Genomic DNA, 122,850 nt, shown 5'->3' on the forward strand with positions numbered 1-122,850 from the left:
TAGGCCGCATAGTGGGTATATCTACCCTAGTAGCACATAACGTACGACGATATCGTAAAATTTACCAATACTATATCGCTGCGTCATCGGGTCACGATATAAAACGATGTCTAATCCGACAGAGCGTGCGCTATCGTAACAATATCGTATTCGATATTACAACGATAACGGAAGCGTCATTGTGTCGTCGTCGTTTTGCCCATAGTTCCGATATCTCCCTATATCGTTTATGCGTCATTGTAACGATAACGTAAGCGTCATTGTGACGATATCGTAAGTGACATCGTGCTATCATCATTTGGTTGACTATTCTGATATCACCCCTATTTCGCTTTATATGTCGACATCACCAGCTGTAATTAAGATCATCTTTTTTTTACAAAGAAATAATAAAAATCAGGTTTGCTCCCCCCCCCCCCCTCATCTCAACTCTCTTTCCTTTTTTTTATTTTTTCTCTTTTTCGTAATTTCATTGATTTTTTTAAATTATTTATTTGATAATTTATTTATTTTAATTATTGTTGCTATTATTATTTTGATAGAAAAGATCTGTGCTATGCCAATGACACACACACAAGCTAAATAAATAAATAAATTGAAGTAAATTAATAATTGAAATTAAAAATAAATCAATAAATTTTAAAAAATGAATGCTGCCTCCCCCCCCCCTTGCTTTTTTTTTGTTGTTGTTTTTTGATGCCGCAACTTGCGCCATAATCTTCCCCTGTGGGTACCTTTGATAAAAATTAATTGATAAATAGTTTAATCAAGCTTTGTTTAGTTTTAAATAGGGTTGCGGAGTCGGAGCCGTATTGATTTTGGGGTGAAGGAGAAGGAATCGAACGTTTGAAATTTCAAGAGTTGGAATGAGTCATTTTCTCCCAAAGTTTGTAATGCTGCTTGTGCTTGCGGAGTCAGAGTTTGAATCAGTCTGATTTTAAAGTAGAGTAATCAGAGAGTTGGTCATTTTTCCTCCCACTTCGCAGCTCTGGTTTTAAAGAACTATTTTTAAAAAATATTTAAACGTGAATTATAAGATTAGAAATTATTCTGATATAATTATACATGCGTAATAAAGACTGCAATGTTAAACAAAGTAGAAAAATACGAATATTAATAACAAATTAACGTAAAAGATTTCAAATAGGTTAGATAATGCAATATTTTTTATTGAGAAGTCACAATTGTTTGTGGTTTTACTTGAACGTTGAAGTTGAAAGACATTCTTTCCTGTTTGAACACCCCCCCCCCCCAGAATCCACAGACTGGTGCTCCTCCTGGGCTGTGGCATCCATGTCACCTGACCTGGAATAGATTTCATTTATGCCGGACCCACTTGACTTTATACAATCCTTTGTAGACATCCGGAACCCTGCGCACAGCATCTGGCATCCAGTTCCCTGCATTAATTTGAATTTTGACATCTTGAATCCAAATTAAGTTCTTATTAAATTATAATTACAATAGGAGGCATTTGTAAAAACAAGAATCCCAAAGAGTATGATCCTATCATAACTTGTGGCAGCGAAAAACATAATTTGAATTCAAGATGCCGAAACTCAGATGTGTGCCAGGGATTGTACTCTAAATGTTGTGAGCTAAACATTAAATCTTTTTTTTTCTTTCCTTTTTTCTAAAAAAAAAAATAAGGTAACTTTTTTAACATGAACTAACAAAAACCTCTGAGGAGCAGTCAAATTTTTCTGTGAACCAGTTTTTGGTCCTTGGGACCAATGGTTGAGAATTGCTGATCTGCGATAGTAAAATGAACACTTACTTCACAAAATTTCTTTACTTTACCTGATGCACTAGTCAACAGCAATAGCTATTCTTTGGGGTTATTCAATAGCAACCAGCAAGGTCATTAAAATGACAAAATAAAATTTTTCCTATCAAAATCACTCAGCTAGTGTTGAAATTAATTTTCAAAACTGCTGAAAACATACTTTTTTTCATTTTAAAAATATTTGACTTGCTCAAAATGCATGTTATTGCATTCAAACTTATGCATTCAAACTACATGCATCATCTCCCCCTACATAGTCAAAACTTTGGCCAAGAGCTGAGTATTAAGGGACGGATACAAGGAGAGGATCATGGAGTCACTACCCAACTAAACATCCACAATCGCATGCAATTGTCATTTCAACCAATGCCTTTCGATTTTTTTTTCCACAAATTTTACAGCTAACATAACTCATTTATGGTTGGTAAATTTCAAAAATGCAAACAGGATAATTTGAAAGACTGAGATTTCTACAGATTAATCATACACCAGTCACCATTAGCAAACATGGATAAACTTACACCGACAGGAATTGAAACCATGGCCATCCAGCCGGCACGGATCTGTAAATTGTAAGCGGCCCTCTTCAAAAATTTTGCAGTGTCCCAGCGGCTCACTGGATTGCCCCCCCCCTTAAACGATGAATTTTTAACCAAGTGATAGTTGCTTGTTTCTACCTGTTTCAATATTTCTTCTCAAATTTTGGATTTATTTGTTCAAGTGTTTTTATTTCATTTTATTCTTATATTATAGTTTATTGATTTTTAACTTACCTGTTTAAGCGTATCGAGGTAGTTACGTGGGTTTTTTAATGTTGATTTTGTTAAACTCATTTCGTTTATAAGTTATGTCAGCAAAGAAACAAGTTTCCCATAATTTTACAGCTCTCCGAGATTTAGCCAATCTTTTAATTTCAATCCAAGTTTAAGAACCTCAAAACTGTTTCGGTTTTGAAAGAATTTTTACATTACACGGAATCAGCTTAACGTAGTACAGGGTAGAGCTTTCATTCTATAAATCTTTCAAGTTAGGCTTACATTTTTGCCCGCTTTATAGGTTTTCTCCCAATTCGTAATTTAATCATGAGTCAAACTGAACAATGCTTCATACACTCAATGGTGAGATAAATTTACTTTACCTTTCGTTAGTTTGGCATTCTCAGCTTCAATGCCATTACATCTGCCTCCAGCTTGGTTATTCACTATTTTAGACTGATGAGTTCTAATAAGAGCGGAACTGCAGTCCCTGGATGTGATAACCGCAGGCTCCGATCTGCATACCCCTGGAGTGGGGGGGGGGCACGTCCTTAAGAGGTTTTAAAAAAAAAAAACGAGCACTACAACTTATTAACGTTGCAAATTTACACTGTTGGCCTTTGAGGGGCGGGCATACAGATTTTGTTGTAGGAGGGCCCAAAATTTATAGTTACAGGCCTCGATAACCGTGCTGTATTTCATGTATTTCTGCCTTAGCCCTAGCTTAGGAGTGGTAACTTACTGCTAAATCACTCTATATTTGTTATTGTAGCCCTGATTAAGACCACTTAAGGAATTTCGCAAAACAGTTTTAACTCAGGAGTGCCCAGCCCCCCTTAAAAATCACGAAGACCCCCCAAAAACCAAGAACCTCCCTAAAAAGGTAAAAAATACCCCCTAAAAACTTTTTGGACGCAGTCGGCCACCCATGATCCCCCCCTCAGGTGGTCATCCCTATTTAACTAAAGTTAAATCTGTTTTAACCCCTAATTTTAGTTTACGGCAAAATTTAACCAAGAGCCAAAAAATTGAAATATGATAGCCTTCCTCTATTTCAAGAGCAAAAAAATCAGAATACTATACTACAGTCGACTCTCGATAACTCGAAGGCTTATAACTTAAACATTCGTTCATTTCGAAGTTTCCATTTGGTCCATTTTTCTTGATACCAAGTTGTTTCTATGTCTCAAATGTACCCCTACGACTGCACTATAGTCTTTTCTTGTAATGGCAGCAAGAAAAAACAATAAGAATAGACGAAATGTTTTGATGGAAAATTCAAGTTTTTTCTCGCCCGTTGAGGGCGGAAAATATTGTTTTACATTTTTACGTCAATAATTGTTCTTACTAATTTCAAATTTATTTAAAAAATTTCTCAACAAAAATATTTGAAAGCTGATCACTATTATTCAATTACCCAGGAAAATTATTTGATTAAGCTGGAGTCTTTAATCAGGCCGGATTACACAATAGGCCACCCTAAGCCCTGGGCAAAAGTGCAAGTCAAAAAGGGCACACGTCACGGGAAAAAAAAATTAATAGCTTGTTGAAAAAAAAAACTGGCATGCTATTATGAAGAAGCAAAATTCAACTTTATAGATATGCAACCAGATATTTAGACAGAAAAAAAGCTATTTGAGGAGAGCTGAGGGGGTGTATGCTTGAGTCGAGGTCCTTTTCCAGCAAAAGCAGATAATTTTCAATATCTTTGATTTGAACAATAATTTCTTCAAAGTATAGCTTTGCTCAGGGTTAGACTGGGTCCTCTCGAAGAGCTCACAGATTCAAAGGCACAAAGAAAAAGAAAAAAAAAATGTTGCACAGGTTCAAGAGAGAAAAAAGTTTGGGGACGTCTCATGACACCTCCATTGGGGCGCCTCTGCAAGACATATCACCTATTTTGCACAAAATATTTGCCATAGACTGCTTAAATTCTCTACACACACATTAATTGCGTGAAAGTTTCAAATTTATAGCAAATTATATACGCAGTTTTATATATTTTGTTCATAATTATATCGGTTATCGGAGTTTGCTGCCAACATATTATTTTTTGGAGCATTTTTATTCAAAATTTCATCACGAAGACCCCAACAAAGTGGATAAAAATACATGGGATGCCCCAAAATATGTTTTAAATAGAAAAAAAAAAAAAATAAATAAAATGAAGAAAGTAATTTAGAATATGGTAAGGAAGAGATACTAGCAGTTATAAATGGTCCTAAGGTAAAAAATGAATGATGAACAAAAGTGTATCAGGAAATTCAAGAGACATATTTAAATTTAAGTAAATAAAAAAAAAATACATAAGATACCCACCTCAGCCCAAAGTATCAATATTTCCTTTTTCAGGGGGAACAAAAATTTGAGATTGAAATTTGAAAATTCCTTTATGGGAAAACTAAAAGTTAAATATTTTTGGAAAAGAAAAAGTATGGCAGGATGCTTTACAAAATATTTTTAAAAATAAAAAATACAGTAGGCTCTCTGTTTAACGACTTTCAAGGGACCACAAAAAATCATCCTTAAGTAGAAAGCGTCCTTAAATAGAATGCTTTTAACATTATAGTGGACTATCTGGGACCGTGAAAAGCCGTCGTTAAACAGAGAGCCAACTGTATATATTACGGACAAAGCAAAATACGAGGAAGGAGGCCTTTTCTGAGCCTAACCCCATATAGGTGGGGGGCTGATTTCGATATAGTTCGGATGTGAGGTGGGGCGTCATTTCAAAGTTTGGCCTAGGGTGTATATGGAACTTAATCCAACTCTGTCTTTAAAACTGCATATATGGGGAAAATTTTGGTTTCAGGAGATTTTATTCATACAATTGGTGTAGTCATTTATCTGTTACCCCATTAAGTGACAGTATCTTAAAAAATTTATTCTGTTGTTCTCTGTAAAGTTATTTTATTTAATACATATTAATATTTAATTTATCCAAACTATGCATGTTATAATAGTTTATGTATCGGGCACTATTCTTGAGAAACAAAATAAAAATTATACTTGAGAATGATAGGAAAGGAAATTACGGTAACTTGAACTGCTGATTACTGGAAGGTTTTAACCACGTTCTTGGGACTTTGAGTTACTCAGAGTTCACTGTATATATTGGAATTCTATTTCACTAGCTTTCTTGTCTGTTGTTGCAACCATAATGTAGAATTTCAGGCAGTTCTAGTGTGCACTAAGCCCATCATTTAAAATTTTTTCACGGGGAGCGAGGCAATGGACATATACACATTGCAAATGTTAGGAAAAAACAGTACAGTAACGCTCAATGCAATAGCTTTGGGACAAATATATTTTGATAACAATAATCGAAAAGAATCCAGAAAAAAAACAACATTTTTTTATTAAGCATGCAATATGCTGTAAATTAAAATTGCAATCAGTCAACTAAACTGTTTTAAATTACTAAATTAGCAGAAAAGAAAAGCAGTTTTTCCCATCAATTAAACCATTCCACCGGTGCTTTTTGGCCTATTTTTAAAACAAGATCTTCTGTGTTTTTTTTCCCGCAAGGACAGTGTACTGAGAAATACTAAAAAGAGGGCACAGGGTCTTCTTAAAATGCCAGGGGAGGGGGGGGGAGGGGACATAATAAGAAAATCAAAATTTATTGGGGGAAAAATGTCAAACTAAAATTCATCTTGCTGTAGAATATTCAAAATTGCAGCATTTCTAGTAATGAGATGGATAATCCAGGAGCAGGCAAGTATATCTGCCACTTTTATTGTACCGTTTAAAAAAATACTAAACCTAGTTATATACAATGCAAGTGTTTGTTTTAATGGAATTTCATCTGAAATAAATTTACTGAAGCAGCTTTGCATAAGGAATTAAATTTGTGATTTAGTTTCAATTAGCAACAAAAAAAATCATGTTTCAGCCATAACAGCGTTCCATTACCTTGCATTCAAACTCACTGTCGCTAAAACAATGTTTAAATTTTAAACACAAATTCATTATTTTAGAGTTTGACTTTGAATTTTAGAGCTTGTTGACACAAAACAGTCAAATGTCATAATGTAGATCCCGAAAATTAATTATGAAATTTTCCACGTTCGCTCGAAGCAAATGTTTGTTTACACTTGAAATTTGAATTAGAAAACAGCGCGAACGCCCTCTGGCTTCTGGAAGAAGCGAAAAATATCGTTGTCATTCCTTAAAAAAAAATGAAAAAATATGAAACCTATTTTCGAACGTAGAATAAGTTATTTTTCGAAATTTCTTGTTTAGAGAGGAGTGACTATCCAATATAAATGGGTACAAGTAAAAAAAAAAAGAAATTACAATGACGTACGACGATATCGTGAAAATAACCAATCCTATATCGCTGCGTCATCGGGTCACGATATAAAATGATGTCTAATCCGACAGAGCGTGTGCCATTGACAAAATCGTCACGCGTCATTGTAACGATAACGCAAGCGTCATTGTGCAGTTATCGTTTGCGATATCTGACTATATCGTTTACGCGTCATTGTAACGATAACGTAAGCGTCATCGCGTCGCGATTAGAGAAGTGCGTGAAATTTCAAATATTTGAATTTTTTTTATTAAAACTGAATTATTTTTGATTTATTCCATTTTATTCATAAAATAACTGTACAGTTTTGAAATTTGACTATTATAAGCAATTTTGTAAAATGCCGTTTCGTGTGATATCGTGCCGATGACGAGCTATACAGTAGAAACGATATACGATATCGGGTAGATGAAACGATATACGGCAATGACGTACAGATGACGCTAAGATATCGGGTGCTACTAGGGTACCTAGTCGAAAACTATGGGCTCGGCTCAAATTGCAAAAGTATTGTGTATAGAGTAAAATTAGCATAATGTGAGGGAGTATCGGCGACAAAACTAACATGGTGCACGCCTTGTCTCTCGGCGGCCCTGGTTATACAAAACCATGCTTCATGATTCTTCAGTTTAAAAAAAATACATAAATAGGGCAGCTTCATTGGGATATCCCATATGATAGGGGTAGCCGAAACATTCCTTTTTTCTTTCTTTTTGATGAAAAGTGTAGTCCTAAAAATCATTACTAAGTGGAGAAAAATGTATGGGTCGCCGAAATAAGTTTGAGAGAGAGACAGAGAGAAAAAAAAACAGTCCAATGCAAAGAGATATTCAAAGTATTGTAATGAATACTCACATTAAAAGTTCTAAATGTTTGAATGTAAAAATTATAAGTAAATCAAAGCTTGATCAAGAGATGCAGATGGCATATTTAAAATAAAATGAAGTGGAATAGAGACCTAAGATATCTCAAAAAATTACCACATCCGTTCAAAATGTTAAAAGTCCTTTTTCTAAGGCCGCAAGCGCTTGTATTGGAAGAAAACAAAAATATTAAGCGAAAAATTGAAAACTTTATTATGGAAAATCCAACCAAATGATCGTGTTTGGCAAAGGAAAATTGGAAGAAAATATTAACACAATATGTTTACCAATAATTCAAATTTACAATGAAGATAGCAGAGATGTAGCCAAACTGAAAAGAAGAGTGGGGAACTCCAAACCCTTCTTTTTACGTCCCCTAAGCTGGCCTGTTAGTGACTTTTTATAACTTAGGTTTTGAAAAACTTCCGGAAAAACGTTCTCAAACCCCCATCCCTTACATTAACGTCATTAAAGGTGGCATCCACCTGAGAACTTAGTACTGCAATTTCGAAATACCGTGAGAGTGCTCCCAACGTAACCTCCGAGAAACGCCCTCGAAATTAATCGTTCATCACCATTCAAGGCCGAATAAATTTCGTCTTTTCTACTTTAATTAAAAAAAAAAAAAAAAAAACTCGCTGAGGTTTCTCGAAACTGTCGTTCTCCAAATATTACCGAAGATCTTCAAAAATTTCATTGTAGAAGGCTTCAATTCATAAAATGTTTCAAGGGAGATCTCCAAAATTTTCTACCCCTCTAACGTTATTTAAAATCGTCTACGATTGCGTTAACTGAATTTCAATTTAAAAAATTTGCCAGGGGAGGACTCCCAATCTCTTCACCCATTAACATTACCAAAAATCTTCTAAAACTGCGGTTTCATCAGATCGAAATTTTTTTCGAGAGAATGCCCCCCCCTCCCTCCCCCCCCCCCTCTCTCGCCAACATCATAGATTATTGTAATCATAAAAATGTCTTAAATCTCGCTTTTAGTGCTTCAATTACAAAACATTTCTGGTCGCGAGCACCTTCAAAACTCTCACCCCTCCCCCTTTTCATCGAAGGTTCGATTAAATTACGTTTTCGTAGCTTTAATTTCAAGAAAGTGGCGGTGCACTAAATTTTCAACAAAAAAAAAAAAGTTTACAATCGCGTTTTTAAGGCTTCAAAATTTCAAAAAAATTCGGGGGTGGGGGCGCATCTCTTTTCTTTACTATCACCATACATCGTCTAAAACTGCATTTTTCGAACTACAATTTTCAAATTTTTTCCCGGAGGAGAGCCCTCCTTATACATGTCACACTAAGAAATAATTCACAATTGGGAAAATGCATTTTGAAAAATTATAGAACGATGACCCCGAGTCTCTTCCTCTCTTAACATCACTACAGATCGTCTAAAACTGTTTTTCAAATAACAATCTTGAAAATTTTAGGGGAAGATGCCCCAGATCCCCTTTTCTGAACATAATTAAATATAACGTATGATTGTGTTAGAAACTTAAATTTGGAAAAAATATCGGGAGATGCTACCCTGGACCTCATCTCCCCTTCCTCCCAAACTTAAAATATAGTCTAAAACTGTGTTTTTATATCTTCAATTTCGAAATAATGCAGGAAGGTAGCCCTCCGACACTTCCTAATTCTGACTGAATATTATCCTTACGATTAAACTTGTATTACTAGTACTAAGGTCTAGTAATATGACTATCCCTGCTAAACCAGAAACCAAATCTTCTCTCTGTCTCTGCACATTAAAACATGCGTTTGAAACAATTAAGGGCCCGCCAAAGCGTACCCCCCCCCCAGAAGTTTTTTGATCTAGCGACGGCCCTGGTATTCTTTGCAAAATTTAATGACCGTGTCTCTTTTTCAATGAAGGGAACACATCACAGACGTCATGGAGTTGGTGTCCGTTTCAAAGCTGGATCAGACGATTTGACTTCTTTTCAATTTTTTATGCATTTTCTGGAAGTAGCACAAATATGTATGAATACGTGTGACAGTGATGAGAGTCATCTAAAACTGCTAATTTAGTACTGCAATTTTGAAAAATTTATTGGAGAGAGCCCTGATTCCCCCCTCTTTCCTTCACACGATCAAAGACAAGCCTAAAATTGCGTTTTTGGAGTATCAATTTCAAAAAAAACTGCCGGGTTTGGTTAAGGGAACCGAAATTCACCTTCCACCAACATTATAAAGATCTATCAAAACTGCGTTTTTAAAGCTAAAAGTTCAAAAATTTAAGTGGAGCGCCCCCCCCCCCCCCCCCCCCCTCTCGTCAACATTATTAAAAAGTCGTCTTAAATTTGGTTTTAGGGCTTCAATATCGAGAAAATTCCGGGAGAGCTTCCGAAAACTCTTTAACGTCACAAAGGTCGGCTACAATTGCGATTTTAGAGCTTCAGTTTCAGAAAACTGCTTCCCCCCCCCCCCCCCATCCAAAGATATCGTTTTTAAGACTTTAGTTTTGAAAATTTTCCTGGTGCGAGGACTAGGATCTCTTCTTTCTCTAACATTACCACAGATAGTCTAAGACAGTGTTTTTCAACCTGTGGGTCGCGACCCCCCAGGGGGTCGCGAAGCCTTTGTAGGGGGGTCGCGAGAACTCAGTAAAAAATCAATAAATTTTAAAAAGGTAGATATATTAAGAAAAAAGTCGCGAGAACTCAGTAAAAAATCAATAAATTTTAAAAAGGTAGATATATTTAAAAAAAAGTTTACAAAATGATACTCGTTATGTTATTTATACACATTACACATTAACATACTACACATATCACACATTACCAAAAAATAAAATCTTCGAGTACTCGTTCATTTTAATGTGAAGGTTGCGCTTGATTTTGTTCAATCAATTTCTCCCATCGTGGATCCGTTTTTGCAACATTAAGTATTAAATCGTTTTCCAAATTTAAGCGATTCCTTAGTTTACTTTTTATTTGGGCCATTGATGAAAATGTCAACTCGCACAAGTACGAGGTAGCAAATGGAATCAAACACTTCAAAGCCTCGTTTGTTAATTCTGGGTATTCTGTTTTTCTTTTTAACCAAAAGGTATCCAAATTTTCAGACTTGAATTCCAATTGTAACATCCCATCGGCAGATTCTCTTTGAGCTTAGTTGCTAAATTCGCCTCATTTATAGCTGCATTTAAAAACGGATTTAAGATCCATCTTTGCCCAGTGCTATCCGATATCTCTTGCACTGAGAAGTAATGACATAATTCTTTCTTCAAATTATCTAACACCATTTTCATACCAGATATATATGAATTGATGTTTATCTCGCTTCCGACTTCTTCAATGAAAGACTGTGTCGACGAAAATGAATCAAAGTTGTTTTGATTTATAGATGATGACCAGAATTCAATTTTTTTGATAAAGGCATGGAGTTTGTCTTTTGCTGTAATGACATTTTCATCCCGCCCTTGAAGACTTTTATTCAAGTTATTTAAATGCTCAAATAAGTCCGAAAGAAAAGCCAGTTTCAAAAGGAATTCCGGGTCAGAAATGAATTCAGAGTAATGTGACTTGGCTTGCTGTAAATATACTAATAGTTCAGCGCGAAGTTCCATAACTCTGGTCAGTACTTTGCCTTTCGATAACCACCTAACCTCTGTATGGTAAAGCAAATTTCGGTGGAGAGCCCCCATATCATCACAAATGAGTCGAAACAATCGAGTCTGCAACGCTTTTCCTTTAATAGAATTTACAATACTAATAATAATATGTAGAACTTGACTGTATTCTTGTGGCAAGGTTTTGGCTGCAAGAGCTTGGCGATGGAGAAAGCAGTGCATCCAACAAGCGTTTGGCATCTGTTCTTTCAGTCTAGCAATAAATCCACTCTTCGCACCAGTCATGGCTTTTGCTCCGTCACTACAAATAGCAATGCATTTTTGTGCCCAATCGATATTCATATCTTGCGTAGCTTCAATGAATATGTCATGCAAGCATTGACCTGTAGTATTTGTGGGAAGTGTCTTGCAAAATAGTATTTCTTCAATTAATTTTTCATTGGATTCAAAACGCACAAAAGCTACAAACTGCGCACAACCCGCAATATCCGTTGATTCATCAAATTGCAAGGACACAAAAGAACTTTTCTTTATTTTTTCTATGACTTGATCACGAACATCAGTCGCCATATTGCTTATCCGGCGTTGAATAGTATTGTCAGAGAGAGGTATACTTTTGAGCTTTTCGATCTCTTGCTTGCCAAACATAATCTCTGCTATATCTAAAGCCGCTGGTAAAATCAAATTTTCGGCGATAGTGTGAGGTTTTCCTGCTTTAGCCACACGAAAAGCTACTCGATAACTAGCAAGCAACGCTTTCTCATTTAGGTTGGACATTTGTCCTATAGCAGTTTTTTGATGTTCAAGAGCTTTTAATTTTCGCTCAAAAAATTCCACGGGTTTATTTTTTTCATTAGGATGTTTTGTGTTTAGGTGGCGTACCAACTTCGATGGCTTCATGCTTTCTCTTGACAAAATTTCAAAGCAAATTACGCACTGCGGTTTATTGTCAATCACAGTAAACCCAAATTTCAAATAATTCTCGTCATAAAGACGTTTTTTCTTTATTCCACTACTCCCGCTAGACGTTGATAGTTCTGATGATCTTTTCAGAAATTTATCCATTTTCAATGAAAACAAACAACACAAATAAATACGTAAAACAAGTGTTTGATATCTTACACACAGTCCGTATAACACCGTAGTTTCACTTCCGAATCGTTTTCACGTATCGCGGTCTTGCTTCCGATTTCACTTGCTTTGCGCTCATGCACTCAACTGCAACTGCCGTAGCCGACCGCCCCTTTTATAGGCCTGCGCATTCTAGCGAGAATCATCTCGAAGCGTAACGAAACGTCTCGAAACCTGTGGACCTTTCGCGCGGGGGACTACCAGTGCCATCTGTCGGTAGCACTCGGAACCTGTACTGTTTTACGTACTTAATTATATATTTATATTCGAATCCTAATAACGCAAACGCCTAAAACTTTTGTATGGATTAAATATTTTTAACATACATAAAATAAAAAAGGTCGGGGGGGGGGGGGGTCGCGAAATATTTTTTGATACTAGGGGGGTCGTGTCATGAAAAAGGTTGAAAAACACTGGTCTAAGACTACGTTTTTAGAACTACAATTTTGAAAACAAAGGAGAGCCCTCCTTAACACAACGTTAGAGTATCTACAATTGCACTTTTAAAGTTTCAATATTGAAAAATTACCGGGAAGGGCCATCAAACCTTTTATCCCCCTAACATCAGAGATCGTCTAAAACTGGTTTTAAAACTACAGTTTCGAAAATTATCCAGGGGAGAAACCCCCTATCTAAGTGACAATCAATTTCCTTTTCAAGATTCATATTGCATACATCTAGTAATGACTCCATTCTAAGCCAGAAAGTTGAATCCACTACCCCCTGTAATTATTCATACGTTCGGGGAAAAAAAGGTGTAGCAAAATTCAAGGGTTCTCAAAACTTGTTTACTCAAGGTCGACGCTGTAAAATTTGAGAAGACAAGGCGGATCAACAATCTAACGATATTTCAATTCAAATGGTATTTGTTAGCGCTCCCAACCCCCCCTTTCCCGTAAATTTGACTGGAAATTTCACTCTAAAAAGTATTATGTTTAACCCGATTTGAAAGCGAGAAAATTTTAGGGGGGGAATTTGCGCCATAGAACTTGGGGGGGGGGGGGGGATGGGCACCCCTGCACTGTAGCTACGCCACTGTTCTAAATGCTTAGTTTTGTCAGATTGATTCAACCGTTCTTTCAATATTGAATTTCTAGTTTAATTTTATTCAGCTACAAACGGGTAAAATATATTTCAGAAACATAAGCAGTAACTTATTTCAACCTAAATTAAAAGTAAAGCAATTTTTTTGTTTAATTATTGCTCTAATGGAACGGGTCAACTCAACCTTTCATTCCTTCAGTGGGTCTATAAAATGAGCACCAAGCGTGTAAACGTTGGGGTTCCACGTTCCGCTGACGACCTGACCGGAACATTTGCCCTTGAATTCCAGAGCTCTTGGTCTCGTTAACTGAAATGAGAACAACAGGGGCTTGTTGTTGCGCCGCTAAGTTTAGTTTGTTAATTCCCATCATTTAAGATTGATTAGAAAAAAAATGCCTAATATTATATGCTGTAAGTAATCTTTATGATTAGTGTACTGGTGGATATCGGCCATAAAATCTTTATCTTTATTACCTCACTCTAATCACCAATCATAATATGACGGGTGCAAATTGCTTGATCATTTCCGTTCCATTCCAAATGTAATGACTAGGGTCCTATCTCAATTTGTGACTGCGAAGAACATAATTTGAAGTCAAGAAGTCAAAATTCAAATGATTATTTTTTATGAATTTATTTTTTTCGGCTAAACAATACAAATTATGGTGTTTTATTCAATATCAAGCCAAATCTCACGTAAGTTACTGAATGGGAAATTTATCGTCAATTTTCGGTAAACTTTCGCAAAAATTTGTTAAAATTAAAAGTAAAAACCCCCAAGTAATTAAAACAGGTCATTGGCTTTCATTGAACATTTCACCATTGCCTAAAATAACACACCATTTTAAACAACGATGAGAGCTCTGTTATTTATTGCAAATCTCACCAAGTGACCATTCCCACTTTATCGTGTAATGCAATAGCATTAACTCTAGTAATGCTTTATTATGTGATGTTTTCCCAACACACGCTCATTTATATTGTTAAATCCACGCCCAAGTAATAATAAATCTCATATTACTTTGTATTACGAGGGCGTTGATTAAATATCAAAGAGTCAATGAGATTGTGAATATTTTTCTGTTCAGAGGGCGCTGTTCTTTACGGCGTAAAATAATTCTGCCCAAGTGGAGTCAACGCTCTCCTGAAACTGATCAGAAACAGAAAACGAGCCATTTTACGCTTCTGCCTTACGTTTGTTTTACGGCAATGTGGAGCCCGCTCCTCGAAAACGGCTAATAAACGTAAATTTTGCACCTAATTTGTAAAATTCTGTAAGTATGTATGTATGTTCAAGAACTCGAAATCCATGACCAATTTTCAGTTTTCATGATTTTTGCTGAAAATCATGACTTTCCATGACTATTTTCGAAATCCATGATTTTCCAGATGTGCCGACACCCTGTAATTTAAAAAAACAAAATGCTCTGAGATGCAAACCCATGGGGTTCGAAGTAATTTTGCACAAAAGTTCTAGGCTGTAGGTGTTATAGGGTCTCCTGGACGGTCTGCTAGACAGAATTTCAATTTTTTTGACGTTACTTTTATTGAATATATAGGTATACCAATTTCAAAAGTCAATTGAGACCAATAAAACTTAAGTTATAAGAACTAAAAGTGAAGCCGGAGTTTTATCGCATTACATTTTTACTCTCGTAGAGTTGTATATGTGACGGCTTTGATGATGCTGCCTGATAAGCAAAATGATTTTCGCTTATTTTCTGATGTTGAGTCGAACTTATGTACAAAAAATGAAAAATTTTACTAAGCATTTACATTTATGGAGACAGAACATCAAGTGTCATAAATGAAACTGATTTGTATTCTTCAAAAAAATGACCCCCCCATTCTCAAATCAATCACTTTCCACAATCTTAACATTAGTTTTTTTTTCTTATAGAATAAATAATTTTGAAATAGTTTTACAAAGATTACAAATTCATTAGAATTTCACATGTTGCCGATGGGAAAAAAGATTCAGAAAAGAAAATGAAACAAACACTTTAGGAAAACAATTCTTTATATCATGATTTCCAAGAAAACGTGTTACATGTTGCAGTGAGAGGCAGTCACCTCCTATTTCCTTACACAAAGGGTGACTAGAATATAAATCATTTGGTCCATCTATAACTCGCTGAAACAGATTGCTCGTTCCTGTCGATTTGTCCGTGGGAGGGGCACATTTTCGTCAGTACTGGATGCATACCTAAATCGAGAGAATTTCACCAACACCAGAAATATGTGTTTGCAAAATGTAGTTCAAGATGAAGCTTTCAATTTGTACCACAAGACCTCAGAAGTGAAGACAACGAAGTCAACTGGAGGGGGGGGGGGGACAGTGCAAAATAATTTTGTCTGATGTTGACGAAGGCAACAAAAACTTTTCTCGAGCAATTACGATGAGATAAGTTACTTTGGTTCTATTTAAAAAAGTCTCAAGGGATGAAAAGTTTTAAAAAAATTCAACAAACGAAACAAAGTGTTTTACTTCTTGAGAAAGCCTCCCGTCAGTTTGCTGAAATATATGTAAGAAGGTAAAGTAAACTCCGATGCACAATTTTAGAAAACACGATTCAAAACTACAATTTAAGAATTCAAAAAAATTATAATTCTTACTTCGATTGATTTCTTCCACTTTTCTTGAAAACTGATTCACTTTGTACGAGTATAAAAAGGGGCACAGAGTTTTTAAACGCTTAAAAAATTAAAATTACGAATGAGGTTGCTAAAAAGATCTTTTTCAGTATTTTCCAATTTCTCACAAGGTACTGGAGAAAAGGCTCCTTCCAATTAAGAGCAAGGTTAATTAAGGATAACAAGGTCCTTTTTGTTTGAGAAAATTTTGGCGTCGTTACCATTCTAAAAGTTCTATCTAAATATAAAAAACGCACCACGTAAATAAATTCAAAATCATTAAAACTTCAAAAATCATTAAAAATACCATTTTTTTTTGGAAATTTTAAATGTTGGCGAGACTGTAGACAAGGTGTATTCTGAATCACTAGAGTTTCCTGTGTGTGGGGGGGGGGGGGAGATCATGCTTCATTAAGAATTTTTGTGCAATTTTATTGTACATACTGTGAACACAAATGCACCTTCTTTGTTTTGCGTATAAATAGACTTTTTATGAAACTCGTGGTCTCTCATCAGACGACAGGCCGGCTCTTTCATCTGATAGCACACTTGTGTGTTGCTCATGTAAACAAATATTCAGTGACAATCTACTGCGACCGAACCGGTTTAATATTTTCTGCTGACAAAAAAATCTCAGCTTTGGAGTTCAAAGAATATTACCATCATAATTACGAAAAACAGATTTGTCAAATCATGGCTACACAAGATAACGCTTACGTGTGGCCACGGTCAAACATAGAAAAAAGTAATGATTCATCGCCAGAACAAATCAAAGCACAATTTCAATATAACACAAAAAATAATTACATCAATAATAATTAATCACCACTGAAAGAAAGATAATGCAAGGTTGCAATACTGAAGGCGTAAAACAACTGCATCACCATAGCATTAGGAAGAATCCGAAAGAATCAGTGTCCTACACAAGATATACGAATATTGCATACATATTGCATTATCTCTGTACTAGTAATAAATATTTATCCTCCAACGTCATAATATTTTTACGTTATTTTCTAAAGTAAGGAATAAAGTGTGCTGGAGGCCTTTGTTGACCTCACAGGTGTGTTTTCGTGGGGATGGGACTAACCCTTTTGTAATATTAGGGCAATTTTTTAATTTTCGGTTCCCTGATTTTGGAAATCTAAATTTGTGTTCTTTTCTCCAAGAAATTTTACATTTAACCTGCATACATTTCCCAAAGTGTGCTGATTTTGGGCTTCAACAAGGACATTTTATAAGGTTCAAATCACTGGGAATCTATCACAGCTATGCAATATGAACTCATAACTAGGTAAGGGAGAAGGGGTATCTTAGTTTATCTTTTTTTATATGTACTATTTATTTTTAGAAAACTGATTACGCTACTAAATACCTACCATGCAGTAATTAATACCGTTAAAAATCATTGCACTTCGAACACAATTTAAAAAAAAAAATGGCTTGGGCACATCCAAAAGTTGAGTGCAACTCCTTATTTGTGTGATGTAAAAGACGTTGTATAGACACTTTCTCTTATATGAATGAAAAATAACTCTATGCCAATTTCAAACAAGAATAGCAACAGCTTTGCAGTGATGCAGTTTGTTTGTCCTCCATCGCACATGCAAAGTGCATATAGTTGCCTCTGATAACTTGCACTCCGATGGACGAAGGAATCAAGTATTTCACTAGTTAAAATAGGCTGAAGCAAGCTTTTTTGTGCCGCCATTAACAGTTATTGGTCATGGGCCGAGATAGATTCCTCCTCTTTCTTCAGAAGCAGAAATAAACACTACCAAAATCAGATTTCTTGTTATCGGAGTCATACTATACAGTGAGTGGAATGCCGAACCGTATACACAAGGAAAATATAATACACATGAAAATACTTAACTATGTATTGAACATGAAAATTGTTCTTTTACATGCTTTTCAGTTACTTCTAGAAGATTTTTTTCGATAAATATTCACAGCACATTTTACACTAGCCCCGGAAAAAAAGGTATTTTATGTTGCATTTAATGACTTATTTCTGATATTCTTCTCTTTTCTTGTATGATTACACACTAAAGACAATATTCGACATTCCACTGCAACTGCTGTAACACAAGTGATAAAACAACAATGATGAGACATACATTAAATCAAGTCCATGAAGTGAAAAATGGTGATATAGAAGCTGGGAGATAGAATGCGAGTCCAACTGTACATACTAAATTACACAAACAGAATGAACAATAAATATCTTTATTGTTCGTTTTCATGGAGGAAAGATTCTGGAGGATACGATCTAGGGTCATTGTGCCATAGTTTAACATCTGTGTATAATGGTACAGGAATACGAAAAAAAAAGGATCTAAGTGCTCTACATTTTCTAAAATCAGCCTTGATACACAGCAGTTGTATTCCTTATAAAAAGACTCGGTGCATAGGCTTCGCATTCTTTCCCAGTAAGCAATAGAGAACTAAGCTACACAACTCTCCCCAGGCATCCAAATACATACATTTAATATCACAGCAATTAAAGACGAACAAAGCTTCTGAGCAAGAAACTGCTCTGCCTCTGTAGTAAGATCGAGTCCAATGCCGACCTCTTATTTGGTGCAGTGTTAGAAACTTTAATAATACAGTGAACGCCGGTTAATAGAATCAAGCGCTTTAATGAAATCAAATTGTCAAACACAGAACAAAATCCAGCTTTACTGAATTAGCCGTTTTATTGAATCAGCCCCATCATGGAATCAAAACTGTTTAGAACAAACGTGATTCATATAAACGGCGGCCACTGTACTCTGACTCAATCATTTGTCCCTGCATGAACAAAGGAATTGGGCTTTTCCCAATCTCTAGAACATCCACGGAGCACAGGTTTTTGGGAATGTGCAACATCAGTTGTATTTTCAGGGCCGGCTCTAGTAGTTTTGCCGCCCTAGGCAATACTGACAAGTGCCGCCTTGTCCCTCCCTCCCCATTGAATAATTATGATGATAATAATATAAAATAATATATTAATAAAATAAAAAATAATAGTAAAGTGCTTGAAATTAAAGTGAGTTTCTAGTTAAATTCCAAAATGGGTTTTGCATATTCAAGCACTGATGCACACTTTAAACTAGCTTTTTTAGCATTAAAGTAGTGCATTTTATGGCAATGAAATATATATCAGTATTTTCAAAAGACCTATAAATCACGCAATTTGCCGCCTCTAAAGTTAAATTGAATTTCTAGTTAAATTTGTAACTATGTCTTGCATATATAAGCACTGGAACACACTCTAAATTATTATTATTTTTTAACATTGAAGCTAAGAATCTTATACTGCTGAAACAGATATTTATACTTTAAAAAAAAAAGCAAAAAAGTTTCAACTCTGAAATTTGCCGCCCTAGGCAGCCGCCCAGGTTGCCTACCCCAAGAGCCGGGCCTGGGTATTTTATATAGAAACATACTACAATGAAACCTCTGTAAGTCGATCCATGGCCCCACTAAATTTCGCTTATGTTTATAGGCCGTGACAATCGCTGAAACAGGGCAACAAACAGAGCGCTACAGGGAATCCCTGTTTCCATTATTGTCATTGATTGGTGGATGCACAGGGTAGGTTCAGTGTCTCTTTCGGTCAAAATTGGCAACCTCCAAAATTGGCTAAATTGTGCAACTAAGTAGGGTAGGGCGGGGCTAGTTGAGCATAGGGGTAAGTTGGGCAATCGAAATATCTCCGAAACTATACACCGGACGCTAACACGCCAAATGAAGGAAAGGCGAGGGCGCGGGAGGGGAACACATTACGCGACCGCTAGTGGCGAATTTACGATCGAGTAAGGCACGCGTGCGCTTTGTTTATTTTGCGAAAGAAAAGTAAAAAAATCTTGTCTGTCTATATTTCTTCTGTACAGGTTAAATGTTATTCATTTTCAATCAAGTAAGTGTTAAAGTTTCATTAATTTTATGTATTTTCTATATCTATTATGGATTTTGTTTAAACTAATACAGTTTTTTCATAACCTCATTTTAAATTCAAATACTCGGGTCGGGGTATGTTGAGCAACTGTTGCTCAACTTACACCGTGATTTGAAATGATAGTGACTTTTATTTTTCTCTCGAGAAAAGCTGCAATTCTTACAGATACACCCGAGAAGAACACGTTGCAAGAAGAACAGAGTAAATCTAGTAAAAAAGTTAAGAAGCAAAAGAAGAAAATTGAAAACAAAAAAAAGAAGAGTGTTAGTAAAAAAATACTTCAGTCTAGTGATGAAAGTGACAAAGATGAATGTATCTGCCTGGTTTGTAGCGAATTCTGGTCTGACAGCAAACCAGGAGAGAAGTGGATCCAATGCAAAGATTGTAAAGAGTGAGCACATAAAAAATGTGTCCAAGTTACTGGCCTTCATTTCATTTGCATCAATTGCAATTCCGATGACGATGATGATTAGTTTTAGTCATTATGGATATTTTTTCTTAATTTAATCTTTATTGAAATTGAAAAAATCTGATTTTAAGTGGAAAGGCTGAATTTATTCCAAAAAAATAATCTTTAAATATGTTGTGTTTTTGTTGATTCTATTTTTATGTTTAATATCTAGAAGAATATTATGTTTTGTTTTATTTTTTAACTTAGAATTAATAAAGTAACAGTTGATTATCAAATACAATTTTTATTTCATGTCTAGAAACCTTAGTTAGACTAGAATCTCTAACTGCTCAATTTGCCCCATACCCTTGCTCAACTTACCTCACCTATGGGGTAAGTTGAGCCTACTTGACTTTCTTCGTTTATACAGCTGTAACTTTTGAACTTGATCAGTCAGAAATAAATTACTATGGGCTTTTTTGTAGAAGAATAAATAAGGAATCCATCGGTATGCCACACAAGCTGTTGAGACTTATTGTGGAGGAGCTATAATCACTTGAAGAAAAAATTGCTCAACTAGCCCCGCCCTACCCTAACAGTAAGATAAATACCTTTGTGCAGAACAGTAAAGTAAGAAATAACAACATCAGAAAAGCACAAATTTGCAGATTACTGCAGACACGTGTTTTGGTGCTACAAGGAACGCCTTTTTTCAATGCAAAAAGTAATGAGCTTATGGATGAAAAGACATCCGACAAAAGCCGGCGTTTCCTATGACGCTGAAACACGTGTCTGCAGTAATCTGCGAATTTGTGCTTTTCTGACGTTATTTCTTACTTTAAATAACAGTACTTTTAAAAATGTCAAAACAAACAAGAAAATCCTGATATTTATTTTTATATCAACTATTAACTGTAATTTATTCAGTTACTTAGTTTTGGACAAGTGCACCAATGCTGATTACATCAAAACCTCTGCTTCGTGGATTTTTAAAATATAGCTTAGAAACTATCTACAGTGAGGTAACTTTCACTCCCTTAAAACTCAGTTTTAAGAGAATGACCTCACGTTCAATCTCAACGGCACATGCCACTCTGATGTCACATGCTCAAGCACGAGACATTGTTAATTTAAAAAATCAAGTGAGGTGTTAAGACGTCTGGAGAGAACTCACGCAAGAGAACGTTTGACATCATGACATCAGAACAGTTTGAGATGATGGGATGGAACGTAGCATTCTTTTAAACAATGAATCTTTCAGTGAGGAGTTTGTTCTGCAAAGGCATAAGTTCCAATACAATAAGGTTCATCACACACCTGTTTCGAGTGAGGACAAAACATTTAAAAAATCAAGTGAGGTGTTAAGAGTTCTTTTGAAGAAAAGAACCACCTCCTTTTTAAGTATAATTTGAATGTGATTGAAAATGGTATCCGATACTTTAAAAATCTATTTTTCTCTCTTCTGGCATTACACTGCTTCAGATCAATTTAAATATTTTCACATTTCGTAACGCATTTTTTTAACAAGCACAGTGATAAATACTTAAGTAACACACAACAATAAAACAAAATGAAGGACGAAAGACGAATCAGTTCAGGGGACAGTGCACTGAACTTCTGTTCTGTTTTCAAAATCTTTCCATTGGCTAAACAACAATAAGCGATTGTAAAGTTCTTGAGCCAAATAGGGTACGATGATCCTCTTTCTTTGCTGGGGTATAGAGTATATTTTATAGCACAATGCCAAATATGAACAATTGAATCTGGAGGGTTGAACAACAACAGTAGGAACATTTGTTAACTTTTTCAGTCTGTATATCACAGACTGCAGGGATGACTGCGAGGGGGTTGATGGCCCAGACTGCATCATTGAAATTTTTAGGGGAGGGGGGGGGGGGATTTAGAGAGTTTTTAATCTCATTTGGGGGGTTTCCTTCTTGGGCGTGGGAAATGGGCTCCCTTGCAGAATGGTAAAGTTATAGAGCAAATTATTTTGCTTTTGGACGCACACAGAACCAACACCAAATGGATTGTGTTGCTATCCTCTATATTAAACAAATTCAAAATCTTCTTAAAGAAAATTGTGGAACAATCTGGAAATTTAGGAAAACAAGAGTGTGAAAGACATTTGTTTTCAAGAAGTGAGGGCGGATGCAAAAGTTTTTAAAAGGAGGTGACGATTGATTTTTGTTACTTACTCTTTACAACGTATCTTGGTTTACACATGGTGATTACAAACGTTTAAGTCTTGAATTTCCAAACATTTCCAGAATAGAGCTCCAACTTCCTCTCTTAGTATTATCAAAGATTGTATAAAATTGCTTTTTTTGAAATTGAATTAAGAAAAATTGCTGGTAAAGAGTTCCTGAACAGAGAGATGATTTCCCATCCCTCCTTCCTCGTATCTGCACTTGTAAAAAAAAAAAAAAAAACTTTCAAAAAAATTATGACAATAAATACAGCTAAGAGTTGTACAAACTCTAGACGCCAGTAAAGAAAGATCATTGCTTAAGCATCATTAAGCAGGAAAATTTAACTCCATGTGAAATGCACGTGCGAAACTCAAATCATGAAAGAGTCATTTCAAACGTCATTTTCGAATCAACCCTGCGTGGAACAGTCACTGAAGAATATCTTGATGGTCATTCGTAGACAGTTATTAGTGACAAATGAAGTCAAGAAACTGTATGTTCCTGTTCCGTCATACGAAATCTCCAGAGGGTCCGGGAATTCGAACCCTTGCATCGGCGAGACGACCCAGTTCACTTTCTATGGTAGATGCGCCCTGTAGGAAAAGGAAAAAAAAAATCAAGGTCTTGTAAAGGAGAAGGGGGAGAATAATTTAAAAGGATAGTAAGAAAAACTACAATAGCAAGGATTTTTCTGTTTATAAACCTTTTGCTGTTATTATTTTGTCAAAATTGAGATTCCTCAGCACTTTTTTACATTAGAAGAAGAAGGATCCATAAAAGTTGATCTTGAATGAATGAGCAAAGGAGCAAGATAGACTAATTAACTTTATTTGAATTATTATTTTTCAAACTTAAGCTGCAACTGGATTAAATATAATTAAAAATAATGGAGACATTCTTCAGAACTGAAGTATATATATATTTTATAAATTTGCATATTCAATTCGAGTGTCAACCCCAAAAGTATGTCATTTAGTGCAACCTCTCCCCCCTCCCTTCAGGGATGCTACTAGGTTTGATAGATTACACATAATTAAAAATTTTGAAGGGAATTTCAAAAATGAAACATTTATATTTTTCATAAACTCTAATATATTTTGAGTGTCAAATCCCAGAAGGGTGTCACCATGGGTGTCACCATTAACTCTTTAATATATTTGGGTGTCAAATCCCAGAAGGGTGTCACCATGGATGACTCCCCCTAGTGACGTGACTTTATTTAAACTGGTACATTGTGTAATGGTGGAGAGAGATGGTGGCAAACATTTCAGAAGTCATAACCAACTTACTAAACTCACATTTTTTTTTGTCAAGTTCTTGAAATGTGCCTTTCTTCTTGACCTTTACTTTTCAAGAAATTTACTTTAGAACAGAATATCTGTATTATTGCTAGTATAGAAAGCTAAACTAAAAACTCCAGCGTGAGTTTTGTGCATTATCTAAAGATAAACTTCCAAGCATTGACCTGCAATCAAAAAAGACAAGAGTCCTCTACTTTAATATAAATGTTGTTGTTTTTTTTCTATTTTTTTCCTAAATTTTTCCTAATTGAAAGATGTAATTAAGAATTTTTTTTGCAACTTTTAATGTTAAAAGAATCAAAATTATTAAATGCTCTAAATATAGAATTCCCCCCTCCCTACCTAAAATCACTGAAAAAAAAAACGAAGTGAAATAGTACAGGTTAGTTACAAAATCCTTCACTGGTCATGAGAATGCGTTGTGTAAAAACAATTATATTATTAGGCATATGACTGTTTTGATACACAGTCAAGATTTTTGCAATGCTTTTAATAAAACTACTTACACTAGAATATTCTAATGTAAGCAATTCTAGTCACATATTTGTTCAGAATTTGCATAGTCTGCTTGCTCAATATATCTCTCAAAATGTCTTTGATTGAGGGTAGGGTAGTAGGTACACTGAGACAAGGTAGAACAATGGCACACAAACACTAGTAGTTTATTTTGTTTGGATGTTTTCAGATGAAATAAAAAAAATAATAACTCGATAAAATACTGGTCCGAAAAAGTCATTTTCGAACCAAAAAACAAGTTGTACAAAATTAAAACAGGGACTGAAAATTCGGGACTACGCTGGGAAATTCGAGACATATAACCTTAGTTTCGTTAAATCAGGTAGTACTGGCCCAGAAGGTAATCTTGTCTTCTTCAATAATTATTCATTTTATAATCAAATCCTGTTTTAAGGTATGTTAGATTGGTTTGGAATTTAACACAACTTGTTATTAACAATTCAAAAGTCTTCTGAGTCAAACCAACATTTTATCTTGCTACTAATGGGTAAGCCATTTACAAGGATAGACAACAATTTCATACCATGCTGCAGGCATCTCCTTTGCTCATTTCATATTCAAGTAAGGCAAATAGCAACTTCACATAAGGAGAAAAAGCAAAAAGCACATGCAAACAGAAAGACAAAAGGTTAAGCTGCAACAGGCACAAAGAGAAAACTAAAACAGAAAAACATTGTATACTAACACTTTTAACTCTTTATTCAACTGCATGGCGGTAATACTCAACTGAAAAAAAAAGTAAACAAAATAAAAGGCACAAGAAGCAAGAAATAAAAGAAAACATGCTACAACAAAAAGTAGAAGTAAATCTCCCCTCCATTCCGAACTTTTTTTATTGATAAGTGAAATAGTTTTGAAGAGCTACTAAACCATGTGTGTGGCAAAGACAAAAAAAGACTTTAAAAAGTTGAAAGCCAAAGAATCAAAACTTCATTTCAATTCACTATCAAAAAAAAAAAAAAGGAAAGAGCAACATGTACCACTTTTTTTTTTTTTTTTTTTTTTTTGAAGAGATTCATGATTTATGTGTACAGAAAAGGAAAGAATCACATTAAAAACATAAAGTGCATTTTAGTGATTTTTCTTTTATGATGGTACTGTATTTTATATACTATTCATATACAATGCAATCACTTAAAAAAAAAAGAGAAGGAAAATTTAAATCAAAGTTTCCTTACCCCCCCATAGATTATCGTATCAACCTCCAAACAAAAAATATTCAGCTTTCAACACATTTGTTTATTGTGCAATGAATATTTGTTCTACATCTAAGCTTTTTAATGCGGAACTTAACTACTTAACAGCTATGGCTGTTGATAGAGAGTATCGACCCACCTTAGTTGATTCCATTCATAAAAAACTTCGCAAAAAATCTCAAAATATTGCTCATAATAGAACTTTTAACACTAAGAATGTAGTTGTTTTGCCTTTCTCTCCTGGTATTAGTTTTCAGGTTGCTAAGATTCTGAAAAGATTCCAATTCCAAGTGGTGTTTTCTCCCATTAATAAACTCTCTTCTTAAAGTTCTCTTTTCTTAAAGATTCTATTCACCCTCTAAATTGTGGGATTTATAAAATTGATTGCCGTTGCGGACTCGGATACATCAGACACACCTGTCGTTCTTTAAAATTTCACTTAAAAGAACATCAAAGCAATGTGGAAAAACAACAGCTGAATAAATCTACTGTTGCTCAATACTGTTGGGACTCAAATCACTCTTTTGATTTTAACTCTTATCAAATTATTCAAAAATGCTCCAATTCATTGGATCTTGATTTTTGGGAATCTTTCCACATCCCAAGGAACCAGTCTAATTTAGTTAATGATCTTACTGCAATTCCATGTTTTTCTTCTGTGTGGACAAAATTTTTATGATTGGTCTTGTTTTTCTATCATTTTATGTAAACGTCTGTTTCTTTTTTTTCATTTTTTGCTTTCTTAGTTCGTTTTGTGATCAACTAATTCCAATTTGTTTATCTTTCAGTGTTTTTCTTCTTTCTAATGGAATTATATAATACATTTTGGCACCAGGTGTCATTTTCGTTTTATTTGTTTTGTTAATTTCCATTTTTTGGTATTTATACTGTCTCCTGTTTCACCGTGTTGCTTTCCTTGGAAGACTTTTCATCCAGAAATTCACACTTCTTTGCATTGAAAAAGGTGTTCCTTGTAACACCAAAACAAGTGTCTGCAGTAATTTGTAATTTTTGTGCATCAAAAAATGTTGGATTTTTCATTCATTCAATACACCTTAGTAATAAAAACCATAACACACCTTGCAAGTTTTGAAGGATTACAGTGTAGACAGAGAAACTGAAGAAATCAAAAGTGGTAAGAAAATTTTTGTGTGAGCATATTTTTGATTGCAAATTTGCATCTGTCACATTGAATTTCTATCATTATTACATTCAGGGATAAAAGCGACAAATTCACAAAATATAGGACATTTTTTGAAAAGATATAGGAAGCAAAAACAACTTTTAAACAGAAATCGTTGCATTTTGTAAATACAATATAACAAAATCACCTTTTTGTGTTACTCATGAAGACAGAATTATACACATATTCGATCCTTGAATTCCCCCCCCCCCCACTATAAATTAACATGTCACAAAAATGAAAAGAAATAAATAAAAAACAATCAATAATTTGAAAAAAAAAAAAAAACTTCAGTTTAATTTAAAATTGAAAATGATATAGGAACAAACTACACATTACTGTTTGTTTCTTTCTGAACAGCCTTTCCAGTAAATATGATCAACAACGTTTTGACGCACAAAATTGATCACCATTTACTTTTTCGCACAAACAGGGGTGTAGCTAAGGGGGGGGGTTTGGGGACAACCCCCCCCCCCCGAAACGTTAGTCTCAAAAAAAAAAAGAGAAAAAGAAGAGAGATGAGAAAGAAAAAAAAAGAAGAAAAGAAAAAAATTCCAAGCAATTATATATATATATATATATATATATATATATATATATATATATATATATATATATATATATGTATATATATAAATATATGTATGTATGTATATATATATATATGTATATATATAAATATATGTATATATATATATATATATATATATATATATATATAAAAGAAGTAACCCCCCCCCCCCCCGAAAGTCGGGTCTAGCTACGCCACTGCACACAAAGGTATTTATTTAGCCTTTCTAGTGTTTATTGCCAAAGAAATGCTTTCCTTAAAAAGTTTTTCAGTTCATTATAAGATGATTTTTTTAGAAATAAATTACATTTAGAACTCTCGTATGTTTTTCTTTTGATTTCTTCTAGATTTTATTGCAATACGTTGCTTTGCTATAACAAATTATTTTTCTACCTGCATCAATAGTTTCTCTTTGGTTTTTTATTTATTCTAAGAGTAATAAGAGTGTCCAAACTCATGTTTGAATTATCATTTCTTTGTTGCAATTCTCTTGTTCATGGAAATGCTATTTTTCACATGGGAAAAAGTCAGAATAATTATTACAAGTTTCGCCAAATGAAAATGAGCTGCAATATTTTTTTTTTTTTGAGTTTAAAGGTCAAGTCCTAATATTTAACAATGAGGTTATCTCCCATTGAAAAATATATCAATGACGAACATCTACATCAGATATAGTTATGCCATTCTTCGGAACATTTGTGCATCAAATGGTCAGAAAACATCATAAGACACAATAGCGAGCAATGGCTGTATTGGATTATTGTTTGTAGTGCCGTGAATTTGTAAGATAACTACTGGGTACCAAAAGTGCAGGGTTTTCTTGTCTCCCCCCCCCCCCCAAATACATGATTTTAAAAGAAAATACAGTATTTATAGGAAATATAGGATGTTTTTCATCTTTATACAAGTAGGAATTTCAGGACATTGTAAGACCCCTGGTAAATGCTGGTCCTTCACTGCCCTCAAAATAAATAAATAAGTAAATAAAATAAATAAAATCAAATATATATAAATAAAACAAAGAATATTTACATATGTGTGTATGTTCCCTATACAAATCCAGTTTACGTCATAAAATTTGCCAGGGAGGTACTTGGGCACCAGAGAAAGAACCTGGGGGGAGCAAGGAGGGGGGGGGGTTCAAAAGCCAAAAAAGTACCGAACTGGTCGAATTTTAGGACTTGAAAAGGCATTAAATGGCTCCTCATACCCAAAAATCTGATTTTCTTGATTCAGAGCCCATTGAAAAGGCTGCCAAAAACACACCTAAAATTGATTTACTTCCTTCAAATTAAAAAAAAAACCGTAAAATCACCATGAAAAAATTTAAAACCAGTTTTAAGCCTAATGGAACATTCGCATATCAAATCTTAAATTTATCGATTGCCAACGAACTGAGTTTAAATTAACGTGAATAAAATCACTTTTGATCTGTTATCTTTTTTTTTTCCTTCACTGTGAACAAATAAAATTCTTAAAACTGTCTCCTTTTAATATTTTTGGTTATCTATTTCTGTTTCTCTGTCAGTAGATTATAGGATTTTAGTTTGTAATTGTGCAAGATTTCGTTTTATTTATTCAGCATTTAAGATTTGCCGTTGCCGAAATCATCATTATTTTGACAGGAAATTTTAGTTTTTTTCTTCTATTATTTAAGCCTAATTGCTGAACGCGTCACATGACATTACTTTTATTTTCAAGGTAGACTGTGCAAAGCCGGGTGACATAGCTAGTAAATAAATAAATAAAATAAGTTCCCAGATCTGGAAACAGCAGTTGCTCTACAGCATCTTTAATCTTCGGTCCACGGACAGTGTGAGGCCCACTGTTGCAATGGCCTGACAAACAATTTAGTTTAAATACTTTTTTTCTATTTTTGTTGGCATTTTGACAATCACTAGTGTCAATGGAATTTATTGTCTTTAGGTGTAATAGCAGTTTATAGGAGACATTTAAAAACTTTGAACTGTTGCATTTTTATTCATTATAAGTTAAAAAGAGCCAATTTTCAGCAATAAGATCTTATGTTTTGTTCACAACATTCTCTTAAACAGCATTTAGTCTTCACAATAAAAAATAAAAAGACAAAATTGAGGAAATCGTTTTTTAACAACTCATCTTGAGAATTCTCTTCAAATTGCTTCGTCACACATAAAAGTCAATGCTGATGGATTAGTAAAAGAGAATGAACATCAGATTTTTCATCAAACTAAAAAATATAAAAAAAAATCACCCTTCAGAAAATTTTATTTTAATTCTGTGTTTTGTAACAAGCTTCAGTACTTTTTTAAAATCATGCTTTGCTATTTCAAAATCACTTTGTATTGAGCATTGATTTTCACTCTGACTTTCTATGACTAAATGAGAACTTATTTAATGCTTAACATTTTCTCCGTCTAAATTTCAATAATACATAATTTTACCAATGCCGCCTGCAAGCCCTTCCATTATAAAAATTTGGCTCTTTGTTAAAATAAAGTTGAAGATTACTGCTCTAGAGAAACCAGGCATATTGCCTAGTCACTAAATGTGACTGAAAAAACTGTACTTCACATTTATGTCTGACCATGGATTACATGGAAAGGCTAATATACGGTTTATAGGCGGAAATGGACGTATCTATTAGTTTATAGGAGTGTTAGTTGGTTTGTTACAGAAGTGCACTTTTGCCTTTCGATTATTTAGCCTTAGTTTTGTAAAAATGAAAATTTGCTTTCAGCAACATTTTTTAATCCAAACTATATTTGATCTATATTCTCATGGCAAAAAATGATTTATTTATTCACAACAAAGTTTTAAACTTACCATTTTGCTTTTACATTCCTGAACGAAATGAAAATATTTTCTTTTCTTTTTGCTATTTCTATGGTAACTATTTTTGTTTTCCCTTATTTTATTTTAGAGAATGCAATAAATGAATAAGGCACTAGTGCCATTATAAAACAAGTGCATCAAAATCCCATCGTTATTTTCCCTTCTCCCCTGCTAGATTTATTCAGATGGAATAGTCTTTACTTGGCAGATTGCCAAATTAGATACAATCCGCTGTCAAACAGTAAGAGTAACTTGCATAGCAGAAATTATTTTCTATGCAATGCACTTTTCCATTTGTGACAAAATAGCTTCTTAAAAGTGCCTTTCTCCATTCATTTATGAGTGATTTTTTCCTCTCTAATGGCTCACTACAGCTATGGAAAATATATTGATCTAAAAACTTTTTCTTACTCACAGTATTTATCCAAAACTTACAACTTTGTTCTAAGCAGCATATTTCAAATAATACATCATTTCAATACCCAGTGAGTCCATTGTTTAGCACTTTTGCACATTCAAATGCAACAGTTCATTCAATACTAACATTTTGCTAAATTAAACCAAAATAATCTAGTTTACTGGCAAAGTTGCAGTTTATAAGTTAAAGAAAAACAATAACAAACATATACTAACAGCAATAATAATGTTGGTGACAAAAGCAAAGCTATATGAGCTGGTACTTCACCATGGATTGCAATATTTTAAATTGAATTGGGGCAGCAAGACTGAAATTTGAAATGGAATGGGTAAAGTACCAGCTGGTATAGAGCTAACAATTCAAGTGCAACAATAGTGGCTAGAGAACATTTGATTTACCCGGGCTCCGCGCTAATCGGCACTTTACGGAAATTCCAGTTCGACCTACAAACAAAATAACCTTCTCAGTAACAGCATGCTTTTCAAATCACAAACACAACTCAAAGAAAAGGAGGGAAATGGGATGTACACGGCTCGTGCCATTTCTAACTTTTACCCCATCAGTGAATACCTCACAAATGCATAATTTTTGAAATCAGCCAATGTCCAATGCAGTTTTTCAATTTCAAGCTTTAATACGTTGAACATTATACAGGGTGTCTCATAATGAATGGTACAAAAAGAAAGCAGTCCTGCGTAAGTCGTAATTACAAAAGAACATAGAAAACTCGAGCTAACTAGGACCAGATTTCAAATTCAGACATTCAAATTATTTGGATTTCCAAAAATTACCAAGAAGATATCGTGTAGGAAATAGTGCTATTTAATCAAATAAAGTAATTATACAATATGCATGTATAGAACATACAATGTAGTACATATGTAAAACAATATGTAATTACAACACATGTAATTACCTTTTTGAACACAATTTTAGAAAAATTAATTCTTACTTAATTTCTGCAAAGAAAAAGATTTTAACTCATTTGAAAAATATCACTGATAGTTTGGCTCAAAGAGCTTTGAAGTTCTTTTCCTACATGCCAAGAACCTTTTCATGTAAAATAAAAAATTTTCCCCGTCAAACTGTATTTATCTTTTTCAATTTCCCACGTGGAGAAATCTGTACCATTTTGCATGCTCCACCTCTATTAGATATGTACTTAGTCTTATTTCTTATAATTATTTATTTCATGAAATGTACTTGTTCCTCAGCAATTGTCTAGCTTATTAAAACTTCATGGCAGTGCAATTGGATTTTTGACGCTTCGTATTTTTGATGTTCAGATTTTTTACGTTCTCTATTGTACTTTATTAAATTAAATCAAACTTACAATGCAGTTAAGAAGTTTTTTGGTTTTCAAATTTAGTTTAATACAGATCATTTTATGTTTCCATAATTTTCATAAATAGAAATTTAATTAACACTATTTTACACTTACCAGGATTAGTAAACAGTTGGTTAAACTAATGAATAATTTATTCAGAAAAGAAAGTACGCACAGGTTGCTGGGAGAATCAAAATGTCAAAAGCCTAGGTATGAATATTTAGATTGGTTCTTTTTGGTTTCTATGGCGCAAGAGCCCTGATAGGCTATACTGTGACAACAAATATTTAGAATTAAATGAATTTTGCTCATTTGTGGTGATTTTTGGATATCTTATAAGCTTAAGGGTACAAACCATAAGGAAACTAGCACTAGGAAATTATGATGACCTTTTTCTATAGAGAACTAACATAATGAAAATGATGTTGGGAAGGAAATACTTATTCAAGGCGACAACTAGACAGAACAGGGAAATGGATACTAACATGCGTACTGATTGACGCATTGTGAAATTTATAAGTTACCTGGAATTAAAACTTTTCTTACCTGATTGCTGAGCTTAAAATGCATTAGTTACCCTGCATGCAAAACATTCAAATATCAACAACTAAAATCTCCCTCAAAGTTTACAAAAAGTTCCATAAACCACAAATTTTACAATTAAAATAAAAATAAAATTTGTACCAATTAGTAATTTTTTTTTAGATGCTTTTAGAACATATTTTTAAAAATTTAATATGCTTACTGTACCATTCATAGTACAGTGTCACTCATTTATAATCAGTTCACTTCTAGTGAGGAAAATAATTTATTTTGTTCTGTGTAATGCTAAAAACTTCATCAGAATTACTTGCTCATTTTGACAAGCACCAGATGCCAAGTCACCATGGCACCTAGATTTTCAGTACGGGCACCTAAACCTTAGAGGATACAAATAGTCTGCCATTTCAGCTTGTTTTACAGCATCAGCACAAATTCAGCACTTATGTGAATCAATGTTTTGCAAGGCTGTGGTTTTTCTTATTAGTTTTAAATGATTTAATTACTACCCACACTATCTCTTGCAATAAATTGAGTTGTTTCAGCATGAGTAAAATTTCATGGAAAATTTTATTTAATTATCGCATAAACAGATACTATTAGTTTCTTTGTTCCTGTAAAAATGCAGGTTTAAAAATTTTCACAAAACTTATAACAGATTTCAGAAAAACTATGATACAACAATGTATCATGCAAAAACTTATGTTACGTGAAATTTTTCAAAAATGAGGATAGTTTCCAACTTTTGCCTGGCTTCTAGATTTTTAATAAACTTGTAAACAGCTGCTAAATAATATGAGTAATATATAATGAAAAAAATTCATCTGTGCAAAAAGAAAGCATAGCCCTTTTGAAACGCAATGACAAAGTAAAAGAACAGATCCAGCTTTCTGACTAAAGGGATTTGTATTTTGCACTTATCTGAACAGCACTTACGTTTCTTAGGAAGGCAAATACGTCAACAAGTAACTCATGACACTTTCGAGTTTACTTCTTTATAAGAAAAGTTCTTAATTTTGAGATCAGCTCTCTGAAAATCCAATGTGGATGATGCATAAATGGAACATTTTGCCTTAAAAATGAACAGCTATTTCAAGGCATACAAAGCTTTTTTCTTGGGGCTGAGCTCAAACAGCTAGAGAAATGAAAGAAATAATCAAGAGAAAAGAGAAGACATACCGTGGCCAATCCATTAGCTCTATCCCCGTAGGACGCATTGTCCTCCAGGCACATGTCAGCATCTGAATCTTCATCATCTCCTTTTGCCGCATCATCCTGAAATAATTCTTACATTAGCTTCTTTCACTGAACTAGAATATTACAAAAGTCATGATTTTACTTTTGCACGGATATGCTATTTTTCTGCAGATTGTTTTAGTCACAGCTCAACATTGGAATATAAAATCATATAGCAATTAATTAGTGTTATGCATTTCAAAAGCTAAACAATAAAAACCTTTAAAATAATAACTAACAATGTCAAATAGCACAAATTGCAGATTACTGCAGACACATGTTTCGGCATTCCAAGAATGCCTTTTTCAATGCAAAAGAAATGAGCTTGTGGATGAAAAGACTTCATAAGCTCATTTCTTTTGCATTGAAAAGGGAGTTCCTTGTAATGCTGAAACACATCACGTGTTTCTGCGTTCAAATTACTGCAGAAACTTCTTCTCTGCAGCAATCTACAATTTGTGCTGTTTGATGTTGTTATTTCTTATTTTACTTTTTATGCACAAAGGTATTTATTTAACTAACTTAATGAAAAACTTGTTTTGTGATTCAAACAATAAATTATCATCATACACGATAAATTGCACATGTTTGAAGTAAATAAATAATATTTTCATTTATCCATTTCTGGAATTGTCACACTTAAGATTTTAAGTTGAGAAAATGGTAAGATTGAAAAAAAAAAGGGGCTGTGGTAGCCCGATCGGTAGAGTGTCGGATTCGGGGCCGAAGGGTCCTGAGTTCGAACCTCGATGGTTGAAGACCCACCGTCGTCATTAAAGGGGACTGGGCGACGCTAAATATGCTCGTGGTCTCAATATCCTCCAAGTGAAACGATACCTCTGGGGGTGCTAGCACCAGGTAGGTATTAGCTCCTGGACTAGTTCTAAATTCTCATTAACTGTTCGATCCGGTGATAGTGCTGCCATCTATCGGTATATAAAATAATGGAGGAAAGGCACTTAGTATGCAGTCCTCGACATAAATACAGTTGTAGTCAGTTGTGACTCTGAATAGGAATAGGAAAAAAAAAAGCTACAGCAGAAATAAAACTTGCTTTAAAAGCTTGCATACGTTTTTTTTTTTGTTATTGTTATGAATTATCGTCATACACGATAAATTGCACATGTTTGAAGTAAATAAATAATATTTTCATTTATCCATTTCTGAAATTGTCACACTTAAGATTTTAAGTTGAGAAAATGGTAAGATTAAAAAAAAAAAAAAGTTACAGCAGAAATAAAACTTGCTTTAAAAGCTTACATAATTTTACTATATGGACTTAACATAATTTTTTTTTTTAAAGCCTGAATTACATCAGAAAGTTGTCCACATGTTTCGTCTTCACTAAGTTTTAAACCTTTTTTTTTTGTTAGAAAAACAAGTTAAATCTGGATAAAAAGTTGCAATACTCACACTGGATAGTTGCTGCGTGCTGGTCAGTATCCTCGCTAAGGAGTGGCAGAATGAAGGAAGGGTCTCCATTAAGGTAGGGCGGCTGTGAGTCAACAAGGGTTTCATGTAGCTGTACGAAAGTGAAGGAAAGCAATTTCTACACTACAGCAGGCAGAATTTGTTCAGGATGATTAAAGGTTTAGAATTTAGTTCAATGATGCTAGAATGAAGTGGTTTTGATTTTTTTAAAAGCAATATTTTTCAGACAATAATTTAATTATGAAAAATTGAAAATTAACAATGACAGAGAATACAACTAGCATTGACACTCAATTTTAATGTTCTTCCCAATCAAATTTTGGAAAGTTTATGATTCAGATTCAGCTCAATGTCAAGGGAAACCTTACAAGCAAAAATATTAATAATGATGTCAAGTAAATATGAAATATACAAATACAAATACAAATGTGACGACCAGCAACAGGCTCTGGGCCCAGCTAGGCTGGTCCTAGTCAATTAATTAGACCCCAATGAAGATCAACGGCCCTCTTAAAGCTATCCACCCCCTTGCTCATTACCATCTCTTCCGGTAAGCTATTCCAAGTGCCCACGACCCTGCTAAAGTAGTAGTTTTTCCTGATTTCCAAGTTAGCCTGAGATTTAAATAGCTTAAAACAATGACCCCTTGTCCTGCTTTCCCCACAAAAATTTAATCCATTTACATCTTTCATTTTGATAAATTTAAATAACTGAATCATGTCCCCTCTGACTCTCCTTTGCTCCAGGCTATACATGTTAAGCCTATTAAGTCTGGTATCATAATCTAAATCTGAGAGTCCCCTTACTAATTTAGTTACCCTTCTTTGAACCCTTTCCAATACAAAAATATCTTTCTTCAGATAAGGCGACCAAAACTGAACAGCGTACTCCAAATGAGGTCTTACTAAACTCCTATATAAAGGCAGAAGAACTTTTTTAGATTTGTTTGAAATAGATCTATTGATAAACCCAAGCATTCTGTTGGCTTTGTTACTAGCAATACTGCACTGTTGACTAAACTTGAAGTCCTGATTTATTAAGATACCCAGATCCATAACATTTTCTGCCTGATTTATGACTGAACCCTATAAATGATATCTCATACGCTTATTTCCATGACCTAAGTGTAGCACTTGACATTTCCCTACATTAACTGCCATACCCCATTTATCTGCCCACTTCGTAATATGATTTAAATCCTCTTGAAGCTGATTTACTTGTTCTTCATTTTCGACAATCCCCATAACTTTTACATCATCAGCAAAACAATTCATGCTTCCAGAAATATTTTCATTGATGTCATTCATAAATATAATAAACAAAAGAGGCCCTAAAACTGATCCCTGAGGAACCCCACTTAAAACATCACTCCAATTAGAATGATTTCCTCTCACAACTACTCTTTGCTTCCTACCAGTGAGCCAATTTCTAACCCAAAGTAAAGTTTTTCCTCCTATTCCTATGTCAGCTAACTTGCTGAGAAGAGCAACATGCGGGTACCTTGTCAAAAGCTTTTTGAAAATCAATATAAACAACATCCACACATTTTTTGTTATCTAAAGCTGAGGTAACCTTGTCGTAGAAATGCAATAAATTAGTAGTACAGGATTTACCTTTCCTGAAACCATACTGCAAACTAGTCAACAGACTATTAGTCTCTAAGAACTTCATGATCTTAATTTTGATCAAAGTTTCGAAAATCTTACAAATCACCGAAGTCAAACTTACAGGTCTATAATTCCCAGCAATACCTTTAGACCCCTTCTTGAAGAGTGGCGTTATGTTAGCCAGCTTCCAGTCCTCTGGCACTGTCCCCGAGTTATAAGAAGCATTGACTTTATGTCATTGACTTTATTTTAATTTTGGATTTTTTACCATTTTAATTCTTCAGTTGGTAAAACCATCTTTACATTTGGCTTCTTGTTCAATTAACCCTCCTGATGGCAAGGCGGAGTAAACTCCAGCTAGTCTATGGAGTTTGACATTGAGTGGGCATGATTCTGCTGCTAATATGATTAATTATTTGTAATATTTATTTATTTATTTATTTTTTTGAGACTTTCAATCTGTAGACACATAGTAAGACAGCAGAGCAATATTATTTACTGCTGCACATTTTTGAATTTCAAACACCCCATGAGACAGATTACACACATTTAGTAAAATAACTAGTTAATTAGGTTTTAATAATTGAGCTCTTTTTGCAAGTGTAATTTTTGACTATTATTTACCTTTTCAGTATTTTACCCCACTTCATGTAAACTAAAAGATTACATCCCTCCCCTGAATTTCCTGATTATGAACCAGAAAAAGGGCCAAAGATTCATTATCACACCCCGCTGGTATTTTAGGTAAAGGAAGCTTCCAAAATATGTAGATTTATTCAAAAAAGGATACCGCAGATCGAAGTTATACCACTTCTTGACCAGCCAGGCCTTTTCGTAAGGTGTCTTTAGCACCTGTGCTGCTGGTGGACTTCGCAGGTCAGTGGGCGTTGGCACCTGAGACGCCTGTAAAATGATGAGTCATTACAAGAACTGAATTAATTAGAAATAGAGTATTTATTTTTGATACATCAGCTATGCATCAAAAACATTTAAAAAAACTTATTCTGTAGGACGAATTCATAAGAATCAGAAAAGCTGCAGTAAATACTGACTAGAGAATGAGAAGTAAGAAAACAAGCACAGCAACAAAGAAATGTACGTACTTTTGTAAACATTTACTCTAGAATGAATAAATTAACAAACATAGCTGTATTAGATCTAATACTTCTGGAAGTTTTGTTATGAAAATTTACTGACTTGGGGCACCTTTTTCTCACTTACAAAAAGATTCTTGCTAATTTTCTCAGTACAATTTTCAAGTATATCCTAACATGCAGGGGGCTTGTTGAAAGTGGGGTTTATTACTTTCAACATTTTTTAAAACTTTCTTTCTCACAGAAAGGATATTTTTAAAGTAAAAGAATAAAATAATCAAAGGGCTAAAACATTGATACAAAAAATAGGCACCAACAAGATTTACTTATAAAAGATAAAGACCTATTAAAGATAAAGAACTATGCAAATACAGTCAAACCTCCCAATAGCGGACACCGTCAGGAACAAAGTTTTTGTCCGTTAATAGGGAGTCGGAGTGTCTGCTATTGGGGAGTCTGAATTTACAACGGCATTTTAATTTTGGATTTTAAACCTACACATACAGTTGTAGTACATACATGGGTAGTTCTAAACTAAATTAATGAGTATTGCTTTTATAAGTGAGCTTACTTAATAAGTAAATAATCTGCTGAATCTTTCGGGGAAATAAAATAGGAAGGCATTTGTAAATTGTACAAAACCAGTCAAGCACAACGGAATGAATGTCGCTGATTTTCAGCACCTTTTTCGTTTTAGATCATAGCAAAATGTAGCGCAATTGGCTACTTTTCACTTAATCTGGCAATACTATGCCAATTCCTCACCCACCAGCGTCTGGAGGGAAAGGACGCGGCGCCAACCCTCATCTCCCAAATTCTAGTAGGAAGTTAAGGTGAGAAGAAGGGGGGGGGGGGGGGGATGCCATTAAGTTGCACAAGAATATTTTTTCTCTCTTATGCAAACTGATAAAGCAAGGTACTGTGTAAAAGAGAAAGATTTTTTTCTTCTGTTTTTGCTGGAATTTCGTGCATGAAATGAAAACAAAACTTTCATAAGCTTTGACTTAAAAGGCTCCTGTTTTCGGAGAAAAAGGGGTGTTACTCCTCTTATCGGTACTGGTTAGTCCCAGAACGTCATAAAGGAGTAGAAAAAATGCTTGCCACAAAAGCAGTGCTGAGCAAATTCTTATCAGACACAGAAAAAAATAAAACAAAACTCGGCTGATTTACTGCCCGCTAACAGGAATGTCTGCTAACGAGGAGTGAAATACATTAAACACCCATCTCTCGACTGTCTGGGGATTCAGAGACTCTCCGCTAACAGGGAGTGTCAGCTACCTGGAATTTCCGTTAAGGGAGGTTTGACTGTAATGCTTTATTGAGCATTCATTGGCAGTGAAACTGTCTGATGCAAAATGATTTTTCAATATGCCTAATATTCCATTAGCACTGTTGGCTCTAAACCCAATGACTGTCACATAACACACCAAAACCTAATACTGAATGCCCAAACACTAGAATGCCCGAAATGCTAGACGCTCCCAGTTCGCCTCATTCCCCAAGAGTGAGACCACCCTAAAACAAAAAAAGTATATAATTAATTTTAAAGAAAAGGGAGAAAAGATTTCTTTTTCAAACCGTAGTTTCTTTGCTCTTCTGCTAGTTAGTTCTACCCACTATTGTTATGGAATGACATAGTATTTTTATTTTGATCACTTATTAATTGCTTAGTATTGTTAATAATAAGTATTTTTGGGGAAAATCTGGCAGATCCCTTACAATATATACAAATAACACTATATCATTTTTAAAAAATTATATTTTAGAGTTTAAAAAACAGAATTCTGAAACTCCTAATAGCTAGTTGAATTAGTTTTCCAAATATCAGTTAATTTAAACATTTTGATTATGAAACGAGTTTATCTAGTATTCAATAAAATACTGATAAATATTTTATCTAGCATTCAAGAAAATACTGATAAATATTTTTAGGTAACGTTTATGCATGATGGAAACAGCAAGAAATTACAATGTTTATAAGAGTAAACTGAGCAATATGCAATAGTCAACTGATTTTGAAACACTTTTAAATACGATGGAAAACCCCAAAACTACACCATGATTAAATAAATGCCTGTAATTACATGAGATATTGAGGATTTGTCCAAAAATTTTGAATTTCAATCCAATTTTGTTCTCCATTCAATGCGAAAATATCATAACATTTTTCTCATTGCAACTTCTTTGTTCCCAATTGAATGGTTGAACATGTGTCAATATGTATGTGCAAAGTATGAGCCACAGAGAGAAAAAGATTCTGTTATTGCATGGGCTATTGGCACCTTTATTAGCACCGTTCAAGCAGTGAGGAGCCAAAAAGCACCAAAACTATATTTCCAAGACTCCATTACACCCTGAGGCACCATCTTGTCACTTTACGTTGAAAAACCTCACTTGTCAGGTATCTTTGGTTTTAACAGCATATGAATCAAAAATCCAGTATTCAGCAAAACAATTCGGTTAAAAGTTTTTAACCAAAATATTCAGTATTTGGCAAAACATGGTATTCAGAGCTTCCATATTTTTTACCTATTACATTGCACAATAATCAAGAGGTTAAAGGGGTAGTAAAGAATAATCACGGTTAAAATTTCATGGCAGAAGAATACATACAAAGAAAGATGGCCAAGCAAAAACTTATATGTATCTAGAAACTTATGAAGAGAGGAAATTTTTACCGTTCTCAAACTGCCAAACTGGAGCAATTCTAGATCTTCTTCGACACCCACTCTATAAATAAAATTATCAAGCATTAAATAAAGAAAAATGAATGCTTAGAAAGGAGCACTATATAAAAACTACACAAAAAACATTCACAGATAAATGCCTTGTGATATTTAGTACGCAATAAGCGTATCCAATATATTGTTGCCATTTAAACACTTTTAAATCTTATGTAAAGAGCTTCAATTACCATATTTGTGGAATTCACACTAAAGACAATTAGCGCTTGTTTCTTTAAATGTCTAGTTAGGTACAATTTTCTGTTTGATTCCTAGTATTATTTCCTAAGATTAGTACACTTAGCACAAGAAAAATCTTTCATTGTGGCATTTCTTTTTTCGATTAAGTGTGCTAAGTGCTACTTGAATCAGCATCAGGATTTATTACTTTCAATTTGAACAACAGCTTATGTTTGATTCCTTCCATTATTTTTTGGAGCATAATCAAGCTATAAGGGATCTTTCCGATTGTCATCCCTTTGGCTGGATGGAATAAAAAACTAAAACTCTCCTCATTTAGAGTGAGTACCATGGCTAAAAACTATGAGGAATCTTGCAAACATTTGTATACAGATGGACTTAAAAGGAATTGGAGTGTTTTTTTATTGTTATTTGCTGCAAGTCACTTAAACATGATGGTGCCTACTGATAGTTTTAAAACACAGAGCAAGTATGTGATAATTAAAGAAAAAAGCTTAATGTTGGGCACAGTACCACATTGATTTATTTACAATAGAATTTCATATAGAAATAGCACCAATAAGAAAACATTTCATTATTTTGTACACAAAATTAATTTCTAACCGATAGTTGTAAAACCTCACACTGTGGTGAAGGTTCAGAATAGATAGGTGAAATTTAATTTAAACAAGGGATACACTGGGCTGAAAAGGCTAACCATGCAGAAAGGACCCAACAAGTGATACACATGAACCAACCATAGTGTTCCTATGCGTGAAAGCATTTGAGTGGGGATTCTGATTCAACCAATTTTGAATACAGTGGCCGCCGCTTATATGAATCACCTTTGTTCTCAACAGTTTTCATTTCATAAAGCGGCTGATTTAATAAAGCGCCTAATTCAATAAAGCAGGATTTTGTTCTGTTTTTGAGAACTCTATTCATCAAAGCCGTTGATTTAATTAACTGATTCAATGAACCGGCATCCCCTGTACTAAGAACCTAAAGTTTAAATGTGGGGAAGGGCAAACACACTCACGGGATTCCAAGCCAGGCCAGCATCTGCGTGGCCAGTCCCCCACAGACCATGACTGTCACTATGGCGATGAGGGACGTTGTGGTCAGCATCAGATGTCTCTGTTCGGACAGGGTGTTACGAATGGCCAGCGCAAAGGCCATAGCGCCTCTCAGCCCTGCAAAGAGAACAGACACAAGGATTATCAAGAGATTTTTTTTTTTCATTGTGCAAAGCCAAAAATTTTAGTTGAGAAATAAAGTGTACACAGCTCCCATTAGTGTAATAGTCATTTGCAATTCTAAGATGAAAAGTGCTTAGTAAAATGCTGCTGCAACCAAAGTGTTGGCACCCACAAAACTGCATAGGACTTAACAATTCCTTAATCATATTTTTATTCAGAACATAAACATATGACAGAGTGCTCACCAAGGGGGATTACAGTGCAGACTGCAGTATTTTTGTTTATTTTCCTTTTAATGTAATATCCCATCAATTTGTACATATTCAACAGTTAAATTTAACAAATTATGGGATGGTGTATAGATTGCAGTATTGAAATATTTAGGTTGTTTTCAGGGATATTTATTTTTTCAGGGGGGAGAGGGGGTGTCATGATATTTGGGGGTGGCACGTCACTGCTGTTGGGGGGAGGGGGGATAGGTACCCCTCATATGTGGCACACAAAACCAAACAGTCATTTATGTTAAAAAAATTCTCCAGTAAATAGAAACTGTTTGGTAATTTGATCTACAACAAGAACAACTTCAAAAAACATTTTTTCTTTCTTGTGACATTTTCTGTTTTACTATAGATGAAAACAATACTTCAAAACAAGATTTTACTCAATTTTTGGGTTATTTTTATTAGCCTTACCTGAGAAGAAGAGTACGTGCTGAAAACTGAGAGGAATTTTATTGTGCCGACCAAGATTTAACAATAAAGAAAGTGGGTAAATATTGAGAGCTCTTCCTACAGCGATGGCAATCTGGGGTCAAAATTAAGAAAAACAACAAGAATTATAACATACAAACAACGCATATATACTATTAGTCACAACATGTATCAATTACACTCACTGCTTAATTCAGATAATTAGTTTCAGCTCACTCTTAATGATGAAGTATGTAAATTTAATTTTATTCATATTTCTTTTCCGTAAACAGAATGAGCACTTGCTGGCTCTGAAAATACTGTTACAAATTCTGTAAATAGTAATTACTTTTATGATTATTTTGTTGTAATCTGCCTAAATTCGGCGTTTATTCCATTGTTCTTCATCTAGAATTATTGTAGTAACTTAACAAGTAAATAGCTTTTTGTAATGTACATACAACCCCCTAATATTCGGCTGAAGTATACGGCCCCCTCATTTCTGAATGATAAAATTTGTGAATGGATTGGAAAGAAATGAGAAAGTGGTAGAACGGTGTAGGATTTTCTGGAATATTTTAGAGGCTCTCTTTCAATGTTTATAAATAGCAGTGCCGTGTGATAAAAAATCAGTCTCGACTGAGCCGTTGTGCTGAGAGTGTATTAGCTCTGTTTTGTGAAGCCCTTTTGCGCTGTGTTTTTGCGTATTTTGATGTAAATACGTGTGAGCTCGTTGAGCGTATGGTGTAAATTGATATTTGCCTAATTGCTAAGGTTAATTTAGCAGTTGTTAATGATATTTCTTGTACATAGTAGCAAATAAATCTCCTGCGTTTTCTCAAGAACTGTGTCGTCATTTAAGGAAAGTTTGAAGCTGCACGGAACTGGTAACAATACCCTTATATTTTTTAATTCTAAAGTTGGTAAGCAGTGAATAATGAAGCTAAAAGTTTACTTGGCTTCAATTAGCTAACAAAACAGTTTGCTTTAGTAAAAAATAAAGGCAGTGTATTAACTTGCATAAAATTTAAGATGAACACTGTATTGTAATGATTTATGTCCACATGCATGTTTTATTTTAACACCAAATTAAAACAAATTAGCTACATGAAATAGTACAATTTTTCATTTTTCTCAGATTTGCTCATTTATCTCTTATTAACAGAACATTCTTGCAGAAAGAGTTTTATAAAAGTGAAGTTTGTTACAGAAAGCAGAATTTTTTTCTGCCACAGGGTTAAAAAATTGAAAATGTACCAGTTGCTCCAAACAAATTTAATTAAAGTATTAGGACAGTAGATTAAGAGGGTTACATAAACATTTATTATGTATAATTAATACTTTATTTAGGCACTTAATTTTTTAATACAATGTTGAATATCAGTTATTTGAAACAACTCATTTCACGAGAAAAATATTTCCAAAAATTAAATGACATTTTCAGTTCCTACTTGGTTAACCTGTATGAAAATGGATTCATAAAGGGCAAAAATGAATGATATCTGATCATCAGATTATTGGAGAGTACACTTTAGTACAATGACTAAAGTGATAGTCATAATGTGAGTGTCTCGGAATGAAATTCTATTAAGTTAATTTTTACCAATCAGTCAAAACTGAGATGCAATTCAAATGGCAGTCACCTCATTAGCTTGAATGAATATTTTATTAGAACTGAAATCAAGTTCTAAAAGCATAAAACTACATAATTTAGTCTGATTAAGCTAAAACAAAATTTTTAACTTCATAAAGTAAATGACATTTGTAATTTATCTCAAAAAATAAGATTTACCAATAAAAAGTATTTTGCTTACTCTTAGAAAAATTGACATTAAAAAAATTACTTGTTTATGGTATAAAGCTTTTAAGACGAATGATCACATAAAATATTCATAATTTACTACAGATAATCAAACACATTGTGTTTTGTAATTGTAACTTGAATTCTTTTTCCAATTTTGTAATAAATAAAAATGATAGCTTTTTACCCCATTAAATTTTTAAATATTAACATGCAAAAGCAAACAGGATATATAAGTATGGGAGCCCATATGCAAAATTCTAGGGGGGGGGGGGTGGCTCAGATATTTTAACCAAGGTTTAGCATGATATTTTCCCCATGAAAACCAATTTCAGGACAGATTAGAGTCATTAAAATTGGACATTTTTAATCACTTATTCATTAATATTCATCCCCCCTTGCCCTCCTATATGGGCGCCTTGTATATAAGAGTGTAATAAGTTCATCAATAACACCAGTAACAGAAGGATACAAAGGCAGTGACGATGAATCCAGCATGCCAAAAGTGTTTCTGGTACGTGAACATGGAGACACCAATGTAGCAGAAGATAAAATTTTCAGCCACGAAACTAAGTAGCTCGAAAAGCTAAAATGAGGAAAGTAATAAATTTACAACAAGAATGTCTTAAAAATAAATATTGTCTTAATTGTTTCAATTTCAATCTTACAGTCCTCGAAACATCAGATAATTTAGAAAGATCTTTTCAAACTCTTCTTCCCTGGGGTAGATTAGATTACTGCTTCATTGCCTTATACGACTTAGAACGGAGCAACTACACCAATCTAGAATGAACTCCTTTTAAATTCCTTATAATAACTGAAAGTCTATTAACATGAAAGAATTCATAAAAAAAAGCATTTTTTTTTATGAAATTCAATTTAATTTAAAAAAATGTTTCACTAGTTTTTGGAAAATGTGCAAAAAATTTCAAAATATTATATTTTGGCTGTAGATATACAGTGGATGCTGGTTAATTGAACCAGCAACTTAATTGAATCAAAACTGTTTAGAATGAATGCAATTTATATTAAGCGGCGGTCACTGTAGTTTAATATTTATACCCAATTCTACAATTTAACTAACTATGTAATAAGAACATATTAAGTGCCAATTATATTTATAAAGTTTTCTGCAAAATAAAAAATAGTTTTTTGTTATTTACGATGCCAAAGAAAAAAGAAACCCTTAAAAGACGTCATTGCAACTTTTGAGCACAGATTTTTGTTACACCAAAAGAATTTAAAATCTTTGCTGACAAAATAATTTGTAAAAGGAGCTCACCTAAATGTGACAAAATGTCAGATGGCCTTACCTGTTTTGTTCTTGCTCTGGACTCCAAAGTTAAATTATTGTACGTGTAATGTGCCTGGCAAATACCACAAAACAAGACAGCAACAATTCCTGAAAATGAAAAAAAAAAAAGCACAATTTTTCATGTTTTAAAACATTTTCAAATATTCTTCAGATTTGAATAAATAATAATAAAAGTGTCAAAAATCATATTTATAGTTTTACAAAAAAAAAAAGGGGGGGGAGGGGAAAATTTTTTCAAAAGTTGAAGTTAGAAAAGGATCATATGAATAAATACTTATCATTATTTCAAATATTTTTACTTAATGAGGAATATTCATAATGCAAGAGTATCCCATTCAGATAAAAATAAATTTTTTACAAGAAGATAATTTTCACAAAAACATAATGCAAAACAGTATTTCTTGTCATAACTACATGTTGGTGTACTTTCTCATCACCATTCCTTTTTTATTTGTTTTCAGACACAACACTCATTCATAACACTCTGAAAATATTTGTAAAGCAAATCAGAAGGAGTTGTTTGGAATAAAACATCAGCTAATTTTTGATTTTTTTTTCACTTCAATATCTTAAATGCTTAACTGAAAGGGACAAAAACTAAATGTGAAATAAAATGAATAACTTTATTTTCTATTCCTAGAGAAATTCAAAAACAAAAGTTCCATTTCAACCATTCTTGAGTGCTCAGATGGGAGGCCCAATAACTTAATGCGATGTCTCCCCCCCCCTCTACCTGAAAAAAAAAAAAAGGCCAACCAATTACTTTGATGCAATTTTTTAAACAAAAGAAAACAGTATCTTCACTCGAACAGTATTGCTGAACAAATTAAAATTAGGAACCTGATTTGATATTGCTTAGTTCTGTATACATATCTAAAAAAAGGACCCAGGAGGTTTTGTATTAATAATAATATTTTGAGCATTTTCTCTTAGCAAAAACAAATATTTTTTCTAAAAAAGAGATACATTGAGAAACATATGAATACCTTTCTGAAAAGTAAAAGTGATGAACAACTACGTAATAAAGTAAAATTTGCGCAAGAATTGCATAAATGTGCTTCAGAGTTACAAGAAACTTTTTTTAAAGCAAAAATATGAGCTTATGGATATAATTTTTGAAAATTTTGTGCTTTTTCAAAACAGTTAAAAACAAAAATCAGCTTTAAAGGGGGAAAAAATATTTTCTCCTTAGTGCTAACAATTTACAAGACTGTCAAGTAAGTTGGAAAGGAAACATATAGAATTTTAATTTATCTTAAACAAAAAATAAATTACCCGTCAGATCTGCAGCCTCTGCCATAAGGAATGTGCTGTATGACATGAGAACGAACAAGCTAGATTCCAATAGGGGAAAGTCACAAAGGCGAGTGAATTTTGTCAAGTGAACAAGAGTTAAGAAAAAAAAATTGATAACATATTGACCTTAATTCAAAACTATATATACACACACAGGTGCACAACAGAGCCAGATACAAACTTATTACAAAACCCAACACCCCCACTGAAATGCAAATTTATTCTGTGAAAAGAAAAAATATCAATATAAAATAATGTTCCTCTGAATTTTCTTGAAAGAAAAACAAAACACTTAACTATTTAATGCTAATGAGAATAATTATACAAAAAACTTATTATTAGGTTTGTGACAGCAATAAATTTACGTTTCTGCAGAGTGGTTTTCATAATGATTATCAAGATGAGAAATAAGCTTTTCTACGTAAAACACTATTCTACTATTTATTTCTATTATAGTGCTACAACATGCCTAAATTGAGAAAATAAAACAGGCTCATATTACCTTGAAAAAGGAGGGAAGGAATCAAGTAATTATGTGGCACATGATCAATATGAGAAAGCCATAATACAGTTTAAACAATAATAGAACGGTGATCAGTAAAAAGAACGGGGGTATGGGACCAAAGTTGGACCACACCCTATCCATAAAAAAAAAGGGTATGGGACTCAAGTTAGACCACACCTTTTCAATTAAAAATATAATCATCAAAATCGGTTACATAAGTAAGAAGTTATGAGCTAACAAACAAATATAAGGTATGAATTGATGACTACATCCGTTTTGAAGTCTGTTGAAAAATACCAAAGGTAATTAGACAGTATTGATAATGTAAAAAAAGAAAAATAGCATCTAACTTTCAATATTTTTCCAATGATGAAATAGAAAAAATCGTTAAAGGACAAAATTAGCTATTGCCACCAGCCACAGAGACACTAAATTAAAAAAAATTGCAAATGTAAAATCAGCTATCAATCGCCACATAAAAAAAGGATTTTAATATACATAAAAAACATCAAGTAAATGGTAAAACTTTTCCACCAAAATCAAGAAGAGCTTTTATGAAGTAATTTAATAAAAATGAATAACTTACATTATTAAAGTATTTCTAGCTGTTAATTTCAACTTGGAAAAAAAAAACATCTTTAAAAACATTTTGAATAAAAAAAGTGACCATTATTTCAAAAAAAGTAGCTACATATGATATTATTACACTGAAGACTGGAGATTCAAGAATTTCCCCAGCTTTGCCCTCTAAAGAACGCTGTATATTTACACCAATTGAATTAAAGGAGCTTAACCCATTAATGCCGGTTTCGAAAAAAGCAATAAACTGTGATAATTTTATTAGTATTTATTTATTTTATGTCTAGTAAGTGCATTATATACAAATTTAATTTTTCCCGTTAAATTTTCTATTTTTATTTTTATGGTAGATTTTTCTACCAACCGGCGTTTGTATGGTGTGAGCACATTTTGTTTGCAAATTTTACATTTATTGTTTGATTGCAATAATTGCATTGATTACCACTTATAATTATTTATAATTGTAGAATATTACTTACACTTACATAAAAAGTTTTCTAATTACAATTTCATTTATTTCAAAAAAAAAAAAAAAGAAATGTGTTCATTTTGTAAAATAAAATTTTATGAAATATGAACTTGAAAAAAATCGATGTTAAAAATGTAGTAAAATTTCGAATTGAATATATTTTTAACAGAATATTTATGCACCACAATCTTCTTGGAATGAATAGCGAATCTTCTTTTCAAAAAGTCTGGAACATTCGCCATTCTTTTACAGCACTTTGCAGAAATTGCCCCCCCCCCAAAAAAAAAAGTGACCTCCACATTTTTTTTTTTTTTTTGCAACAATTTCTAATACCGTATTCTTCTACGGATCAAAAAGGTCTATCCGACAGATGCACTTGCTATGTGTTTCAATAACTACGATATTGGAATAATAAAATTATTTTTCTCAAAAGCATCTCATTTACTGCTTGATTCACATCATGTCCTGAATACTTTATTGCTTGTAATTACTACTGCAGTACTGCCGTTCCATTTTACAGCATCATCTCTATTGCAGCATTACCACATGCTGTTCTTGGTTGATTGTGTGTGTATTTCTTCATTTCATTTCTTGAACCCAATGGGACATACACTTGTATACTCTTTCAATGTATAAGTTGAAAGAATATCATTTAGCACAGGAATAAAAGTAAAAAATTGCCCATAATGGCATGCGTTTCCTCTGGTACTTAGGTTCTTATTATTTTTCCATACCATACCAATATACTATACAAATACTATACCAATACTAATATTTTATGCTATACCAATTCGTCTAGGTGACGCAATAAGGTACCGAAAAAAATAAAAGTCCATATTACGAGAATAACACCCACAGCTTATATTCAAATCTAATCGAATTTCCTCTTATCAGCTTTTTGCGTCCATGACGTCCATAATAAATTAACAACACTACTAAAATACTTAAAAAATCTTTTAAAAATATCACTTATTTTTACAAATTTTAGATTAAACACTTCATTTGCCCGAAGCAAGACAGTGACTACATATTCGCCGGTTGGTACAATTTTCTACCATTGAAAGTAAAAGAGAATTCATAACACGAAACAAAGATAAAAACAACGTTTTAAAAGTATATCTGAATCAAATACACTGTTACAATTATGGTACAATTTTTAAACCTTTTTGAAATTACTAAAATACATGCAAAACTTGCATTTTACTTTTTAACGGAAGACGAATGCTTTTGGAGTTATGATTTATTCAAGTTTTAAGCCTACTGTTACGACCGTTTTTAACAAAGATACAGTAAACATATTTTTTCCCCTTTTTGTGATTATTTACTATGTAAAATGTACAGCTATTGGGGAGTAGCATCATGTGAGGACGAATTATAATTTTTTTCCCGGTTGGTATATTTTTGTACCAACCGGCATGAATGGATTAAAAACTATATGACATTTCTGCATGGTTGCCGCAATAGATCAATTATTAGCAATAAAAGTACATAAATTTGGGAACAATTCCTTGTTCTTCTGCAACTTTTTGCCACTCATTGGCTAAAGGTAAAATTAACTACAATTTACTTTCATTTGCAAAACATCTTTGGACAATAAAATTAATTTCAGCACAGAACTAGCATATTTTGCCTTTTAGTATCAGGCGGTTGAATATCAAAAATTGGCACAAATGTTTCACTGCAAGCTAGACACAAGCTCACGTATGATTCCTTGTACTACTGCCATTTGTGAACTTCCTTTCATTTTCTGTTACTGTATAGTAAATGTGTTTTTGGTCCCAGTGGTGAATATTTATTATACACATCAACAAGGCTGATAGGATTTGATATACATTTAAATAAAGAACAAAAAAAAAATAAAAATAAAAATAAAATAAAATTTAAATAAAAAAATACAAAAAAAAAAGAGTAAAAATTGGTTACTTTTTGCAGTACAAATATTTTAGCAGTGAAATGGAAAATCATTTCATAAAAAACGGATAAAAATAACAAAACACGAAGAAGATATTTTCAGCCAGAAAAAAAAAAGCAGGTCAAGCAGGTGCTTAGGTCAAGTTGAGCCATAAATTAGAAAATTTTCAACTTCATGTAATTTACAAAACTTTAAACTGACCCTTTGATTCTAATTACAAATTTCAAAGATCTTTAATGAGTGGGGAGGGGAGAGAAAAGAGCAAAAGTAAAGAAAGAGGGGGGGGGATTGACTTTCAACAATGCAAGATCATTGTCCCGAAAATTGGCAACAAGCTATTTTTAAAGCCACACAAATCCTGAAATGATCAATCAAAAAATCATAATATGACTGTTAAAGGATATGGCTGCCGTCAGACATCCTGTGCCAGAGCCAATGAGGAAGGAGCAGATGAAGATGTAGACAAAGTTTCCTATGGACTGGAAAGCAGCTTTTGACTGAAAGGCGTCATCTCCTTTCCCATACATCTCAGCGTAGTTTGAGATCGACCTACATCATAAGCCAAAGAATTATACACGAGTGCTGAATTCAAACTACTTACAAACAAACTATTATTTTGGGAATACACATTATTACTGTTTTAAGCTTGACAGTTCAAATGTTGAGCTTAAATATTTTGTCAATAAACCACCAGGTAAATCCACTGCTATATGATTTCTATTTGGTACTAAAATCCATGTTACCAGACTAAAATAAAAAATGTCTTAAAGCGGAATAAAGGATTTAACTTTGAAACTGTAACGGATTTTGTAGTCAAAGGAAGGAAATAAGAAACAAAACTAATACTAATTCAGCACTTAATATTACATAACCATTATACTATTTTTAATTTGCATGCACTAAAAACAAATATAATTGAGCACTTTTTAAAGTACAGTTGAAATCAGTCATTGTGTTGATGAGATATAATTGAAAATGTTAAGCATCCCAAAATTCTAAAACGAGTATTATAGTATGCAAATGGATAAAAGAATAAAATGAAAAAGGAACAGAGCTTTGGCATTGTTCTAGATCAGCAGTTCTAACTTTTTTAAGGTCCCATAAAGTGGATAATACATAATCAAGAACTACCTCAAAGTTTATTCCGAAAATAAGTTAGCTATTGAATTTATTTATTCAAATTATGAAACATAAAAACTTTTGTTACTTTCAAGCACTATAAAAATATAAATAAATTTAAAGAAAATGTTTTTTAACCATTATCTATTAAATTAAAAAGTTGTCAGTGTGAGTTGATATTGCTTACTTCTAAAAATTTGTTTCATGAATATTTTGAGCAATTTTTACCCAAACTAAAGTCTTCTTCTAAGTTCATACGTTTTGCAATATGACAGGCGAATGATCCAATCCTTGTAATTTTTAAACATTATAAATTTCATTTTGCCCCTGTCAGGGTAATCAACGAAATCTCGTTTTCTCTGAGCGATTCTCTCTTCTGCATATAGCTAGAGATGCCAACTGCTAGGAAAAAACTGTAGTTTCTACGAACTACAGCCTTGAACTACGATGCTACGAAATCGTGTCCAAAACTTAAGATTTTTCTTTCTTTTTACAGTTCACATAAATAAATAAATAAAGCATTACAGATAATATCCATGTCAAAATAAACTACAAAATATAGCTTTTGTGCTTAGTAATGTTCAAAACATGTTTCAAAAAAAAAAAAAAAAAAAATTGTAATAAATGATTTAAATTTTTTTTTTCAAAATAAACTGTTATTTGTCTTACTGACAGGGTTGCCACTGAGTTCCCCTGCAAAAAATAGTTGTTTTAGTAGCTTGTTATATGAAAAAGTCTCTAAATAGTCACCAGATGCAGAAAAGAGTTTAATGACTTGGGGCAAATCCTTTTCAAAGAAACTTTCTGGTATGCTTTCTTGAGTCTTACTGTTAACTACAAACATAAGACTGACAGCATAAAAAGAAATAGAAATGCAGCATTTGCGATATTTCCAATCGTGTGAAAATTAGCTCTAGTTTCCAAAAAAATTTCTCTTAAAAGGCTAAAAAAATTAAAAAGCAAAATTTTACTGACATTCATTCAGAATGCAAAAATAATTAGTAAAAATAGGAGCAGCAGAAACAAACTTTTATAAAGAAACCACTATCGAAAAAACATAACTTTTGTTCTAAAACAGGAAAATCACAAATTTTTAATTGTGAATATGTTTATTACTTTTAATTTTTCTAGTTTCTAAAGCGCTTATTTTCAAAAAAAAAAAAAAATGAAAGCGGTAAAATAATCTTGTTTTTTATTTTCTCCCCCCCCCCCCCCCCGGGAAACTAGGAGGTGAATTTGTAAGCAAATTTTAAAATATTTTGCTCTAAGGGAAAAAGAGAAGAGTTTTTATGTATTTTAGTTGCTTTTTCACTAAAGAAATCGCCGTATTTTACAACTCATTGCAAAATAGTGGTTTTTGGCAATATTTTGGGTTAAATTATTCGCCATAGTCACCTTTGTTTCAAAATAGTAGCTTTAGTTGCCAGTGGTAGACCAGTATTGCAAATTTAATCTTAAATTATTCATTGCATCTGCTACATTTGTTATTAAAAATTCCGCTCCCCCCCTCCCCCGTGGGTGCGCAAAACTATGCTACAATAAAAGTTGGCAGCTCTGCATATAGCAAACCACTTTTTCCAAAGACTATTTTGTAGAACGCTATCAAAACGTTTTCCGGGATTTCTCCTTGAACTTGAAGTGCATTGGGGTACAAAACAATATTTGTAAGTACCAGTGCTTGCCATATTTAATCATAGAAAGAAAGGCAACTTGAAGGTAAAAATCGTAGACAAAGACAACCGCTTCTCCTTAGGCGTGCTATTGTTAAAACTCTTGCCGCACTTTCTGTAGATTATCGCCAAACTGCCAAGCGCATCTTAAACAAAGCCAACTGCACTTCCCTTGGTTTCTCCTTGTCAGCCAGAGAGCGGAGGAAGAGCAGATGACGTCACTTCCTGAGCCATTTGACATCCCATTCGTTTGAACTTAAAAAATTATTTTTTAAAAAAAAAACTACTTATCGTATCGCAAAAATTTTTTCGGCGATGATGTTCATACATGTTATTCTATCATAAAAATAAAATTGAAAAATTGAAAATTTCCCTATTGTGTGCACAGAAAAACTTCCAATTAGGGCAGCAAAGGAATGTTTTTCTGGTAAGAAGTATTCTCCCAAAAACAATACAAGAGATAATAAGAAGCTTCAAAGCAATTGAACCAACTTCTTAGCAGTGGCGGCTCGTGGCTTAATTTGGCGGGTGGGCCCGCTGTTATCAGGGGCGCCCTGATGGAGGTCATTGTGGCCTCCCAAAAGTTTCTTTATTTGGCAAATTTGAAGTTCATATAGCTTTTCAGTCCTAATGTATCTTCTAATTATGTTTTAGTATGTGTGCATGCTTTATTTATATTCTTCGGTAAAGTTCGGAGTTTCATTTTGTGAATTGAGAACTCAACCACTCTCCTCCCAAACCCAAAAGGTCAGGTTGCCTCTGACGATTGCATAAAGTTTTCACAAGAAAAAGGAAAACAGATAAAATGAAGAGAAGTAAGGTGGGCGTGCCAAATAATAAGGCAATGAAGACCAATAAGAACCCCTCCCCCCCTCCTTCTTCCCATACAGAATAGCAAAAATTAGATTGTGACTGGGATCATACAGCAGCATTAACTTTTACTTTAACATGTTTCGTTATTATATGAGGTAATGAGAAGCAAAAGGATGTAAGTGGACATTTTCAAGTTTTGAGTAAAACGCGTTTAAAGATAACTTCCTACGTATGCATTCATAGATTTTTTTTTTCTAAATCATGCTGTAGAGCAGCACCTACCAGGGCTACTAGTGCTATCTCTTGCCCTAAGACAGAGGAGAGGTTCACCTACCATTTGTACTGGTTATCTCCAAATTTTTAATTTTGCCACTTACATCCCTTTGCTTCTCACTGCCTCATATATATTAAATTACGAAACTGGTAACTAATTTTTCTAGAAACAGTTTACTTAATTACCAAGATATTCTTTTTATAAGAAATTTAAATTACTTTTAATTTTCATTGTGTAATAATTTAGGTTTGCTAAGTGTTAGAATATGCTAGCGTAGAAAAGACATGATAATAAGGTCAACACGATTAAGACTTATTACTTTAACCAACTATCATAGCTTATAAGAAAATTGAAAAAATCTCACTCAATAAAGATTATTTTAGATGCAGCTTTTAATTCAAAAAATTTAAAGTCTTATTATATTAGCACGACACTGAAAACCAACTGAGCCTAATTTCAAACTGAAACTTAAAAAATGGCAAACGCCTTTTCGAAAACAAAATATCCTTTCAGAAATTTCGAGAATGAGCTCTAAGTTCCATAAAGAAAAATAAACAAATTAAAATGGACATCCCATGCAATGAGATGTGTGGGAAACCAAAATATTGTAAACCCCAGTACCTCATAGTAACAGCCATTTAAGATTAAAGAAAAGGAAAAAATGGAATAAATCATAAGAGAGAGAGAAAGAGAAAGCGATGAGAGAACTCTTCCTTTCCCCGTGGGGTGGGCTCCGAAAATTCTGCCCATCGCCTCTCTGAAGCTTTGTATAAGCTACGCGAGACGAGACACTTTTCTCCCATTGCTTCTACTATTGCTATTGGATGAAGCTACTTTTCGAGGGGGCAAGAAGGAAGCCGCCCCATGGCCCATACGCATCGTTCAGGGTGATGTCGCTTGCTGCTTTCATTACTTTGATTTAATGCTCGCCGTTGGTTAAATTGTGGGCCAGCGTTAAAATGACCTAAAGAATCATTTTCAAAGCGCTGTCGCTATTTGATAGAAAAGGAACACTTTTTCTTATATTAGCGATTAGCAGAGTGATAGAAATTTAAAATCAGTTTCATGCGCTGATTTTATTTAGAACTGAAACACAAAAGACATTTTTAAATATTCTATTTATGCCTATTTTGTCAGGTGGGCCCGGCCCACCCGGCCCATAGTGACGAGCCACCAATGCTTCTTAGGGACTCTACAGAGGAAAAACGAGCTGATCTGTGCATCACATGACTTCCTTTTACTCCAATTTAATGTCATTTTCTCATTATTGGCAGTTTTAATGCGATTCAATGGTAAACGCTCTAAATATGGCCACATTAAAAACAGATTTAAAAAAAAAACCGCCAAATTTGTCGCCAAGTTGGCGACAAAACTTGGTGACCAGAAGCTTGACTATATATTGCCAAGTGTTTGCCGAATTATACCACCGCTTGAGTTTACATTGAAATTAACAATGATTTTACCCCAAAAAGGTGTAAAAGACCCCCTTTGGAACATCCGAATGCAACCAAAAGAGAAGGTGCACAACTAGAACCCACTTGGAGTCTATGTGGCAAATTTCAACTTTCTAGGACATACCGTTCTTGAGTTATGCGAGATACATACACACATTTGCATACATACATACATACATACATACAGATGTCACGAGAAAACTCGTTGTAATTAACTCAGGGATCGTCAAAATGGATTTTTCGGGTGTCTATACGTTTTTAGGCATGTATCCACGTGTGGTCGGTTTGAAAAAAAAAAAAAAAATCAATATTCATTCGGGGGCGAGCAAAATGGAAATTAAGGCTGATTTTTGAGTGAAAATTTTTTTCGTGAATACAATACTTCCTTTTTTGTAAAAGAAAGTAAAAAAGGGTGAAATTTTTTATTTTTTTCATCTCGTCACTTTTTACCAGTACTCATTTAAAAAGAGCAAATTTTGCGATCCTTTTATGCTTGTTGCAAGCAAGTTTAACTGTACTTATTCATGGTCACTTATATTTAAACAAAACTGTTTCAAGTAAAAATACCGCAAAAACACTTCTATATAATAAATGCAAAATAGAAGACAAAACTAGTGAAAAGATATTTTTGCCAGGTCACTAATTTCTTATAGCAAAAAATAACCAATGTTTTAACGCAGTGAAATTTTTAGGTGTTACACAAAAAGTAAAAGATTTAAATGGTACAAACCCTGCCAAGACAATGGCAATAGCATCATTTAAAATACTCTCGCCAAACACCAGGGCATACAAGTTGACATCTACGTGAAGGTCATGGAAGATGGCCAAAACAGTCACTAAAAAAGGACTTCATATTAGAAGATTCATTAAACAATGACAAGTACTTCTGGTTTTAAATGGGAGATGAATACATTCAGTTACACAAAAGTAATTTCATTAGTAGATTAGATGGACTAACAAAGTTAAATACTTAGAGAGACCTTCTTAATGAAATGCCTCTTGTTCCATCAGAAATGCATGGTTAAGGGAGGTAGTTGTTGAATGGCATCACTTGAAATTGAGCAATACCATTAAAATGACAAAATTAAGAGTTGTGAAACATAACATTCAAGTTTTAATTACTTTAAAATTACAGAATTGTGGTGTTATTTTCGTGCTCTCTATTGCAAGATATGAAGTATTTATTTGCTCTCCTACACCAGAAATAGCTTTATACTTGTTCTAATTGATCCAAATTCATTACCAGTTATATATCCACTTACAGGGGCTGAAGTTCGGGACTGAATGGTAGAATTCCTCCAAAAATTTCTCAAATCTGTTCATAAAAAATGCTCACACAGGTGATAAATAAATAAAGCTTGAAGGGTCATTATGATTCCCAAAAGCAAAAATTAAAAACTCAAATTTTAGCCCTGAACTGACTTTACTATGTGATAAACTTTGAGTAATTACTGATGATATACCAGAAAATATTATTGCATCAACAGATGTATTTACTTAACCCTGTTAGAATCGTGCATAAAATTTTCCCATTAAGTGGATTAAGAGCATCAATAACACTCCTTGTTTCCAGCTATTGCAAGTACAGAGTGAATTTTCTACTTTAAAATTTTTTGAAGTCAAATATGAGGAAAGAAATATCAATTGTGATGATTTACAATAGGGACGATATATAAAGCATGATGAAAACTGAAAATATAGGTGAGTTTTTCAGTCAAATATCTCAATGTACTTTGCAGAAATTTTATTCAGAGCTTTATTTTTGTCTGTTTAACATAAAATTGTTCAGAATAAAAACTAAAATGAATTTTATATATATATATATATATATATATATATATATATATACATTTTAAAAAAATAAACATATTTTCTGTCAATTTTTTACAATACTACAAAATATGAATTGGGATAGGAAATTTTTTGTTGAGTATGACATCCCTTTACTTATGTTTTTAAAAGTCTATGCTACAAAACAATAAGTAATAAAAAAATCAAACAATAAGTAATAAAAAATCATTCATGAGAAATAATTTAATTATTAAATCTGCACCTCAAAAAAGATTATGTACATTTTTACCTGGATCAGTAGCAGAAATCATAGCTCCAAAATATAAGCAATCATTGAAACTGAATTCTAAACTTGGCATCAGTTGAAGAAAGGCAAACATTACTCCACTAGAAAGGGAAGCATCCATTTAATTAAAAATAACAATTATCATATTTCACAAACAATTAATCATTCAAAATATATATAAAACAAACATCCATCATTGAACAGATTTAAAGACGGTCATAATGCTCTTTTAGGGGAACATAGATAAATCCTGAATGAGATACAGAACAAAACTATAAATGGATAATAATAAAAAGAAAAGAACAAACTAAATTTTGATATTTTTTACTAGAAAAAAACATTTTGCTCTAAATTATTTATCATGTAAATTTATATAATACTTAACACAAACCCTTACAATAAAGATGCTGCGCGTTACATATCGGACACCACTAGCTTACCATGATCATTTATGCAGGGGCACCAACTGTGTTTTTATGCATTGAATAATCTCTAAATATTTTTGGTGCTCATTCTTGCAGATTAAGATTTAAAATGATTTACAGACGAAACAATTTTATCTTTTAATTATTTTGAAACACGTAGTACTGGAGTAAATCGGTACTTTGACTAATGTACAAATACTTAAAAAAAACAAAAAAAAACTCATAATGAAGCTGAGTATATCTTTATACTTGTAGCTAAAAATCTTTCCGTACGTTTATTTTTGAGGTTTTCTCATCTTCAGCTCTGTTATGGGTATTCCACACTGATAAGCAGCAAGGGAAAAACTACAGTCTTCATATGCTGTGACGAGTTATTCGGTTTTTACTTGAAATTTTGTCTTGGCTCTGGCTATGAGGCAGCAACTTGTAGTTTTAAAAGAAAATATTTACCTTCCCTTCTCCCTCAATAGAGCTCCCGGAATTCCCGCATTTCTGGAAGCCAATAAAAAGATTTTCCCCTGTCCTTTAGTGGAGAACAAGTGGAATCATATTTACAAACATCACAATTGCATCACAAGGTAACAAAATTGCATGCAGAAAAATGTTTACATTAGGCAAAGCGGGATCAAAAAAAGTGCATCACAACAGATCATCAAATGTGCAAACATGCTACTGCTCTGACCTCATCCACTAAGAATTGCCTTACTGTGATCTTGGTGGGAAAAGCAGGGGTGCCCCCTCCTAACAGCAAGGGTGCAAACCCCTTAAATATTGCAAAGATGCTCCCCCTTCAACCAAAGTGAGAAAAATACCCCTCAAAACATCCCCTAAAAAAATTTTTAATGGCGCAATTTGCACCATGACCCCTCCCCCCTCCCCTAGGTGGGCACTCCTGGGCAAAGTAAAATTTGCAATCATCCTCATGTGTTTTATAGCAAACTCACTGTTCGATTAACGCTCTGACGTCATCAATAATGAAACTCGGGCCATAGCATCATAATTTGATAATATATTTTAGTACTGTTTGACATGCAGGGAAATGCTTTATTTTGACAAGGCTGAATTGGATATGGTAACTTTACTGTTTTACTGGTACGACTAATTTTAGGAGAATGAAGAAAGGAAAAAGGGATCAAACAATGAACGCTATCTACTGGAGTTTAAGGTGAATTCACTGCAGTTATGGTTAAAATTTCAACTGTCAAGAGATCACCAAATAGGTAATTGCTTCGTTCAAATGTGGAAGCAATTTTCATCCGTCATACCTTGATGGGCAATTTTCTAGTTGGTTTAGAAATAGATACACAACTTAATTAAATAATCTACTCTTACCCGACAGCAAAGCAGGATATGGTGGTTCCCAGAAATGCATAGGTGAAAATAGTTCCTAAATTTCTGAAGAAATATTTCTGTAAAAAAGAAAGGTACTTTACAATGCAAGCAAAGAGGGAAAAAAAACTCATTTTAAGGTATTTTTTATAATGTATCAATTCAATACAGTGTCAATTTTGCACTTGTAAAAATTAGTCATGATTTGTGAATTGCTTCATTGTAGTCTTAACTGATCAAATTCATTACTAATAAATACAGTCATCCCTCGTTTATCGTGGTTAATTCGTTCCAGACTTTACTGTGATAACTGAATTACCGCGAAGTAGGATTCTGTGCCTATTTCTCTAATTAGAGTGCATAAAACTTACTTTCGGCAATTAAAAATAGGTTTTTATCACAGTTAGATACGAAACAGCACCCTTAGCCACCATTACATTTGTATTCTTTAATATATTGCACAAAATATGAGAAAATTAGATATGTTAGACGTCATAGATATCACATTGTTAATTATTGAGAAATAAACTACACACACATGCAGTTCCTACACACTACTACTAATCTATGAAAAAACCTCAACTTGTTTGATGATGAATCAATTGCCCGTGAGGGACTGTAGGTGCCCCCGTTCTTCTTCTACATTTTTTATACCACTTAAAAAGCTAGTACATTGTTGAACACCATTTACAGATGTATTTATCCCCTAGTAATAATACAGTGATTTATACTTTCCAATTAGTGCTTAACAGTTAAAATGAGATTGCGATTCTCTACTTTCTTCGGCGATTTTATACCTCTACTCTCAACTAGTACAACTAGCTCCTCAGACCTTACTTAAAAGCTTACATTACTTAAAAGACATATAATTTGTTATTTTTTTTGTAGAAAAAAGTTTACACGAGCACATAAAAAAGGCTAATTACTCTATCTGAAAAAAAAAACTTAGAAAAAAACCGCGGTGTAGTGAAGCCGCTAAAGTCGAAGCACGAAGTAGCGAGGGACGACTGCAATGCTAAGCATTTCATTATAAGTAAAATATTTTAAAACTTGAATAGCCCTCCCCCCCATTCATAAATATCATTTTTTTAACCCACTCCTTCCATCTCTTTGTTGCAAAGTATTACACTTCATCTTACCCCTTCTCCTAGTCACAAGTTATGCCATATTGTGCAAACATTCAGTTACAAAACATTTTATTTCAACCAATACTTTCCTTCTTGTCAAAAACTGGCACAGTTTTATGAAGATGATTAAAAATTTTGTTGACACGACCTGTCACAAAGAGGAACGATTTCTTGCACAAATAAATAGAACACTCACCCGTTTCAAACTGTATCCAGCATGAAAAATGATTGGAGGAAGGATGATGTTGAAGAAAATTTCTGGATCAAAAGTGGCCTGTAAAAAATAACTTTCTGTTATAAGAGGATCATTAATGTATCATGACTTTGAAAAAGTAAAGTTGCTTGCTTTGATAGCCTTTTACTTTCCTTGTACAAAGTAAAATCATTTGTATGAACAAAACATTTTCCATCTACGATAAAAAATAAATAAAAAAAACTAAAATAAAAACAAATACAATTTCTGTAGTTAAGTGAATATTTCACATCACTTGATAAGCTTGGACAACAGAAACATCCTGTTATTATTTAGTTGTACTCGTTTAAATAAGCTTTATACTTGTGAACAATTTCAACTTTCAAGGAAATCCTTTTTGAAGTTATATGAATGACAAAGATAAAATTTTAGCATGAAATGGAAGCAATAAAACAGAATGCACATATGAAGTGGGCAACCATTTGGCAATATATGTCCAAATTGGTGAAATTTCAATTTTCCGGGTATTGATTGGAGCAATGTTTATCCTGGTAATGGCAAATAAGAGGAATTTTTAAAAGTAATTGTTGACTGTTTCTTAGATCAAGCGATTTTGGATCTAGTTTTCAGTGACGTAGGAAGTTCTGTTCAGGGGTTGTGTGTAGGGGATTATATTGGAGATAGAGATCATAACAGCATTAGGTTCTGGCTTAAATTTGAAGTGTACAAAGATGATAATTTTAGGCTTGTGTCCAATTTCAGAAGCACTGATTTTGTTGCACTTAGGCAGAGCTTGAAAGAAGCTTTTTCCTCAGAACTGGAAAATGGCTACGTAGATCAGCAGTGGATGGAAATTAAGAAAAAACTAGCTAAAATGGTTGGGGATCATGTTCCAGTTAGAAGAAAAGGTGTTATTACTAAAAATTGGACAATGTGGTTCTTCAGGGAGACTAAAGAAGCTCTAAATTATAAGCAAGTCCCTTTTCGCCAGTTTAAAGAAACTGGTCTGAGGGTGGATAGGCTCCAATATGTTACAGCAAGGCGAAGTTTTAAGTATTTGGTATGGATTCAGAAAAGGGAATTGGAGCAGACCCTTACGAAAATGGTTAATAGAGCTTGATAGAATTCTATAGAAAATTATGTAGAAGTCTATAAGAAAGTTCCTATAAAAATTATTTATATATAATTCTATAGAAATCCATAAAGAACTTGAGAATGAAGTTCCTATAGAGAATGTCTTCTATAAAGTTCTATAGAAACTGCTATAGAATTTGAGCATAAGGTTTCTATAGATAATAAATTCTACAAAATTCTATAGAATTTCATCAGAAAACTTCCCTTACTGCAGAATTTTGTAAAAAGTTGAGAATTCGTTCATTTTGTTTACTATTATAGTTTTCATTACTGTAATTTGGAAAAACTAAAAAGCCCTAATTAATTAGGAAGTTTGATCCCTAAAATGAAATGGTTTAATTCCCACTTAATCTACTTAATTTTAAGAATAATTATTTTAACAATTAATTATTTGTTAAGGTCATATTTTTTATTACAATGGCAGATTGTAGTATGGTCTTTAATAATAATACTGTTGCATTTTGTCATAGTTCGATGAAAAAAATCAAACTTAATTAAATAAAAAAATATACTCATAAAAGATAAAAATTATTTATTATTTATAATATTTAAGTTATTTTATAGTAATAATAAAACTTCTAAACATTGAAATTAATTCTAAGTGTGTGAGAAATCATATAAATTCTTGTCATTGTTTATTAAATAAAATAATCAAAATTCCAAGATGCAACTCCGTATTTTGTCGCGAGAGTTTGCCAGCAATATTTCTCTCAATCTCTTTGTGCATGGGCCAGTTTGTTTTCCCTTTTCTGCCTCGAACGGCGATAATTGTCCATCTTGCACGTGCGATCGTCTAAGCGTTTAAGTGCTGAAAATGGCTGAACCTTGCTGAATTCGTTAGAAAGTATGTATTATTTTTGTGTTTTTTTTGTTATATTTATATTTTTATTGTTATATTAAACAAATTGGGAATGAAAAAACTTGTAAATAGTAGTTATAAAACAAAACTTGAATTTTAAATCCAGAATGAACTTCATTATGCATCAGAAATAGCATTTGATTTTACTAAATAAATAAAGCTCATGACTGAGTAATGACATTAATTTACCAGTGATTTTTGCATTATAAATTTATATGTAAGTAACAATAACCGAAAGTTTGGACATGTTAACATTGTTTTTTATACTGATAGGGGTTTTAATATTTAATTACGGTACCACTTTACGGTACGGTACCACCCAAACGGTACCACTGTCCAGTGTTTGTGTCTTTATCTAGCAATAATGTGTAATCGTTGTAATAAATTGCTGCACCTAATATTTTTAGACACAATTTGGTTTTGTCAAACATATATTAATTATGTAAAGCATTGTCATTGTGTTTTATGAGACGCTTAATAGGATCTGGAGGCTGTATAGGAAGATCTATAGAGGCTCTATAAGAAATACCTGTATAGAGTTTTATAGAATTATGGCCCAATTTTCTATAGGGCATTTCTAGAGGATTCTATAAAAATAACTCTATAGAATTCTGTAAAAAGTATATAGAATTCTATAGAACTAATTTTATAGAAACCTATAGAATTTTTCACAATAGAATTCTATAGAAAATTGGACCATAATTCTATAAGACTCTTTTTAGGTATTTCTAAAGAATTTTTTTATAGAATTCTATAGACCATTTTCATAAGGGGAGGCTAGCAGATAACATTAATGGGAATTCTAAAAGGTTTTTTGCTTATTAGTTCTGGGAAAGCTCGAAAAGGTCAAATTGGGTCACTGGTTGATGAACATGGAAATTTAATCCAAAACGAATGTTCTCAATTACTTTTTTCCCAGTGTGTTTAATGCTAACTGTACCTCAACAGTTGACGTTAGCAAGACACAAGCTATAATCCAGCTTGAGGATTTTGTCTTTTCTATGGAAGAGGTTCTATTTCATTTGAAAAAATATAGAGAAACTAAAGCTCTGGGACCAGATAATATTTAGCCAAAAATTTTAGTTGAATGTGCAGAGGAATTAGTGGATGTTATTTTAAATAATTTCAGTGCTTCTTATAACTCAGGGATAATGCCAGAGGACTGGAAGCTGGCTAACATAATGCAGCTCTTCAAGAAAGGGGTCTAAAGGTAATGCTGGGAATTATAGACCTGTAAATCTGACTTCAGTGGTTTTTAAGATTTTTGAAACTTTGATCAAAATTAAGATTATGAATTTCTTAGAGACTAATAGTCTGTTGACTAGTTGGTAGTATGGTTTCAGAAAAGGTAAATCGTGTGCTACTAATTTATTGTATTTCTACGACAAGGTTACCTCAACTTTAGATAACAAAAAGTGTGTGGATGTTGTTTATATTTGATAAGGTACCGCATGTTGCTCTTCTCAACAAACTAGCTGATATAGGAATAGGAGGAAAAACTTAACTCTGGGTTAGAAATTGGCTCACTGGAAGCAAAGAGTTTTTGTGAGGGAAAATCATTCTAAATGGAGTGATGTTTTAAGCGGGGTTCCTCAGGAATCGGTTTTAGGGCCTCTCCATGTTTAAAAGGACAAAATCCTAAGGCTGCAACCTTCGAGCAAAAAGTATACAGTAAAATCTTGTAACAAATCTTTGTAAACAACAAGAAATTTTTATAACTTTGAAAATTTTTGTTAACATGAAAATCATCACAGCCATCAAAATCAAAATTTAAGAAAGCTTTTCTACTGCAAGGTAACTGAATTAAGTTGATATCAGTCTTCAAGTATAGTAGAACCCCACCATTTGCCCTTCATCCAACTTGTTCAAGTTAAACTGAACTCGGCATTCACACACGTCTTTACTATTCGGAGAGCGGCACTGAAAGAAGTTCGCCAAAGACTACAGGAATGAGCTGACTGTTTTCAAACCCCAAGAACTGCACAAGGAGTATTAAGAAGAAATGGTTGAAGAACTTCATTCAGGCAAAGAGTAAGGCAATAAGAGAAGCATTTCCACAGCAGAAATAAAAAAACTGCTATTCCAGGAGAGCACACAATTAATGGTGGGAAAAAGGCATTGTAACTGCTTTGGTCAAAAGGAACAATAACTTGTTAACTGACAATGTTATTGGTCAAAGGCAGAAAACATTGGATAGAATTTTTGAGAAAGAATCCTAAGATTTTTCTAGTGCAAAAATGGATAAAAGAAATTACATGAAAAAGAGAAAACATCCAGTTTTTCTGAATCTGTCGAGAAAAGGATTTCCTGGATTAAATACTTTTTTAAAGAAAAATAATTTTGAGCCTTCAAAGAGCACTTTGCTTCGTAAAATATGCGAACACCGTCGAAGCATAGAGTTGTCCTATCAGAACTACTTCCCAATATATCAAGATGAAAATGCTGCAAGATCATTCATTGGTGGTCACACTTTTTCTGTTTTAACAAAGCTACGCAGTCTGTTGAAATGGCAAAATAAATGTTTAATGGACATAACTTATGATTACAACTTAAATCTACCTTCCAGAGTAACTAACCCAATCCCCCCCCCCCCCAAGCGAGAAAAACTAACAATTTGTTAAACATCGCAAATCATGTTCTTCCATTAGCCAAAACTCAACCATTGCAAATACATCTTTTAAATTGATGCAGCCACCAAAACTAAATACTGAAGAGGTCTAAAAATGCTTAACTTGACACTCAATTCTAAATACTAATACTTACACCCAATATATGAAAATTGTTCAGCTAAAACAACATATCACTCTTCCAATTGATTCAATGCTCAATTTTGAATTTTAATGGCTTTGTTACCTATCAATTGATTTCTGTCTGTTTAATTGTATTTTTGCACTTTAGAAATCCTAAATAAAGTTAAGTTCTGTAAATTACCTATCTAATGGCTTTTTAAACAATGAATTTCCCCTCTATACTTAGTAATGGTTAATTTAATTTTTAATTAGCTGCAAATTACAAGCATATATTTGTTCTAATGAAAGGGGTCTGCACTGAATATTGGTCTATGAAAGGGAACCGCTGGGGAAAACGTTTGGGAAGCCTTGTCATAGAGTAAAATAAATATTTTTACAAAAAAAATGTTAAATAAATATCAGTCTCAGAGTGTCCTTACTTTCTGATCTAGCTTTTTGTTCTCCACATCTGTGATCTCTCCGCGAAAGGAATAGGCGTAAGTCTTGTTCTCTTTCTTGAGGACTTTGCTGGACATCTGCTTGGCAACTTCCATTGAAAAAAACAGGTTGTCTGGTGGGTAACTGAGGTTACTACTACCGTAGCCTCTGGCAGGAACCACCCGGATATGGCCCACCTCATAGTCTTGTCCTCCATAGCGGATGATGGCGCCCACAATTAGACCTGAGTATTAAGAACATTTGTCAACACATTACTTGTCTGTTGCTAAAACTGGTAAGCAGTGGCGGTTCGTGCCTTGAAAAAAGTGAGGGTGCCAGATCATAGGTGCGCTCGCACCCCAAGGTTTTTGAGAAAAAAAAAGATTTTTTTAAAAATATTTTTTTAATATTTAAACTTTCTTAAAATATTTGTGTTAAATAAACAAATTTAAATTGATTTTAATCACAGGACAAGCTACAAAATACTTAAACTACTAAGTAAATCACGAAAGATATTAATATCATGTTTATGTCATGATTGCTGGCAAGGTGGTTCACTTTCACCCCCCTGACTTTCAAAAATAAAATTTAATCAGACTGAGAAAAGTTACAAAAAACATCATGAAAATTTTTAATTTCACATTCATGTGCAGTACGCTTACCGGTGCTGCAGTACGCCGCCCTTGCAGCACAGGTAAGGGGCTGCAAGAGAGGCTCTTTTCACTCCCTGGCTTTTTAAAATAAATAAATTTTAAAAAGCAATATGAATCTAACATTTTAATAGTAATATTTTTACTCTTTTAATAACTAATTATTTTGAATGCGTAAAAATTTTATTTTAAGCAAGTCCAAATTACAAAAGTGCAAAAACAGGGTGTTGACAGGAACTGTGAAAAAAAGTTCCCTGACTTTTCCCTGATTAAGTTCACCAAATTTCCCTGATTTAAGTTACCAATGATAATGGTTTTCTTTCTTTGCTCTACTTGAAATCCATTGTATGTTTGTATAAAATGCAGTATTTTAAAAATTTTAAGCTGTGTAAAGTTGTTGAACTAAAGATATATTTTAAAAAGATGCTACTCTTTTAATAAAATGGTTAAAAAAAAACATAACAAGTCAATTTTTTTGAGAAAAAAAAACCTACAAAACAGTATGTTAAATTTTTCTACATGGAACGATTATAGAAAATTAAAAAAAAAAAAAAAAATTCTTTACTTCCAGAAACCACTTAGCATAAGAATTTTAAGAAACCATTAAAATTACTATTAAGAACATATGTGTATTTATGATAGAACTAAAAAGTAATTGAAATTATTTTGAACTAAGTTTTCAAATAGTATAATAATTGTTGCAAGAATAACAAGTAGTAATAGTGAAAGAATAGAAGTAATGTAGTTATTCTTATATAACTAATTGACATATTTATGCAAAACAGATGAAACCATTTGACAATCATTCATAGGGAGATTTTCTCTAATCAAGAACATAGATTTTAATGAATGAATACAGCATTTTAAATATAAAAAAAATAAAGACATTTACTTAAGTACACAAGTTAACTAACTCTATTTCAAATGATTTCGGTATCTAACGAAAAAAAATCTTAGATTGCTTTTGTAATAAACAACTTTGAAATGCAAGAAAAAAAAATGCAATTAGTTAATTTTAAAACATATAAAAGAAGAATACAACTTGGTCATAAAATTAAAGAATCACTTAAGTCTGAAGAAAAGAAAACCTTTATAATCTGCAGTGACAACAAATAGTATATCGGCAAAAAACAAAGTTTTTTTATTGAAAGTTCAATTTTAGCAATTAAATTAAAAATGTGAAATAATAACTTTTAAGCTTTTCTAGTATTAATTCAAAAACCAAAGACTTCCTCTTGAAATCGTGATTACAGTACGCTAATTACTTCGAGACAATGGAATAAAGGCAAAGAAGCTAAGGCATTAATGAAGGCTTCCTCTTTGCATGTATGGTTGTTTATTTTACATAGCATTGAAAGCGTAAAAAGCTAGGTAAAATAAACAACCTAACAGACACAGAAGCAATCTTAGGAAGTTCATCCTGTGGTTAATAAGTAAGATTCAATACTTTGACGTTGAGGAAAAAAGATGCACAAATATGCGGCAGTGTATAATCGCACCTCATTAATTTTACTTTTTTTTTAAACAGATATTTGGCGGAAAATGCGTAGGGAATTAGAATACTTAGTTTTATAAAGCGAAAAAAATTTTTTTTTCTTCATAAATTAATTTTCCCTGACTTTTTGTTATTTTTTCAAAACTCCTTGATATTTTCCTGACTTTTCCCTGATTAATAAAGTTCACTAACTTTTCCCTGATCTGTCGCCACTCTGAAAAATATTGTGATCAGATAAATATGTAAAAATTATAAATTAACTTTAACAAAGATGAAAATACATTTCTGTATTTACTTTAAAATAAATAAAATGAAAATTGATCAACTGAATTTAGAAAAAACAATTAATTGTCAATAAACTTCAAGGAGGAAGGGAAGGTGAATTGAGAGATGCAAAAAAAGGGTGCAGCGAAGGTTGTCTTAAAGAGTAGGGAGCAGTGCACTTCTAAAATAACAGGAAGAAACAAATTCATTTTAATTTCATCATTAACAGTGAAAATTTGAACAGGTTGAAAACTTTGGTTTGAGGTTTGTGATGCGCAGGGAGGAAAAAACGGGCATATGGTTTTGCGTCGCAATAATGCGTAAAATTGTACTTACCATAAATTATGGCAAGACCTGTTTCGTGCAAAAACCTGGCTCGCCGATGTTTGAACAACCAGATGGTGCAAACGGTGAGGATAAGCAGTATCACGTAAACTAAGATATTTAAACAATCTATTTGATGAATCCTTTTCGCATTTTCGTCCAGTCGGATATCGTATGGCACATTTGCAAGAACAGAATGAGCAAAAAATGATGCAAAAATAAATACAGCAATAGAATATACAAGGGCCATCTCAAAAATTAACGCCCACAACCGGCGTAAAGTAAGCAATATTTTGTCATAAAAGAGAAACAATCGACCATCTAATAATTTCAAAATAAAATTTAGAATGAAGAAAATTAGAAGATAAGAAAAAGATACTATAAAACTATCTAGGACGCACTGGCACAAAGCGCATTTATGACTTTAAATCTCTCAAAAGCATCATAACGTCGTACTGCTCGTCTGTCAAGTAAACACAACCCTCATCAATGTTGCCATTTCAGTCTAGAAGAATCTAAAAAGACAGCTGCTCAGAATCACATGACCACGTGATGCATCAGTTGATCACAAAAAAAAAAAAAGAAAAAAGTCCATAAATGTAAAAAGTATACATTTAATTATTATTACTATTTCAAATGCATTAAAATTAGAAGAATGACGCCCATGGCCGCTTTTACGGCACTCAGACAGTTATCAGAGCCAAGGCTGTGGAGTCAGAGTCGGACTAATTTAGGGGTAAAGGAGTCGCAGTCGGGACTCGAAAGAGCCGGAGTCGGTCCGCCCCCCTTCCAAGTCCCATGGCTGTATCCAGAGGGATGCTGCCCCCCCCCCCATTCGAAATGTTTTGTACCGTAAAACAGAAGAAAGTTCGTTTTTTTTTTTTTTAATTTTTCATGTCAGAAAAGGAAAAGAACAAAGTTTTTTTTATTCTTAATTTTGTAACTCTTAAACGAGTGGAAATTTGAAAAAATACAGAGAAAGCAATTCTAGTTTTTATTAGCTCCAAAGCATACTTGAAATTTACACCCTTAATTAGGATTTTCTGCTCTCTTTCCCAATTCAATTCAGGGCCGTCCAGAGCCAAGGCAGGCCCCTTGTCAGTTTGGTATAGACTTGCCCTCCTCCAGGGGCACAGAAATTTTGGGGCCCGTTACAAATGACTTTTTTGGGCTCCCGTCTATATTGTTTACCCGTAATTTCACCCCTAGTTTAAAAATATATGGTTCTCCCCCCTGTGCACGCCTCTGCCGTCCTCCCCCGAAAACTCTTATAAAATACACTGCATCGATCTCCAGCCGGGGACTCCCCAAGGGCCGGGTTCTAGTTTCGGATTAGGCTAGTATCCGGTTACCAAGATGTGCCAAATTCAGCTCCTTGATATACATCTTGAGTAAAAAATGTAAAAATCATGATTCTCGCGTTTTTGCAGCATAAAAGACAAATTTTTGTGACTTCCATGTCTTGCCATTTATTTAATACCGAATCTAATATTGTGGAAGTTCTTTTGTTATTGCTTGTTACTGCATACTGTTAACATCTTAAGTATGAGGAAAAAAATCACACTTACTCTTCTCTATTTCATTTTCTGCACTACTTGTGATTGAAAAAAAAAAATGTTTGCTTTGAGAAAGATTTCGTTACATTTATTTTTACTTCCTTTTACAAAAAAGGAAGCATTGTATTCGCGAAACAAATTTCACTCAAAAATCGGCCTTAATTTCCATTTTTCTCACCCCCGAATGAATGTTGAGTTTTTTTTTCGACCCGACCACACGCGGATATATAACTAGAAACCTACAGACACCCGAAATATCCATTTTGACGACCCCCGAGTTAATTACAACGAATTTTCTCGTGACGTCTTTATGTACGTATGTATGTGCGTATGTGTGCATGTGTGTATGTATCTCGCATAACTCAAGAACGTAATGTCCTAGAAAGTTGAAATTTGTTACGTAGACTCCTAGTGGGGCCTAGTTGTGCACCTTCAATTTTGGTTGCATTCAGATGTACCTAAGGGGGGTCTTTTGTCCCTTTTAGGGGGGAAATCATTATTAATTTCGATGTAAACTCAATTGATGTTATAATTTGTCGGACACTTGGCAATACATCGCCAGTCTTTTGGTCGCCAAGTTTTGTCGCCAACTTGGCGACAAATTTTGCGATGTTTTTTTTTTTTTTTTCTTAAATTTGGTTTCAATATGGCCACTGTTGGTGATATTTAGAGGGTAAACAATTGAATCGCATTAAAATTGCCAACAATGAGGAAATGACATTAAATTGGAGTAAAAGGAAGTTATGTGATGCACACATCAGCTCGTTAATTTGTGCCTTACAAAATTATAATCATTTTGTAAGACTGTGCAATCAACTTCTGAAAGTGTAAGTAAAGTGCTTTAAATAATTTCAACTGTTCTAGAGTCTTTGAAAATTATTTTAATATTTTGAAACTCCTTGAAAAGTTCTTCAATTTTGTCACTCCTAAAAGCTCTTCTTCCAGTGAGTTCTGAACTGTGTGAGTTTAACAACTTTACTTCTGGAAAGAGCTCTGGAACCAATCGCATAAAATGTCTCCAGTGACCCAAGTTCGATTATTAGCACGCCAAAATGCAGTAGATTACGCGCAATCTGCAGTCTTTAGGAGTTTGGGTTTTGAAAGAGGGAAACTTTTATCTGTTTGCATTGCCGCATCCGCGTAAAACTGAAACTCATCCGCCTAAAATAAAATAGAGGTGTCAAATCTAAAACCGCGTAAAATAAACCCGCGTAAAACAAGGATCTACTGTACACCCACATACATATACTTATTTTATTTTCCTTAAGTTGATTCCAAAAAATTTAACTTAAACATTTGGCATTGGTATATGTAGATATTAAAAATACTTTGCTATTTCAGAACTAATTCAATGTAATCAATGGTATGATGCGTGTCGGCACTTTTTTACTAAATGCAAAATATGATCCATAAACTCATACATTATTTTTTTTTTCATTCAAGATTTAAAAAACAGTAACTTTAAACTAAACAAGCGTTATTTCAAAGAAACAATAAGTAAAGTTTAGAACTTCGAAAGACCAAAATAAGTATTGTAAATCCTTGTGGATTCCATGTTTGAAACAGTGACTGTTGTGATCAAAGCCGGGAGTGGGAGGGACCCAAAAAACCTATTCTAGTAAGTTCAATTACACTCATTTTTTCTGCTCGGCAGAAGTTTGAAATTGTTTCCTTCCGCAATTTCATTTTATTGCAGGTAACTAAAATGGATTTCCATTTCAGGTGACTTGAGCATGATTGTATGCCCTTTTTATTAAAGTTAAATAATTATTTTACCTCCATAACTTAATTATATATTGCTTTAAAAGTAATTTAACATACTGACATTTAAAAAAAAAATCTTATTTGTTTTTATTTCTGAGAAAATATAAGATTTCTCAAACCTGCAAAACTTTTTGACTAAAAGTGAAACCTGTGTATAAAGATATTGTCTATAACGATAACCTGTCTGTAACAATATTTTTTTGGGCCCCAGTAAAATGTCAGCATGAACAATCAAACTGTCTATAACGATAATCTGTCTATTACGATATTTTTTTTTAGGTCCCTACAGTATCGTTGTAGACAGGTTTTACTGTATGACATTTGAAGAGTAGTTCTCTCTCACGCGCTCTCTATCCCCCTTCCCCTCCCCCCAATGAATTTAATTTCTGGGAAAAGGTACGTTCATAAACAAATTCACGTCGTAAAACTAATCTTCTCTCGTTTAATTTCTCTGTTGCTCCCGCACAGGAACTTGATCACCCACAATTTACAAAGGATATTTTATCGTACGGACTGGAGCACCATATGGGATGTTGCTTGTTTTTGGCCAAGTTTCTTTCAAAAGCAAAAGTTCTGCTTTCCTCCATTGTTGCCACGTCCAAAGAGATGTGGACCGAACTTGAGAAGAAATAAAATTCAGAAGCGTATTTTTTTATTCTTACGAAACGGGATTAGAGTAAAACTATCTGTAAAAGTTTTCGTCCAAGCAGGAAGCATTTTTTTCCGGGAAATACATAAACTAGGGTTGGTTGGGGAAGTGGGTCACTGGGCCAATTGGTTCACCCCCCTTCCCAGAAACTGAAATATGGATAGATTTTTTATGCTTTTTTACACTGATCATGTCGTATTTCATGACAGTGATTGGTTTTGCGTGTATTTGGATTTCGTGGAATGTTTCTCTAGGTCATACACATTAGTAAAAAAAAAAAATCTGATTTTATTTATTTATTTATTTTGTTGTGAGTTCAAGCAACATTTTTCAAAGAAATATTTTCAGGTTGGTTTTTATTATTATTTTTTTATGATCATTAAACTTTCGTGCATATTTTTACTTAAACTGCATATTGAAACAACAGTTTTTGCATAAAATATTATTAATAAGTGTTTTAGAGGAGGGGTCCTACTTAGCCTGTAAATGTTTGGTATAAGGGGTAAGTGAGTTCCCGTATAATAATGAGGATTTTAAAATCAAAAGCAACTATTGAAGCACTATTGAAATACAAGACAACTATGATGACCTAGTAAAAAGTAATAGTTTAGCTACAAAACTATTAAAGCTGGTGTTTATGTATTTGGGAAACTTATACACTGTAAAAAAATCCGTAAAACTTACGGTTTTTTACCGGCAGCTGAGTTGGTTGTGCAAAACCGTAAAAGTTGCGGAGAATACCCGTCAATATAACGGTCTTTTACCACACAAGGACAAATTTACTGTTTAAACCGTTCATATCTGAAGCGTAGAACGGGGAAAAACCGTTTTGTCAACGAAACGTGTTTAAACCGTCAAATCTACGGGAAAAACCAGTTGAAATCACGGGTATTTTTTACAGTGTATCAAAGAAAACCATAAAGTACTATGTAGGTCTAATGTTGGAAGTTGATGATACAAATTAAAAAAAATATAGCTAAATTTGCAAGAACGAATAGAAATAGTGACACTTTTTATTGACCTGGTGCAGATGATTTTGGAATTATTGCTGAGGATGAAGTGATAATGATTCTTCCTCAGTCAACTTTAAATATACGCAACCATTTATTGTTTCCAGTTTCTTTTTCAACTTATAGTTTTAGCTAATTTATCAAAATTGATCTTAACTGTATTACGTTTATTCAACACACCTTTATATTTAAAACAAAACTTTGTACCTATAGGCTTCCAAGAAATTTCACAGATGTAATTTTTTTTTTTAGATTTTCCGTCATACAGATTTAAAAACCAGTAAATATCTCGCAAATGGATGCATTTACAAAAAAGTTATTCATATTAAAAATTTACATACTTAATCATGTAACCCCCCTTACCCCCTTTTTTAGAAGTGCTTGATTTAAATATAAATAAAAGGAGGGTGACCCACTTATCCTTTATTATGGGGTAAGTAGGACACCCATCTGATTTTTTGAAAATATAATGGCTAAGAACATTAAAAGCACTTTTTAAGAAAATAATGATAAACTTTTGCTTATTGATAATGTCCAAGAAAAAATAGACAGTAAGTTAGATTTTTTTTTGTTCAAAATTTTTGTATACGGTTTCAAAAACGAACTGTTCTCAAAAGTGGTCCCATTTACCCCAACCAACCCTTCTTGGTTGTCCTGAAAGTTTGTAAACACTTGCTAAAAATGGAATTTTTAGAATTTCGGAAATTTTTGTTGTTGTTTTTGTTACTACTTGGCAAGTAAAATTTCATTTTTTTTTGCAAGTGTTTACGAACTTTTGGGACACCCTTAGTAGTAGTGTCGAGTAAAGAACAAAGAGTTTTATAATAGGATAGAGGAACGATTCGTATACTGCTTCCATTGGCCGCCATGACCAAGCGCGGAGACCGGTAGGAGAGAGATTAGAGTGGCAAGAACGGTAGTTTCGTAATGAAACGTAATGAAATTCAAACGGCGATAAATGTTTTTTACTGCGTCAAATTGCTGATATTTTTCCTCAAATTCAATTTCAAATGAAAACAACATTGGAATCTGCTGGGAATTTTTGTCAAATAATTTGAGGTTAAACTGTATAAAAAGTTTTAATGAATGATGTATAAAAACATAATGCGCTGACAAAATACAGTGATTTTCAACAGATAAATCGGGAAATTTTTAATCAGTACTCAAGAACAACAAAAAACTCTACATATTTTGTTAAACAGATTATGAAATAGTGTTTAAAGTGTTGGATCTTACTTCATAATAGGGTTGATAAAAGTCAGGATTTTTAAAAATATATATATAAACTCGGATTTTTTTTTATTTAAATCGAATTTTTTTTATTTAAATAGAATTTTTGAAATTTAAATTTATTTAAATATACTAATTGATATTAACAAGTTAAAATGCCCAAGTTAGATGTTAAATTAGATAATTCTTTTCCTATATATAGTTAAAAATTCATAAAATCTAAGTTTGAGTTATTCAGAAATCAATAAAAAATAATTACACATCAGAACTTGATAAAATCTTGCTACAATATAAAGTCCCATATCCATATGGGTGTATTTCCCAGACATTTTTTAATAATCAAAATAAATAACACCTTTCTTTTTTCTAAGGAAAAAAAAGAAAATAATATGGAATTACGTAAACTGAGAAAGAATAAAAATAGCGTAGAACATTGAATTATTTTCCTTTTTTTTTTTCCTTTTTGGGAAAATAACTAACACCTGAAATAAAATGGACGAAGAAAAAAAGGAAACCATATGCTTCTTGTATTTTAAATATTTTAATAAAACTCATCAAGGACTGAAAAGAAGACTGTTTTTTAGATTTCTTATCTTATAAAACGCATGCATATTTTTTTTTTCACTGTTTTGTCTTACTGTAAGTTGAGGAGGATTGTATGTTTATTTTTTAGTGAATAAGTAAATAGTTTAACTAGGGTGGTTCAAAAATACGTGTAAAAAAACGTTTCTCCTAGATAACAGGACACCCCTCAATATTTTTAGACTTGTGGATAGTAATATATCGGAAGAATTTTAACTTCTTATTTCAACTGAAAGAGGGTGCTCAACTCCCTCCCCCAAACATCGTAAATATGGGGAGAGGCGTTAAAAATTACATTGAACTGAAAAAAACAATGCTACATGTTATAATATACGAAAGTAATATGCATATATATTGCAAAAAAAATTTATTTACAAAAACACAGCTGGGGAAATTAAATGTTTCCAAATTTGTGACATTTTCCATGCTACGACTAATGTTAAATTGAGCACTCTTTTAAAATTTGAGTAAGAAACTAAAACTTTTACAGCATGTTACTATTAGTAAGTCTAAAAAATAAATTAAAAAAAAAAGGTGTGTCCTGGACTCTAGCTAAAAAACGTTTTTTTTTTTTTTTTTTTTTGAACCATTCTAAGCTTAACTCTTAATAGGTACACATTCAATTTAATTTATTATTTTTAATTTCATTGAAAGGTAATCTCTTTTCATATATATATACATATATACTTTGCAAGTTCACCATCACGGTCGACCGTCTCCTCACGATGCTGTTCCTATAGCGAAAGCCGGCTCCAGGTTGCATCCATGGCCGACACACACGCGCATACATACACGACTACACACACACACGCACACATACACCTAAACACATACACCTATACACACGCATACACACAGGTACTTACACATACACACTCAAACACATACACAAACACATACACACAACTACCCACACATTCATGCCTGCACACAGACACAAACACATATGCCTAGACACACATACACATACTCCTACACACATACACATACACACACGCATACATACAGACACCAACACATACACACACACAAAAATATACACACACAAACACATACACACACAAAAACACACAACTACTCACACATTCATGCCTGCACACACACACAAACACATATGCCTACACACATACACCTACACACACGCATACATGCAGACACCTACACGTACACACACACAAACACACACACACACAAAAACATACACACACATACACATACCCCTACACACATACACATACACACACGCATACATACAGACACCTACACAGACACACACAAAAACATACTCACACATGCACACAAAAACATACACACATATACACACAAAAACATACACACATATACACACAACTACCCACACATTCATGCCTGCACACAGACACAAACACACATGCCTACACACATACACATACCCCTACACAGAAACACACATACCCCCACACACAAACACACACGCCTACATACACACACTCGTGATTGCGAAAAACATAATTTGAATTCAAGATGTCAAAATTCAAATTATTATTTTTTTTTATATTTTTCTTCGGTTTCAATTAAATTTATTTAATAATAATATGTTTTTTTTTTGTCTCTGTTAGTAAGATTACTTATAATTAATACTTGTTTGTTCATTGTTTTTCTAATAAAAATAGTCTGAAATTCATGTCCATCAAACTCAGCCTTTTAAAATTTAAAAATTTTATCTTTAAAAATCATGATTTTTGTGAATTAATAAAATATTTTTAAATCAACTGATTTAAATCACTCAACCCTGCTTCATAAGAAAAAATAAATAAAACTTTTATGTATCATTTTTTATTTACAATGTCACATTTATTTTTAACAAAACAAACAGTCTGTAAGATGATCCTTTAATTTTAATAACATGAAACAAATTTATTTGCTCTATTTAATACTTCTGTATGTTGTATCGTAGAAGAATACTGTGTTGCCTTTAAGTAAACCTTCGGACAGATTTACTAAATCACATCACCAATAAAAAGTTAATTGTACATATTTGACAAACCATCTGTTATCATAGAGTTCGATAATAGTTAGAAATATATTTTTATCAAATACAAAATTATTCATTTTTGTAAACACCAACACAAGCATGAATAAAGTTTTTTTTAATTACTCATCTAAAAATTTTTAAACTTTGATTGAGTGCGGCTGCTCTGTTTGTGCAACCATATGATGAACAAGATTTCACCATTTTAAAAACATAAACAAAGGCGAAAAGCAGAATTAAAATTTTTTAGACGACTCGAACTCAATACGATGTTCTCGATTCTGCCACTCTATTTTTTCCCCTTACTGGAACATGGAACTGTTGCCAGATTCAGTCTCTACCCTATTATAGAACTCTTTGGTAAAGAAGAAGCAATGTCGGCGTTCAAACGATCGAAGTAGCACGCAGGGCCGATCCTAGGGTGTCGGCCGCCCGTGTGCAAAGACCTAATGTGCCGCCCCTCAAGAGTAATTTGCATATTTTGACTCATCTTTAACGTTCATATAAATCTTTCTTTAAATTTCTATACCAAGTTCAAATTTAAAAAAGAAAGGAAAAAAAACAGAAGAATGATGAACTTATAAAAAGGAAGAAAAGTTTTATAGTAAGAAACTCCTTAGGAACAATTTATATCTTTGAAAAAAGTAATAGATACCAAAATTTACTAGTCTTAAAAACGCATTTTATAGTCTGTCGTCGGTGACATCAGAGGAAGGACGGAAGATTGGGAAGCGGGGGGGGGGGGGGGGGGGGGGAATCAGGAGAGGGGGGATTACTCCGAAAAAAAATTATCGAAATTGGCGTATGAAAAATAGTTTTAGGTTATCTTTGGTTGGGTTCGGTTGCTACGACGAAAGAGTCGGGTATACTCAAGGTGCATGGAGAAATTTTCGAAATTGATGTCAAATATCGCAATTTTAGGAAATTTTTCGAGACTTCAGGAGGTAGTAATGTTGATGTTCTTTCCTAAAATTCTTTCCAAATTGAAATCAGTTTGAAGCTATTTTTTGTGACCGTAGCGTAGGAAAAATCGGCGCTCTTCCCGAAAATTTTCCGAAACTGAAGTTTTAAACACGCAATTTTGGGTTACCTTTGTTGACGTTGCTAAAGGGAGGGAGATTCAATCGTCTCCCATCGAAGGTTTTCGAAATTGAAATTTAAACCGCAAATTTAGGCTGTCTTTGGTGATAGTAGGGGATATGGCGGCTTTCCTCCGGTAATTTCTCTTCATTATTGTTTAAAAACCCATTTTGGGCCATATTTGAAAACGATAGGGGAAACGTGAAAATATTCCGAACCGAAATATTTTTCAGAACTAAAATCCATTATAGGCTATTTTTTAGAAGGAAGGGTTTTGAGGCTCTTAATCGGATGTTTCTAAAAGCGCAATTTTATACTATCTTTAATGACGTTAACGATACTGAGAAGCTTCGGCGGATCTTACGGATATTTTTCGATATTAATATCTGAAAAATACAACTATAGACTTTTGTCCAACTCACCTCGACGATTGATAAGCATGCATTAGCGCAGTAAAAAGTTACATAAGCCAAGCAGTTCTCCTCCGGAATTTTTTAGAAATTGAAGTCCCAAAAAACGTATTTTAGGCATTGTTTGACAACGATGGGGCTAAAAACGGGCGGGGGTTCAGTGTGCCCTCACGAACTGTTCTTAGAAACTGAAGTCAATTTCAGGCCAGTTTAGGCAGGAAGGGTTCTGTGGCTCCACGGAACAGTCTAAAAATGAAATTTTGAGGTATAGTGATTGCATTGGAGAAAAGGGGGATCCGGGGTCCTTTCCCGAAAGTTTTTGAAACTAATGTCTGAAAAAAGTAATTTTAGTTTGTTTTTCAATAAATTAAGTGAGAGGGGGTGGGATTAGGGGCTTCTCTAAAGACGCTAACTGAGACTGTCTTTGGTAGTAATTGCAAAAAATCCTTCGCAAAAATTTCGAAAAAGAAATCCGAAAAATGTCATTAAGCAATTTTTGATGAAATTAGGAAAGGTTGTCCTTTAAAAACGCATTTTAGATTTCGGAGCCAACATTTTTAGGCTATGTTTGATTAAGTTAAGGTGGAAGGAGTGAATCAGAGACTTAATTGGGTCCTTAAGATCGGTGGTTCAACCAGAGAAATGTTCTGAAATTGAAGTCCTAGAAACGCAATTTTAAGCCTTCTTTAATCCCGTCAAGGAGGTCATGGCGTCCTTTTGGATCTTCGTTTAAACTTACTACCCAGTGCAAGAGCCCTGTCCTCCTACCTGATCTGAAACCGGGCAGTTCATTCGGGATTTTAATTCGAAAAAAATGCCGTCAAGTGGGAAAATTACAAAATTTTAGTTCGTCATAAATATATGTTTGACTCTCAAAGGAGTCGCAATTTTCCACTTTCTTTCCACGCATCCACGATTATTGAACACAGATTTTGTTGTTTGAAATGCTTATGATGAGAGTATCTAATCAGTATAGCTTTTTTTTTATATAAGTCAAAAATGTTTTCATTGTTTAGGTCTATAAAAGCTTGGAGGGTAAACATTAGTGGCCGCCCTCGGTGCCCCTTTTAGAAGGCACCCTTTCATGCTTCAGGAGGGGGCCATTTCCCTCATTTCCCCTCCCCTGTATCCATGTCTGATTACCGGTTCTGTAACAAATTTTTGCAACCAAATGAAGCATGCGTGTAAAGAGTTAACGGACAATAAACCAACACAATGTTCCCAAACGTTCTATTGTTCTTAAACTATGCTATATGCTGTCGGGAAATCGACACTTACTTTGATAATTGAACATTTAAAATTCAGCATATTTATTCGGCTTATTATAAGTTATCTTGTGAGAAATTCTTGAGGAATTTTTCTTGATTATAAGTACTACATGATGCGGCCTGCGGCCGCCCCTTGCTTCGGCCGCCCTTGTGCGGTGCACACTCTGCACACCTGCTAGGATCGGCCCTGGTAGCACGTCTGAACAAAATTCTTTGAAAAGTATGGTGATATGACTCCTGTTATAAAATATGCATTAACTCCCTTATTTATCTAGACAGACAGTATTTAATATACAGAAAAATGACTTGGATTACTCAATGGAATATGCTTTTAGATTCGAATTACACTTGCTAACTTCATTACTCTTCTCTAATTGTCGGATTCATCGGGTAATATGGCCTAAAACTGTAAGTCATATTGCTGGGTGAAGCGATCCGATATGGGGATACCTTTACACATAAGGGATCATTTCTAACTTCAAAAAAAAAAAAAAAAAAAAAAAATGACGAAACTCAACGGTATTCTAGGAATCACACCGTTTTTCAGATCTGCGGAGTCGGAACAAAAATGATCGACTCCGACTCCGACGTGGACTCCAACTGCTGGATTTTGAAACGTCCGACTCCAACTATGACTCCGGCTTTTTTTAAAAAATTATTATACATTTTTTCAAATCCTACCCCCTTCCCCCTTATGGGAAGGGGAAAAAACCCCTAATCAAACACTGAAATATTAATACCTTTGTGTGAAATTTTCGCGTTGTATTTTATTGTAAACCTAAGATGCATACAAGTTAGAAATTAAATTTGAAGATCAAAATATCCAATAATTGCAGTTTTAAAAGTAATATAACTTAAAAATCCCATTTTAAAAAAAAATTAAAAAGGGTTAATTTGCTTCCCTTTAATGTTTAACAAATAGATGTTGATCTAATCCTGTGCTTTTATTTTTTTAAACCTGTAACTTAAGAGAGAAAAAAAAAAACTCTTTTTCTAGATTAAAATGCTTTTCTTGAGAAGGGGAGGTCTCCCCCTCCCCTCCCGGTTTTACTTAAACTTAGTTTCAGAGTTTATAAAAATATAAATACTTTAATTCAAAAAAAAAAAAATCTCGAATGATAAATCTTAAATTTCATCTCAGAAATTTCAACGAAAATATTGCACTATATTGCGGGTAGAGGTCGGGTACATGTATGTCTGGAGCAAATTTTACTCAAAATGCGGTGGTATACAGCTTTGTACGAATAGTTTTTACTACGTATGCCTACATTTCTTGGCTCAATTTTTAATTTTAGTTTTGTTGGCAGCTTTAGAATTAATCTTAAAATATGAAGATTTTGAGATTAACTGCAATTATTGAGTGTTTAAACCAATTAATCATATACTAATTTTGATTTGTACTTTTTAGTGAGAATCAAGCTTATAGATATAATCTTTAGATTAAAAAAATATCTATATTTTATTGGATCTTTTTGATTCGCGCTTTCGTGCCAACACTTCCTATTTGAATTTATCAAGCATCCTCAGAAGTTTCTCGACTTGCTCAAGCGATACATACTACTATTTTATTACTGACTGATTTCACTTTACTATTTTATAACTGAGATCGAGGTATAAAAATTATTATTATTATTATTTTATTTGAAAGTGATTACTTAGAAAATGTTAGGCAACAGAACTGTTTTCTGGCAGTTCCTATCCAGTTAAATAAAGTTAAAAAACAAGCAAACATGGGGACGGCGAAAGTAGCTATTACTGAAAGTTTAATAAACAATCAAGTCAGCTGGTTGCTACAATGACACTTATTTTCTTATTAGTAGGTCTTTATGCATGTAATTAAACTAATTGGTAGTCATTTTTTAAAAAAATGCAAGGAGAGCCAGTGAAAATTAAAGAAAAAAAGAAGCCCGGAGTCGGAGTTGGAACATTCCGACTCCGATTCCTTTACCCCAAAGTCAGTCCGACTTCGACTCTTCGACTCCGACTCCACAGCCCTGGTTTTTCTAACCATTCCTTGTTCTTAAATATGATGCTGCACTGCAGGAAGGAGAGAGAAATTGATCTTTTTTTACCCAGCATTGACACTGCGCTAGCAGTGAAAGAAGTTTTACAGAGTTAGTTTGAAACAAATTCCGAGAATTTGCTATTAGCAGTGAAGGGATTTGACAATAGAATCGATAGTCATTTTGAAGTCTTGTGGAGATTTAGTACCTAATTGGTCGCCACATTTCGCCAAGTCAATAATTTGGTGATAAGTTTAATCGCCAGTTACTTCCTATGTAATTTTTAAACTATGTACGAATAAACTCCGTAAATTTTATTTCACTTCTAGCTCAGTGTCACTACAGGGATAAAACTAGATACATCTGCCCTTGCTAAACATCGATTTAGCATCATGTTTGATAATGGGAACAGTTTTGAGTTTTTAATAAATCAGCAAACTATGGCTGAAATAAACAATTCTGATGCTCCTTCTTTGTAATCTAGCAACTATTTCCCTTGATGCTTTGACATTAACAAATAAATTTAATAAAGATGTTCGCTGTTTATTTTTCATTTATTTTTAAACAATCGATATTTATTTATTTATTTATTATTTTTAACTCTCTACGCAAAAAAAAAGAAAAAAAAAGAAAAAGAAAAGAAAAAAAAAAGGAGATATAAGTTTAATGTGTGTATCTGTATATCTGTGTGTCTGTCTTTGGCAAAGTAATTTCAAAACGGGGAACCGATTTATTTATTATTTATTTTATTTTTTGAAAGCTAACTTGATCGAAAGCATTCTTAACCATGTTTTATGTGAGTTGAGTTTTTTGAACAATTGGTTTAATAGTAAAACTTGTTACTTTTATATATGCTTGATAATATTGTGAAAAATAATAATTTAAAAAAAATCTTCAAAAATAGTAGGTATTTTTTTCAAAAAAAAAAAAAAAAAAAAGCCTGCGTAATTTTGAATTATTTTAATGTATACTGATTTTTAAACCCAATATTGATGCAATAAAATTGAAATTTTGAAATCTACTTCATATTCAGTTACTGAAATCGTGAAGCTTACTAAAGTTTTAATATGCACTTTGCATATCAGGTGTGTAAATATAATCTCATCAAAAACAACCCTGTTGTAAAAATTTCCCCACCAAGAAAACCTTTAACTTTTCCGCACAAAAAAAGAAAACCTGCATCCTAAAATCAAAAATCCTCAGCCATAAAAAGTTATGATATCTAGTTTGCCCGTCAAGTATCTGCCAAACTATCATCCTCCCTCTTCTCCTTTTTCATCACAGCTACTTCCATTAGAACCTCTTCCCACCTTCAACTCCTCAGAAATATGGATAGATCTTTTAAATTGTTTATCTTGTTTGGCGAGAAGCTTTTTGCTCAACAAGCAACCACTTCACTTTGAAAAGCTTCCCGCCAAACAAGATAAACAATTTAAAAGATCTATCCATATTTCTGAGGAGTTGAAGGTGGGAGGAGGTTCTAATGGAAGTAGCTGTGATGAAAAAGGAGAAGAGGGAGGATGATAGTTTGGCAAATACTTGGCGGGCAAACTAGATATCATAACTTTTTATGCCTGAGGGTTTTTGGGTTTAGGATGCAGGTTTTCTTTTTTGTGCGGAAAAGTTAAAGGTTTTCTTGGCGGGGAAATTTTTACAACAGAGTTATTTTTGATGAGATATCACACCTTTTTGCATTGATATTATTACTTTGTCTGTATTTTTAGAATTGAGAACTTCAAGTCAGAAAATTTTCAAAGGGACAATAATGGCTAGCCTAATTTTACGTCAAGTTATTTCCTGACTATTAACAATCTATGTTCATTTTGCGAGAATTGGGCGGTTTAAATTTTATTGCAATCCTTGTATCCTCTCTGTTGCAAAGAAAAGTTCTTGGATAATAAAATACTATATTTTAAATTATATTGTTTTCGAATATTTTACAACTTCACAATAAATTCTATTACAGTTTCTTTATTTGACAGATTATTCAACATTTTCATGAAGGTTTCTTTAAATGTTTTACAGCTTGAGGGTTATTTTAATCTAGCTTTTCACTTTTTGTTTAATTACATTTTTTCTTGAATCGTGGATTATTTTACGCTTTATGGTATAATTTTATTGTTTGGTGATTTATCTTTTTTTGTTAGAAGTCTTTGTCTTGTTTAATACCTAGTTTTGTTAAAAGTTCATTTAAAAAACGAAATAACGCATGTTATCACCAAGCAAAAAAAAAAAAAAAAAAAAACTAAGCCATTAAATATTTTTAATTTGAATGTGTAAGAAGATCTATACAACTTTACTCGATGTCAAATTGCGGATATCCCAAATTTCCCATAGCGAATGCGCATGTTGCGCGCGGACTAAGCTCATTAAAAGTCTTGCTTAAATTAATTGCAAAAAGTTTTTCAGCTAACAAATTACTGCAAAGCACGGATATCCGCATACGTATTTCATATATTTTCAATTCATTATGTGTTGTTAGTGAAAAATCCATTAATTTAGAAAATAAGCAAACCAATAAAAAAGTGCTATTTTTCGCTTTCAATTAAAAAGTTATATGTGCCGTATTCATATGCGTACAGTTTCATATAATTTGTCACGTAAAATATTGTAATGGCTTAACATCAGTTTCACGCCGACATTTAAAATTTCTTCCCTCCATAAATATATCAAAACTGAAAAACATGGGGAAGGAAATTTCGTATCGGCAAAACTTTGGTGTGGGGGGGGGGGGGGGGGGTGGACAGCATTCTAATCTCATTCATTAATTTGTTTCTCTGCTTAAGTATAAACAAATAACATAGAATCTGAAAACAGAAAGCCCAATGAGCTTAGTCTGCGCGCATGCGCAGTCGCTGTGGCAAATTTGTGATATCCGCGATTTAACGTCTAGTTGCAACTGTTGGATATGTTTTAGTCTTGATTGAATTTCATTTCCTAAGACAAATTTGGAAAAACTGTTAGATCTGTTCTAACCTTGCAATTGCAGTCCGAGATAAACAAACTCTATGAGCTGAGGCTAAGTACATAAGAATTTAGGGAAAATTAGTGATTTTCAAACTTCAATTACTCCGGCCCATGATGTCCCTGGGGGTTGAATTTTTATATATGTACTCAATAATCCCCTAAGAATATGTATACAAAAAATCATTACCGTAGCCCCCCGGGGGGCTGTGATAAAACCCTGGGAAGGTACAATTTGGGGTAAAAACGAGGGGAGAGGGGAGGGGGGGGGTCAAATGGCCCAAAAGGCACATCAGTAGGGCACAAGGAATGTGTGTGCAAAATTTCAGCTTGATTCCTTTTTTCGTCTGGGTTGTAGTCCTGTCAAAGAAAGCGAAAACTTTTTTGAACAGCGATTTTATAACTTTAATACCTTCTCCCTCTGATGGTCCAGGGGATTGTATTTCGGTTTACGGCGTAAGGGGCCACTAGAGATTGAGTGTACCAAAAATCAACTCCTAGGGTCTTCATGGGGCTGAGATACAGAGGGGTGAAAAACCCAAAAAACCCCAACTTGTTCTGTCGTGTAATCTTGTTCTTGGTCGTTTTATTTTCTTTCTTCTTTAGCGGCTGATTTGCTTCTGTTGGCTGCTGACGTTTGGTTTCCTTAGCGGTGTGGGACGCTCTCGCGTCCCGTGATTGAAATGTGAGTGGAAATAAATCATAAAATTTCAAAACTAAACAAATTTGCATCATGCTAGTTAAAGTTCTAGTATAACTTTTAACCCTGTGTTTTTTAACGTTAGACAGTAGCTAACTGAACAAGTCACTAGTTGACGAATTAAGTTATAAAATCTAACTAAATTCTAAAAATCTAATGAGAGTGTTGCAGCACTAACGAAATCGTTAAAACGTTATGACTTCGAAAAATCGTGCTGAGTTTCCTAATCGACGTTTAAAGTTTCCACATAAGATTGAAATAGAACCAATGCTATTGTTGCTGTCGTGTGCCAGTTAGGCTGGCAATTTGAGTCGTGCTACTTCACTTCTCCAACTATACCGTAATTTGGTCTGAAGCCGACTTCACGCATTACACAAATGCCATAAGGACCCGTTTCATGGAGTAGAAAACCATTCACAGAACAACACATTCATACAAGGAAGGGACAAGGGAGAAAGTACATCCAAGCCCTAACCGGGATTCGAACCCGGAACCTCTCCATCCGCAGTCAGACTTCTCTGCCCACGAGACAAGGCTATCGACCAATTGCTATAATTACATTAGATTGAAATAACTCTGGATTAGCACTGTTGTGAAAATCTGTTGCGCAATATTTTTGCAGTTACTTAACAAGTGCATTTGAAATTAGAACAGGCTAGGCATCCAATATTGGGGAATATTTTTATACTTTTTGGGCAATTATCTCTTCCTTTTAACAACATCGGCCTTTCAAAAAATTATTTTTCAGAACATATTTTTTTTTATGAGAGCAATATTGAACTTTCATCCGAAATAGACTGTAATGACTGTAACGGTGTGGTGAACAAATGCAGCGAGCTCGGAGCGAGAAGCGATTTGAATGGAAAAGTTTACAGTTCTCGGGGATTAGTGGGTAACAGCGAGCAGAGGACGAAGTTTGGTCAGTTGGAAGAACATTATAAGAGAATTTTCGAAGAATTTGTGATGAATAAAAAACTTCCGTGTACTGATGAGCATATGTATTTGCATAGTAAGTAGTTGACGCAGAAGTAAATTTGCACTCGAGAAATCGACTTCCAATGACAAAAATGACCTAGCAATAGTTAATCTTTTGTAATATGTAGAAGTTATTCTTTTTCGTAGCTAAATCGCAGAGAAGTTTTTTTTTTTTTAAATCTTTCCTGAAACTTCATGTGCTAAAGATAAGTAACCCCCCTCCCCCTACCCCTTCTTCCCAACTCTTGTGTATTTTTCTACGCTTTTTAACCGACTTCAAAAAGGAGGCGGTTATCAGTTCATACCGTATGTATGTTTTTTTTTTTTGTTTGTCCACTCATAGCGTCTCACCTAGTGAACCGATTTTGATGATTCTTTTTTTAATGGATAGAGGATGGCTCAACTTAGGTCCCATTACTTTGTTTGACCATATTTGTTCTTTAGAAAAAAAGTTATGGGCAAAAAACAGTAAATTTCCCTATTAAATGATTAAAATGATATTGTAGCAAAGTTCTCACTTGTCATCCGTGGATAACGGTGGCTCAGTGGTAGAATTCTCGTCTCCCACACGAGCAACCTGGGTTCAAATCCCGACTAGGACAAAGTGAATTTTACTAAAATTTCGTTTCTACTGTTTTCCGTGTTTTCTCGAATGTTCTATTAATTTCTGTATCTTTTCAAGTCTGGAAAGTTCCAGCACTTTTTCAAGTTGTATATAAGGAGATGTAACGTTCATTCGTGGTTCTGAATTAAGATCTCGAGTTGAGACTAACGAGTATTCGCTTCATTTGGCTTTCACATTGTCTTCGCTATCTTCATCTACGCGACAATATGAAACTCATTGTTATAAAAGTTTAGTGCCATATAACTGTAACATTAATAGTAATTGTAATGATAATTTTGAATAAAGGCTTTTCTAAAGCAATACAGTGATATAGAGCCGCACTTCTTACTAGGTAACTTCTTACTTTTACTGAAATATCTACATTTACACTAAAAAGAATGAAATAAAAAAATTTTGAAAAAAAAAAAATAGAACCGACTTCAAAATTGCTCTAAAAAGTGAAAAATAATTTTATTCTTTAAACACCATCGATAATACTTTTAAACATAATTTTTGAAGTTGGCGCAAAAACAAAAAGTAAAATCCATTGTAACCATGCTTCGTTCATATTTTTATCAAAAAATCATCCAAACTTAGGAACGAAACATTTATATCGTTACTCAAATATGCTGTCATCAATGCGTAATGCATGTGGTAGTGAAGAAACTGGACGTGGTTAAATTTATACTTGTAGTTGAGTTATGGCTGTGAATGGTTTTATCGATCGTTTTTGCGCCAACTTCAAAAATTATGTTTAAAAGTATTATCGATGGTGTTTAAAGAATAAAATTATTTTTCACTTTTTAGAGCAATTTTGAAGTCGGTTCTATTTTTTTTTTTTTTTCAAAATTTTTTTATATTATACTTACTTTGTGTTAGGTTGGTGGTACAAGAGCTTTTCAATCGTTGCCAAAAACAAAAGTAATTATGCAGTTAATTGTTAATAAGGTTAACAATTTAACTTCAAGACTGAAACTAAGCAAGCACAAATTTGTGGATGTGGGGCTGTTAAAACTTCTCTGATCTACAGGGGTTTTCTGTTCTTTCCTTTATTAAAATCATCAGTTTGAAAACGGTTTAAAAGCTTTTTATTAGCTTTTATTACAGCTGAACTCATTCCAAATTATTATGTTTTAAAAAGGATTATTTCGAGATTTTTTTTTTTTTTTTGGTTATCTAAGCGTTTTGATTGGGAAAGATTTACTAAATTCTCTTACTACACTGAGCATTTCAAGAAACATTCTGAAATAAAGTCACAGATATGACTGAAAGCCTTCTCAAATAATTAATCTATTCAACGCCTTCATTGTTTCAACACATTTCTTTAATGATTTTAATCTGATTTTCATCGCGTGTTTTTTAATGGCTCAAATCGCAAAAATTTCGTTTAAGAGCATTATTGAGATGACAAATGAGGAATTTTTTAGCATTTGCTAAATATTTAACTCGTTTTTAAGCGGGTTGTCGAGGAATGCTTTCTTGGATTAATTACATTTTTTTCTCTTTTATAACAATCCACGAGGACTCAGGTAGAAACTCTTTTGTTTGGTTCGCGATTAAATCTTCTTACACAATCAATTTCGGAGGAATGCGCATTTTAATTAAAATTAGGACTTAAATCCTTGCTTGCGTGATTAAATTTTCGAATTTCACGAATAGAATCGAGTTAAAAATCACAATTTATAATAACTCACTTAAAGCAATCATTTCATTTATTCATACCAACCTGAGTATTAAAGATTTATCGTCGCCAAAATGGCAGAGAGCAAATAACTCCGAGGAATATTTTCCAAGAGGGGTCCTTCTCAAATGACGCGTGGGATTATTAGGAGCAAGTATGGTGAAAGTTTGCATTTCGAAGTTTCTTTTTTACAATGATTCTTACGTTTTGTGGATTTATCAAAACTTTTCCATTGAATTTTACCCACAACTTACATGAAAAATGAAAGTTGAAAATCGAAACAGAAGGCACGCCCCCTTCCTCCCTCGAAATCTTTCGTATTGGATTAGACATTAGAGCAAATCTCTCTCGAAGGCAAAAAATGATGATGATGGTAACAACAACAATAACAACAATAATAATATTAATAATAACATTATTATTATTCCAAAGGCGCAGAAAAATGGCAACCAATAAAGTAAGTAGTTATAAGAAGAGTAAAAACAAAGCCCGATACACTAAATTTAATTTTACTGGTAGAAATGAGCATATAAAAGCATATAAAAGTTAACAGTGGTCGTAAATATCAATAGCAAAGATCAAAAGAGAGTATAAAGGTAAAAGAGCTTAAAAATTTAAAATGACACCGATAAAGGTAGAAGGAAACAATTAAAAACTAAAAAGTAAACGCAAGCGCTGCGGAGAATATAGTGGGTCATGAAAAAACAAGCGAATTCCAACCACTAATTAAAAATTTCTTCCATTTTAAATGTGTGTGTAGTTTTATTCACAGAAAAATTTTCTCATTATCTTCGATCACTACTAAATTTTCTTAATGTTTGATATTTGCATAAATGTTTAATATTCTGCAAGAAAAAAAAATTTTTTTTCCAGAGGAAAAATAAATGAGAGTGTGTAAAAATCACTCGTGAGAAAATTTTCTCGTTTTTGTCATTGTAGATGTATAAAAGCGAAGGATTTCATATATCTGACCCAAAACTGTTTAGCAAATATAATTTCTGTACCTTAAAGCCAGACTAACATAAGTTTCATCATCACTACTTTTCAAAAGTCGTAAAAACGTTTGTCTGATGTATTCATAGGTTGAAACTCCTGCTCTTATAACGGCAGTAAATAATTACAAAGGATATTTTTTAATGAAATAGTATATATTGTTATGGCTCAATGCGGAATAAGATTCTACATGCAATGCAGTAATAATCTGAAAACCGCAATTTTTGGACGTTTCTGAGGTCCTGAGATTCAGATATGTTTAATGCTATTTCATTGTTTACACAGGATAGTTTTCTCCATCATTACTTAAAAAGCAAAAATACCCGGAGTTGCCTGGGCCAGTATCACATTGAGAAACAGTTGCCATTCGCTTTCTTAATAGAAAGAACTCTAAATTTATTGCATGTAGTCGTAAATCAAGCTCCATCCTTGCACATACTCGTAAGTCTGTAACAGTAATATCTATATAGAGAAAAAGGTGTAAAAACGGGCACAGGTGTAAATATTGGCACCCCTCCCTGGTGCCATTTAGTAATGCAAGATAGCAGAGAGCAGTTGGAAATATTCTTTCAAATACACTGGTGTGCAAAAATTAAGGACGAGACGATTTTTTCAATATAACTTTGTACAAAAGCTTTCCAAATCAACATTTAATACCGTAAGATCCCCAATACGCAAGGACATGTGTAATGTAAGCAACACTTACTAAAAGAGAAATCAGAGGGATAAAAAGAAGCTTTATTGAAAAAGTAGCATGGAGCGCAATGCGACTGAAGGCCGAAACATCCCTGTGATGGGTGTCCAGCAAGAAACATCCGGTCTTTAGTAGGGGATATGATCTCCCCCGACTGCTAGGCAGGTTTCACAGCATCTGCCCATGCTGAGAATGAGGGAGGGTATCAATGAGTTATTGAGGCACTGCTGCCCATTCGTCTTGCAGCGCCAATCGAAGCTCCCGAATCGTTACTGGTGGTAAGGTACGAGCTGCCAAGCGTCTGCCTAGAAAATCCCATACATGCTAGATGGGATTGAGATCCGGAGATCGTGCCGGCCAATCCATACGTTCAATATCCTCACTCTCTAAGAGCTGTTCGGCAGCTACTGTGCGATGACATGGTGCATTGTCGTCCATGAAAAGGAACTACGGACCCTTAGCGCCTCTAAAAAGACGCACATATGGAAGAAGAATCTCGTTACAATAACGGGTCCCGTTGACTGAACCTGCGTCGAAGATGTGAAGGTCTGTACGACTACCAAGCATGATGCCTCCCCAAACGAGATCACCGCGACCTCCATACCTGTCCCTTTCAATGATGTTCGAGGGATGATTGCGGTTTCCCCGCTCTCTCCAGATGAGTATGCGATGAGACTGCAGATGAGACTGAATCTGCTCTCATCTGTAAAGAGTACTCGTCCCCAGTCATTGTTTCTCCAATTCCGGTGTTCCCGGCACCACAGAGAACGCCTTCTCCGATGGGCAGGCGTTAGAGGTACACACCGTATAAGGCGTCGTGCAAACAGACCACCACCGTGCAGTCTTCTGGCCACGGTAAAACGCGATGTCGGTCGCCCAGTCGCCTGTGTCGTGTGTCTAGCGATTTCTCCCGCTGTCTGCCGCTTGTTTCTTCTGGCCTGTAAGACAATATACCGGTCATCTGCGGGTGTGGTTCCTCATGGACGACCACTACTGAACCCCCGGATAGCTGTTCCTGTAGTTTGAAATTGTCTCCAAAGTCGTGAAACGATGCTGTGAGCAATTCCGAACTCTGCAGCCACACTTGTCACACTGCGGCCTTCCTCCAACTTCCCAATGATTCGACCTCGGGTAAAAGCATCCAGATGTCGTCTAACAGATTGATTATTCGCCATTTCTCGCTGAGGCAGCAACTCGGTGTGATTTTAACTGCTATACGGCGTGCAATCTCTTTGCCAGAAATACTGATCTTACACCGACAACATGCTTTATACTACTCAGACACTCCCCCATTACGTCTGCCTGCATATCTGCGCATGTGCTAAGGTTCATCACCTTACTTAATCTCCTGATTGGTCTTTCTGTCCGCTCTGCCTCTTCGTTCAGCTGATATGCTAATTTTTCGACTTCGTCCTTAATTTTTGCACACCAGTGTAGTGTGGGTTCAGCGTGAGTAATCGTGCAAATTGGTGTTTTTTTGGTCTGCAAGCTTTTAAGAGGCATGTGAAATCGTTCTCTTTTCATGTTCTTATGTTTAGTTAAAAATAATTTTACACTGATATCCGCAAGGCGGAGATCGTAAGCTACTTTTTGAAGCACGCCTTTAATAATGCACGCTTTTACATTACATTTAACCGTGGCAGTCCTTTTTAGGTTAGTTAATGTAAATACGGGCCCTCATTTAAAGAATGTCGATAACTATACCACTTCTTTTTTTTAAAACAACAAAAAAAAATTTCTCAAGCGATACATTTTGCATCTTTTGTGATGAAAAGTTCTCTGAAGATACTTGGGGAGAGATGTGGGTGAAATGTGTTATGTGCCGGGGCTGGAAGAGCCAGTTTACGATTGAGAGAATGTTTGATTTTTGTAAATACAAATTTTTTTCTTTTTGCTTTGTTATAAATAAATTTTTTACTATTTTGTATAGTTTTATCCTGTTTTTAAACTATTTTCTGTGACTTTTTTGAATAGTGCCAATATTTACACCTCATTTTTTTTTATGGTGCTTTTTTTGAAGCTTTTTGTAAATCGCCGTTTTTGAAATGAAATCATTGATACCGATCATTGTTTCGCCTACTCGCATTTTGGATACTTGTTATACTTGTAAATGAAAGACAAAAAACTAAAATTTTTTGAATTAAAAGTACCTAACTTTAATCAAAAATTAAAGAGGGTACCCAATTTTTTTTAAATTATACTTTTCCTCTATTAAAAAAATTGCACAGAAATTTGGTCTGCAAATATAACATTTGTGATAAGTGTACGGGTGCAAATCGGAGATAATAACCATATCTATATTACCACATCCTTAATACTATTTCTGTTTTTAGGGATATGCCTCGTATTTCCTAATCTAGAAAATCACCAGTCATAATATGACGGGAGTGAATTTCTTCTCCATTTTTATTCCATCCCATTTGAGGAAACAAGAAACCCAACGATTAGAGTCCTATCGCAATTCGTGATTAAAAAAAAGGTGATATGAAGTCAAATGAATGCCAGGGGCTGGATGTTCATTTATTTATTAATTTAATTTGGCCATTTATAGTATCCGTAATGGTTGCGATTAAATTCCGAATTATGTTGAATCTATTGCACACAGCACACTGAATTAACTATTTAGAAGCAAAAGGCTTAAGACAGTTTGTACCAAACGTTTGGATTTTATTCAAAAAGAATATTCATGTATTTCTTTTCAGCGAAACATGCGAAAATAGTTATAAAAGGTCGACATACAAGCAGTATGGTAATGCGCTTTTACTGCAACTAAATCAGGCACATTTCCCAAACGAGCTAGGATATTTTTATCGAAAGTATTCTGTGTGTTTCGTTTTTGAATTTGCTGCAATATTGTGTCTCTTGTATTGTTATTCTGAACTGATATTTTGAATTGAGATTTTTCGATTAAAAATTATGTTGCTTTTTTAATTTTAAATCAAAAGAAGAGGAAAAAATAAATATTTAAAATTAAAAAAATTGCATAGTATTTGAAATATAAAAAGGTAACTTTTCACTAAGTTTCGTAAAAAAATATTTTTTTTCTTGTGAAAAATAAAAGTAAAAACCAAAAAGTCGTTTTTTTTTTTTTTTTTTTTTTTTTTTTTTTCAATTTTTCGCATAAATTTTGAGGTTATGTGAAAAAAGTGAAAACACAAAAGTTGTAGACCTTTTTATTACTCCAACACCTTCGCCATTTATTTTTTTTTCTTTTTCGATAGAACTCGTGGTTTTGCAGGAAATCACGCGTTTTCTCCCCTCAAAATCCCCACCGACCGCAGATTAGACATAAATTATTTTTCCAATTAATTTTATTATATTTTCTTGTTTTTCTAATGGGTTTCATCGTGTTCTGAATTTTTTCGATCTCAAACATTATTGACACTGGCCTACACTGTTAAAACAGATTTCTTAAAATTGAGGCAGAATCGCGTATTTTTGAGAACATTACTCACTCAAAATGGCTCCCAGGGAATTTGGTTAAGAATTGAAAAGCAACAGTTCTTACTTTTGAAACATATTCTTCTTAAAAAACGATTCACCATATTCTCATTTTTAAAATACCACTCTACTCAGAAATAAGCACAGACGGTATCATTTCTGAGAATAGGGCTGTTTCAAAAATGAAAACATGTCAAATTGGTTTGAGAATACGAATGTCTCAAAAATAAGCACATGTTGTACCGTTCGTGAGTAGAGCGGTATTTCAAAAATGAGAACATGGGGAATCGGTTTTGAGAAGAGGGTATATTTCAAAAGTAAGAACTGTTACTTTTCAATTCTAAGCCAAATTGTCTCGGAGCCATTTTGATAAGTGATGTTCACGAAAATAATCGAGTTTGCCTCAATTCTAAGAAACCTGTTTTAACAGTGAAATCGTTTTTAACGAGCAAAGCCCGGTTAAAGAGAGCAATATTTTTGTGATTCATAAAATTTCTATTGAGCTTGTTTTTTCTCGGACAAAATTCCTTCAACGTTCTGAAATCAACCGAAAGTTAGGGATGGGTCATGAATTCCGAGAAGAAGTGATGACGACCGCTTATTTCTTATTTGTGGAGTAGAAAAGCGTTTGAAAATTATATGAAAGCAAACGCTAATGTTAAAACTTCCGAGATATACGTCGGAAGATATTGTTTCTCAAATTCAAGAGCGACGAATTAATGTGAAGAACTTGAAGCTGAACAATCCTCAATGGCTTTTGATGAGCAGAAAAATTTCAAAATATTTCGAAGCCGGGCGTGAAAATGACTTTTTTGTCGGACCATGAGTATTCCTCGAAAGCAAAAACACAAGAAAGAGACAAATAAGATAGTTGAAAGCAAATTACCCGCTTCCTTGGTTCTCTACGGAAAAAGCACACAACAAGCAGTAAGTACGGGTAAAATTTTAATGTTTTTAAACGAACTCGTTTTTTATGAGCACTCGATTACAGCTCGGTCCCTTTGCTCTAGTTATAAACGAGTGCGTCAGCATTTATTTACAACACGAACGCATAAAGGCTATATGCATGCAAAATAACTCATGCATTAAAGCATCATCGAACGAGAAAGAAGTAGTAACTACAAAGTAAAAGTAGGAGCAATTAAAAATAAAGTTTTGAATATTAAAACACACAGACGAGAAATAATAAATAACAATTAATATAAATATTCGTAACTCCAATAAACTATAGGGAGTACTGCAGCCACCGTCTAATGGCGGATGAAAAAGGTAAAACAAACGCATGCCGTAGCGTATAAAATGATAATAAGCCTAGTAATTTTTGTTTGTACGAATGATTTTTTTGTTTCATTCGTTTAAAACTAATATTTTAGGTCTTGTGGATATTCTGTTCCACGTAGAAAGAAATAAGAAATCAAGAAGCATTACTAAACGTTAGAAATTAATGCAAAACTAATGTTTGTTGTTCTAAAGCAGCCATTTCCACGATGTTGAATTCGATATTTATCATTTCTTGATAGAGTTACATTTTCATAACATTTAATACTAGATAATTTATTTATACAATACTATTGTTTATCAAAAGAGGAAAATGATATTTCTTTGGCTAGCACTAATTGCTTTAAATTTGTAGAGTTATTTCTCAAATTGCCAAATCGGTTAATTTTATTTTTTCCCCCGTTTTCTATGTTTCTAATTTTTGAACAAAATGGTTTAATTCTGTCATGCTATGCAAATCATCAATAAACTTCTCACGGAAAAATGGTGGTAGTTTTCTTTTATTTTTGATTCATCTTCCATTATTTCCTTAAACTTATCGAATTCTATAACCTTTCTGCCTTTTATTCCACTCGTCATAAAAATGGTTTAACTGATAAGCGAAATTTCGCCAAAGTTCCTTGCTAGCACAACACTAAAACTATAACCCTAATCACATGTTTGAGAATCTTTTCAGCCAATAATGTAAGCAATAAAGTAAAGTTGGTGCACTATTTTAGCGATTAAAATTCTCAGCTTTTGTTTTTGCTAGTTCAAGTTCTAAACGTTCTTCCTCCGTGAAAAATTTTCAATCCGTTCTCTGCGACAATATTTTCAAGAATATATTTTGCATTCTGTCCATTCCAACTAAATGCTGCAGTAAAATTAAGGTCAGTTAAATGAATTATTTTTAAAATAGGTAGAGATGAAAGCCCTAATTCTTCAGCTAATTTTATTAAATCCTCCTTTCGAGCTTTAGATGAAATAAAAACCTCATACTTATATAAATTTGCACTAAACAGTAAAAATATTTACCTGGTGAAACACTTTATTCTATTTCAAATAAAATGCTTCTAACAGAAGAGCATATTCGTCATTAATTTCATGCCGATGCGAAGTTTGTTAATCCATAGTTTACTTCTGTTTACAATTTCGCTATTTTCGACAATCAACGCACTTTTTAGGGGGGAAATAATGGAAACTGACATCATTTCGAAAAGCTCGAAAATGCCATTCAGGGATACAACAATTTCTGTTTCAGAAAGCAAATTTAGACGCATCGAATGATAAATTGCATGAACGAAATGCACATAACAAACTGCCTTTGTTTATCTAAAGAGATACACGTGGAAAGCAATGTCTTACCCTTTTCTTTAATTTTGTAACTCACCGCGAGGTAGCGTATTCGAGCGCTGGAGTTGCGAATAGATAAAATATGCAAAACACTTACATTAGCGATTAGCTGGCAAGACATAGTTCCCAAAAGATTGGAAGTGGATCAGAAAATTCTATCCCTCGTGGAGGGTGGATCCTCCCTCGATGGGAGCTGTTATTCGGAGTTTATTTTTGCGTCCAAATGAAAAGCGATTACAAATTAATGGAAGCCTTTATTTTTTCCGAGGGGATTAATTGAATTTGCATTCCGAAGAAAAGATCTGGAAACAAGGAGTGTGCCACTTCTTTGCTGGGAACGTTTTAATTTCGCTTAATGGAGCCACGCTCATCAGCAGAATCTTTGACTTGCTCTTTGGAAAATTAGAGAATGACATGTAAAGAAAGAGCACGACGATTTCATTCGGTGTACCTCGTGAAAGTGCTTCGATTTATTTCTCATTGCTATTATTCTAAAAAAGAATCTGACTTCGGAAACAACTAATGGGCCATTCCAGCAGACATTTTTTTCCAGCACGTGACAACTCTTTTCATTTCAAAACGTGTAATAAACAAAACATATTTGTCCAATAAATCAGAACCGTGTGTATAATTTGTTAGGAAAAAACATTCTCTTTTAAAATCTTTTAAGCATTTGAAATAAATTATAGGGCTGTTACGCACAAGGGAAACTGTCTGACTTTCCGTAGAGTGGCCCAGTATTTTTTTTTGAAACAAACAATAAAATTATTCGTAAGAAAGCAAAGAATGTATTTAAAAAGTTTGTTACAATAGATTCGGAATACATTGTGAATTCAAAATATTATGATTGAGAATTCTAGAACTGATGTCAAAAACTGTGTCCTACACGTGACAGGTAAACTATTTTAAAAACTAAAAAATCGCCCATCAAGGTATGACGGGGGGGAAAATTGCTTCTTCATTTGAGTGAAGCAACTGCCTGTTTGAGGATATTTTTATCCTTGAAATTTCGGGTCACATAACTTTGGGCAATTGTTCCTTTAAGACAAAATTAGCGAAGCACATAACTGTTTTTGGTGTCGACAAATAGGCAACAGTGCGAAAAAAATATCAAGAGTCTCAACTATTTTCTCATAAAAATATATACAAAATACAATAAACATTCTCAGTGTTACAGTAATTCATGTTAAAAATAACTTCATTGCTGGTGACGTCAGAGCGTTACTCGATCAGTGATTTTTGCTATTATATATATGAGGATGACAATTTAAAACATATTGAAGAAATATATTTGCTTAACAAGTAAAGCAAGTAAAGTATTTTCACTAGGTCAGCAAACTTTTATCCTTCAGTCCTAAGTAATTTGTTCATGTCCCGGCAAGGAAAGTGACACAACCTCTAAAAACAGTATTGGAGAAAATCAAGGTTTTACGCAATTGTGATTTTAAGTGATTTTGTCTCAAAAATTAAAATACGAGCAAAAAAACTATAACGTGATGCTTACTGGTTAGTTTTTTCTGTCTAAATAATTAATGCATACCTATTGGAAAATGTTTCTTCTAAATTATAAAGTTTTAATGATGTGTCACTATTGATTATATCGTTTTTATTCCACTACGCACCAGTTATGTAAGCTACACTCACTGCACAATGAATTAAAAACCTTTGAGAGAAACTTTTAGCCTTACTCGCACTGTGCAAGGGTCTGGAAGGAGTATCATGATATGAAATATGTTCTGCTGGCATGGAAGTGGCGCCTTGGTGTTCCTCGAGGGTAAACAAACAGCCATGCGATACCTAGATATACTGGTGGATTAAGTGCACCCGCAATGTTGCATTTTTATCCTGATGGCAACAGATACTTCATGGACGATAATGCAACTATACATCGTGCCAAAAGAAAATTGGTTCGCTGAGCATCGGTCTTGACTTCCAACACCGTCCCTATAGCCACCACATGGCCCGAGTTTTAACCGCATAGAAAATGTGTGGGATATGGTGGAAAAAAGCATTTGACAACACTCTCCTCTTCCATCCAATTCACAAGACCTAAAAAGCTGCATAGCCATGGCGTTCTCTGAATATAAATGTACTCCAGAAGCTTGTAAACTCGATGCTTAAACGAATCAGGGCAGATATGCATGCAAAAGGTTGTCCAATAAAATCTTAATCTTGGGGTTTCTAACTCATTGGCCAGTGAGTGTAACTTAACGTGAGGTTTGAGGCGAAAAAGAGCATAAAATTTGGACTTGAAATCAACAGCTAGTACGTTTCTACCAAATTTTGAGTTGTGTCATTTTTTTTTGCCGGGATGCGATACATGAAAATGAAAGGCATATTTAATCCAATTTTCCCTTTAAGGAATCTTTCTTTGTCGCGTGTAGAGTGTGGAATCATTCTAATGTTGTTTTCACATGTTCTTCTTTCTGAATAAAACTATACATTAACGATATTTATTAGTGTTATTACAGATATACACGCGCAAGCATATAGCATTTAAATCTATTGCTTTGTTTGGGTATGTTGTTGATTATTTTGTATAAAGTAAAATATCCAACTTCGAAGTAAAATTCGCAACTGAAAGTAGTATTTCATTTAAATGTTTGAATTTCGTTAAAACAAATGAGTTTCGCTTTTCGCTGATTGCTAAATTTTGTTGTTCAACCTACTTAGATAGAATGATCAATCCAATTAATATTTCTATACAACGAGAATAGCGTTACACGATAGATATGTGTGTTTGTTTCCTGTCTGGCTCCATTTCCGCAGTGAAGTAACTTTTGGGAGATTAATTAGTTTTTGAAAAAAAAACTCTGTTTTATTTTGAAAAAATCCAACAGATCACCATTCCCGTTTTTTATTCGTCAATGTGAAAAATTTTCGTTAAATTTTGTACAATTGAAAAATGTGACATTGTTTCTGAGTAAGATATTTTTTTACATGTACTATGGTCTCCATTAATTGAAATTAAGATGCATACATTATGAATTTGGGATTAAAAAAATGACAGTTTATTTTTAAATGGGAGTACTACTTTTTTAATTTTCCGATTATTACAATACATTATTTTCAATGTATAAGGTAGATATTGCTTAGAAATTTGCTAATTTAAAATCATCTACTCGTTAATATATTGCAACGCAACAAAAATTAACTTTAATAAACATTCTTAATAAGAATTAAAATATTGACTTGCTTACACATTTAGCTATTTAGAAACTCAAGTATAAGGCAAGAAAAGCTGGCAAAATCATTCTGGGAATATTGGGACCTGTACCATTTCTCCCGCTACGGAATATTTTGAAACATTTATCACATAATATGTTAAATTTATGTTTAGATTGATTATTAAACAATTTAAAAGCATAATGCTTTCTGGTTTATTTATCATACGTTTATAGTATTTTTATTAAAAAAACCCCATGACTGAAAAAATCTCAAACAAAGAAAAAATAAAAAGAAGAATTCGCGTTTTCTCTGTGGTATACAAAAAATAAATAAATAAATAAATAAAAATAAAATAATAAATAAATAAATTTAAAAAAAAAACTTTTCTGCTTTTAACGCTAACAATATTGTAGCGGGTGCAACAAATAAACTCAAGTAAGGGTCTGAAGCTACGCCTACTGGGGAAATTAGAAATTATTTTTAATATTTCCTTTAGGGATAAATGCAGATGTTTCATAACTAACATAATTCCATTTCTCTCGTCTCTATAATGAACACCATAATTGTAAAGGAGGAGTTCTCCTGATCTGAGCAGTTTTTTTGCTCCAGGGAAAAATTTAATCCCATATGAATTTCACTCTAATTGGTGGATTTACTGCAAACAATATTTATCGGAGAGAACTTCTGACAGAGAACAGAAAAAAGGGGCTTTAATTAGTTTAAGGCTATTTCTGAGGATATCTTTTTCTCTCTCTCTTTTTAACATTTGCGAGCGCCTAAGAGACAATTTTATGCCTTTTTGTCTAAAAATGAAACCGTCGAAGACAGAAATTATGATTTCCCAACAAAAAATCAAAGAAGCTTACAAGATCCTGAATATAAATAAGAAGATAGAAAGATATAAAATATAATCGTTTTAAAAAGAAGGGGTGGGGGGTGGGGGAGGGAGGAAAGTTACAAATGAAGGTAATAGCATATTCCGTACAATCACTTCGGACGAAAATATTAATTCTAAATGATTAATCATATTAAATATTTACTTTCCTAATGCATATATTTTTTATTTTAGCATGCTGCAATTAAAAAGTAAACAATTTTTGTTATGGAAAAAAAAATGAGGAGGTGACCTCCAAAAAGTGTTTAATCACAAACCTAGCAATTTTCAGTTCAGGAATTTTTTTTCTACAATACGCATTGGAAATAGGCAGAAAATGAACTTTCTCTAATATGTTTTAAATATTGTAATGAGATATTTTAGAATCTTTTTCGCAATAGCTAGTAGCGTTGAACAATATTATAAAAAAGTTCGCAAGGAAGAAGCACTTTTCTCTAAAACCTTTTTAATTACTTAACTCAGATTTCTGCTTCGGTTCTGTTGTGTTTCTGAAAATGTTTGAAGAAATAATTTAAACATGTCACCTTCGTTTAGAACATGTGTTCGTAAAGTAACTTTTATGGTTGATTTTAAGCTATTTTTTTTCTGCAAGTTCAGATATTTTATTTGCATCCGAAAACTATTTCCCCTAATTGCTCTTCACTTGCATATTTGAAGTGTCACGAGGCATTTCCTTTTTTTCTGGGAACTTTTTGATGATTCCTTTTCGGTCTTTTTCTTCTAAAGGTTTTTTTTTTTTTTCTTTAACTCGCTATTATTTTCTACGAAATTTTTCTCCCCTTTGTTATTTTTGGAAATGCACTGGTTATTCGTTTTTCTTTTTTTAATTTCCAGATCCAACATTTATTGAAGCCATTTGAATAATTTCATTTTGATGGATATTAAGGGGGCTGCTAATTTGCTCTATTCTCTCTAGATGCTGCGATTGCAAATTGTTTTCTACTGCTGTTGCATCTTATCATAGGTAACACCGCGTATTATTATTTATATATGGGAAAGAGCTGTTGTAGAATAACTCAAAGTTTGCTATTGCAGATCGCTGCTTTGATCGGGTTTTTTGAGCAATCACGATTGCTTATTGCTTTCATTTGACTGTTTTGATGTGCTATGATTTTATTTTCCCGCCAGCACCCTCTGCAGCATCACCGTCGACCGGCTCCTCACGGTGCTGCTCCTATAGCGAAAATCGCCTCCAGGTTGCATCCATATCCTACACACAAGCGCATACATACACAACTACACACACACACGCACACACACACACATACACATACCCCGCCCCCACGCACACAAACACTCATACACACAACTACCAACACTCATGCCTGCACACAGACACAAACACACATGCCTACACACACACATACCCCTACACGCAAACACACATACCCCCCACACACACACAAACACACACACACTCGTGATTGCGAAAAACATAATTTAAATTCAAAAAGCCAAAATTCAATTTTTTTTTATTTTATTATTTTTTTTTTGCGATTGATTTGTGGTGTCCTCCGGTGGAAAATAACTCTTTGACGAAAGCAGACTGGAAAACAACTGATAATTTTGAGGGCTTTTTCGTTTCAATATACATTCTATTGATAACAAGTATACAATCATTTAAAGTCTTTGAGTTATGCTGGTTAAAATTGCGCCGCTGCAAATTTTTATTATGTTTGAGACAATGAGAGAAGGAAAGGGATGTAAGTGAGAAAATTAAAAATTTGGAGATAAACAGCACAAATGGTAGGTCTGTTTTGGGGCAAGAGATAGTACTAGTAGCCCTGGCAGGTGCTGTTATACAGCACGATTTAGAATAAAATTTCAATGAAATTTGAATATGTCCCCTTACACCTCTTTGCTTGCACTGCCTCATTTGACCTTCTAAAAAAACTAGAACGCCTTGTGCTGCGCAGTCCTGGAATGTTATGAAATAAGTTTTTCTGAGCTTCATTTCAAAAATGAAAGTTAGCAGTATTGAATGCAGCTCATTGAATCTTTCAATGATTCTAAATCTACTTTTTGGAAGCTATTCCTGAAGTAGTTAAAATTGCACTCCTACGTTGTAATCTTATATTCTGTGTGATATTGTTTTTGATAGAAATCTTGTGGTGTCATGAAGTACAAAGGGGGAGCTTTCTAACATTTAGAAATTTTGTTTTTCTGCTTTAAAGTTTACACCACTTTCCTTGAAAATAGATTTTTCTACCCATTTCTAAAACAGCTCAAATTGACCCTATTTGGCTGGATAACTTTGGATCAGACAATAACTCATTTTAAATTTATTTAATAATTATTATTTCTTAGTTTTAGAGAAGTATACAATACTTTAGGAGTTTTTTTCGCCGTTTTATACCAACAAATATAAATAAAATAAATGAGTAAATAAATAAATAAAAACGCAATTAAAATATAATAAATAAAAAAAACTATTGAAATGTGAGTGGGTATATGCCAACAAATACAAATACAATAAATAAGTAAATACATAAATAAATAAAAGCGAAAATGAAATAAAATAAAATAAAAAAATTAAAAACTATTCAATTGTGTGTGGGGCAGTTTAAAGCCAAGAAATTATGACTGCAAGTTTCCCTGAATGGCAATACACAACAAACCATGAAGGAACAAACTATTATTCACGCAAATTCATTAGTGAGCCGTGCAGGTAAACGCTCAGCTTCCCCCTCTTCTGACTAAATCCATAGACTGATAATACCCGCTTTTTACTTTTCGATAGATCCAAAATCAATTTCAGTCCGACCCAACCGATCTGTAATCTTCTGTGAGCGAAGTGCGTGCTTTTAGAACGACCCGCAGCCAGCATATCTCTCGCCCTCTCTCCCCTCTACCACGGGCAGAAGTTTTCCCCGCTTGGAGGAAAGGGAGAGGCGGGTAGCAGGGCAGGTGGTCTCTCCAATGACTCAACACCTGACAGCATAGATGGAAACTTTTTGGGCCTGAAAACTTACTCGGCGCCCGGCGTTCTTTCCATTTAACCTTTTCCCCCTTTGCGGCTCCACTGTTAGTAATTAGTTTAGTTAGTAAGTTATTATTTTTTTTGTTGGAATTTGTAATTTATAAAACTCTTTTGGGAGAAAATAAAATAAGCAGATAAAATAATTATAGTAATAATGATGATGAAAATAATAATAATAATAATAATAATAATAATAATAATAATAATAATAATAATAATAATAATAGTAATAGTAATAATAATAAAACCAATGTGGTAGTTATTGTTGCTGCTGCTGCTGGTGCTGATGAGGAAGGTAATGATAATAATAATAATAATAATAATAATAATAATAATAATAATTGATGATGATGATGACGATAATAATAGTAGTAGTAATAATAATAGTAATAATAATAATAATAATAATAATAATAGTAATAATAATAATAATAATAATAATAATAGTAATAATAATAATAATAATAATAATAATAATAATGATAATAATAAATAGTAGTAGTAATACTGATGATGATAAAAATAGCCTTTTAAAGCTTAAAATATATATACAACACAAATTCAAAATAATATAATATTTTTTACTTTTTGGAAAAAAGTTTATTCTAATCAAATGTAAGTGCAAATTAGGTATTTAAATGAACGTACCACCTTTCTTAGACCTTAAAGTGTACACTTCATTTCAAATATACTTAATAAAAAATAATCTTAGACAGAATATTCCAAAAGTTTATAGTGATGAGAATTTACATTGAGTCAAAAAGTTAGAATATTCAAATTAAAGGAGGGAAAACATTTTCAAAAAAAAACAATATCAGTACTTGAATCCGTCTTTTTTTCCTGCATTCAATGCTTGAATCTTTTCACACACGGATACGGATTCTACCACCCGTTTACATTCATCGCTTCTGACACTGTTTCCATACTATCTTCAACGAGTTCAATTTTGTTGGTGGGTACTCGGTCTTGAATAGCTTTCTTTCGATTTGACGGAAGTGCAAATTCTTGATCGTATTGAGATTGGTAGAGTTGCTTGACCAGTTCAATACCGAAATAACTCTTTCTAAGTTTAAAATCTACGAGTTGATTTAGAGATGTGCCACGGAGTAAAACCTTGCTAAGAGATAAAATGTGTCGCTTCTGTTCCTCAGATGAAGTATCATGTAGTACCTATTATTGATAAATAGCGGAAGTCACTCATTGTTTTATTTTAAGATATATACAGCCGCCCATTCCAGCAGTCCTCACGTAAAAGATTTGACAGTTTAAGAAGAATCGACAAAGAAATACGAAAAAAACTCCGAACATGAAATAATCAAGCTTTTTTTTACTCATCAGCTATTCACTTCTTAACAAGAAGTTCCGTCTAGAACTAAACGAGCCTACTTTCCCTTATACCCATACTACTTTCTAGTACCTGATCAATATTCTCAAAAATAGCTAAAATCGCAAATTATTTCAAACATATTTTTTAATATTTTAAACTGATTTCTAGGAATGAAACATTCCTCACTCATCTAAAAAATTAGATGCGTAAAAAATAAATAAATAAATAAACGAACAAATAAAATAGCAGCACCTTTTAAACAAAGCAGCTAGTACATTTTTTCCCATTAAAAAAATTCTTTAACAGCTTTCAAAACGAAAAAATAATAATTAAAATTAATAAGTTCATTAAAATAAATACAGCATATTAAAAAAAATCGTTTCTTTTTACCCTGTTTCCAAAAATAATTTTTTATATGAATTAATGCACTTACTAAAATAAATAAAAACAATAAAATGTCAACTTAAAGAAATAATTTTCACTGTCAAAAAAAAAAAAATCGTTTGCGCATATCTTTATGTAGCAACATTAATGATTTCGAGTTTATCTGCCGAAAACTGAATACCTAAATTAAAACTTTAGCGTGAAAATAAAAACAAGTCATATTAACAATAATTATTTCACAGTTAAAACCATAGCTGCGGAGTCGGAGTCGGAGTCAGTCTCATTTTGGGATAAAGGAGTCGGAGTCGAATATCCAAGAATCGGAGGCAGTCATTTGTCCTCCGTGTATAAATTTTTGCCAAAGCTACGAAGTCAGAGTCGAAGTCGAGGAGTCGGAGTCCGACTAAGTGTCGGGCACAGGAATCGGAGTCGGAGTCAGGTGCCCCTAAATTCTCGGAGTCGGAGTCTGGAGTTTGACGTCAAGAGATATTTCCAATAAAATTTGTTTGAAGTAAATCCGCCTTCAAGTACGGAATCTGCATTGACTTTAAGTTTCCTCGTAGACGCTAATGTTAAGGGATTTGAACTGTTCAAAATTGAACCGAAAATTGTTCAAATCAAAAAGGTATTTTATAAATAAGTTTTTCATCAAAAGCTTTTTCCTACAAAGTTTGAAGCAAATTCGCCTCACATTTCGGAATTGCCTTGCATTTCCCCGTAGACGCTAATGTTAAGTTTTTTTGAACTGTTCCAAATTGAACAAAAAATAATTCAAATCAAAAAGTAAAATGTGGGATTGAAATGCTCTTTTCGAGATCTTTCGAACAAAAAACAAAATTTGTTCGAATCGGACTACTCACTCAAAAGTTATTGGGGGGGGGGGGACAGACAGACAGACCGACAAACATTTTTCCCCCATCTCAATACCCTACTTTCTAATTTTTAATTTTTCGATATTTATTTAATTTTCTTTTAACTTTATTTTATTTTTCGTAATATTTTCAAGATGCATTGAGCCTTCTTTCATGCTTTTTTCGTCTTTCTCTGACTTTTACTGGGAAAGTAGGCTAAAAACAAAAAGACGGAAATGCATTGTTTTCACCTGATAGTCTAAATTTTATTCACATAAAGATATAGCCCGACTACACCCGGAAAATTAACGAAAACCTCAATATCTAAAAATTTTAGATAGTTATAAACACCTAATTTTGATTTACTTTCATACAGTAAGAAAATGTAAAGTAAATCAAAGCAACATAATTTTAAATTCCGCTAAATACCTCCCTTTTCTACTTAAATAGGTTTGTTTTACTAAAGAGCATCACATTTAAATTCAATGACAGGAAAACCGAAGACTTAGAATGAAAAACGTCGAGAAACAAACGAGTTGTTCCAACAATGTCTTAACTCCGACTAGCGCACACTAATGGGGAAGCATAAGCTGATCTTTCTTCCGTTTCCTTTTGATAAAACAGTCATATGACATATAGTAAAGTAGGTTTTAAATAACTTTTGTAAAACTATCGGATTTTTTTTTGTCCGGTTTTGTTGGCCACCTGAACACAAGAACAACGAGAAAGAAAAAGTGCGAAGAACGCATGTACGACTTTTCCTCACACAAAAACAACTACATCACTTTCATCACACAAAAAGCTGGCGGATCAGAATTTCAAAGCCCTCGCATAAAAAGTTCTCATTTCAAAAGGAAATTTTATGTCATAAACAAGCATAGTTTCAAAATTGAAATAATCAGATTTTTGTTCCAAAAACATGTTCTGTATTTGTATGTAACTTGCATAGGATTCATTACCACATTTTATAAAGTTTTATATAAAAAAAACGTTACAGTGCACCGCAAATATAGCGCTTACATAAAATTTAATTGTGTACTTTAGATTTCTATTACAAGGGAAGAGTTTTCATTTAAAGTTTAAACAAACAAAGATCTTGCAATATATCACCCCCTTTTACCGTTTTAAGACCAGCAAAATCACTTTAGATGTGACATCAAAAGTTCGTTTAATTCTTGGAAAGAGTGTAAGGTTGTTACTGTTTTTGTTCTGCGCCAATTAGAATAGTATATGAACAAACCTCACTGAAACAGTCATGACTAAATGATCGTCCCCCCTCCCCAATCGCGCTTCTAGGCTTCAAACTATTTCAAATCTCTCGTTTGCTTTCAGTTTCAGTCTTAAAATAGTCACCATTTATGTTGTAGTTTACTATTTAGCCAATTTTTCAGTTTCGCATTGAAATTCTAGTGAAAATTTAGTTGTTGTAGCTTTTTCTTTAATTTTGTAAGTTCACTTACAAAACAAGAAGTACCGCCGAGAGTTAAATGAGCCTACTTTCCCTGGTAATATTTCGAACCTGGTAAATATTCGACATACTGTAAACAATATCATAGAAAAAAGGTTACTTTTAAGTGCCATGTAAGAAAAGTAGTTTGAATCCATCGAAGTAACATACAGTAGACTTTTATTTTACACGGATTTCATTGTACACTGTAAAAAAAATCCGAAACGTTACTGAGTATTACCGTGTAACGTTTCAGGATTTAAATGTTTTTTATATACTTCTTGGTAAAATCAAGTATCATTGTCAAAAGGTCTCACGAATGCATACTTCTCAATGCTGTGAAAAATATTTTTAGCTCCCAGTTTAAAGATTAACTGAGCGTACTTATAAAGTGTATTGGTTTCGCTTGATTGCAGCCCGGCCTGACTGATTAAGTTCCAAAAGGGAGCAAATGAATCTATGCACTACGTAGCTTTGCAAGAATTACAAGCGAGTAAATTTCGTGGTGCTTATTTGTAATTCCGTCTTAGTTTTAACCATATTTGCAATTCTGCTTTTGGCACTCTATTGATAAATCAGTTAGGTGTTAAGCTATTTTATTATACCTACCTAAGTTTATTCTAGATTTTCAGAGACGCGACTGGCTTTAAACTGCAGGATTTCTGAATATTTCAGGAGACTTCCAAGATAATTTCAGGAAGGTTACTGAATTTTAGCGGAAAACTTTCTTGGTTTTTGCAGGATATGTTACTGGCAGAAATTGGGCACATCAGATGCTCATTATTTCCTAGGAACGTTTCTGAATTGTTTTTACAGTGTACGTGGTTTATGATTTGACACCTTCATTTTATTTTACGCGGATTAGTTTCGAATTTACGCAAATACGGTATTGCAAACTTATAAATTTTCACCTCTATCAAATACACACTCCTGAGATTGCAGATAGCACGTAATAAACTAGGAGTGCTAATAAGCGTGTTTGAGCCACTGGAGACTTTTTTTTTGCGATTGGTTGCAGAGCTCTTTTCAGAAGTAAAGTTACTAAACTCACACAACTAAGAACTTTTGTAACTGACAAAGAAGAACGAAACCAGCAAGGATACCGAAATGGATGACATACAACCAAAAGCTTTCACATTCAAGATTTTGAGCCACTCCTTAATGACGGCAAACGATCTTTCCGATTTGTTAGCCAAGGAGAATCCCCTCATGGAAATGACGTGAGTGATCATGGATGCGTTAATGCCCCACCAAGAACTCGTGAAAAATAATTAATGAACGCCGAAAGTATATCATAACTAGCCCTTTTTAAAATTAATACTACAAGTTGATTCGTGTTTTCTTCATACAGGTTATGCATCCTTATATATTATTTCTGTAGCGTGTTTTTGGTTTCTATCCTCAATTCTTGATCGATTGCTTTGAATTACGCCTTATTTTAAAGCTTATGGTGCTGGCTACTGACGAAAAATAGACCCACGGCCTAAAAATTGTTTTTTTTTTCAGCCGAAAAACCTGTTTTAAAGAACCAGAATGAGGTTTTCGGCTAAACTTATAACTTTAATTTGCGCTATGACCGACAGAGCTGAATAGCTTGATCGGCAGAGCGTTCTCTTCGTAACCAGAAGAATGCGCGTTCGGGCCCACGTCCGGACAATCTGCAACAAAAAATTAGAGAAATATCGCGAATTGCGTGAACACTTAATTAAGTGAATAACAACTATGAAGGAATAGAATAAATGAGAAGGAAACGCTCCTTGCTGATATGAAAACTTGAAGTGACTTTGTGCTAAATTACTGCGGGATTGTACGTTCTTTTTAAGCTTTGGCTCTGGCAAGAAAATTAAAGCATAATGTAAGCGAAAATATAAGTAACAGGTTTAAGATTTCAGACTACAATAGAATTGTTTTTTGTTCAGAAAAAAATAATAAATCGTATATTGAAATACATATTCTTCTAATGAGTTTTTAACTCTTTGTACAAATAAAAAAATTACTACCTCAATTTGAAGGGTAAAGTATATATTTTTTCTTCTTTTTGCAAAAAAACAAAAAGCTTATCACATTTTTACTACATTTGAAAAGCTACGCTTAAAAAAGAGCATAGTTCAATTTAGTTTGTATTTTAACCGTGCTGTTAAATGATGAACACGTGCTGCCATCTAAGTCAAAACGCTTCAAGCAGCCAAATTGTAAAAATTTTCTAGAATAAAAAAATGTTTCTTCAATATCTTACCTTATATATTATTCCCTTCTCATTTTAAAACTTATCAGGCTGGCTAATGAAGAAAAATAGACTTACGGTCGAAAAATTAAGTTTTCGAAAACGCCCCTTGCTGTTTCAAAACCTTGATGCTGCCTGTAGTTCTTATGCATTTTTTAAAAGTAAAGTTCTAATGCAGTTTTCCATTTTTTACGTCGCTTTCGGCAAAAAAAAAAGCTTTTTTGTGTGTTCATATTTTAATAAAGTTTAAAAGCACTGGACTTAGTTGTTCGACTAAATTGATAAGTTTTTTTCGGTAGAGCGTTCGGCTATAAACTATCTGAACTTCGGGCAAGTTTGGGCTGTCCGAAAGAATATCAAATTTATATTAGTATTACGCATTACATGTACCCATAACATGCAAACGTAATAAAATAAATGCAGTGGGAATGTTACTTGGTGTTTCGACTCCTTTATGCAGGCTACAGTTTTCATTCGGATAAGTTGACTGTTAATCAAAGAGTGTTCTTCCTTTTTTTAAGCTTTGACTACATCCAGACCACTCAGCATAATGTAAGCATAAAAAGAATTAGATTTACCTAAAGAAAATCCTTTTTGTGCAGAAAAACATCTTCATTGTATGCTGAAATGTAGATGTTTCTAATAGCAGTGTTCGACCTTTTGTACAAATGAAAAAGTACTTCGCCAAATTAAAACTACGAATTTCACCCAGTAAACCTTTAATTTTTTATTCGCACGAATACGATATAAAGCATTAAAATTATTATCAACTTCATTAGCAAGAAATCATTTTCTACTCCTCTGCTTTCTGCTGAAAAAAAAAAAAAAACATTTTGTCTACGTTCGAAAAATTAAACTTAAAAAACGGACTCAGTTCAACTGGTTTTGGTTTTGAATTTTAAGTGTTCGATTAAAAGAGAAACATCTGCGGGCATATAAGCCGTAACTCATAAAGCAACCTTCTATGTGAAATAGTTCAATATTCAAAGATAAAAACATTTATTTTCAATCTAATTTATTACTTCTCTAGAATTTTCGTTTCAATCGCTACGTGAGATCTTCGTCATTCTTGAATCAAATTCCATGCTTTTCGAATAATTTCAAATCGTATCATGCTGGTTAATGACAAAACATAGAAGCATGATCGTATTTTTTTTTTTGGCAAAAAGCTTTTTTGCTGTTTTTTACTACGCATTCCTTCAATGAATAGCTTTTGAAAAGGAAGGCGCAATTGCTAGGTTTGTTGGGGTGTCGGGCTGTTAATCAGAATGGCGCCAATTCGAATCCGTGCCAATAAATATCTCTTTAATGTTTCTTTTTCTCCCGTCAGATGCTCACATGGGCAGGACTGTATTTGCCACAACCTGTTTTTTTACATGCAGAATTATTGCTTTTCACGAGTCACTACTCAGCCACACTTTTAATGATATTTATGTTTGAATTGAAAATATGTACGACCAAAAGGTGAGCGATGATCAAATTATCACAACGTTGTATTTAACGAGGTTTTGTTATTGATGTCTTTAAATTACATGTCTTGTCTTCTGCGTTTACTTTTTTTTCGGTTCTTCTTCATATTGTTCATCCTTTGAAATTCTTAAAGAGCGAAATACCTTATGAAACGATTCGAAGCACAGTGCGGAGTTCCGCACGGGTCGACTAGTATATAATTATATCTCGGAATTAGTACACATCAAACTTATTATATATATTTATCTATCACTAGAATGAAGTAATTTTTTCATCTATGGAACCCCCTATTTTAACACTATTATTAAGTCTTAATTTAAGCGGTTTTGTTTAGCGTGGAATTTCCGTGGAACGTAGACCCCTCGTAAAACGAGAGTCTACCTTATCTCCACTGTTTGTTGCATTGTCCCTAAACTGTTAGAAAAGCTTCAAAGACTGTCGTTTTTAATCCTACATTAGCCTGTTAATTAGCAGTCCTTTTAGCAGTAGAAGTTTTTTTTTTTTTTGTTTGAGAACGACACCAACTGAGTTTATGTATTATATTTCAATGAGATAGCAGTGGGACACCATTAATTCCTGTTTCACTGCTCCTATGATACTTTTATAACCATAGTGGAGTACATAGTTATACTTTGCATTAAATTTAATTACAACTGGCCTGCTGATGCCCCTTAAAACAAGTTTGAAAGCCTTGCACCATCCAAATAAGGATCCTTGAATGAAATTATAGCTATATAGCACAATAATATCACAAAAATTTTCCATTTCGTGCTTAAATAATAAATGATATTTATTCATAATTTCCACATGCCTCGAAAAGCATAAGTCAGATAAGCTATTCTGGAGATTTTCTGAAACAAACAGGAAAGAAGCTATTGTATTGGGAACAGACAAAATACAGTGAAAACATTCCATCCTTATCAAAGGCTACACTTTAAGCCAATATTAAATGAAAATTTAAACCAGTTTACTAATAAAAAATCATAAATCATTCTATCTCAGTCACATGCAAATTCGTGGTAGATGTCACTGCTGGGTTTCAAGACGACATGACATTTACCATGCCAAAAGCAGTTGCTCAAACCAAAACCAAACGGCAACAATCATTAAGATTTTTCCAGGTAAATTAACATTTGCTGATTCAAAAAATATGATCTCACTGTTCCCACTTACCAGGGAAACGGTGAGACAAAAGTGCATTTCGTTTATACAGTAGAACCTCTAAATAAGGGACACTAATCGGACCAGATATTATGTCCCTTAAATAGAGGTGTCCCTTCTTTGGAGGTATTTTAGTTTATTCATGCAATGTGTTAACTCAGTATAGTTTTGTTAGGAACTTAAGCTATTAACATTTAAGATAAAATACTTTTCATTTTTCATACACAATTGAAAAATATTCGCACTTACTGTTTGACCACGGATTGTATGCAATTCGGCAATCTGCCCATTTACATCTGATTGAATCTAGCCGGGGAGAAGGGAAAATAACGATGGGATTTTGATACACGCGCTTTATAATGTCACTAGTGCCTTATTCATTTATCGCATTCTCTAAAATAAAATAAGGGGAAGCAAAACTAGTTTCCATGGAAACAACAAAAACAAAATTAAACATTTTCATTTCGTTCAGGAACGTAAAAGCAAAATGGTAAGCTCAAAACTTGGTTGTGAATAAATAAATCAATTAATTTTTGCCTTAATAATATGGATCGAATGTACTTTAGATTTAAAAATGCTGCTGTGAGCAAATTTTCATTTTTACAAAACTAAGCCGAAGTAATAGAGAAGCAAAAGTGCATATCTGAAACAAACCAACTAACAGCCCTATTCGGAACTATAGCGCTCGAATACGCTACCTTGCGGTGATTTACAAAACTGCCGATGGAACTAAAACATTGCCACGTTGCGTTCCACGTGTGTCTGTTGACGTAAACACAGGCAGTTTGTTCTGAGTATTTATTAATGCAATCGATGTGTCTTAGTTTGCTTTCAGCTACAGAAATTAATTCGTCTCTTAGTAGTATTCTCGACCTTCTCAAAATAATGTTAGTTTTCCTTATTTCTTTCAAAAAAGTATTAAATGGTGGAAGCGTAAACAAGAAAACTCTGGATTAACAAAATTGGATAACGTTATACCAGGTAAAATTTTTTATTGTTTTGTATGAATTTGTAAGAATATGAGTTTTTTTAATCTTAAATTAATTTAACCAATCATATTTTACAGCAGCATTTAGTTGGAATGGACAGTATGCTAAATATTTTCTTGAATTTATTATCGTAGAACAAAAGGAAAAATGTTTAACCGAGAAAGAATTTACTTTATTCCTTTTATTCTCAGCTGAAAGGTTTCGCAAAATTTGTTTAGGGTTATAGTTTTAGTATTGTGCGAGCAAAGTAACCTTGGCGAGATTTCGCGTTTTTAGTTAAACCATTTTTAATTTTTATCATGAGTGGAATAAAATGATAGTAAGATTACAGAATTCGATAAGTAAAAAGAAATAATGGTCAATCAACTGAAAAGAAAACTACCACCATATATAAACTGTGAGTACACATTTTATTTATCTTGTTCTGAGTGAATTTGAATAAATATCAGTTTTTCAATTCGATGAAAAAAAAAACGAACTTAACAACATTGACTGGACACTTTTCCTTAACCTAATTCCACATAAATGATTTAAATAACCTTTGTTACTACAGTATCCTACTGAAATAGACAGTATGCAAATAAATTTTCTTGAAAATATTTAATGCAGAACAGATTGAAAAATCAGAAAGAACGTTAAGAATTTGAACAATAAAAAATAAAAGTTCGCCAAAAATCTGTTTATAGGGTTATGGTTTTAAAATTGTGTGAAAGAATAATGTATCTTGACAAGATTTCGCATATCAGGTAAATCATTTCCATGACGAATGAATTAAATGCATGATTTCTTTGGATATCCAATCATATAGTCATAGAAATAAATTATCTAGTGTTAAACGTTACTCTTGACAGTCTGCCACGTATGTGCACTATGTGACAAAAATGTTAACAAATGCCGGAAATGTCACGAAACTGAACGTAATATGTACTAATGTATTCGCAACTCCAACGAACTATAGGGGGCACTGAAGTCACTGTCTAATGGCGGAATTGAAAACTAAAACAAACGCACATGGTAACGAAGAAAATGCTAAAAGTGTTGTGATTTTTGTTCGTACGTATGATTTTTTCGCTTTATTCTTTTTAAATTAATTTTCAAAGTCTTGTGGATATTCTGGCCCACGTAGAAACAAATGAGAATTCGAGAAGCATTACTAAACGTCAAAGATTAATGCAAACTACGTAGTTCGTAGTTCTAAGCAGCTATTTCCACGATGTTGAATTCGATATTTATCAATTCTTGATAAAACTAAATAATAATTGTGGCCTGACAAGAATAACAATTAATGCTAGAAAATTTAATATGACATTACAAATTATTACCAAAAGAAGATGATACTTCTTTGCTTTGCTTTGGCTAGCACTTGTTTTTCATTTGTAGCTGAGTTATTTCTCTCGAATTCCCGAATCGGTTAATTTAAAAATTTTCTGTTTCGATTTTTCTAATTTCTGAGTTACGATTTAATTGTGTCATGTTATGCAAATCATCAACAAAATTCTCACGGATATATGGTGGTAGTTTTCTTTTCAGTTGATTGACCATTATTTCCTTTCACTTATCGAATTCTGTAATCTTACTACCATTTTATTCCACTCATGATAAAAATTAAAAATGGTTTAACTAAAAACGCGAAATCTCGCCAAGGCTACTTTGCTCGCACAATATCAAAACTATATAACCCTAAACAAATTTGGCGATACCTTTCAGCTGAGAATAAAAGGAATAAAGTAAATTCTTTCTCGGTTATTCATTTTGTTCTACGATAATATATTCAAGAAAATATTTTGCATACTGTCCATTCCAACTAAATGCTGCTGTAAAATATGGTAAGTTTAATTAATTTAAGATTAAAAAAAAAGAACCATATTCTTACGAATTCATACAAAACAATAAAATTTTTTACCTTGTATAACGTTATCCAAGTTTGTTAATCCAGTATTTTCGCTTTTACCAATTATTAAGGAAATAATGAAAACTAACATTATTTTGAGAAGCTCGAGAATACTACTAAGTGACGAATTAATTTCTGTAGCTGAAAGCAAACTAAGACACATCGATTGCGTTAATAAATACTCAGAAAAAACTGCCTGTGTTTACGTCAACAGACACACGTGGAACGCTTCATTTGCAGTTTTGTAAATCACCGCAAGGTAGCGTATTCGAGCGCTGGAGTTCCGAATAGAAAAAACGGTACAAAATGAAAATGCCGTTCGAAGCGAACCAAAAATGTGTGAATTCCGAATTCAACATCGTGAAAATGGCTGCTTCAGATTAACTTACTGTGTGTTCTGCATTAATTGTTTACTTTCGTAATACTTTTTGGTTTCTAATCTTTTTTCTATATGGTTCAGAATAACCAAAAGACTTTGAAAAATCTTTTCAAATGAATAAAGCGAAAAAATCATACATAACAACAAAAATCACAACACTTTTAGCATTTTCTTCGTTACCACATGCGTTTGTTTTAGTTTTTAAGTCGGCCATTGGACAGTGACTGCAGTGCCCCCTATAGTTCGTTGGAGTTGCGAATAAACTAATAGATACGTCCATTTCCGCCTATAAACCGGATATTAGCCTTTCCATGCAATAGATGGTCAGACAATAATGATTTTTTAAAAGTCTTTATTATTTTATTAACTATGATTAAGTCAAAAATTTAATAAGTTTAAAGTTTTGCAGCGTAAAGCAATTATTTTATTGTAATTATTAATTCATTGCATGAATTTGCTTCATGTCATGTAATTTACAATGCAAGACATTCTGAATTACCATTAGTTCTAACATTTCAATTTTTACATTAAAAGCTAGTCAGTTTCTGTGCCCTCTCCTTTGGCCCTAAGCCTATTCGCAACTCCAGAGCTCGAATATGCTACCTTGCGGTGATTTACAAAACTGCCGAAAAAACTAAAACATTGCGTTCCAAGTGTTCATTTTGGGCAAAACAAACAGTTTGTTATGTGTATTTTTTTTTTTTTATTTGCGTAATTCATCATTTGGAATCGTCATCCGCAACAGCGTAACATCAAAAATATCTGATATAAACTGTGAGTACACATTTTATTTATCTTGTTCTGAGTGAATTTGAATAAATATCAGTTTTTCAATTCGATGAAAAGCTAGTATAGTGTGGCCATCACGAAACTTTCTTCTATATTTTTCCTTTTTCTGATCCCTCCCCATGCTTGACGAGGAAGCAATATTCCTAACAAAAACAAAATTACACATGCAAAAACTTGACGACCATCCCAATTCGGAACTCCAGCGCTCGAATACGCTACCTTGCTGCCAAACTGCACAAAAAATAGTTCAAATCAAAAAGTAAAACGTGGGATTAAAATGTTCTTTTCCAGATCTTTCGAACAAAAAACAAAATTTGTTTGAATCGGACTATTCACTCAGAAGCGATTTGGGCGGGACGGGAGGGGGGGGCATACAAACAGACTGATAGAGAGACAGAACGACAGACCCACATTTTCCCCATATCAAAACCCTATATACCGATTTTTCGATACATTTGTAATGGTATTATTTATTTTTGATATTTTATATGTTTTTGTCGATAGTTTTTGAATGCATTAAGCCTTCTTTCATACTTTTCTCTTCTTTCTTTCACTTTTACGGGAAAGTAGGCAAAAAAGATGTAGTTCTCGAGTTTAAAGTTTCTGTATGAAAACACATCAATAGCTTATAGTTTGAAAGGAAGAACTTGTGAGTTAGTTTTCGTATTAACAAACAATTTCCGCTTAGTTTTCTTCATGTATTTATAGAAAGTTATAACATGTTTTCAGATAATTATCTCAACTAGGAAAAATACAGCCTGAAAATTTTGGTGCGAAAAATACAAAATCTAACACCTAATAGTGAGAAAAAAAAATGGTTTCGTTTTCATAAAAACTAATAGTTTTCAGTTTTCTTTATGTTTAGAAAGCTGTGATAGTGTGTTTTAAAATAATTTAAACAACTGCTAAAAAAATACATTGTATATGACCTGGAGCTGAAGCAAACTGAGACAAAGGTAATCTGAAATCAATGTCGTGTAAGAGAAAATAGTTGAATCGTCGAGTCTGAAAACCAGTTATGTTCATTTTTTAAATTTTTTTTAACCAAACTGAGATTATGTCACTCTCCAGTTTAATTGACATGGACACACCTTTGAGCCTCAAAAGAAGTCATATCTACTCACCAGTTATAGAAAATATTAAGCAGTAAAATCTCTAGCACGAAAACATGCCATATTCTGGCGATGGCTTGTTCACAAACTAAACTCGGACTCATACCGGATTTACGCTCCTCAACAATGTAGGGGAATGTGAGGCAAAGCGAAATGGTTAATATGACTGAGGTTTTTGAAAATGAACAAATTGGAAATTCATTTTGAACATTACAGTACATAAAGATAGAACATTCTATTTTATAATAAAACTTACATTGAAACAGTATTTTTAATTTTTGGCAGTAAATTTGCTCCTTCAAAAAAAAAAAGTTGAAAATTTTTACTTTTTTTTCCATGAAGCAAAGTGAAAAAATGAAATATTTTTCTAATGAAATATTTTCTATTTAATTAAAGAAAATATTTTTGATTTAATGAATGAGTGAATAAAAGGTTTAATGAGTAAATGAAAAGATACTGATACAATAAACGTTAATTATTTAATTGATACATGAAGAAAAATAAATGAACAAGTAAAAGAGTGAATGAATAAGAAAAAAGGTGAATGAATGAATAAATCAGTAAATTGCTAAATGCAGGAATGTAAATGAATGAATTAATAAATGAGGCAGTGAGAAACAAAGGTATGTAGGTGGACATTTTCAAGTTTTGAGTAACACGCGTTTAACGATAACATAATAGGCAGGTTTTCACTGAATTTTTTTTCTAAATCGTGCAGTACGGCAGCACCTACCAGGGATACTAGTACTATTTCTTACCTCAAGACAGAGGATGGGATCACCTACCATTTGTACTGGTTATCTCCAAATTTTTAATTTTACCACTTACATCCATTTGCTTCTCACTGCCTCAAATGAATACGTAAGTGATTTAGTAAATGAATGAGCGAGTAATGAAAATAAACTATTTTGCTTTGCCCCATCCACTTTGCCCGCATGCACTTGATTGATTGTAAAAAATATTTAAAATACAAATAAGCTTAATGTTAACTAAATGCATATTTCACAGAGTATTAGAATGTCTCAATTAATATTTAAAACACTCATAACTAGAACTTTATAATTTTATAATAACGAAGATAATTTTTGACTTGTATTACAATATGTGTATCAATTTTTAAAAATTGCCTGTATTATCATATGTTTTAATTTTCAGAGGTATTTTTTTACTGACTGGAGCAGATTACATGTGCTACTATATAGTTAAAATATTACCAAGTAGGTGGCGCTAAAAGCACAGTACCTATTTCACCCTTTCACTTTGCCCTGTTATTTCACTTTGCCCCCCGTTCTCCTACCACACCGATATGATCATCAAACACATCACAGAGGCTCTCTGTAAAGGAGATGACAACAAATATGATTCTTGATTTCAAAAGCTGGTGTACCAAGGTTTTTAAGAAAACTGTATTATCAAAATGCTCACACGGAAAAACAAGAAAAGAAATAAGGAATTTCTTTGTCCAATTACTAGTTTTCTTTACTAATAATAAAGCTGAAAGTCTCTCTGTCCGGAGGATGTCTGGATGTCTGGATGTCTGTAGGATGTCTTTGACGCGCATCGCCTAAACCGTTCTGCCGATTTTCATGAAATTTGGCACAAAGTTAGTATGTAGCATGGGGGTGTGCACCTCGAAGCGATTTTTCGAAAATTCGATGTGGTTCTTTTTCTATTCCAATTTTAAGAAAAAAAATATCATAAGATGGACGTGTAAATTACGAAATTATCATAACGTGGAACCGAAACATGGGCACAAGCCAATTGGCGAGATACGAAATTATCATAACGTGGAACCGTAAGATGGGTACAAGCCAACTGGCGAGAAAATTCACCATACATTATTTGTAAATATACAGGCGAACCAAAAGACCTTTTGATTTTTCTATTACGGGAAAAGCCGTGCGGGTATCACTAGTACTTTTATAAGTTTAAAACCTGGAGACATTGAAGTATCTCGATTCATTAGTAGTTTAAGCAAACTAATGTTTGTTTTGTCAAAAAAGCACCCTGAAACTGGCCTCATTGCCAGTAAAGGAAACATATTCTCTTGCCATGGATCTCAAGAAAATTGTTACATTTCGAGGCAGTGAGACGCAAAGGAATGCAAGTGAACTATTTTAAGTTTCGAGTAAATTGCGTTTAAAGATCAGATCCTAGGTAGGCTTTAATTGAATTTTTTTATCTAAATCGTGCAGTACGGCAGCACCTACCAGGGCTACTATTACAATCTCTTGCCCCAAGACAAAGGAGAATTTCACCTACCATTTGTACTGGTTATCTCCAAATTTTTAATTTTACCACTTGCATCCCTTTGCTTCTCACTACCTTATTTAGAAAGTGTTCAAATGCATAACAAGTGATCTTTGGTATGTTTTAAAAAATATATATATCCGACAAAACACAAATTGTGGTGATCCAGAAGAGAAGTTATAAGCTTATAGATTTAATTTATCTTTTAAAATTTATTGTTTACTGATGGTACTATTATAGTGGCAGAAATATCTATATCCATTTCATTTGTGGTATATAATACTAAATTTTATTGCAAGGTTTGAATGAAGAATATTATTGAATACTTCCCAAATATTTTCCCTTGTAAAAGTAATGAAAAGTATGTTCCGATGTTTTTATCCGAAAACATTGCATCCCCAATTTTTAATAATTTTTAAAAAATAAACAAAAAGTGTTATAATCTCATAGAACTAATGGAATCTTAGGTAAAAAAAATATTCTATTGTTAAAAACTTATTAAAATAGCTCGATATGTCAAATGAATATTGAATTATTTAGTTTTTGTCTCTCCTGCAAAACTAACTTTGATGGAGGTGACTGGTTTTTCAAACTCATCGATTCAGTTGAATCATGAGAAAAACTTCTCCAAAACTTTAACCGCCTTCATAACTTTATCTATACGGAAATATAGGTTTCAAAGCAGTGAAGAACTGCTTGTATAAATGTCAAAAATGTGCTGAAGTGGTAAAATCATCAGTCACGACAATTCACAGCACCTCATTTTACCAGTTTGGTTCGATACAGAAAACACCGTTTTGCATCTCATCGTTTTTATTCACCGCTCTAAAGACTGCTCCAGAGTTTTAATATGTATGCGTAATAATCGTTCCTCTATATTCCCCCACGCAAAGAAGTAGATAGCCAAAGGTCCGTCGAAACCAACGCCACTGATGATTTTCAACAGGCGCTTTCTCTCCCCCCTCCGAAGTAATAACAACTTCGAACGAATGGAACAACACGTGAGATCGAACATCCACCGCCCGCCGACTTCTCCTCCCCCGCGCCTCACCCACACGCCGCCGCTTCCAAAAGTTTACTTTCTATAAAAGCGCTCCCTCGAACTACTGCCGTTACACCCCGTAATTGCGAGTCGACTGTTCCGCCATCCCCGTGCGACCCTCGCGGATCGATCACAGACTCTGTGCGCATGCGCTCGACCCAAGAGTTGTTCTCTCTCAGTTCCAGGACTCTTGCTCTCGTCTCTCTCTTTCTCCCAAAAGTTCTGAGCTAGTTTGTGAAAACCAGTATCGGAACCCCCGAACTAGCAGAGAAACCCGTACATCGGTTTTCTCAGCAGCAACACCTCTCAGAAAAAAAGCCGACTTTACAGATGACGTCGACAACCTGAGTCCAGCCAAGTTGGAGAGAAGTATTTGAACGCGACGATGTTCTTCTTCTCAGGCGTTGCCACTTTCTCGAGCTGAAACTTTGTGTCCTTCTTTCGCCCATTGTTCACAGGTAGGTGATGCAGCCGAGTTTTCAACTCTTTCTTCCAAAGTATAACCCGCCTCATTAGTAACTTATTCTTTTACAGTAACTTTTGGGCAAAGACATGAAGTCATAATTACTTGATGTTTTTTATTTACCTGATTAATAATTTATGTATGAATTTATGTAAATGTGTGTATATATATATACATATATATGTGTGTGTATTTTCGTGTGTTTAACACTCAAATTAGTTGTGTTATCTTGTATATTTTTTTAATAGAGGATTGCATTTCTATACTTTATTTTGCTTCAAGAGAAAAAAAAGTCTGTTTTTTTTGTGGGGGGGGGAGGAGGGGGTAAAATGATGGTCAAACATTTTTCAGTGTAAAATAGCTCTGTAAAAAGTGTTCATAAGTTTTCCACCGTGCTTCTTTTTTGTTATTTCTTTTTTATTTAAATTCTATATCATGTTTGTAACTTTTTTTTTATAAACCCTGTTTGCCTGTTCCCCAAACAGAATATTCTCGGACAAGATATTGTGTCAGAATTTAAATGAAATAAATTATTAGTAGAACAGAAGTGTCAACGAGGATTTATTCTAGAAATTGCGTATCAAAAATATGTTTTAAAACTATTTTAAACTTAAATACCGTGTCAACTTTTCCATGTAAATTAAAATGTTCTACTTTTTACTTTTTAAGTTAATACCTGCATGCATATCACCCCTCAGCACAATACATAAACATACAAGCTAATAGTTTTTTTGCATCAGCTAGTTGAAGTTAAACGATAGATTAATGATGGTTTTTGTATTAACTAAAAAACTAGCTTTAAGAGCACAGAAACACAAAACAGATTTTTTGGAACATAGAAAAAACAGTACCTTCAGGAATAAATCTATCGATTTATTTTGAACTATTGTAATC

General features: G+C 33.3%; 2 protein-coding genes across 2 annotated transcripts; both read right to left on the reverse strand.

The window, feature by feature from the left end:
- Positions 1 to 10,764: 10,764 nt before the first annotated feature.
- LOC129233238 (zinc finger BED domain-containing protein 5-like) lies at positions 10,765 to 12,765 on the reverse strand. Its single transcript, XM_054867292.1, has one exon. It carries the CDS (start codon positions 12,361 to 12,363, stop codon positions 10,765 to 10,767), a length of 1,599 nt encoding a protein of 532 aa, XP_054723267.1. The 5' UTR covers positions 12,364 to 12,765.
- An 8,524-nt stretch (positions 12,766 to 21,289) lies between these two features.
- LOC129233237 (sodium/hydrogen exchanger 6-like) lies at positions 21,290 to 69,331 on the reverse strand. The gene is made up of 18 exons (XM_054867291.1): positions 68,922 to 69,331; positions 66,179 to 66,420; positions 61,020 to 61,097; positions 59,700 to 59,776; positions 57,946 to 58,043; positions 56,596 to 56,701; positions 50,940 to 51,084; positions 47,050 to 47,155; positions 45,773 to 45,861; positions 44,932 to 45,045; positions 42,662 to 42,773; positions 41,810 to 41,963; positions 40,546 to 40,597; positions 37,564 to 37,676; positions 35,149 to 35,257; positions 33,679 to 33,774; positions 25,136 to 25,176; positions 21,290 to 23,226 (listed from the first exon to the last, which is right to left on the reverse strand). The coding sequence occupies exons 1-18, from the start codon at positions 69,157 to 69,159 to the stop codon at positions 23,211 to 23,213; spliced, it is 1,986 nt and encodes a 661-aa protein (XP_054723266.1). The 5' UTR covers positions 69,160 to 69,331; the 3' UTR covers positions 21,290 to 23,210.
- Positions 69,332 to 122,850: the final 53,519 nt, after the last annotated feature.

The sequence above is a fragment of the Uloborus diversus genome, unplaced genomic scaffold (genome assembly GCF_026930045.1).
Source record: "Uloborus diversus isolate 005 unplaced genomic scaffold, Udiv.v.3.1 scaffold_277, whole genome shotgun sequence".
NCBI lineage: Eukaryota > Metazoa > Arthropoda > Arachnida > Araneae > Uloboridae > Uloborus > Uloborus diversus.

What these genes read in the sequence shown, in the direction of transcription:
- LOC129233237 (XM_054867291.1), bottom strand. Translation starts at nt 69,159, where the DNA reads ATGGCCCTTGTATATTCTATTGCTGTATTTATTTTTGCATCATTTTTT. An exon ending in CCAGAGCAAGAACAAAACAG is followed by an intron (nt 45,046 to 45,772) that starts GTAAGGCCATCT and finishes TCCTCATTTTAG; the next exon opens with CTTTTCGAGCTACTTAGTTT. An exon ending in AGTTTGGCAGTTTGAGAACG is followed by an intron (nt 37,677 to 40,545) that starts GTAAAAATTTCC and finishes ATCATTTTACAG; the next exon opens with GCGTCTCAGGTGCCAACGCC.
- LOC129233238 (XM_054867292.1), bottom strand. Translation starts at nt 12,363, where the DNA reads ATGGATAAATTTCTGAAAAGATCATCAGAACTATCAACGTCTAGCGGG.